The 139,710-nt window shown below is 41.7% G+C and overlaps 9 protein-coding genes across 10 annotated transcripts; 2 read left to right on the forward strand and 7 right to left on the reverse strand.

The window, feature by feature from the left end:
* The first annotated feature begins 1,572 nt into the window (after positions 1-1,572).
* Positions 1,573-6,305, forward strand: rpl23 (ribosomal protein L23). Its single transcript, XM_076753580.1, has 5 exons — positions 1,573-1,635; positions 2,967-3,050; positions 4,353-4,481; positions 5,398-5,511; positions 6,182-6,305. The coding sequence occupies exons 1-5, from the start codon at positions 1,623-1,625 to the stop codon at positions 6,262-6,264; spliced, it is 423 nt and encodes a 140-aa protein (XP_076609695.1). The 5' UTR covers positions 1,573-1,622; the 3' UTR covers positions 6,265-6,305.
* An 11,910-nt stretch (positions 6,306-18,215) lies between these two features.
* Positions 18,216-24,617, reverse strand: LOC143334372 (von Willebrand factor C domain-containing protein 2-like). Its single transcript, XM_076753148.1, has 3 exons — positions 24,051-24,617; positions 22,317-22,446; positions 18,216-18,990 (listed from the first exon to the last, which is right to left on the reverse strand). Exons 1-3 carry the CDS (start codon positions 24,438-24,440, stop codon positions 18,749-18,751), a joined length of 762 nt encoding a protein of 253 aa, XP_076609263.1. The 5' UTR covers positions 24,441-24,617; the 3' UTR covers positions 18,216-18,748.
* Positions 24,618-26,290: 1,673 nt separating this feature from the next.
* Positions 26,291-35,935, reverse strand: LOC143334032 (SWI/SNF-related matrix-associated actin-dependent regulator of chromatin subfamily E member 1-like). Its single transcript, XM_076752519.1, has 11 exons — positions 35,874-35,935; positions 35,216-35,273; positions 34,527-34,570; positions 33,652-33,750; positions 31,470-31,562; positions 30,411-30,542; positions 29,806-29,977; positions 29,512-29,684; positions 29,251-29,352; positions 28,846-29,110; positions 26,291-28,663 (listed from the first exon to the last, which is right to left on the reverse strand). The coding sequence occupies exons 2-11, from the start codon at positions 35,220-35,222 to the stop codon at positions 28,302-28,304; spliced, it is 1,449 nt and encodes a 482-aa protein (XP_076608634.1). The 5' UTR covers positions 35,223-35,273; positions 35,874-35,935; the 3' UTR covers positions 26,291-28,301.
* Positions 35,936-45,426: 9,491 nt separating this feature from the next.
* On the forward strand, positions 45,427-46,912 carry LOC143333901 (DELTA-actitoxin-Ucs1a-like). The gene is made up of 3 exons (XM_076752278.1): positions 45,427-45,478; positions 46,188-46,356; positions 46,456-46,912. Exons 1-3 carry the CDS (start codon positions 45,427-45,429, stop codon positions 46,910-46,912), a joined length of 678 nt encoding a protein of 225 aa, XP_076608393.1.
* Positions 46,913-49,827: 2,915 nt separating this feature from the next.
* LOC143334353 (all-trans-retinol 13,14-reductase-like) lies at positions 49,828-58,191 on the reverse strand. The gene is made up of 12 exons (XM_076753122.1): positions 58,026-58,191; positions 57,101-57,283; positions 55,717-55,855; positions 55,364-55,466; positions 54,594-54,789; positions 54,310-54,507; positions 53,320-53,439; positions 53,058-53,196; positions 52,686-52,795; positions 51,697-51,863; positions 50,854-51,013; positions 49,828-50,716 (listed from the first exon to the last, which is right to left on the reverse strand). Exons 1-12 carry the CDS (start codon positions 58,189-58,191, stop codon positions 50,565-50,567), a joined length of 1,833 nt encoding a protein of 610 aa, XP_076609237.1. The 3' UTR covers positions 49,828-50,564.
* Positions 58,192-60,229: 2,038 nt separating this feature from the next.
* mpp2a (MAGUK p55 scaffold protein 2a) lies at positions 60,230-71,256 on the reverse strand. Of its 2 annotated transcripts, none has more exons than XM_076752408.1 (14): positions 71,154-71,256; positions 67,300-67,348; positions 66,688-66,788; positions 66,422-66,577; positions 66,045-66,215; positions 65,717-65,824; positions 65,326-65,445; positions 65,025-65,156; positions 64,797-64,899; positions 64,363-64,431; positions 64,067-64,228; positions 63,693-63,895; positions 62,850-62,978; positions 60,230-62,702 (listed from the first exon to the last, which is right to left on the reverse strand). In XM_076752408.1, exons 2-14 carry the CDS (start codon positions 67,328-67,330, stop codon positions 62,526-62,528), a joined length of 1,662 nt encoding a protein of 553 aa, XP_076608523.1. In that variant the 5' UTR covers positions 67,331-67,348; positions 71,154-71,256; the 3' UTR covers positions 60,230-62,525. The 2 variants fall into 2 exon arrangements, with proteins under 2 accessions (XP_076608523.1, XP_076608524.1); XM_076752409.1 differs by lacking the exon at positions 71,154-71,256 and adding an exon at positions 71,010-71,114.
* A 1,715-nt stretch (positions 71,257-72,971) lies between these two features.
* Positions 72,972-79,693, reverse strand: pyya (peptide YYa). The gene is made up of 4 exons (XM_076752500.1): positions 79,564-79,693; positions 77,269-77,456; positions 73,563-73,643; positions 72,972-73,453 (listed from the first exon to the last, which is right to left on the reverse strand). Exons 2-4 carry the CDS (start codon positions 77,454-77,456, stop codon positions 73,429-73,431), a joined length of 294 nt encoding a protein of 97 aa, XP_076608615.1. The 5' UTR covers positions 79,564-79,693; the 3' UTR covers positions 72,972-73,428.
* Positions 79,694-94,960: 15,267 nt separating this feature from the next.
* On the reverse strand, positions 94,961-96,321 carry hspb9 (heat shock protein, alpha-crystallin-related, 9). The gene is made up of 2 exons (XM_076753375.1): positions 95,968-96,321; positions 94,961-95,515 (listed from the first exon to the last, which is right to left on the reverse strand). Exons 1-2 carry the CDS (start codon positions 96,189-96,191, stop codon positions 95,053-95,055), a joined length of 687 nt encoding a protein of 228 aa, XP_076609490.1. The 5' UTR covers positions 96,192-96,321; the 3' UTR covers positions 94,961-95,052.
* A 2,082-nt stretch (positions 96,322-98,403) lies between these two features.
* On the reverse strand, positions 98,404-121,957 carry LOC143333902 (uncharacterized). The gene is made up of 16 exons (XM_076752279.1): positions 121,937-121,957; positions 115,662-115,805; positions 115,506-115,608; positions 114,260-114,574; positions 113,670-113,978; positions 112,259-112,402; positions 111,982-112,152; positions 104,431-104,487; positions 104,163-104,198; positions 103,742-104,063; positions 103,122-103,441; positions 102,141-102,434; positions 101,767-102,060; positions 101,193-101,516; positions 100,177-100,311; positions 98,404-100,086 (listed from the first exon to the last, which is right to left on the reverse strand). The coding sequence occupies exons 1-16, from the start codon at positions 121,955-121,957 to the stop codon at positions 99,734-99,736; spliced, it is 3,342 nt and encodes a 1,113-aa protein (XP_076608394.1). The 3' UTR covers positions 98,404-99,733.
* Between the last annotated feature and the right edge of the window lie 17,753 nt (positions 121,958-139,710).

The following is a 139,710-nucleotide window of genomic DNA, read 5'->3' on the forward strand; positions in this document are numbered from 1 at the left end:
AGAGCTGCCTACAGTGTTGTAATGTTGGAAAATCTTCTAAAAGCACAACATTTAACCACATGATTTAACTGAATTAATGCATGTAAAGCCATGATTCTCATCAGTTTAATGAATACATGGGATTGGAGAAATATCTCAATTCAAGCCACTGAGAAATGGGAAAACCTAAGAAAAAGTATGGGCTGAACCAATGTTTACCTGGTATTATCTGATGAATGAGCCACGGGGTCTCGTGCAGGATGTTTCTGCAGGTGGGCTTACAGGTGGACAATGTGACAGCAGGGAAATCCAGAGAAGTCCTAGTAAAGTGACCACACAGTCCTGAGCTACAGGCAGTTGTCCCGAATTCCAAATCTTGTCCTGTTTTGATAGAACATTAAATATTGAGTGTGGTGAAACATTATTTAGATGTTGTATGTTGGCACTGATCCAGCTCTACATTGGCTACAGTAAGGGACTGTAGGGTAGGCTTTATAAATGTAAAAGTCCTTAAAAAATTTTGCCATGTGCAGATGCAGGCAGGCAGCCATGGAGACAGACGTGACAGGCACTGCACTGATGAAATGAATAAAATAAATTGCAAGCTAGATTACATCCAGTGCTGTTTACTTCCAGGCTTAATTAAATATGCCCCAAATGTTCAAAGATATTTCCTATTGTATTGTGTACTGTCAATGGCAATGTTAGCTAGGAAGTGGTTGAATGCAAACATTAACTGTTGTTTAATGCTGTGTAGCTAACAGGTTATCAAATATGTTGTTTAAATTGAAATATGGCCCATCTATTGTCTCTTCAGTAGTTGGTCAATCAGGATGTGGTGAAATGATAACAGTCTGTCAGCTTACCAACATTTATGTGATTGGCAACCTGCAGCACAGCAGTACATGATCCTTTTGATAACAGCATTTGAACATCTCAACCTGAGCTTGATGATCAGAATCAATATTAGAATGGTTTTAGAAAGTCCAGTCAACTGGAAAGACATGTCGTTGTTTCTTCAACACAACAAATTAATTTCCAATTTCCTCCATCATACTGAGGGGGAGGCACGGACTGTGTGTCAAAACCTAGCCATGTAAAACCAAAACCATTCCTAGACTAAAGAGATGTTACTGGGAACATGCATTTAATTCATTTCTCTAGATTTAATTGCATTTCCACGAATACAGTGTGTCTTTCCTTCTTTTCTGATTTTTTGAGACGTTTCCCATTGCTACATTACCTGCACATATTTTTTCAGTGCTTTGAACAGGTCACTTTCAACAGTTCACAATAAAGTAATTTCTTTGATTCTTTCTCAGCTGTATTTAGAAATATATGCTATCAGCAACAACAGTGACCAGGGTGATGTCTTTCCATAAAAACGTTAAATTTCTACCAATTTTTTTAGAGTTTTTTTGAGATGACGGAATTTAAGACCGTTAGCAATGGATGTCATAATACGTTTACATAAAAATTCTGCCTAAAACAATAAAAAAAAAATATAGCGGTTAACTCCGTGTTTGGATTGTTCTGACAGCTCCTGAACGCAGCATTGCTCCGCGCCATGACCCGGATGAAGTTCTGTTGAACTTTATATCCCACAATTCCTTTCTTCGCCTTCCTCTTTCCCTATTGCAGCCATGTCTAAGAGAGGTATGAAATCCACCTTCACAAATCCACATTCATCTGCTGTTTTTTCTGCCCTGGAACATCTTTAAATGTTGCTTGTGTGTGATATATCGTGGAAGATAATATATCTGCGTGATTATTTTGATATGTATAGGAACAGTTTACAATTTAAGAGCGGTAGCTTTTTCGCTGGCTGGCTGGCGGAAGCCATGTTTCGCTGTCGGCGTCATGTAGACTTGCAGCAAATAAAACCAGAGGCCGAAAAGCTGAATTTGCTGATCGCTGAAAATTTCTGACCGGTTAGGTCGTGATATGTGTAATGTTGTACAATGTAATTTACTCAAACGTTTGGTTCCTTGCCTAAATTTGTGTCAGCGTGGTGAAATTGGTCTGGATTAGCTAAAGCTACTTGAGAAAGCTAGGTAGAGCCGGTACCGAGGTTGGTGTGATTGGTGGTTATCGTGATATTTATCATTTCATTCGTGTGTACACGGCGTCAGACGGGTTTTGAACAAATTGTGAGGTGTAAAGTAACTGAAGCTTTCAGATAATACGTACATTATATGACGTTACCCCACAGCCAGAAATTGTCCTTAGACTGAGAAGTGTTCAGATAAGTCTTCGTTGCCATGTGTGAAAATGGCAACGTGTGCTCGTGAAGCAGCTCATTCTGGGGTCACTTACTAAAAGGTTTACCAAAAGTTTTTCACTCAGCTCTTCAGTTTCGTGATCATGTAAGCCAGCAGTGTGTATTTTGATTACAATTGTAGTAAAATTGTCTTACTTAGAGGAACGCCAGCATATTTTTGTCAACTCACTTTTTCAGCATAGACAACTAAGAGTTTGTGTTTGCAAACACCCTCAGTTTTTATAATCTGGCAAGCTGTTTTAACCTAAAATGTAAGTAGTAGTGCATTGTGAAAGATGGCTCTACAGAAACTAGCTACCTCTATAACTGTACGCTAAATTTGGTGATTTTGAAGTTCAGTGCCTTAATGGGCTGAGAAACACATGATTTTTCCAAGCTCATTAAAAGTTGATGTTTGAGATATGTGAGCTTTGACAGTACAGTAATGTTATGTTTAAAATTTCAACCAGTGAGTATTGTTTGACAGTGCATTGACTGGTACATATGTGTTGAAGTGGCTACATGTGAGGGTCTCCCTGGGCTGTTTGGGCTTTTGTCAAGTGGTGTTTGATCATATAACAGCTCAAACTGGATGTAAAATACAGAGACGATGGGTCTTAAACTTGTAAGTTAGAAGTATCTCCATTTCTCCCACTACAAAGAGTTCCTCATGGAAGAACCACAGTGAAACCAAATGTTTTAATTGTGTGTTCCTGTCTTCTTACAGGACGTGGAGGTTCATCTGGAGCCAAGTTCCGCATCTCGCTGGGTCTCCCAGTGGGAGCGGTCATCAACTGCGCTGACAACACAGGTATGTCTCAACTCACCTACTGCATTGTCAGGGCTCAGATTGGGTTTTGTGGAGGTGATATGAACTGAACATGAACATGGAAAATGCTTACACAGATGTTAACCTTCCTGCACAAATTTGTGGGGATGTCTGTTATTGTTAAATACACTCCACTGAATTGGGCAGGAAAAGTTGCATGTTGCTCGTGGATTATGTTAGCAATGATTGGTGGTTTCCTGATAGTGGAAGTTTAAATAATGTAACATATTGGGAAAGTACACATATTTTCTTTCTTGATATCTGTATGTTAAAGATGTAGCTGGAGCCATCCGGTGCCAGTGAAGTTACTTCTCCTGGCCAGTACATAATCTGGCAGCTAATTAAATTGATGACTGAGCTTTTAGATTTACTGGCAGGCAAAAATCTGAAAGTCTAAAATGCATCTGTCTCATAAAATCGGTTCCTGGAGAGGTCAGGAAGTGTGGAAATTTTACAAAACTTTTTTAAATTCAGCAATATACTGTGACAAAACAAATATACTTTGATTTCATCTGTTACTAAACTACCAGTGTTGATCAGATGGCTCGAATGAATGATTTGGCTGCAGATAAAGCTGATTGTGTTGTATGTTGTGGTTAGACAAGCTCTGTCAACCGTTAAATTTAGCCACCAGTTGTAATGGTTCAAAACATTTCATACTGACTTCATATTGATGATTTTGACTGGCACACTGTAATTTATGTCATTTATACAGGAAATAGATTTGATGTATTAATTTAGCTTTTGTATTGGTGTGTGTGCTGACCTGCTCACCATTAAGAGCAGCTTGGAAGATGTTTGTCTTGAGCCATTTTAGATGTTTCTGTTATTTGTCCTCAGGGGTGATAAACTGCATGATCATGTACTGTGACTGTTTATCCAGAGGTTTGTTTTCCAAAGCAGCATCAGCATTTCTTTCATTAGCCAGGCATCACTGTAGTAACGAACCTCAGTGTTTTGTCATTGTGCTGCTCAGGTGGTAGTTTAACGGGAAGATATTTCCCCTTCAAAAAGCACTTGCTTTGTCTGCTCAGTGGCTGGGTGAGTTGTCGTAGAAGGGAATATTGACCTCATCACTGTGGGTGAGATGGCAGCGACACTGTGGCTGACTGATCTCAATCAGTGATGAGACAAACTGATAAAGTGCTGTCACCTGTATCATTTTAAAACAGAAGTATGAAAATCAGAATGCTCTTTAGAAGCTCTTATCCCAGTGTCATGTACCGTCGTGTCCCTCCCCTTCTCCCATGCTGTCCCCTTTCTCATGCTGGTGTGTTCCTTCAGGTGCCAAGAACCTGTACATCATCTCTGTGAAGGGCATCAAGGGACGTCTGAACCGTCTGCCAGCTGCAGGAGTGGGTGACATGGTCATGGCCACAGTCAAGAAAGGCAAACCAGAGCTCAGGAAGAAGGGTGAGTGTCAAGTCTGTCATTCTCACTTTACAGCTGTGTCTTGACATTAGGGAAATAATAGCTGTGATGTATTAGTTTAGCTTTTGTATTGTGTGAACTGACATCCAGCTCATGATTGAAAGCAGCTTTGAAGATACTTGTCTTGAGCCATTTTCAGTGTTTTCCGTAATGTAGTCAATTGTCAACTGTGTGATCATGTAGGCTAGGAAGTCAACATGTTGATGCTGACTTTTTGAGAGTTGAAACAACTGGTCTGTGCAGGTTACTGTAGCGTTACTGAAGTCACGCCCCTTTTAGTAACAAGTCAGTCGACTCTGTCACATCACAGGACCATTTACGAGAACATGGCAGAGTCCAGCCCTGATTTACTACATATCCTTCCCCAAATATATAGGAGAGACACTGAGGTGTAGCTCCCATGATGGAAAATGTCTGACCAAATCTCTACCGGTGGACACATTCTCCCATTGCGCAGTCTATGAAATCATATTACTCAGCTCTGCACTGAGGTGTTAGTTTGTGCTTAGGTGCTCTTGGAGGACTATGGTATTGGGTGCTTTTGCATTGGAAACTGCACGTCTCTGCATTGAAGTTTAGATCATTTTTGGTAAACTTCAGTGACTGCAGACACTTGGACAGGGCAGACTGTTGAGTAATCTGTTTACACAAGTTCTAATGAAATGCAGCAGTGTTTTCCAGGTGTCTGTATCTAAAACGATTTAGTGGGTGTCAGCATTGGTTTTGACTTTGAGCTGAGTGTGAGGAAGACTTAATCTTAGTTAGATTTCAGTGAATTGATTGTTTCTCTGGCCAGTCGCTGTTGCCGTGTTTCCGTTTTCCACCCAAGTTAAAATATATACAGGTGTGCGTTTTGTGGCTTTTTCAGCTTGATTAACCACGTTCTGTCTGTCCACAGTGCATCCTGCGGTGGTGATACGGCAGCGGAAGTCGTATCGGCGAAAAGATGGTGTTTTTCTCTACTTTGAAGACAATGCAGGTGTCATAGTAAACAACAAAGGAGAAATGAAAGGTGGGTTTGTCATGCTCACTGGACAGCAGACGGCAGCCTTGACAGCACTCATTTATACAGGAAATAGATTTGATGTATTAATTTAGCTTTTGTATTGGTGTGTGTACTGACCTGCTCACCATTGAGAACAGCTTGGTAGATGTTTGTCTTGAGCCATTTTAGATGTTTCTGTTTATCCAGAGGTTTGTTTTCTAACGCAGCATCAGCATTTATTTCATTAGCCAGGCATCACTGTAGTAACAAACCTCAGTGTTTTGTCATTGTGCTGCTCAGGTGGTAGCTAAACGGGAAGATATTTCCCCTTCCAAAAGCACTTGCTTTGTCTGCTCAGTGGCTGGGTGAGTTGTCGTAGAAGGGAATATTGACCTCATCACTGTGGGTGAGATGGCAGCGACACTGTGGCTGACTGATCTCAATCAGTGATGAGACAGCTTTAACCTGTTAAAGTCAACATGCGTATGAGTCTTTGAATACTGTGTATATTTTGTCATGTATGTTATTAATTAGTACAGTGATCATCAAGTCACCATGGTACATTTCCTTGCCATTAATGTTGTAATGTGGTAATAACTTCAAGTGCAGCGGTCTGTTGTCCTTCTTTTCACACATTTTTCAGTGAATCATGCAGTGTTGGAACTAAAATAACTGCTTTTCTTGTTTGCATCTGCAGGTTCAGCCATCACAGGCCCAGTGGCCAAAGAGTGCGCTGACCTTTGGCCCAGGATTGCCTCCAACGCCGGCAGCATAGCCTGAGCAGCACTTTCTTGTTTTCAATAAAAGCTGTTGGTAATCAAGCCTCACGTCTCGGTGTTTTCATTTACACTTTAAGTGGAGGAACCAATGTTTTGAAGGGAATCTAGTTGAAATGGGCAACTGTTAATGTTTTGTATGGATCTGACACTGTTTTTGGAGCATTAATGATGCTGAATTCCACTAAGAAATGAATATTTGGACAAATGCCCTTATAGGCCAATTGTCTTGAAGTCAGTTGCACCTAATAGATTTTTGATGTAGCATTATTGATGAACATTAATGATTGCATGGCTATGGACATCCAGCTGGGTGTAAATTGAGAATGGGAACTTAATAATGATATCGATAGCATTGCTAACGTGTACAGTGATTACTGCATTGAACTCGACATGACATATTGTCTATAATCATTTTCAAATGGACACTACTTTTAGCAAGACATCACTTTCTCTGCAGGTGGTCCAGTTTTCCTGTTTGACAGATGAATACACCAACATCCAAATGCTTTCTTGGAAGTGGGCATTGATACATCTTATTGATGCAGTTCCTCAGATCTACCATTAGAGGGTGTATTGAAACATAAGACTTAATGGTACGATATTCTGTAAAATCTTTATTTCATAACCTTTAGCTTCCAGGTAAACATTGATCTGCAGTAGTTAGGCAGTAACAGGAGCTACTTACAGATGAAATACACAACAACATGGCTCACACTGAAGAGGGAGGGTGGCAAGCAGTAGAGGGGAATCAGAGGGAAAGAAATCTTTAGTGCAGACCACTGCTACAATATGTGAGTCAAACTTTACTGAGGCATTAAATTGATATTTGGGCTGGATCAGAATTTGCAAGGGGACAGATTTGACCTGCAGGCTTTGACTCTGTCACATGGATTAGAGGAACAAAACAGACCAAGAACTAAATCAGTGTTTCCGACTAGAGGGCGAGTTTCATGGAGGAAGATGAAATGACTTGCTATCAAACACAGTAATTCAGCAAAAATTTTGGGACATTCATAGCAGTATCTCAGGGCACTGCACCAAATTGTACCGATACATGCAATTAAGTGTATGAAAACCAAGCCAAAGTCAAGTCAGTAAACACTCCTTGTCAGTGGAATCAAATTGTAGAATATGCTGCATGCTCAGGCAGCTTCATGACCAGCAGTGACAGCGTAATTGGTATTGCTTTCACCTTGTGAGTCTGTGTCCTGGAGACTCCTGCTGCAGCAGAAACTACCAATGAGGGGATTTTCAGTTCTTTGGCAGGTGTTTATATGTCTGGCTGTCAGTGGACAGACTTAGTCAACTAAATAGCATCACAACTGTGCAACATACAGTCAAGAAACTTCACAGGTGTGTATTTGAGATCAAAGTAAAAGCAGAGTTGGGTGTGGTCCAACTCATGAGTACTGGGTAGTCAAGTAATAATGGGTCAGAACAAGCATCATGGCTGATGTGATCCCATCACAAGATGGTCTCTAGATACAGTTTAACATTTGCAACATGAAAGTGTTGTTATTCCCTTATGTGAAACAGGTAATGATATTTGAGCATGATGCCAGGAGAGCAAACTTTTAATTAAAGTTGAAGCTGAAATTAAATTAAAATTCTTGTTTTTTGCCAAGACGACCATACACGGTGAATATCCCTCATGCTGATTTTGACTTGTGTACTTATGTGGCCAAAATTGTAGTTTAAAAGCAGTTTGTAATATTACTTAACTTCCAGCTTGGTGTCTGACGTTGTTGGCTAGTCCCATCTCACGATTTGAATCATGATGGTAAGGAGGGCTGAGGTTACAGGACCACCTGTTGCTGTGAGCTTGGACAGTTTGTTCATCTGCCTGCACTCCACTTTCTTGTATTTCTCAGTTTAACCAGAGACTGAAGGACCACAACCTGAGTGAGGATGTCAAGCTGAGATGGGTGCAGCAGCCTGAGGGAAAGGTCTTCCACAAGAAAAAGACAGAATAGAATAGAATGCCTTTATTGTCATTATACGTGGTGTACAACGAGATTTAAGACAACTCTGGTGGTGCTGTACTAGAAAAAAAAAAGAATAAATAGCAAATAGTAAATAGTATAGTGCAGTTTAACAGTATGATAAGAGGCATTTAACAGTATGATAAATGACATTTAACAGTATGATAAATGACATTTAACAGTATGATAAAGGGCATTTAACAGTATGATAAATTTAACAGTATGGTCATATTTGCAGGAGCAAAAAGAAGTTTCAGCAGCAGTGGGATATATTGCACGGAAAAGAAGGAGATGAAGAATTGCAGCCACCAATGACGCTGTAAATGATCTTCACGCTGATTTTTCATATCACACAATATTTCATTCAATAGCATGGATGCTTTCGGTTGTAGGCTCAGCATCCAGCATCTTCATGTATCTGCACCCAAAATGATCATTTCCCAGTTCACAGGAGGGTCTGTTCAGGTCTGAGAGGAAAAGAAGTCTGAAAATCAGAGAGAAAAAGCATTTACTTCTTTTCAGTGATAAGGAAAATAATAGAACAAAGTACCTGAATGCAACACACATGCAGTGGCTGGAATCAGGTCAGGGCATCATGGCGTTGAAGTAAAAGGCAAGCCAGTGTGCTTGGAACGGAACATTATTGCTTTGCCTTTTATGTGACTGGGACTTGTGTTTTGTCCCCATAAAGAAGACAAGTCTCCACAATGTGTAAACAGATTTATGTTCTCACAACATGACAAATACATGGCCACTCACACACACTATGCAATTAACTACCAATTCACCAAATACCCTTGTTCATTCATTGTCATTATATACATATTTTGGAATATTTTATACGTGATATATCACTTTTCTTTTACTTCCATTGATATTCTGTATTACTTCTATGTATTGGAAAATAAAGCCAATTTATTGGCCTTTTAATTGTCTGTGCTCTTGGGCCCATTGTCTAATAATACATCCATGCCTGTCCATATCCGCCCAATCACTAACATCTAATGCCTTTTTTGAAGGAAATGACTGCAGTGCTTTTTAAAAAGTGCAGGTAACCTGAACCGGTGGAGAGCAATGATAAGCATTACTGTCCTCTGCTATTGTCATCTCTTGACAAAGCATTTGTCTAATGACTTGGTCACACTTCATGCCATGACCCTGGTATGAAGTGTGACCAACCGACTCCTGTTTGAAGAGACAGGTGTGACTGTGTGCAGATGTTCACTAATAGTGCTTTTGCAACACATTTACATACATTTTTCCAGTCAGGAGCTGCTGCTGTGGTTCGTTTAAGTCTTTTTTATCCAACCATGATTTGTTATTCAAATAGTCTTCTAACCAAGAGCTAAACAAATATGCATGGATGACTGATAATCTTCTCTAAGGAAGGCAATAGGGGACTATATTAAAACAGTTGTGCAATTCCAAAGTAGCATTATGATGTTTTAATTTTGTGTTGTTTCTGTAAACATTAAAATGAAAATACAACTTGGAAAAGTTCGACCATTTAATGTTGGAAGACTTAACCTGCTCTGAAGTGGACAATATTCAAATGCAATAAGTGAGACAGTGCCCCCAGTCCTTTGCATTTACATTTACATGTCACACACTGTAAAGTGGACAAAATGAAAATGAAAAGGCAATTTTCTAGCAACTTGAGAATGTTGTGAGTCACTTGAGGTCACCTGGGATGTGGCTCACAAAATAGAGGGTGCAACTAAGGATCAAAGTCTTGTGCAGATTAGGATTGACGAATTCCAGGATCAGACTGCACAATATTTTTGTCTTTGACGATGCTCACTGTGTCAAAGCTAACATTCACAGTACCATAAACTCTTGCTGTATTTTGGTCAGGTGACTGGCAAGACTGCACTTATCCCCGACCAATCACAGCATGTCTTATTTCACACATGAGATCAGATGTCGGCAGGTGAAGGTCTTTGAAATTAAAATGTGAAACAGCGTTTCTGTTTTCTTCTGAATATGGTTATTGAACACCCATACAAGTATGTTAAGTTGCATTACTGCATTTTCATTTTTACCCAAATAACACAAATTCTAATGATGGCGTGGATTTTCAAGCTCGCCTTATCATTTTAATATAGTTTCCCTTTGGTTTCCATCCTCATCTTCTGTGGAATAAAACACAAATTAGAAGATTAAATCAGTAAGAACAACGCCCCTTCACTGGGACTGTACATGCTAAAACAGTAAGATGTACTGCTCCAAGACACATTTCTTTGAAGTCACTGATCAGACCAACACTCACTGCACTGAGAAAACACAACCTTTGCACAACCAAAGACAGGCATCAATCCTTAGAATACTGGTTTCAGCTGTAAAGAGACTGAGCAGCTGAGCTACTTTCAGGTAAGGACAAATGTGGCAAAGGGTTGATGAGTTTTATGATTATTTGTATGTTAAATGTAATGCCATTTTCAGCTGAATGGATTGTCAATGTACATCTGAGTTTGTTTGGACTTTAAATAGAGATATAAGCAATTGTCAGTAACTACTCAATAATATGAAATATGACTTGATTAAAACGATGAATCCTCCTCTAAACTTTACAAGAATCCTTTTTTGTTTTGTTTTGTTCAGAGATCTTATTTTGACTTTCTTACAGGATAAATTTCTCTTCCTGAAATATTCTTTCAAAACACATATTATGTTATCGCACACTTTAAATGGGGGGAAACATCATCAAATTTATTTTTGGAAGTTTTTACATCTTTTAAAGTTGGAGGAGGGATTGAATGTGTCAGACGCAGAATTATGTCGTCTGACGACTCAAGCATTTAACCTACACAACATATCTAGAAACACAATAGAATTGCATTGGATTAATGGTGAAAATGTGTGTGTCAGTCCTCAAAACCTCTTTTCACTTTCAAAGGATAAAAACATACGTTCAGTCAACTTTACAGCAAAACCTTCTGGAACAACCTTTGGATAGTTCTTCAAAGTTTACCATCAAGCAAGTTTATATGGAGGGAGCCAAATAATCTGCAACACAAATTCAGTCTAATTAATGAAGAATTTTCGAAGTATATGGAAATCTGAAGTCCAATTCAAACTCTTGATTTACACTAATTTGGACAGCAAAGTAGAGAGGAAATTAGATTTGATTCATAATCAAATAATACAAGAACATGAAAAATTTACAGAATCTTGCATAAATCACATTCTGTATCTACTGATTGATTCAAGGTGCAAGTGATCCATCTGTTGGTCCACGATGAAAGGGGCTAATGTTCAACTGATGGTCTTGTCAGGTCAGTATAAGTCAGTTATTTCCACAAACCTCTGAAGATCAAATGTTTCTCCTCCTTTTCTTTTTTTTTTTTTTTAATCCATCTTGTATGACTTTTGCTAAGTGCGAGACAAAGTCTGATAGTCAAAGGTCTTCTTTTGTCTCTACCATACTGAATACACATTTCACATTTAAAAAGCAACTTGCAGGTTAAAGATTTTATGAAATGTACACTTAACCTTGTATGAAAATGACTATTTCAAAAATGAATGCAACATTTTATATTTTTTACAAGACACACAGGTACAAATTTAGAGGAAATTGGTGACCTTTTTGAGCAAGCGCCTGAAAGCACTTTTTTTTTTTTCAACATCACATCATATTATTATTAGTAAGTCTGTCTTTTTCAGTAGTTTTACATCACAGCGATTTATTGTGTTGTGTGTGCCAGCCTGTCACGAAATCAAGTCCACAGTTTCCCAACAGAAAAAGCCAACGTTAGCTGGCTACTTTTGGTGCCTGCGCAGTGTTAATTTTGTCAACGAAAATTCAGACGATAAGTATTCGTGGACATCATTTTATTGCATAACTAAACTGTAACAACAAAGTAAATAAAAAAATATGGATAACAAAAATTACAGTGAAATCTCTGTTCATCATGCCCTGATGACTAAAGATGAGACGAAAAAGTTTGGGCAGACAACCTGGTTATTGCTTTCATTTTTAAGCAATCACTTCTGCAAGCGCAAGTCAAATTCTCTCACTGCCCCGTCTCATTGGATGTTTTCCCCCCTGCTTGGTGCATGCCAGGTGCATGTTGGGTGCCCGCTGATAGATAACAACAAGGCAAGCTAACGTTCACATGTCCTCTAAGCTAGCTAGCTTAAAACCGAAAGAAACTATTTTAGCTGCTGCTGGCCAGTCAAAGATGAGTGCCTCATCTTCACCAGCATGTCAGGTGGAAAGGAAGAGGAGACGACCTATGGAAATATTTGTCTTATATTCCATCCGAAAAAAAAAAAAAAAGGCTATGTCTATCGTTTCCAATGAGGATGGAGCAGTTTGCGGAGTCAATGCCACTCATTGTCTCAAGTCAGTCTTTGAGCAGTTTTAAAGACAACAAGCTCTGGAGGGAACTGTGTTTGCTAACCTCTAAAGGTGATGCCTTTGTTGTTTTGGTTGCTGTCGGTACACTGAAGCCATGGCTGTCCGTAGCTGCCAGTAGCAACTTAATTTCTGCCATTATTTTGTTACATTTTGTGATCCTTGTCCACTCCTAGTCTCTTGGACACCCACAGGCCTATGGTGATACACTTGTGCTCCATCAAATGTGTATGAATACACATTTACTATCTCTTCAGCATTAAATTACCATTTAGAATCATTCATTTCTTAATTTCAAATTTTGGCCGGTCATCCACATCACTTCTAGTTAGTGATTTTTTTAGATGCGGAAGCAAATTCTCTCACAACAAAAACTCAAGAAGTTACTGTAATATATGTAGAGCCGATTTTTTCATGTTATTCATCTACACATTAATTCACTGGAGTCTTCAACCTGCAAGTTGCTCTTTAAAGGTCGGGTGAATTATTGTTGAGAGAATGTTGATATTACCTTCTCTCTTTCACAATATGATTGGCTGGAATTGTGTTGTGTGACTTGGTCCAAGCCATGTTCTTTCCCATTTACAGAGCCAGGGCTGTGTATTAAGAAAAAGCAAATATCAGTCTTTCTCCAGAATGATTCACCCCACCGTTAATGGGTTACTCTAAGATATGGCACACACCAAGTTGTTTGTGAGGAGTCATAAATTGTATAAAGTGCTCTATCACTGAATGCATCAGGTTAATTATCTTTATCATTACCACAGGACTGTGTTTTCTACCTTCCTGTTTTCTGCGTCTCTACATCCTTGTTCGAAAGCCAATGAACCTGTCTGAAGCTCAGAGCTACTGCAGGAGGGAGTACACCGACCTGGCCTCTGTGCATAATGAGCAAGAATCAGCTGATCTTAATGAAATTACAGGATTGGACCTCAGGGTCTGGATTGGACTGCAAGTTGATACTGAGGCATGGAAGTGGTCTCTGGAAAATCCAGGATTCTATGGTGAAGGAGAGGCGGCGTTCAGGATGTGGGCTGCTGGTGAACCCGATGGCAGTGCAACATTCTACAAATTTTGTGCAGCAATGCATGACACTGGTGACTGGGTGGATACCGATTGCACAGAGCTTTTATATTTCTTTTGCTACAACGGTAAAAACACCACACTAGCAGCTCTGTGAGGGTTTACTTGGCCACAACAGTGCTTTGAGCTAAATGCTAATGCTAAGCTAACATGCTCACACTGACAATGCAAACATGCTGATGTTTAGGGGTTTGGCACATTCACCTTCTAAAGCCAAATACTCCAGTTGTACTACAGCTCAGTCACAGCTCAGCTGCAGTTTCAATGTCCACAGGAAACATTTAAGAAGCAGATCATCTGTTCTTCAGCACCCACACTTACACTCAAGACTTATTTCATTGAGGTACCTTATGTTTTACAAGCGCAAACAGATAGTTAACGCTCTGTTAGGTGTTGTAACACATGCTTTGTGGCTTTAGGGATCTTGTGTACATTGGCCATTAGTTTAGCCTAACATTTGCTTAATAGCACTAAGCACAAAGTGCAATTGTTGACCTGGTGATGTTACTGTATGGAAAGTTAAGGAACCACCAAAGTTAACCCATCCTGAGAGGAACATTAGTATTTGTATCAAATTTCATCAAATTCTTTCATCCAACAATTATTGAAATATCCAACTTGAAACCACAAAGTCAACCTTAATGTTCCCGGTTGATGCAAAAAGTCAGGGGAACACTAAAGACAGTAAGACTGATCCTTGTGGGATCATGGTTGTCTGTGCAACAGTTAGTCCCCATCCATCCAGCAGGTGTTGACATATTTCAATCTGGACCACAGTGTTGGACCCACGACTGACAAACATTAGCATCGATAGACTGAAGAGTATTTATAAACTGAGGTGAGGAATGTAGTAAGTAACAATAATGATGTCTGTATATGGTTGGTACTTTGCGGGTGGCAAGATACTTTTGCTTTGAATGAGTTAACTACCAGTGTGAAAATGCTCTCAAAAGTAGCCTGTTCAGATATTCATATTCATTCAACATCAGTGATTCCAGCACTATTAAAATGTTTCAGGCACAGAAGAAACAAGGGACACCTCACCGAGCTTCATCTTTATCAGTAAGATGAAGACCTGGGATGAGGCTCAGAGCTACTGCAGGACGCACTACACTGACCTGGCCAGTGTGAGGAACCAAGATGAGAATAACCAGATAAGGAAGATGTTCGGAAAGGGCGAATTTGCATGGATTGGCCTCTACAGAGACTCATGGAAGTGGTCAGATGGGAGCACATTTTCATTCACTAACTGGAATACCGAGGCACCTACCACCAGATACTCACACTCTTGTGTCAACTCATACATGGGCAAATGGAAGAACCAGGGATGCAACAGCGGGCGGAACTTTGTATGTTACAGTGAGTTCAGATTTACATACTGTCAGTTGTTACCAACTTCCCACAATTCAGTATTTAAAGAGTCGCCATGATTAACCTTTCACAGTGAAATTTTGCATTTGCAACATGAAAATATTACTTTTTCCTCATATAAAACAGTTCCCACTATAAGGAAGCAGGTGGTGCAGGTGGTGCTGAAGAAAACTGGCTCCTCTGTGAACATGGAGGCCCTGAAGGAAGACATCTTGGAAAGAGTAATGATATTTGAGAATGAAGTAGAAATGAAACAGACAGTACAGCTAAACTATATACAAACTATACATTTCAATCAATGGGAGACTAAAAAAAGAATGTGTTCCTCAGTTTGACCAGAGACTGAAAGACCACGTCCCAAGTGAAGGCTTCAAGCTGAGATGGGTGAAGCAGCCTGAAGGGAAGATCTTCCACAAGGAAGAGGAAGAGGAGGAGACAGAGAACGGCTGTGCAGCTAATTAAGCATTCTGGTTTTCCAGTTTCGGCTGTATTGCTTTGTTAAATATTCTGTCTGACTTCATCGCAGTTTGAACGTTGCAGTAGAGTTTTCAGAGGGATTCAAACATGAACCCCGATGATGGAACTGAATGTTTTATATGTATGTTTTTCATACTAACACACTACATTGAATTTAGCTGCGCTGACACATTTAGTTATTGGATCAGCATCTAAAATGGTCCAATATACACACAGTTGATGTCTGCATTGAGCACTGCTTTAATGATACTGTTTTCTTTGTTTTTTATTTCATTGGTTGTTCTGCATGACTGTTTGTCTGTTGTCATTTTTATTTTGCTAGTTAGTGAAGTGATATATAATGATCATTGAGATATAGTTAGTACAGAGTATGGAGGCAGGAATATGCTGCAATTACAGAGATAATAAAATAATGATAAAATAATATAAATGGCAGTATGTTTGTAAATTAAGAATTGACTTTAAATTCAGCTTTTAAGTGGTGAATTGCGACCTGCCAAAACTGCTTTTATGTTATTATTATTGTTATTATTATTATTATTATTATTATTATTATTATTATTATTATTATTATTATTATTATTATTATTATTTTATGTATATGTGAGTCTGCCTTTCATATTTTAAAATTTGTCTGTTCCCTGCTTTAACATTTACACTTTTCTCCCCTGTCTGGCACCTAATAATTATATGAATTTCAACCCACAAGGCAGCAGGTTTTCTGACTGGCCACAGCACTGCCATCACATATCAGTCAGCCTACACAATACTGTTGCTCTGTGGGTTGAATTGTGAATTTGACACTGAGGAAGAAGTTTTATTAAACATTACAATATGCGGGAGTGCCCCTATAGCTCAGTTGGTAGGGTGTGCACCCCACTATTGAGGCTGTCAGTCCTCTGCAGTGGCCCCAGGTTCTGACTTTATTGCAACACAGGTCTGAACCTTTAAAGTGATTTACAATCACTCTTCATGTTAGACAAGAATGTTTTACTCTTGGGATTGAACCACACAGAATATGACCTGTTTGGTTCAGTTAAAACGAACTGTTGCTTCTCAGCAAGATTTCTTGCATTGATTTTACCGGTTACATCTTGCCACATCTTCTGCTTGTGCGTATTTGGAGCTCAGAGCATCAAATACTGATGCTTTGTAACACTCTTCTGCATCTGATACAGATGCTAAAAGGTGTGTTGTGCACCTGTATGAGACGTACCAGGCTTTCAACTAACTGCAGTGTAAATCCATCTGTGGCAATATTAGATGCTCAGAGCTGAAGATGATGTAGTATAAGGAGGAAGAAAGTCCACAAATGGAGGAAGGTGGGGTGGATGGATGACTTTCATCCAGTAAACTGGGGTTCATGTCCTGTGAGCATCATTGTAAGCCTGTGCAGAACCGGATGTCCACTGAGTTCAGTGAGTCCTATTCAATGCATGTGAGAGGGTACTGGGCCCAGAGGAGGATAGCTACAATACTCATCGAGAGGACAGGTCCAGAGTCATGGAACATAACAAGACTTAATGGTACGATATTCTGTAAAATCTTTATTTCATAACCTTTAGCTTCCAGGTAAACATTGATCTGCAGTAGTTAGGCAGTAACAGGAGCTACTTACAGATTAAATACACAACAACATGGCTCACACTGAAGAGGGAGGGTGCTGAGGATAGCAGACCACAGTAAGACAAACCACTGGGGAAAGTTATAAACCTGAGTACCATTAAATACATTCCTGTAGAGCATTTGAAACTAATTTTGCAATACACAGGACATGTCTACAGCAAGAGGAGGACAGGAAAGTGCACTGAGACGATTGAACAGTGGGAATTTCTGGTTTGGAGCGTTTCTCATCTCTACAACCTCTGGCAACACGCACATGTGAGTTGTCATGAGACCATGAAATACAAAACCTAAATCTTTGACCTCGCTGCAAGAGCATGGGACAAGAAAAAGCCCCCGCGCTCAGTATGCCAACAGTCACAGACTATCAGGAATATGACTGACATACAGCAGGGTCGTAGGACTGGAGGAGAAGGGGCACTGATTATACAGGCCCCACATGTGAGGAGGGCCTACAAAGATATTAGAATGAACAGCCATGGATGTGGGGAGGGGCTCATAGAGAGTGCTTATGTACAAGGTCCAAAATATGTGCTATGCCCCTGGTATATATCAATATTATATACAGTTTGTATATATCATATGTAAGTCCAGGTAGTGTGTGAATCATCCATTTTTCTGCTTACACAGTCATTCTCATCACTGTGTGTGTGTGTGTGTGTGTGTGTCTGTGTGTGTGTGTGTGTGTGTGTGTGTGTGTGTGTGTGTGTGTGTGTGTGTCTGGTCTACTTGGACATCTCCGGACTCCCTCTGCTTACAGACGGAAACCAGCAGGTCCATGGAGGGGAACCAGGCTGCCACCTGCGCCCAACACTTGTTTTCCCTCTGTGGCTTACTGTAAATCACCAATACGTTCATCTCACATATCCTGGCACTCCTTGACTCCGTACATATTCCCCAGTGGAATGATGGGTAAAGGAGAATCAAGTATGTAGAGAGATAGATTGTAGATTTGTGCAGGAAGAGAAAAGCTGAGAAAAACTTTCCCTAACAGCAGTGAGTGAGTATTTATCCAGACAAATGTGGCCTTGTTGATTTTTTAATGCATGTATGTATCTCTTTTATCAAATCAATTAATTGTAAGTCAATAAAATGTCAACTGCTCATCTCAAATTCTCATTAAATTGAATAATGACTGCGGTGTAATCCTTAAGGGTAACTGCGCCCATCAAAGTACGTCTATTGTAAATGTTTGCTTTTGCCACTGACAGAGTCAGATTGTTATTATGTCTGACATTATGGAAAGATCCCTGCAGAGACAGACCTTTTAGTTCTAGAGTATCCCTTTTGTTTAACCAGAAACTGTCACATTGCCTGTTCAAAGCCAGACTCCTTTGAAAAAAACTGTCATTTTACCTCAAAACAGAGTTGTAGCATTGAACTAATTATTTCAACAAATAATTCATTTTGCCAGTTGCACCCCTCAGTTCCCTCTTTACCCTCAACCACAACCAATGAAAGAACAGCTCTGCCTGGATAATGTGCAGGGTGGTTGGTGCTGAGAGTAGAGAAGGAACTTCAGATAAAGTCAGAGTTTCTGTGGACCTGCAGAGTGGCTCTGCATCTATGAGGCATTTATTTGACTCTCCATTTCAAGGTATCACATCCAGTCTGGGAATGAAGGGACTCCCCCCTCTCCTCCTGCTGTCCTCATCCCCGGGGGGCTCGGTGCGGGCGCTGGGTGTCAGGCTGGGCTGGGGGCGCTGCTCGCAGGTGGCCTGGGGATGGGTGTGCCATGTCCCGTCCCGGTAGGTGCAGAAGCAGACCGTCTGCTCATCGATGTTCACCCGCTCCCCCGCTGGGATCACCCTGTTCCCAGCAAAGCAGTTGGGACCTAAAGCGACAGGATGGACAGTACAGGGGCAAGTTGCTCACACAAAATCTTTCCTTTTGAAGCAGTACTTTGCCAGAGAGTCAAGTGTCCTGATTGATATTAAAGTTCTAGAAGTGTCTTACTTACTTTTCCTTAAAGGAAGAATTCAACATTTTGGGAAATAATATTTATTTCCTCTCTTGCTGTTAGATGAGATGACACCACTCTCATGTCTATATGGTAAATATTAAGCTAACTGTAGCAGGCTCTTAGCTTAGCTTAGCTTAGCTTAGCATATAGATCAGAAACAAGGGGAAACAGCTAGCCTGGCTCTGCCCACTGGCACCTATACCTGCCCACCAGCACCGCTAAAGATCACTAATTAACAGTTAACAATTAAAGTTTTAGAATGACAAATTGATTGATTTTACAAGGGCTGTTTGCCAGACTAATTCATGGCATGGGGCAGTTGCCAGGCAACCAATAGATGTGTTAGCATTTAGCTCAAAGCACTGCTGTGCTTAAGTACAGCCTCACATAGCATCTCTGCAGTTCCCCTAACTTCTTCAACAGAGACTCTTTCAGATCATTATTTTGGCTTAACGTCACGCCACTTTAAAGTTTTGGTTCAGTCTCACGGATCTCATCGTTGTCGTTTCACCACAGCAGACCACTGTTTTAGCTTAAAGCTCTTAAAACCAACTGTATGCTACCTGCCTTCTCTAAATTGCATGCAGGGAAAGTTATCGACTACGTGGTGAACATGGTGGAGCATTTATTAGCTGAAGAGGAGTTGGTGAAGACCAAAACCAGATCTAAAAGCGTGATTATTCATCCGATGGCAGAAACACCACTCAAAATAAATGCTAATGTTGCTCTGTGACAGGATGTATAAATAGGAATCTGTTGGGTAACAAGTTTGCCATATTGAATTATTAGATAATAGCGTGTCAGTGTTGTGTTTACAGCATGTTTCTGCTGCCCCCAAGTGGCCAAAAACATCCATGAATTTAAATAAGGCTTGAGGCTGCATCCCCAACCACAGACGAGAAGTCTGTCTTCAATTCTGGTTCAGCTTCATTATGAAATAGCATCATTGATGTGTTTGTGATATAAATACAGGTGGGCGATACAACACGGGCAGCACATAGAAAAAGCCACAGACACTGACTTTCATGTACGGTAAAATTAAACTTTCTCCTCCTCTGCAATGTCAAATATGATATTTTCGGTAAGGCCGTTATATGTTTTCGGCCTGGACATACTCGAGACTACGCCAGCAAAAAATGTAAACAGCCTGCTTTTGATACCATTAACATCCCTCGTTCACAGATGGGGGTTCCTTTATTTGGCAGCTACCTGTGAAACAATTACCGACGCCAGCAGCAGGAGGACAGGAAGTACAGTTCATCTGATGCCAGATTCAACTGTGTTCGATAAAACACAGCTGACGTGAGGGAATTTGGCAGCAGCGGGAAGAAAGAAAAAAAAAAACAAACAAAAAAAAAAACAGTGACGCAACAAATCAAACCATCTGTCCCGCTGTCTGAAATAGAAACTACAACTTAACTACAAGTGCCTCAAAAGCAGCAAGGTAACTGAGAGGCAGATCGCGTTCGTGCGGTTCTCTTTTGTAGGTGGTCGTGATGAATCGAGTAAATAACGCTTTTGATTGTTTAGCTGCTTTGGCTTGCTATTTTATTCTACAAAAAAGCAATACATAATACAAGAGTTTTTATTATTCCTGCTGCTATTCCTGGGTGACACACACACACACACACACACACACACACACACACACACACACACAAATCCCACCAATGTTAGAAAGGGACTTAAATGCCAGTGGCGATGAAAGCATACATGACATAACAGGGATGGCTGTGTAAGCTGCAGGGTGTGGGAGGTGACGTAACTGGTGCTGCTTCTGAGAGCTGCAGGAAGAACACACACTGCTGCAGTGACGGCCCTCTAATAATGTGTGTAACACATGCAGGGGTCATGAGCTTCAGCATGTGTGTGTGTGTGTGTGTGTGTGTGTGTGTGTGTGTGCGTGTGTGTCTGTGTCACCCACTCCCCTCTGTGCTGCTGCGTGGGTGACTTGTCCACATGAATGAAACTGCTGCCAATTAAAAGGTTGTGAGTGGGAAACCCTCAAGCTGGTCGTGCAGGATATATGCAAGGTAAAATAGGACTGCGTGTTTTCAGTTTGTTTAAGGAAATAAACTTTATTCTGATATCTGAAAGTTCTTGGTTTATCAGAATTATACGTTTCTCTGTTTTGCTGCCTGCACTCAACATAATACATTTAAAATATGCAGTTTAAATATGATTTAAAGCGTCTTCTTCAAATCACGAGTTCCAGTAGTCAAAAGTTGTGATGGCAGCTACTAAGATCTGCTATGCTGATTAGCTTTAAATCAGAAGTCAGTTCACCCAAATGGTCAGTTTTGTTTTGGATGTAGCTAATGCTAAGAGAATCCCACCAGCTAGCTTTCACGTGCTTTGGCTGTCCGGCGAGCCTGCAGTTTGAGTCCACGCTGTGCATTTACTGCAGCGTGTAGCAACACAAAACAAGCATGCAGAAACTTCACAGCAGAGTGCACTTGCTGCAGTTTGCTTTTTGCCTTGCAAAATGGGTGTTAGCATGCAAAAGAGGGCAACGGATGTTCAGTCTGAGATGCCAACAAATCTCCTGACAACTAAAAGCAACCAACAACACTTTCTGACTTCCCAAATCCGCCTGTCACTCAGTGCCAAGCCCACTGGTTCCTGCTAACAGCTAGCTCTGTAGTTTTTAGCAAAACTTATGGAAACTGGACGAAATGGTGCTTTTGTTGGGAGAAATTTGGGGCAGCAGGACAGTGTATGTGGGATTGAATCAACATAAATTCAGTGTGTGTGTTTTCATGGTAATGAAGGCACATGCAGTGGTGTGACTCATTAATATGTTTTTCATAGTTTCTGGAAATCAAAGTGGTTTATCACTTTTTTTAGTGTGAAAATGCTCAGTATTTTTATGGCAATCTCCAAGTTAGGAGACACCAAAAGGCTTGTTGGGTGTCCAAAATGGGAAGAGTACATCCTCTTGGGAGCATTTCTGAATTTAGTAACTTTCATCACAGTGTAGCTGTTACAGTAGTTTGAATAGCCTCTATGTGGCTGGAAAAGATGGCTTGAGTAAAAATCAAAGGGTGTTACAATGCATTTTTCATAAAATGTACCTCTGTGGACAATGAATCTCCACAGCCAATTAAAGAGACATCCTGAAATAAGTTTTACAGACACTGTGTCATGGAGTGAAGAGAAAGTACGTGCATGGAAACCCAGCGCTGACCGAGTCTTACCGGTCTTACAGATGGGGCAGCAGTGGTTGGGTTCATAGGTGGGGTTGACGCAGTGAGGGGCGGGGCAGTCCGAAATGCTGCAGTACACCTCTCTGTTTGCCTCGCAGCGGCACCGCTCACACCTGGACAACTAGAAAACACGGACAGTTTCAATTAATTCATCATTAATTGTGACCATTTGGAGTCATTACAGTAAACAAATGAGAGCATGGCGGAGATGATTGGTCGGCTCAATCCCACTGGTGTGTCACAGAGGATGAGGAAGGCTAAACCTTTACGCCACATGCACATGCGCAGGCAGTCAGTGTCCAACAACCACACACAAAGACAGCTGACCTGTTTCCAGTGTTAATGGACTGGTTGGATGCACTTTGTCTGATACACCATCTGTTACATAAAACACAGTCAATACCTGTCCTCCCACTGCTCAGTCCCCACTGAGCACATGGCTGCACGACAGTATGGAAGCTGTTTGTTGACAACAGCAACAAATCAGACAGCCATGTTCTTTAATATTAAATATTAAACATCTTAGAACTCACAAACACATTCAGATTAAGCATACTGCACATTTTGTCACTGTCAGTCCAGCTCTGCACATGTCATCTAGAGGAAAGGAAAGTGACAGCAGCAGTGTGTAAGTGCAGATGTGCGGCGTCTTGCCTATAGGTGGTGCAGGTCTGAATCTGGAAGCACTAAAGCACATTGAATGCAGATCTGTTTCGACCTCAGTCTGACCGTCAATACGGTCTAAATCTGAGCTCCACATGAGGTATCCCAGATCAATCTTTTCGCATTCATGGAAACAACCCATTGCCTGGAATGGTCCAATATTCACTCTACTTTTAGCCCTGTTTTGGTTTCCACTAACTCCTGAGAATTGTCTGACTCTTTGGCTGCTTGTTCACCAGCAGTCTGTGTGCCGTTTCGCACTGGGCAGGTTATAATTCTGTGGGCTTGTTGTGACAAAAAAAAGCATTTCACAGTGTATCATCAGTTTCACATGTGGTATATGTGTCACAAAGTGTACATAGATACATGAGTTATTTACCTTTACTGTGGCCCTGTCTCATGGGGAGGTCCTGTGTCAAATCAATATGATCTTTATTATTTTTGTTGATATTTTGCATGTACAGTATGGTAAATATTCCTTCACAAAACTGTTAAAATAATATACGACCACACCAAACCTGGAGCTACTGTTCATCATGGCTGGTTTACAGGTCGACTGTACTGAAGCTGCATGTGTGGCCTGCTGTGTGCACCATGCCTTTAAGCTGAGTACACAAACAATGCACAGGGTGGGAAGAGGGGAAGCCCCTGGGTCAATCCAGCAATGACAATGTGCAAATATTCTATTTTCCATAGCCTATATGAACATAATGATGATTTACTGCCACAATATCAGTGTTTATATACCATGGTCACTGCTGGGGTACCAAACACCTTTAAGTTTATGTGGGAATAATGTGTCATGCAAACAAATGAAGTAAACAAACAAACAAACAAACAAACAAACAAACAAACAAACAAACAAACATATCAGTAGAGTGGATGACATGAGCTCACTGTGTAGGCCTACATGTAAACTTCCAAAGCATAATTATTCTGTATTATAGGCTAGATAGGTGATGTGCGTAAATGCGGTCACAGAGCTGCATCCTCATGAAAAGCAGCTGCAGCTGTGTGAACTTGTGGATGGGACGGCGGAGTACAAGTTCGGATCTTTCTCACCCTGAACTCCTCCAGGAGCCGGTACGTTCTGCCTCCGTAGACACAGACCCGGGCCACAGCCTCGCACACCGGACAGCATTCCTTATACCTGATCCGCGTGCACCGGGGGTGGATGCGTGGACACTTGGGTCGGACGCACACGGGACCGTCCACGGTGCACGTGCACGGACACGCCGTGCGGCTCGGGTAATAAACCTCTCCGATGCCGTAAACAAACCCGTGGTCGTCGATGCACCACTTTCCCCGGTAGTCCCCAAACTCGTAGTCCAAGTCGGTTTTGGAGGAGTACTCCGCCGCCACCGCGAGCTCCGGGACGCGCCCCGGACCGAGAGGCAGCAGCAGCACGAGCGCGACGGAGAGGCAGCTGAGCGCGCGTTGCCGCTGGCTCATGGTGACACACACTGACCATCTGCGCGTCTGCGGCGCGGCTGCGCTCCGGTGAGCCTCTCCTCCTCCGTCCGCCCGTGACGCCGATACATGCGCGTCAGTCCGGAGAGCCGCTGAAATGCCGCCCAGGCGTCAGCCAGGAGCCACCAGGAGCCTCTTCAGTGAGTCTGAATCTGACACATCGGAATGACTTTAAGAACTTTATAAACCGAAAAAAAGAAACTCACCTGAAAATCTGTCGGTCTTAATGCCGAAGAGATTCAATACTGTGAAGAAAATTGTTTCATTTCATGTATTAATTAAACTGACAAGACAGAAATATCAGAATGCATGAAAGGAGTAAAAAGGGATTCTGCTGGATTTTAAGAAGACTCAAAGGGCTTATAAAGAGCACCAAAACAAAACAAAACAAAACAAAACAAAACAAACATAAACAATACGATAATTAATTAATAAAAAAAAAAAACAATTTGGCACAACATATACACGAACAAAGGTCAAAAATAAAAACAGCCAATCTGCAGATATGACATGGAACTGTAAGGTGAAAGTCTTTTAACTCACCAAATGAGCTTTAAGTGTGTGAGAGGAGGGTTGTGATGCTGAGCTCCCATATGTCTGACAGAGAGCTGCACGAGGTGATTCTGAATACTGGAAGATGCAAATGATTTACACATCTGGGTTTATGGATGAATTCTGTCAGGAAAATAAAATGTATGAAACGTCTGAAGTGAAAGAAAATTTGAGCTGTGCAGTGAGTCTGACAAATCTGAAAGAAAGGCAGCAAAACGTCTTCTGTGGGTCCCCAAAGAAGACAAAACCAACATAAACAAACCACACAAAGCTAACAGAAACTTTTTCTTCATATGTGTTGTAAGATTTTGTGCAGTGTCCTACCTCAAGCACACACAACTGTATCACTATCAAAGCCAGCTGGCCAAAACAGGAAACCGCCCCACAGTTCCAGACCCCCAGGGGCCCCAAATTTACCTCAAACTCACTGAACAGTTTTGGAGTTTTGGATGTGTGAATAAAGGAGCTGCTCACAGTTAGGGTCCATAAAGGGGCCCAACAGCAGCTTTTAGAGTGTTTATACCATTGATCTCAGCAACCACAGCTGAATTGTCACATTTCCTCTCTTCCAACCACGAGTGACTAATGTGAGCAGAAGTGCAATTAGGAATGATGTGTGGTGCATCTCCTGGGAGCCCCCTGGTGGCCAGGAGGCTCCAAGCAGAGGCTGTAGTCCCCTCAGCCTGTCCTGGGCCTCTGACAGTTGGGGGAACATGAAAGAAATGAATTGAGTAATTTTTTCAAACAAAGTATGATGAGGCTTCATTTTATCTCATCATATATTAAGTTTCTTTTTATACTTTCCACAGTTGACATTTATCATATAAACTACAGATATTAGTGCATATTATATCAAATTTCTATCATACAAAAATATGTACATTTGGACACAGATGCATAATATTATCTATTAGCTAGATTGCTTTTTAGTATATTGTATTGTATAGCAGTGTACTGCTTCCACCATGACAAAAAATAGCTGTCTCACAGGAAACTGTTCTCCTTTTATCATGTTATGACATTTTGTCACTTTGTTATATCAAGAAACCTTCAATTCATTTCTCAAAACCAACCAATCAAACTTTAACATATTTCATGGTTTAACTTCTGTTATTCGTTGTTGGTCTTTTTTTTACTTCAATGGTTTTGTCATTTTACTGGTCATTACTGATGTTTGTTATCTGACATCTATTATTTGTTACACTCACGTTTTTTGGAGTTTTGCTTGTTTGCACTGAAACCTGAAGTTGTAAAATGAGGAGAAAATATTTCAAAAAAGGTCAAAGACTGAGAATCATTTTTATTTGGATAGTTAAGGTCAGACAGTATAAAAGAAAGATGCAAAAAACAGAGGCATATTACTAAAAACAGTCCAATTCAAGTAAGAAAACAGTCCTTTAAATGCACAAGTGACCGAGGTTAGGTTTGGATGAGGGTAGCATGTGCATTTCTCTGCTGAAGTTAAATGCTTGTGGTGGTCTATAGGAGGAGAGTAGTCTTTAAAAAAAAAACAGCCTCAATTTGTAGAGAAGCTCTTACAGATTAAATGCTAATTGAGTAGGTGTCAGTTCATTCTACACAAATGTGAATACAGGGGAACAAACATCCAAGCCCACTTTTTACTCATTTCATCATCCACACATTTTGAAAAGCATCTTGGAGACATGCCCACCATTTCATTTTTTTTTTGTGTGTGTGTGTGTGTGTGTGTTTCTTGCGCACAGCCTGCGTTTTGTCCTCCACTTTTTACACTTCACATATTACTTATCAGCAGCCTCAACTCTTCGACGAAGACTTCAGAAGTTGTTCCAATGCTTGCAGGATTATAGTAAGCATTTGGTACAGCATGCACAATGTGGGCGCACATCGAATTAAAATGTGCCTTCATCCATGCTAACTACAGACGAGGAAACAATCTGCTCGACCACGAGGTGTGTCGTCCATCAGGCTGAAACCTCTGTGAAATGGCGCCTGATTCAAGAGTACAGGTTTTTATAAGAAGGCTGATTTTGATTATATTTGTCTAAAAGGTTCCACTAGATCTCTAAAAACACAAAGCAGAGTAACAGTAGTAGTTTTGAAAAACACACAAATTGATGAACTACAAAATTCTGAGGTTTTACATGGGGGGTGGGAGGGGGGAGGTTGAGGTCCTTTCATGTGAGGTTGCCCTTTATCACCAGAACACAGTACACTGAGCGTTCAGACAAGTCATACTCTAGATGTCAATTATGTGATGTACCAGAACCCCCTTGAGTTTGCAGCTGTGGTCTTATTTAAGAAAAATATAAGGGCTGGTTTAAAGGTTTATACATCAAAACTGAGCAATGTACAAGTATGGAACTCAAACGATTCAGCCAAATCCAACAGTACAAAGTCTACACAGTGGGAGTTATCTGAGGTTTGTACTTAGACTATGTGTGGAAATGAAAACCAGCCGTCAGCATGCCCTCTCACACCAGCAGCTCCCGAAAGCACTGTCTCCTGATGTCAGTGAACATCACTGAGTTTATTGTGTTGGACAGTTCAAGATGCCACCATGGGCTCTGGGAAGTGATTGATTGATAAATGTTCACAATTTGGCATTTTAAAGCCTAATTTGATTAATAGATAATGAAAATAATCAGTTATGATGCTGTTGATAATTAGTTTGGATCTTTTGGTCTATAACCTGGGTCAAAGGTCAGCTTTACTGCAGTGAATGTGGACCAGCTAACTGCAAATGCGTCTGAGGATTAATGGATGATTTTGGACAGTAAACTGGAGCAGACAGCCGTAACAGTGACGTGACATTGAGCTAAAAACCTGTATATGACATCCTAGCATCCAGTGGAGGTTATTGCTGACACAAGCAGCCCCCAGGTGTCCTGTGGTTGTCTTATACTTGAAATCCATCATGCGACTTGATGAGATGACTGGAGCACAAACTGGGTCGAGTCAACGGCTGTACTCTTTGGTGACATTTCAATTCACTCGCTCTCATCATCAAACCAGGCATGCCGAGTCAATTTAAAGGAACCGTAGGCAGACTTGAGTGAAACCTCATCTGTGTTTGGTCCAGCTATAGGAGGCTGGCTGATGAAATCCCTACACCACTCTTGTGTGAAACACATATTAACTATTTATTGACCATACTATTAGACCCTCAACCATTCAACACTTTGCATTCACAAAATATCTGTTATGATAGAGCCGCCATACCAGTCCTGCAGCTCCAGCCAGGAGAGGAATACAGGAGAGCTGCAGCACAGGGGGGACTTCTACCGCTACCACTGTGTATCCAGCTGACCATTACATATCATACTGTTGGCTGCCCTGGCTGGGGGGTAGTAGTGGTGGTGGTGGAGGGGCTGGTTCTTCTGAGGCAGGGGGAGGAGGCGGCGCTGCGGCCACATTAGGATTAGCTGCACTGGTGTTGGTTTCCTGGGCAGCTGGGGGTTCGGGGGCTGCTGCTCCAGGAGTGCTGTCTGAGGAAGGAGGGGGCATGCTGCTGCTGTTGCTGTCATCACTGGGGGCACTGCTGCTAGGAGTGCTGCTCTCCCTGGGGGGCTCAGCAGGAGGGGTTGCTTTATCAGAGGCAGAGGAGGGGGGGTCAGATGGAGGAGGTGGAGCAGCCTGGCGGTCTGAGGGAGGCTCCGCAGGTGCCGCCTCGTCTGGGGAGGGAATGGGGAACATATTTGCTTTAGACCAAATGAATATTGGAAGTCAATTTTTCACCTCACAGGAGTAGAACCAGTTCCTACGACACTTTCTGCACAGCCTTCTCGACAGCGTGAAAAAAAGCGCTTCACAAAATGAGTTTGACAGAAAACCGGTTTCTAAACACTGTAGGTACCTGTCTCCATTGGTGTGGGTTTGTCCTCCTCTTTGGTCCCTGAGGTGGGGTTAGCTGTGCTGCTAGCATTAGCACTGCTCTGCTCTGCAGGTTTGTTTCCAGCAGCCTCCTGTTGCTGCTGCTGTTGAGCCTGCTGAGCAGCTTTCTCCGCCTGCTCGGCCGCCTCGCGCTCTCTCTCCTCCGCCCGGCGCCTGGCTGCCTCTTCGGCAGCAGCCATGTCTGCTGCTAACTTGTCCATGTCCACCTCCACCTTCTGACTGCACAGCTGGAGACACAGGAAACACCTTCCATTTACAAATGAACCTCAGATTGTTTCGTGTGGTTGCACATTATTGCAAATTCATGTGTGAACCTCATCATTACTTCTCATTCAGCTGTCTTTAGGTACATAAAGTACTGCTGTACCCGTTTGAGTTCAGTGTTGAACAAGTCTGTGGTCTCCAGGAAGCGTCTTTTCTTGTCTTGGTGCCGATCCTCAATCTGCAGAAGTTCTGCCTCCAGCTTCCTCTGAAACACACAAGAGAGACAGGTGAAACTGTCTCTGAGGTTCATTAGTGCACAGGACAACACTCTCCAATCACAAAGCTTGTTCAGATACGAAAAAAAAACCCTGTGCTCACATATTCTCGGGACCCTGATGGCAGAGAATATGACCGTTCAACCCACCTGGTGCACCATGAGGGACTGGACCTGCCTCTTAAGGACCTGCATGCGAGCTGTGGTGACCACTGAGCGGACATCAGGCACCACAATCTCACTGAGGATGTCACTGATGAGCCGGTGGTTCCTCTGGAAGCGAGCGGCTGCTGTGTGCTTCACCGAAAAACCGTCGTCATAGTCTGGATGGAGGAAATACAAGACACATAACTGCTTTAATGCACTGGATCTCACTTCTAGTCATGGTTTTAAGCCATTATTAAACATCCTGATTGATGCACTTCATCCATATGTAACGCTCACCATCAGGGTCTTCAGCGGGCTGAATGCTCATGTATGGCTCTCCTTTGTCCATACGACTCTGCCTCTGTCTGCTCTCCTCCTCCATCGCGGCCTCGGCCCGGTTCTTAGCATTGACGTAGGCCAGGTAGGCTGGTGAGTTGTGGTACGCTTTCAACGAGTCGTTGTACTCAATCTGAGACGGAGCGAGAAGAAGCGAATAATAAGATGAGCAAGATGATATGACAGGACAGGTCTGGCCCTTTACTGTTATGACTGCTTGTGTTGTTATAATTTCAAAATAAGGGCTCATTGTTATTCAAGATAACCTAATATAACAAATTCATCCTCCAGTATACATTGACAGAGCCACATCAGCAGGATCGTGTATTAGCAAAGCAGCATTTGAATAACAGGGCATCACGAGATGAAAGGACACTACAGCCTTCTGCTGTCAGAATCCAGTGCAGACTAGGGTTGGCTGGTATGACAGCATACACCACAGGAGCTATGCGTTCAGACGTATTTACACACTGTCATTCACAGTGTGTGCACTGCTGCCCTGCTACACAGTGAGCGAGTGGGCGTGTTGAGCCAAAGCAGTCATGAGGATACTTCAGTTGGCTCACCTTCTCAGCTTCGTACTCGTTCAGGTAGTCCTGTTTCTCCTCATCAGTCAGGTCCCTCCACATCCCTCCGATAATCTTTCCAATCTCCCACAGCTTCAGGTCCGGGTTGGACGCCTTCACTTGGTCCCATACCTTGTACGTGCACACAAACACAAAACACAAGCAATGGCCCACACGCATGCACGCACGCGCACACACACACACACAAACACACAAAATTAACATATGGTCATTTCAGGGTAGCTGTGGTTAATGGTAAATTAGATTACTACGAGGCTGTGTAGGAAATAAAGGTGGAAAGGTGAAAAGTAAAAAACTAGTTCTAAGATAACTCATCTATAGGACAGAATTATTTTTAATAACTGAAATTAAATTATGGTGGCTTGGAGAGCTCAGCAAACTTCAGCTTAAGATAGACAAGCACATTGAGAAAACATCTTCAGTTTGTGTTCAGTGTGTGTGCTATTTGCAGCTCGTTTCTGTGTTCGGTTGTGCTTTCTCACTATGTATTGTGTGCATTGGCGTCAAATTAATAGATGTTTTCCTAATCTGCCTGTGTTTGGACTATTTGCATGCATCTTCTTAAGCTGCAGTGCGCTGAGCTCTCGGGGCACCTACATCAGGACCACCTTCATCAAGCGTTACAAAACGATTGGATGGAATGGAATGAGTTATTTTTAAAAGACACAATGATCAGTTTTGTGGCGGAGAGAATTTTTAGAGTAGATTTAGTCTTCATGAATTGTTTAATGTTAAAAATTTCAGCTCGTAAACTAAAGAAGCAGCAAAGCAACAAGCACAAAAGGGGGGAAATGAAGGCAGCTGCAGATCATGCTCGCAGAAGGAAACTCAAAGACATGCTGTAAATTTTCTTTATCATTGACAAACACTGGAGCTACTGTAAGTCAATGGGATAACGGAGTGGAGAGTCTCCACTAGGTGGTTGAGGTGGTGGTGAAGGCGTCATGGCTTGGCTGTTTCCCACCCTAAAACCCCTGCAACTTTTCAGGGGATGGGAGGACAAGCAGTAAAAGCAGACACCGTGGATGGGTGTCTTACCTTCCTGCTTACCTTCCGGCTGTACCGCATGTAAGGCATCAGTGGCTTGTCTGGTGGTTTGGGAGGCTTTGGGACGGTGATACCTGAGGAGTTCTGTGGAAGGAATAGAGGGAGGGAGAGAGAGAGGAGGGGGGACAAAGAAGAGGAGAAAAGTGAATGAGGAGATGGAAGGGGTAGACAAAGGTTTACAGATAGAAAAAAAGAGACAATAGAAAGTCATAAAACATCAGCTGATTACAGCCTGATCATGGTGAAGCTCGTGTAAAGGCAAAATAACAGGTGTACATGTAAAGATGACACTATAGCTGTCCCTAAATGCTGGATGAATGCATTTATGGTGCATGTTAATTCATTTACATGCACATATGGACATAAATGCTGGAATTGTTCCATCCATAAACGTTCTTTGTGCAAAGCATTGCTTTTCAGTGCACCACCGTTTAGAGAAATGTGAAAAAAATGGCCATTTCCATGTAACAGTCTATACAGAAAATACGTCAGGATCCCTTTTCTTTGCTTTTTGGACCATCTAGTGACAAATCAAATGGCTGTTCAGAAGTGTCTTAAAAACAGTAGAAGTGATCCCACTGAGGTGTGGGTGGTGGGTCTACAAGGAGGCATTCACAGGCCAACACACCTGTTTTCTGTGTAAGCCCTCACGCACACTCGCACACCAGTGGAATCTTTGCAAGGTGACACAGAAATTGTCCTATTTCCCAACAGAACACTAGTTATTGCCTGAAAGATTCATTTAGCACAAGAAAATGCAGAAGCACACTAACACGGGGGTGGCATTTTGCATCTTGTGCCTTACAAGCAGAACCCACACAAAGAAACGTACAATTCATGCATTCATCAAGTGAAAAACAGGAAATGTATAGCCTGATGTTACCCTACTGTGTTCTCAAAGCTTTAAAAAGGGAAAATAGATTGGTAAAACATCAATCACAAGGATTGATTAAGTTTCCTCCAGTCATTTACAAGTTTCCACAGTTGTTTTTGTTTGTGAACTGAATGAAGCAAAAAAGGTTTGGTGCAACTGGTTAAAAAAGAAAATGTCTCAATGACTTACAATTAGCGTGGCACTGAAAACAACCAATAACTAAAGTTCAATACTTTGTAAGTTAGCTACTAGGTGAGACAGATTTTTGGTGCAACGTTTGTGATGTTCAGTCAAATGGTCTCAGTGACTAGAAGTCAAACAGAACTGTCCGCCTCATGTCCTGAGCTCAACTGTGGCATACTTCACTACGTGACTGGGGAAATGATGGTGACTGTTTCAAAAAGAAACTGCGGGAGCTGTAAATGATCCACTCATATAAAACTGAACTCCTTTTTCCCATTTAAAACCCAAATCAATATGATCATCATCTCAGGCCCTCAATATTTGACTTGTCCCCCCCCATACTTTTTCTCTCACCACCTATTTTCTTGTCACTAGCTCTTTTTCATGAGTAACTTGGGTTGCAAAGGGTTGGAACATTTGCAGAAAATTAAATAATTTATTTATTAAGCTTGGGAATGTTGGAATTTTCCAAAATAAAAATTGGACTCTTTCATAGCAAACTTATTTGAGATGGGGAGACTAAAAAAACAAAACAATACTAGGTCTTCTGGCATGTTTTGGTTAAAAGTGTGCCCATTTCATTCAGCAACACACTCTTCCATCATATGACCAGATCCTTCTATTCGGCATCCCACTGAACAGGAATTCAGTCAAATTACAACCGTACTGCCAACACTACTGCACTGTCTGAGCAAAAGGACTGCAGGCTTTCAATCAAAACTCTGTTCCTGAAGTGAACATATTTAGATTTTTTCATGGCAAGGTGAAGCAAAGTTCACTTTAGGACGTGTTAATAATAATTAATCTTCTGCTCATTTTTACTAGATAGCTGTTACCATGTGGGAAAAAGCTAAATACAGGCTGTGCTATAACCCCTTTAGTTCCATTTTATTCTCAATATTCCCCACAAAGTCCTGTTAATTACCATGGAAAATTTCCCACCTCCTGCATTCCCAGACTTTTACAACCCTATTATCATCATCATCAGCCTGTGTGTGCATTAGCTCCACTTTCTAAGTTTTTTTTATCCTATTTCTTTCCACTTTTCCCCATATCTATGCACTTCTCTATTTTTTTTTGTTTTTTTCTTTCCAAATCCCTCCATCAATTCATTACCCTGCTGGAGCCTCCGGAGCTCCCTCCCAGCCGGAGGTTGTTGTAGGCCAGATGGCTGTAAGGGTTGTAGCCCACAAACCCTGGGGTGGAAGGCATTTGCTGATGGAAGACAAATGAGACAAAACACGAATGAGAAATGGCTCACAAACAAGAGGAGGAAGAGGGATAAACATAAATAAGTGAAAAGGGGGGAAAACATGAAAATATATGTATTTTGTTTTGCTTGTTTGTTTTTCATGATGTCATCATGCAAGGCAAAAAAAGGCAACTGGCCAGCAGGCTGGTATTCAGAATGAGTGCACATGTAAATGCTGCATGTAAACCAGGACCTTGGAACAAACTCAGATCATCCCCTATCAAGCACAAGTTGCATTTATTTAGCCATGTGACCACACCATTGCATTTCAACTTTACACAATGCTGCCCCCTGCTACTGAATGTAAGGAAACGAAAGGTATCAAAACAAGCATGTCGATTTGATAACTGTAGACATGTGTTAAACTCTCGGATTTCAAGTTGAAAAGCTCTTAAATCAGATTTCAAAACAAACTTGTTCCCCAGCAGCAATAACGCTTGGTAAAAGCACATGAGGCACAATGACCCCTTCTGTGCAAGACCTTCAATAAGTGGTGGTATGACAGGAAAAAGCTGGAGTGAGAGCAATGATGGAGAGCTGAACACATTTGTGGCAACCTCCATATTCAGACAGAGAGAGAGAGAGAGAGATTAAATGAAAGTAATCTAAAATGTGGAGAAAGAGGGAGTAAACCAGCAAGGAGAGGGTAAAGGAGCCGGAAAGAGTGCACAGTATTAACGTGGCCCTCTGGTCATGAAACAGTAAATGCTGAGGTTGCAACTGAGAGATGGACACTTACTGTTGTGGGGGCAGGGGGAGGGGGAGGCGCATAAGATGGTCGTTCTGTCCATCAAAGAAAAAGAAGAAAAAATGTTAGTCATCTATTACAACAAGACAATGTGTAGGGTTTATGCACATTTATGTTCAAGTATCTGTTCTGATATTTCTTTTTCCTCATAATATTGCTTTACAATGAACCCCAACCCCAAATGATTCAAAGAGCCCTGATTTGTATATTATTCAATACAAAGTTTATGTTTAAAAAAACATCCATAGTAATGTTGACTGCTTTATATTGAAAATAATTCTACAGGTACAATAGCAATTTGAAATGTTTTTTCTCATACTGATAAATTCAAATATATCTTTGAAATGTCAATCTAAATACATCTATCTCTTATCAACTCTAAACCCAATACTGCTAACTGCTTCAGGCAGATTGTCAGTATCTTGTTGTTGGCCCACACACAACCATCACATCTGAAAAACACTTGTGAAAAGACGGGACAGTGATGTTAAGCCATCACCCCCCAGTACCCAAACAAAGACGGCATATTTAACTGGTCAAGTACACAGTGGTGGTCACGAACAAACCTATTTCATAAGCTCCTTGCTCTAATTATAAGAACAACATCATCACCAACATTAAAACACCAATGAAGTGATTTGTGGTTGGGACTATGAATAATTACGTGTGTGTTTACTTACTTGACATCGTGGCTGGAGATCGGGCTAAGGAGAGCAAGCTATTTCCATATTGATTAACCTGGATAAGAAAGCATAACAAAATATAGATGCATTAAAAAACATATAACCCCACAAATCAGCTCAGCTACAATGGCTCTGCTGTCGCAATCAATCGTTTGGTAGAGAAGTACCAAAAACACGCCGGTAAATGACTGAAAATTGCTAACGCCGATAAGCATTGCTGGCAACAATGGCTGACGGGACTTAAAAGCTAGCGAGCTAACATTAACGAGTCTGGCCTTCTAGCCAAACCGGGTAATACATAGAGACGATTTGCCCGATTAAAATATTTACGCTGGTATGTATACCTCGCTGGATGTCGAAGAAATTTGCCTCTAAAAGCCAACACACGCACAAAACACGCGTTTCGGCAAATCACTTCTCACTTCTGAAGAGTGCGACTCTTACACGTTTGAATAAAGCTAGCTGTTTTAGCTAGGCTAACGGTAACGGACAACACAAGCTCCCGCTTCCTCCTAGCAACACGGGGTAATGAGCTACACCGACTAGCTTGTGGTAAAGTGAAAACGTTTTAAGTCGTTCTTCCTTCAGCGGTACACAATGCTTAAAATGTGACATTTTCAAGTCATTTTGCTGAAAACAACGTAAACACACTCACTGAGTCCTCCTTTGTTCCCTCTGTAGGGCCGCTTGTTCCGCTTTTCGCATTCAGACCGGAAATGTAATTTCTTATCTTTAGGCAGACGGGAAGGATGTTTTCAAAATAAAAGCGCCATTACTACGAATTCACAGCTGCGGGACAGTTGCTTCAATAAATAGTGTACCTCAGTAGAGTAATACCAGGTTCCTACATACGCAATATTCCAAAATTAGTGAAACTTTTTAGAGAAAAGTTGAGTTATTGAGAATTCAGTGTGTGTGATCAACAACCAGTAGTTATTTGGCAGAAATATGCAGGGCAAAAATGCTATTCTCACCATTGCAAATGGCTCTCTCAAACCCAAAATTAAAATGTAACAGCAAACATCGGATTTTACAAGGGAAAACATGGTCCCACACCAGTGACCCATGTCTCAGTACGAATCTGTTTGATTTGACAACAAGAGCTTTGTTAAATGCACGTGTTCAGACAAAACCATGCACACAGTATAGAATAAACATTGAAGCAAATGTCATTAGAAGTGTGCTAATTGGTTTTAATGCCACGAAATGCAAATTGCACCCTGTTGACAATGTGCAGAGAGCAAAATCATATTCTTTCCTGATATGACACAAAGTTAAGGTTATGAAGAGCTCCTGCTTATGCAGCAATGGATAATAAAATTGACATTATGTTTCATAGACCTAAGATTATGCTTTGTTGATCACATTTAGTTGAAGTGTGAAGTTTACACACAGCTTGGCAAAATACATTTGAAGTCAATTCACAACACAATCCTAACCACTTCCCAAACTATAGTTTGTTAACATGTAATCTGTGGAGTGTTTAGAAAATGAGTTTTAATGGCTTCAAATTAAGTGTATGTAAACTTCACACTTCAACTGTAGGTAACACATGGAGATGGCAAAGCTGCGTCACTCGTTGCTTTCCTTGGCTTAAGCTTCTTCCAAGAATGTGTGTATGCAAAGATCTCTACCAGTTTGTAAGATTTGCAAAACTTAAATTTGCAAAATTAAACCTTTTCCAAGACAAACACACACTAAATGGAGGCTGGCCTTAAAGAGGAAAAAATCCTGGTTTTTGATGACCATGTTTTCTATAAGCCAGAAACATTTTGTGGGTCTGATAAATTTTCAATAATTATGTATTACACAGTGTTGGAGCATGCATCAGTGGTTGTCCAGTACATTCTGGGGGTTAATATCCCTGCTGAATGAAAGAGAATATGGTTCCAAAAGTACACAGATATGTATTCATTAACAGCTTGTACTGGTTTATACCTCTCTGATTGTTAGGACAAAGTGTTGTGATATATTTCCTCTAGTTTATTATCTTTCTTATTTTCATTGAAGCTTATTGTGTAGGACATACTTTCTATCATTTGCCATTTTCAGTTGTATCAGGCGTCCGGGTGCAAATTAGCTGTCATGCTAACAAGGCAGATTTACGTTGGTGTTGTTAAATGTTGGTTCTGATCAACATGCACTGTCCCATATAAAATTATTAAACACACGTCATCAACCCACCGCACTGAAGGCACGCACACGTTTTGGACAATATCTTCCAAAAATTATTCATAGAAGGAGAAACTGATCCAATCTGCCACAGAGATTGACTCGGATGATAATTCTGTAACGTTTATTCTTCGTTAATATCAGCTGTTTTAGAGCTCCACAGTGCTGCTCGCTTGCTGAAATGACCTTCTGCACTTCTGCTTCATGCTTTCATCCAAACTCGATTCTCAACATGCAAATGTTGGCAGCTCCACTGTAAACATTAACAGTGACTGATTGACTCTTCATTACTATCTGTTGCTATCATTTGGGTATTTTATTGTGTTTTTATAGGAAAGTAACCAATAAAATAATTGGGCTCATTATTGGAATTCTCCATTGAGGGAAAGTGGAGTTAAAGCCATTGTTTGTGTTACAATGTAAATAATACATTCATTCATGTCTTTGCATAGAGTGCAAATTAGGGATTATGATAAAGGAACCATGAAAGCAAACAACTTTGCTTTCTATGCACTCTGTGTTCACTCTCACAGCACAGGCACACAGGTAAGACATCACTTCTTTGACAAAATATGGATTTCATTTGACTAGCTTCTGATAATATTGGTCATATGATGGAAATGTGTAATGCTGACAAAGTGAAGTTTTGTATATAAAATGAAAATTGCATGTCATTCAAATTCCAGCAGAGCTTCGGGGCAAAGTATTGCATGTTGTGTACACATCATGAATATTCTGAGGTTGTCAGTTCAAAGTCGTTGGGGTGTGTTGGATAGCTAATTAACATTAAACAAAGCTCCAGATGTGAAACAGAAGACATCAAATTCAAATTGTTTGAAACTTGACCATGTAATACACAAATCTACAAATTCAGACTGAATGTTACTGACAGAATGATGTTCATGGACTACATGAGCTGTGCTTTTTTGCAACCCAAACTCTAACAGAGAATCTAGACGTTTCTTGTCCTCACAAAACAATTGCTGTGATGCACAGCTGTGATGTTTTCTAACTGAAAGAAAAAGAAGATGATTTTCTTTTTGCCATTTTCATTATTAGAGTACTTGTGTGTATTGTAGCTCAAGGTCTTTCTACTAATTATTACAATGTATGGAGCAGTTTCATGAAACAGCTTTGCTTTTGAGAGAGAGTTGTTCTAGACTTATATCCTAATATTCGCGATCTATCTTAAAAATATAACATAATTCTCCATTCATCTTCACTCCGTCATTGCTACTGTGAGAAACATGGTTCTAACGTACAGTACAGACAGCTGGGCCAGCATGTGCTCGACAAGAATGGGCACATCAGAAACAGCTCAATACAGGGTCTCTTTGGGGCTCTGTTGACCAGCGAATGTGACTTTAGTAAACAACTTATGTTTGTTTGTTTGATTTAATTTGCCTTCACAATGACAGTTTACCTCCCTCAACTTTCCTGTGCCGCTGCTAATCCTGAACAGCACCTACCATCTGTAACAGCTGCACAAGTTCCGGATGGTCCAGGCATTGCTGCTTGCTCTTCCTCAGTTACAATGCTTTCATGCATCACCTCTTTTCCTGCCCTACCCACATAAAATTATTTGTGTTTAACTGATATTGTACATGAGAATTGCTGATAAGAGAAAAAAACATTGACAATAGAAAGCAAATGGAAACCTTTCCACACATGAAGAAGCGTGTACCTCAGTCAAGTCAGTGGGAAATATTTTTGTGCAGACAGGACATTCCTGCATATCTGCTGTTGAGAAATGAACAGTGTTAACAGTTCCTGTTGTTTAATACTATACAATATGCCCCCAAAAGCTTAAAATGAAAAATTCTTACATTTTCTGTCTTCAGACTCACTGCTATCCACATTAGCCAGGTTATGTCAACTAGACTTCTTGTCTGACAACAGACCAGGCTGAAGAAGTCACCTAAAACTAAACAAGTCCAGTTTTTTTTTTTTTTTTTTTACTGACTTTTATATATACAAATATTACAATCAAACAATTAGTTTGCAGTTGCTGATTTGCAGTGAGGCATGACCTAATAAATGTTCACACAATTTCTTAAATTGAACTGGCTTAATAATAAATGTACAGAGATGAGTTTGAAGAAATCTTTTGAAGTTTTAATTAGGTACCATCTGTTAAATTATAAAGTAACAGTGTTGTGCATTGCATAGTACTGCATATGCATGTATATGTACATATGTATTATGACTGAGCAACTGTCGACCTGTGTCGCCCTACCTACATATTTGTATAGCAGCCACTCACCAGTAACGGCCCCCAATTTTGGAAATAAGACTTTGAGGGCATCACATAACCGTAAGCAAAAAATGGATGCAAGTGTAAGCCTCTCTAAAAGAGAGTTAAAACTCATCATTCAAGTCAGAAATACCATTCATCACACTGCATGACAAACTAGAAAATCTTTACAATACAATACCTAAATAACTAATTTCTTGTAATTACCTCTTCGTGTGTGGTGCTTTCATGAGCAGTCCTACGGCCCAATCCTGCATGCATATGGACCATTTGCTCCCGCTCTTTTGGGGTTTTTCACAGTACTTTGGCACAAAGAGAAAGCCACATCAAGTGGCTTAAGTCTCTTGGCAGGAACGAGATCTGCTGCAGGAAAGCACCTCTTCTCTTCCCGCTCTTGGTGAAAAACCCCGGAAAGGACCTATAGAAAATAAGACTGTTAAACATGAACTACCACATCATCTGTTAACATTTTTCTAATTACCGGAGAACGTTATCACAAAAGGCGTATTTGAACATTGTCTTACATGACAGGTGAAAATAGAAGAATGTGGCACTGTCTTGCATACGCTCACCAGTTTCCTATAAAGTGCAATAGGCAATCATTTACACCTTCAAATCCCATTATATATATTTTTTCCTTTCATAAACAAATTTGTCATTAGCCTTTAGTGAAACAGGCCTTTATATATTTTACTGAATAGTCACAAAACATCAGATAAGTGATGGTCTCTCTGTCTTCAACACCATCGTCCCAACTCTGCTTCAGGAGAAGCTCTCCCAGCTGAGCGTGCCTGACTCCACCTGCAGGTGGATCACAGACTTCCTGTCTGACAGGAAACAGTGCGTGAAGCTGGGGAAACACTTCTCCGACGCTAAGACCATCAGCACCGGATCCCCCCAGGGCTGTGTTCTTTCTCCTCTGCTCTTCTCCCTGTACACGAACAGCTGCACCTCCAGTCACCAGTCTGTCAAGCTCCTGAAGTTTGCGGACGACACCACCCTCATCGGACTCATCTCTGATGGCGACGAGTCCGCCGACAGGTGGGAGGTTGACCATCTGGTGACCTGGTGCAATCAGAACAACCTGGAGCTCAATGCTCTAAAGACAGTGGAGATGGTTGTGGACTACAGGAAGAACTCAGCCTCACCAGCCCCCATCACCCTCTGTGACTCCACTATTGACACTGTGGAGTCTTTCCGCTTCCTGGGAACTATCATCTCCCAGGACCTCAAGTGGGAGCCGAACATCAGCTCCCTCATCAGGAAAGCACAGCAGAGGATGTTCTTCCTACGGCAGCTGAAGAAATTCAGCCTGCCAAAGACAATGATGGTGCACTTCTACACAGCCATCATCGAGTCCATCCTCACCTCCTCCATCACCATCTGGTACGCTGCTGCCACCGCCAAGGACAAGGGCAGACTGCAGCGTGTCATTCGGTCTGCAGAGAAGGTGATTGGCTGCAATCTACCATCTCTTCAGGACCTGTACGCCTCCAGGACCCTGAGGCGTGCAGAAAAGATTGTGGCTGATCCCTCTCACCCCGGACACAAACTCTTTGAGCCACTCCCCTCTGGCAGGAGGCTGCGGTCCATCAGGACCAAAACCTCACGCCACAAGAACAGTTTTTTCCCGTCTGCTGTCAGCCTTACCAACAAGGCCCGGAACCCCCCCTGACACTCTTCACATTCCACCTCGGACTTCATTCTGTCACATTGACTGATATAAATATAACTCTATGCGTTACATTAACGCTCAACTTGGACTTCTTTCTGAAAAACAGTACTGTGTTTCTAACAATAACAGACTTGTGTATATATATTTAAATTGTTATTTTTTATGCTCTTATTTTAGTAGATGTGTCATATTTTAGTAGATGTGTCATGCACCAATTTCACCAGAAAAAATTCCTCGTATGTGTAAAAGCATTCTTGGCAATAAAGCTTTTTCTGATTCTGATTCTGATTCTGATTCTGTCTCTGTTCTCTGCAGGATTGCATCCAAAAATATTTATTTATCATCAATACACGGCTCGCGGTAAAAGTAGGCGAGCCTCCTGAGCTCTAGCTGAGAAGCAGCTGAGCCGTGCTTCTCACACGGACAGTGTGGCAGCTCTAACCTGTCAACACGGGCGCCGAAATAAAAAGCGACAGGTTCCACCACGCAGACCCGTCCAGCGTGTTCGGGGCCTACTCTTGCTGTAAATTCGTAAACACTGTGTGATATTGTGAGGCAAGACATTGAAGACTAAAAATACTGTGGTGGTGAATGACTGTTACTGTTATAGAAATGTCCCCCATTTGCAGCAAAACGTCCCCCTTTGAGCTATTTTGCTCCTAGTGCCCCTGGACATTCTCTGAACGGCCACTGGGGGGCGGTCACCCCCCCTTTGAGAAACCCTGGTGTAGATACTGTTCAATAACTTCAGTTAATGTGCAAAGCGTCCGGTAATATCTATCACTGAATTTTAGGAATACAAAAATAAAGTAAATAAAGAGTAAATACACTCACCGAAGCGCCATCGTTTCTGTCTCTTGTTGACATAGCTGAGTAGCTGAGCGAGCCAGAGCTTCATCACCTTCCTGTTTCGGGGTCACAGGACACTGGAGGAACCAGTTTTTGTCCTCCATCACTTGTATTAGAAGGTAAGATTCAAGGCTGTCAGCCAGAGCTTTCAGCTGTTCGTCAGAGGTGTTCATCCCACACAAGAACAGTTCCAGAGGTCTGAGGACATGACTCTGCATCAAGAGCTCCTCATCACACCGTGTTTCTCACAGGAAGCTGATATTCTGAGAGTGAGGACAATAAGTAGCAAAGGCTCTTGATGTTACACTAGAAAATACTTGATTCATTAATCGGACATCTCTCAGTTGAGCGCCGTCTACATTTTCACATAAACTGTACCAAATTACAGGAAACTTCTGAGGAACTTATTAAGAAATGATGGGCCTGTAAATTATGCTTTTTTTTTTTTTTTTTTTACCTAATTGTGTGAATCTCAATGTTTGTGTTACATGTGGATCATTCTGGTATAAACATTTGTATGTGCTAATGTGAAATGACTTCAAATTCTCACTTTGAATTTAAAGTACACTGTCACAAATTCTAATAAGATAATCCTTTATTAAACCCAAGCGCAATAGCAAGAAGTACAAAAACCCTTCATCTAAAGCTGACTGATTGACACAGTCAATTTGTTCAAAAAACAGAAATGTGAAAATATGTTGGGGTTGTATGTTGGTGAGTACACACGCTCTAATTATTTCAATGACAGCAACAGCAGGCACGCTCAACTTCCCGTCAAACCACAAACTGTCATTTATACCTCCCTGCATGTGAATGGGTTAATCAAACAAGCTGCAGCATGCTAATTAGTCCGCTTTAGAGGTTTCGGCTGGTTTGTTGTTTCTAGCCGTTCCCCCGTCTCATGGCTGCAGCTCCATATGTCGCACAGATAAAGAGAGGTACTGATCTTCTCATTTGACTTTTGGCAAGAGAGTGAATGAGGTAAAGTATTCCTTCGCAGAACAGGTTTTCTTAACGTCTACACATACAATATCCTATCACCCAGATATTCACATTGAAACAGTTAGTGGAAACATTGTTCATGCTGACTGTGAAGAGATGGAATTTGCTACTGAAAAGACTAAACTTTAGAAGGACACCACCATGATTTGTGATGATCTGCTGATTAACACAATTAGTCATGCAATTATTTTGAAATGATGGAAATGAAATTTTAATAAAAATAGCGACAGTCATCTGACAGACATCTGATATTGTTGTCCAGTGCTGAATGCAAGCACACACACACACACACACACACACACACACACACACACACACACACACACACACACACACACACACACAGACAAACCAGTTGCAGAGTTATTATGGCAGGGATGATTTTGATTGGTGGGACTCTTTTGAGAGAATGAATCAGAGCAATTATCATGTCCAGTGGCTGACATTTGAATTCTAAGTGATCAGTTTTCCTGGCTGAAAGTGTGTGTGAGACTTTTCCTCATAGCAAACATATATAAACACAACATTTACAATTTAGTGGATGAATATGGTCGTTATGATTCTAAATACCACAATGAGCTTATCCTTTATTAAGGGCACTTTTGCACTTTTTCCTCAGATTGGCTTTAAAGCATCAATATTTTTACAAGAAGAATTTTTTTTTTCAGCAGTTGATGAAAACCACATCAGAGCTAAAACTAAAGTCGGTGGCGCAGGTGTTCATGAACACATCATCATGACTGTGTTGTGTTTAGAGCTTTTATGGCAAAAATATGTGCTCAGGGCTTCAAAGAACAAACGCACATCATTGATAATAATGTTTGAAAAATGGTGTCACATCTTCTTTGTTTCCTTGTGTACCAACCATGTGAGAGAGCTTCAGGCAAAAGACACATATGATGGTTGAATGGTTGAATCATCAGTGGATGAATCAGTGGTTTCGCCAAACTTTCTAGTGCCCCTCCAGCCACGTTTGATGAAATCAAGTTCCGTGTCGACTCCACCCGACAAGGTTAAAATCAGATTTTAAGTTGGGTTTTTTACACTATTAATCATTCCATATAAAGGTGGACACCAGCTAAACTGTCAATGTGGAAGTCACCGTGGTCAAAGAAGCATTCACACTCCTTTGACATAGAATGGCAGAAGCTGGGTGTTTCAAGCATCTGTCTCTTACTTTTAGCTAACAATTCTAACATTTAACTATTTCAAATATTCATCCATTACTTTTAACTAAGCCTTCAATGTGTTCTCATCCCAGGTTGTCAGGTGCAGATGGCACCTTGTCACGCTCCTCTGCAACTCATCCAGATGCACAAGGGAGTCTTTATTGTTGGTGTGTGACAAAGACTTTCTTCCAGAAACCTTTCTAACACATGCTTAATGTTGTGAAATGTTCACAGTTAGGTCTCTGTGTCAAAACTACTTGGTTAAGTTTAAGCTAAGATGGACACATGGTCCTCCACTCCTGAAAGGTCTTGCTCACTTTTTTTTAATATTGCAGCAAATGGGTTTATATCAGAGTTAGTTGAAAGCCTGGTGCATCTCATACAAATGCTAAAGGGTACCTTGCACACCTGTATGTATCTCAAGTTGACAAGATTCTACTTTCTTTTAACTGAAGATACTCTCACCATATTTCCTTTGAATAACATTTGAATATACATGCTAGGAATCAAAATAATCAAAAATATGCACCTATGTGTGTACCTGACAGGAAATTCCTTTTCGATGACTGTAACCTGTTATCCAACTTGTTTCAAAAAACAGGTTTGGTCCCACTTGACCTGTCAATAAAAGAAGGAAACCATCAAGGCTGACAGTCAGAGATTTCCACTTGTCCTGTGAAGGTGTTCATCCCAGGTAGGAATACTGGATCTAAGCAGATCTACATGAAGAGGAGATGACTTTTTAGTGTAACGTGAGCTCCTCATGTGAATGTAATCCAATCGAGGAAACTGATCAAGCTGCTTCTGACAGTTTTGTGAACAGATTTTATAATTCTTCATATTACCTTGATTTTAAATTTGCTAATATTCCATTGCTGCAACTTTGGCTCACTCAAAAACATTTGAGGTAATGATAAGATTAGAATGACTTCACTCTGATCCTGAATCAGTTTTGATATTGGTCTTGCCTGCATGAGGAGTCACTTTCCGTCCATTTCTGATTCCCTACAAAGAGCTGTGAGCACTTACTATAGGAAACTTAGAGATAGTGTTCAACTGGTAGACATGCAATTAATGAATATAGAAAATGAGTTCGACTTCTTTTGATATGGTGCAAGAGACTGAAGAGATTATAAGAGGTGACGAGATTCTACAATCTTCAGAAGCATCTGTAAAATCAAAACATTTTTGTTTTTTGAGTTCTTCATGACTTCACCTAATCTCATCTCAACTATTGTAGTTCTCTATGCAGTTGCTTGGCTTTTACCTGGATCTATTGAAAGAGTTACCTTTTACTCTAGGCTTGTTTGGGGCTTTCCCATCCCATTATGGGTGACAGTCAAGGATGATTTCTATTAGGAAGGTTAGAGAAGCAGCTGTGTACTGAGAGGTGGGGAAGTTAAATGGGACAAACACCATCTGGTTAGTTTTTCTGATAATCATGACTGTACAAGACATTAAATGGATTGGCTTCAAGCTATATAGACTTGTGTCTTTGCTGTCATGGCACCTAAAGTGTGGAATGAATGATATTCTGCTCCTACTTCTGTGCTGTCTTTCAAAGATCAGCTAAAAACACACCATTTTTGAACTGTATCACATTTATCTGCTTGTACTGTAATGTCATTTTATTACTGTCTTCCATGTCATTTGTTACAATTTTAAGAAAAGTGATATACAACTGAAGTTATTATTGCTTATGTGATGTTATTTGGCACACAAAAAGAAAGGGCATATCTCTATGGGGCTTTTGAGCAAACCTCACATCAGCCTGCATGAAACATGTCTTTTGTCAGGCATTTTGTTGCATACAAATCCAATTAATATTGTGTCTGTGTGTCTGAGCAGGTAGTTACACTGCAAAGTTGGACCTGATGGAGAGTGCAGACTTTGCATTTGGGTTTGTACAGACAATCCTGGCAGTTGGTTCAAGCATAGCTAAAGTAGCACCAACACATCGTCAGTGTGGCATTGAGATTTCAAATGACTGTTCTACCTACACCCTTTGCAACCCCAGGTAACTGCTAATTTTATGTTTTGATATTGAGTACGATTTCGCATTTCCTGTCTGACCTTAACATCAATTCTTCAATGTTTTTCTGCCCTCTATGTACAGGATATACACTTCCAGTGGACGCTGCACCATTCCTTTGCCTGTCCAAATCAAATCGTCCTGTTCAGGGAACGCGTTGTTCGCCAAGACTCCGTACACAGCACGAGGATCTGTTGGCATCTTCACTTATGATCTTCTCAACAATTCCACAAACACGGCCACTGAGCAAATAGCTGTTATGTTTAAGGTGCCATTTGACCTTAACTTGAAGTCCAACGTGTATGCAGTGGGAGTGTTTGACATCAGCAAAGACTGCATTCGTGATATTTATCGTGAGATGTCGAAGACTGAGGACAAAACATTTGTCAGAGGCAAAGCAAAGGGCCCCGTTCTCACTCACAAAGGCCAAAATATCACCATCATGGCCGCAATGTCCAACTGTTATGAGCCCGTCATAAAGGTGCAAGTGAGTGAGGAAAAAAAAGTCCAGGATGGAGAAACTAATCCTGAGCTGAGCTGAGCAGAGCTGAGCTGCATCTGAGCTGACAGAATGTGTTGCATCAAAGCAACACATCACTGTTTACAGGCTGTGGAGTGACAGATTCTCTCTGTATTTATGCTCTTATTTATCAATATTATGTATAATGGCCTATTTTTGCTGCTGTCTCTGATTGTATTCATCCACTGCGTCTGTGCTGTAGATGCAGAGTGGAACTAGAAATGTGTTTTAGTAATGTGATATTACCTTTGATGATGTGTTGTTGACATGCTGTAGATATGTCAGTGAGAGCACCTCACTGGCTGCCCTGTATGCACAATGTCCTGGTCCAGTAAAAGTTTCTGTACATGACTTCAATAAAATCTCAATCTGTCAAACCATTACATTTATGCATGAGTGTTTCTGAGCCTGCACCAGCTATTCATAATCCATAAATTCTTTGTAACTACCTGCTAGTTTCAAACTGGTTATTTAGTGAAAGAGGTTGCACCATTAAAAGATAAGGAATATCTTAGCTGGCAAAGAGTTAAGTAGTATGCAAACCAGTCGCGAGCAAACGTATTTTAATGCTGCCCAATCAGAAGCAATGTAAACCATGTTAACAGGAAGTGATTACAAGCACCACAAAAACCAACAGTTTGGCGGGAAATCTATATATCAAACTTATTTATGTATGCATACAGTACATGGAGAAATATGTGTTAGTTGTATTCACACAGTTTAGAAGGAGTGGGAAACATCACATGCTAGTCCAATCTTCACTTTTTAGCTAGTAGTTTAATCTGATGTTATTAGCATAGGCTAACATTTTGTCATTTGAGGTATATGGTGTTATGTTTGTGAAAAATAACTTAAAATCAGACACACAGACATTCTGATCTGTCAGGTCAGATATGTTGACCATTTATACATATAAATATATAGATATACTGTACGTGTGTGTGTGTTGATGACGCATGAATCATCCCTTATTAAACACTTACGTTAGAATAAGAATAATAAGTAGATAGAACTTATCTGCAAATGGTTGTTAAATTGTCAGAAGTCATTATGGGTCATTGTCATCAACAACATACAGATGGGATGACACTTAACCTGACATGTGTTGGCAGTTTAATTACCGTAAAACACCTAATTGTTGTGTGCACTGTCATAATAGAGTCACAGTAGTGTCCACTGAAGAGAATGGATGGTCCGTGAATGAAAATGAGTTGGATGTTGCAGAGCATAAGTGGGAGAGGAATGGGATTTTGCAGCAAAGAATAGTAATTATGAAAAGTTAATTACTGCATTATTAGAACTTGCATTCTATTTATTAATAAAGCACTTCTTGGCAAACCACATGGGTATATTACACGTCTGTTTAACTACAGATGAGCTTTACACTGCGCTAGATTCAAAGACTGCGTGGCCCTCCTGCTGAGTGAGGCATTGCATTTGTGTGTGTGTGTGTGTGTGTGCGTGTGTGTGTGTGTGAGTGTTGCAATATGTATTTCATTCAGGGCGACCTTGAAAAAGACTTGCTCTCAGTGGAAGTTCCCTGTTTTAATTATACAACTATTAGACAAAAAAAAAACATGTCATACATTTCTAGTTAGTGTAACATGTCACAACAAGTCCATTAATTGAGATCAAAAGAGCTCAGTGAAGTGTTGCAACAAGCAGCCAGAGCACGCTTTGGGAATATCCAGTCGGTGACCTCGGTGATACCAGGACGCTGGCAAGTCCACTCCCAGTAGTAACTGGGAGGAGTAATTAATAATCACAACGGACTCATAAAACACAATAAAGAAACTCCAAATTGAGTTCCTGCTTGCGTGTGCTCACAAAGACTCACCCATCAAGCACAACAACAACAACAATGCCAGTCTACATCCATCCCATGATTATGAAAATGATCTCTCAGTTCCTGGTCAGCAATTCCAAAGCGTCAGCATGCATAGCGCCGTGACCAATAACATAATCACTAGATGAGAAAGAATACCACTACACTCTAAGGAATCTTCAAGATTCAAAGACGATTCAAGACAACCTGATGTAATTACAAAAGACATGGAATAGATCCATTTCTTTCTCAACTTACAGGATACTGATGATTGATGAGGAACAAACAATGCTTAGTGGAAGGTCAGTGAGTCACTGCGGCTGACCTACTCTGTTTAAGGAGGTATGTACGCACAGTTACTGTAATATCTGGCTTCTCATGTTTATTGTAAAGTTATCCTGCTGCATTACTTTTGGAACCAGATGTCACTGCTTGTGCATGAATGGTAGGTGGACAAACTTGCTGGAGTTGGAGGGATTCCAGATAAAACAAACAGTAAAAGGCCTCAAGGACATGTGGATATGATAGTTGTATCTTGGCTCATCCAAATGACAAAACAAAGCAAAGTCTACAGGCATGGCTGCAGCTTTGTGAGGCTGTAGGTGATGGTGAGGCCAATACTTAATTTCCCCAGCGTGGCATCAATAAAGTCCTGTCTTATCTGGATGTTTATCAGGTATAATGCTTACCACTTTCACCATTTTAGTTTAGCATGTTATAATGCTAACATTTGCTAATTAGGGCTTAACACAAGGCTGAGACTGAGGCTGAAGTCATGTGTTGCTAAAACTCTATATTTACCCCAAACAGTATTTGAACTGTGCCATGAAATGCATTGTGAAGAATGACAGCACATGGAAATCAATTCATGCTGTACAATTTACATTTTAGAAATATATCTGCATTGGTGTATAAGACTGTTGCTACTATTAAATTTGTGAGTTGCAATTGTTGCAATCACTGCTCAGAATGATTAAACAAAAACCAGCAGACAAGCTCGGGTTAGGGAATTATCAGTCATTTTATCATACTGTAGACAGCGGCGACATTTTTGCTCATGTTACAATCAAAACCTTTATTCTTTCTCATCATTTTGATTTATATTCACAGACATGCGGTACCATCAGTCTCTGTTATATCCTTGTTTTTGATCACTGCATTAGCAGCTGTGTTAACTACACAATGCTTCTCATGGGTCGAATTTAAAGTTCTTCACATGCAGTAGAACCACAGAAGCAAGAATGTGATCCGTTCTCAGCATTATATAATCTGTACACAGAGAGGAGTTAAATAAGGCTGGGTAGTGTTAGACCCTGTCCCAGTCTTTTATTCTGTTGAGTTTACAGCATGTATATTCATCTATAAGCTTGACCTTACTAGTTTTTCTGATCTCTGTTCTGCTTCTCTAGTGCCTCTCTCTTTTCGTCCTACCTGTTTTTCTTGAAATCTTGCATCAGCTGCACTTTCTTTACTTTCTCCATGTTTCTCTGTCTCCACTCTTGCATGTCGTTTTTAAAAAGCTGCGTGAAGCAACACCTTCACTTACATAATGTTAATGACTAAAAATCTAACGTCGTGACAATAAAGGTTATGAGCTAGGGAGATTCAAGCTGCTTCAACTATCAAGCTAAATCAAGCTAAACTGGAAGGTTAAAAACTAATAATGACAAAAACTAATACAAATAACTTCAGCCTCTTCTATGTGTTCATAAGTGGCTGCTTGTTTCATGGTCTTCTGAATGACAGATTATCATCTCAATCAGTCAGCAGCATGCTGAAGATTTCAATCCTTTTGAACGGGAGAGGAGGCAGAAGGACTGTCTTTCACTGTCCACCATAACCCTCTCTCTACCATGTGAGCTTATGATTGGTCTTTTTGTGTTTGAGGCGGGTCTTCAGGGCTAGAAGGTCAATGTAGAGGATCTGATTGAGCACAGCAGAGGCACAGAGCAGTCCACCATGCAGCGCCCCAGCCATGCCGTTACAGAAGACGTCCTGACCTGCACACACACACACACACACACACACACACACACACACACACACACACACGCACAGACACACAAAGAATCGATGAGCAGGTGTGTCAGCCTCTGTGGAACCCAGACCAGGTGAGACTATCTGTCAGCCAGGTCACCTGTTAGGTAGAGTCCGTCGATGGGAGTCTGAGCTCGTATCTTAGCAATCGTTTCTGGGGTGAAGCGCTCCAAGTTGTGTTCAGCACCGTACATCTCACCTCTCGGAGCACCCAAATAGTGGCCATTAGTTAGAGGAGTGGCAGCATCGACCATCACCACCTGAAGACGAACATCAACAGCAGATAATGGTTAATGTAGAACTGTGGCCACGTCTGGATGTAGTTCAGTTAGGAACACTAGAAATAAAACCTGGTGACTTGCGTGGCAGACACAGCTGCCCTCTGCTGCTGCAAAGGACTGTGATTCATTTGTAACAGCGGCTAAAAAGCTGTGCAAAGATGAGGCTTGCGGTCATTTGATCCTTCGTTGATGGAAAATATACTGATTGATTGAAAGCTCAAAGCGTAATTTCTGCTTTATCTAAACAAGCTGCTTTTAACCAATTTTAATGTTAACATGCAGCTACAAATGACCACCTTTGACCACATGAATATTAGACCGTAAGACAACTGAATGATGAATGACAAAGAATGCTATGTTTAGATATAAATATGACATAACTAAATTGATCAACTCACAAACTGTGCAGACATTGAACACTGACTTCTAATTCCCATGAAAATACAACTGTTTAGAAATGCGGCCATATCTAATACAACCACCAGAGGGAGACATACTCCTGTTACTTGACACCTAACAATATCAGCTGAAGTGTAAGCTTCATTTACTGTTCTCCTGAGTGGAAATGGTCGTGGATAGATGAATCACAGAAATGTGACACTCTTACTAACTGTATAAACCCATAAACAGACATATATCCACATACAGACATGGATACACACCTTATCTCGCAACTGGGGGAAGATTGTTAGTGCCCAGTCTAGCAGCTCTTGGGCCATGCTGTTTTTCAGATCCAGATAGTCCTGTCCCCTCTTGCCAAGCTTTGTCCCCTCCCATTCCTCGAACCACTCATAGCGGGCCATAGTTAGCAACGTCATACAGGACTTACCTGCACAGAGACAATAAGAATAAGAATAAACTTCATTTGTATAGCAAGCTCAAAATGCTTTACAACTAATAAATCACATGCACCAGGTGCTTCCCAAAAAGACAGAATGAACATAACAACGGAGATAAAATCAAGTAAAATACAACATTTTGAAAGAAATACCTCATGGCATAAACACAGGGAAAAGTTTAAAGGTTTCAGACCTTTATCAGGAAGTCACAGCTAGTTAAAGGCTTAAGAGAAGAGATAAGTTTTTAGCTTTCTTCTTAAAATATTCAGCAAGCTGCTTCCCTGATATCTGTAGGCAGTGTGTTCCAGAGCTTTGAGACGTGGTGGACAAAGGCCGCATCCCTGATTTACTTTCTCACTTTAAGTGAGCGCAGAGCAGCTAAAACCGGACTAATGTGCTTTCTCCTCTTGGTTCTGGTTAATAGCTGCAGAGTTTTGAATGGGCTGAAGTTTCCCCTTGTTTTGGAAGTAAATAAATAAAGAGTTGACTTGAAATAAAGGCATGAATCAGTTTTTCAGCATTTTTCTTTTATTTGTACTTTCTACTTCAGCTCTGTTTCTAAGGTGGAAAGATGATCTTCAGTCACATCAGAGAACACTGTTTGACAGATGGCAGGGAACCATGTTTAAGAAAAGAACTTGGAATTCGCTGTTGCTGATTGCATGATTGCTGATCTCCCAGAAAAGAGAGCAGAGGATCAACGAGGCAAAGACAGAGATCAAAGATGGCAAAGGAGTCACTGAAGTGGACGGCGGTATCAGATTTGATGGCCAGCTGACAAGCAAGTATACATTTGCGTGTGAATGTGTTACCTGGGTGTCTGATGCTGGTTGTAGGATCTTTAGCAGATGGGAAGGTGATGAACATCATGGGAATGTTCCCCAGTACCTGCTCTCTGCTCAGAGAAGAGTATCGCTCCATACTTCACACACAGACATACACAAACACACACAAGCTTATTAGGCAGAACAATGCAATAAAGTGGAGACAGGGATGGGTTAAATTAACATGGGATGTGTTGTTAAACTGGTAGGGACCTTAGAGGCTTTAGATAGATAGATAGACAATTAAGTGAACAGTAGAAAGTAAAGCTTAAATGTGTTCAATTTGGCAGTAAATCTCAATATAATGATACAAGAAAAAGGAAGAAAATTTAAATGTAATAAAAGACAGAAAAAACCTACAGTGAGTCCAAGTCATTGTCTTTATACATCCAGAAGTTGGTGGAAACAATACCCAGCTCCTCTTTGGATCCGTCCAGACCAACAAAGACCAGGAAACAACCCATACCATGACGCACCATCCCCAACAGTGACTGGATCTCTACACACACAAACACGTTAAAGTAAATATGTACCAGAAAAAGATGACAAATCAGAAGAAGAGTGCGATGTAGTGTTAACTGCCTGCAGTCAGGTGATGCAGTCAGTCCACATACTAGGTTACCTGGTTTGTCCTGTACGTGCTGAGGTAGAAACTTCTGGAAGGTGTTGAAGATTCCAGCGTTGGAAATGACAACAGGGGCATGGACCTCAATCTCCTCTTGTCCTTTAAGCACTGTCACACCTAACACACATATACACATGATGTCAATCCAAAGGAAACACCCAGCATTAGGAAACCACATTCTGATATTGAAGCGAGCATGGAAACATTTTTTTTAAATGTTCCTTGTTTTTGCTGGTTTTTAGGGAATCGCAGAGTGGTTCTTTAGGTAGGATTGATATAATGTCTTGTTGACAAAGTTAACCACCACTGTCACAACAGTGCAGCACCTAGAAAAGATAAACTTTGATGGGGGATAATGAACAGATTGTAGAGTATTCACTACTAATATGGCTTCATTTTCAGTGCTAACAGAAATGCACAACTGTTGCTTATTTTTATAGTTTTGCTCCATCTGTTGCAAAATACTCAAAATACTGAGATAGTACAAGGTGCATGATGTTTAAGGTCCAGTGTGTAGGATTTAGTAGCATCTAGCAGTGAGATTGCAGATTGAAAAAGGCCCTCTCTTCAGCCAGCGTTTGGTTTGTCCATTCTGGGCAACATGGTGGGCTCTGTGGAAGAGGACCTGCTTCCTCTGTAGATATAAAGAGCTCCTTCTAAAGTAACGAAAACACAACACTTCTTTCAGGTCATTATACACTAATGAAAACATAATTGTGAATATTATGTTCCATTTCTGCCAACAGATCCCCCTAAATCCTACACACTTGACTACTTTAAACTAACTACTGCTAAAATGGCTACAGTCACATGACATTGCCTAGAAATGGGAGCTGAAGACTTGGACTTGAGTCAGACTGAATGACAAAAGACAAATAAAAAATAGGGAAATGAGGGGTGTCTCTATAAGACGTTGATGAACAGAATGAGCTGTGCACACATGCATGCAAAATGCCACATCACAGAATCAGTGCCTTCCTTTCTCACCATAGGCCTTCCCCTGCTGGTTGAGCAGGATACGTTGCACGGGAGCCCTGACCAGCACATCCCCGCCCGCCTGTTGAATGACAGGGATGATGTGAAAGGAAAACTCACTGGCGCCGCCCCGTGGATAGTACGCACCACGCTTGTAGTGGTGAAGAAGGAGAGCATTGATGAGAAAGCTGGACTCTTTAGGAGGGACACCTACAATGACATAATACAGAGCATTGAAGAGTGAATGAACTATGTGTGTGTGGTCTGTGATGCATGTGAGCGTGTATGTCCATCACCGTAAAACAGGTAGGCAGACAGTGCGTGCAGGTCTTTGTTCTGTGTGAGGCGAGACATTAATTCTGAATGGCTGGTCGCTGACAGACGGAACACTGAAGATATACGATCTAATAGGCCAGACTGAACCAGGAAGTTAACCAGCCAATATGGTATGAGCTTCAAGATGGCGATAAGTGGTGTCCGCTTTGAGGCGAGCTGTAAGAGGAGGAAATACATGCACAATTATTAATGAGAAACAACAGCATTTAATACAATACAGCAATAAATTACTCATAAAGCATCTTTTATATAAGAAATGCACTTTAAGTGTTTTGCACTAAGGTGTTCACAGACCACCAGGTGCCACCTGCACCTCACAGAACTGAAGGGAAAACAACTTCAAAATAATTAGAAATGGAAGCTATTGTATTAACATAGACATAGAAATAAACAAAGAGAAAGACAGGAGCTAAAAATGAGTTCTCGCTTTTTCGCCCGCTGTAGTCGGAAGATGATGATTCAGAAAAGTGGCGCTAAGATCAACAACAGCAGCAGCTACATAGAGGTAGGTGTCATCTGCAAATCATCCGTTTGCAGATCATGACCACCAGCGGTGTCACGAAAAGACTCAGACTTGAGCGTTGTGTTCAGTGTCAAAGGAAAACTTTGCAAAGATTTAACTTTACAACCTTGTTCATATATTAATTTTCGTCCGACTTCTGTTCCATCCCTTCTTTCCATTCTCATACATCATTCCATCACGATTATCATTAGCTCCCTCCTTCCCTACCTTCATCAGTCTCATGAATTCATCAATGGCTTCCTCCTCTCCCGGAAGCTGCTTTTTCAGGCTGGCTGCCATCTCAGTCTTTCCTGAATGGATGTGATACTCCCTGAGAATGACAGAGAAGGATGGTACGACGGGTCACACGTGGTGGCTCGTGTTTTCATTAGTTCAAAGACAGGTGGGACTCAAAGTCTTCTGTAGATGATTTCAAATGTGTCGAAATATAAAAAACATTTAACCATGGATTATTTAGGAGCTGTGAGAAGTATTGGTAAGAAATCGAGTTCATTGTCAGGTTTTATTTGTTTTTCCATTTTAAATGTACAGTGACTGTAATTTAACAAGACGCGCCCTACCTGCGCTGGTCATGCTGACCCAGGAGCACCGTGTCAAAGTGCTGCTCCAGCCGTGCGAACTGCAGCTGTCCCTCTGTGATCTGATCGAGAGCGACCCTCAGCAGGCTGTTTTCATGAAGCTGGCCCAGGTAATGTATACCTGGAGGTGGCAGTGGAGTGGTTAAATCAGCTTCATTTATAGAATGCTTTAAAATGGAAAACACGACACAACTTTGTCCCAAAGTGTGTTCACCTGTTTATTCTGCACTACATTAATGTTGACATTCATGTCAAATTACTATTAATCTCTTTAGGTTGTTGTATTGACATTTGTCTTTTGTTATGCAGCTGTGATGCTATATTAATGTAATTTGGCTTCAGCAGGACTACATATACCTACTGCATATGTCACTGTGTAGCATCATGTTAACACATAATGGCCAATCTAGTAATCTAAATGAGCTGCTTGGACATAAGGCAGCCTTCTTTGTACTTTGCCTCTTTGCCAGCTAAACAATGTTGTATGTTTGACATGCAATCATTTAACATCATGCTCTGTGCACACAAATGACATACTTGAAGAGGACAAATTAGTCATTTGTGTCCATGAATTATTAACTTCAGTGTCTTTCAAGTATTCACATGCTGCACTAATCAAGAAGCATGAATTTTGAAATAGTCACCACTGCATCAGGGCTCTGTAATTTGGTGTTTGGCATTTCAAAGGCATGTTGCTAAAAAATAATTCCCATTAAGCAATTTACAAATCAGGTAGATCATGGGGTGCTAGCCATACCCACATCCAATCAATTCCTACAGCTGATCAAAAGCAGTGCTGGGGTTTTAACAAACAGCTCTGTGTGACTGTTAGAGCTCAGGGGGATTTGGTTTAGATGGAAACAAGGCTCTGTTTTAAAGCATTAGTGACGTCATTACAGATTGATGAAAGCAGATGAAACCATAGGGCGTGATGGTCGTGGGAACACATGTTTGTGGCATGACCTTTGTATTGTATGGAACAGTTGTGCCACTGTCTTCCAAAGCAGTCGTCACAGTTATGGTTTATTGCATTGCACTGTATGACTTCAAGTTCACCTCACGGCTTTAATAAGAGTGCTTTGAGGAAACAGACTAAATGAAAAGACTGGATTGTTCATTATATCATCATGATTCAACTATTCAAATTATTTTATTCAGCTGAATCCTTTTCTTTTTTTTCCACTACAAAACACCGTCTAGGCTTAATATTTGAGTCATGAATCCTTCTTTGAAAACATTATAATGATCTTTCACCTGCAGGAAGAACATCTCAAACTGCAAATGAATAGAAAGGTGTGTTGCATCTGCAGGGAAAGAACATTCAGGTGCGCTGGTGCGTGTTTGTTTGCGTACTTCGCCTTCTTACCCACATCAAACTCAAAGCCCTTATTCTGAAACGTGTGTGTGCAGCCTCCAGCCTGATCATGTTGCTCCAGGACTACAACCCTCTTCCCGGCTTTGGACAAAAGCGCTGCAGCTGTCAAACCTCCCACGCCGCTGCCAATCACCACCGCATCGAGAGCCCGGGGAACACGGTCCACACGAAAGCCTACAGGGGAGCACATACAGCGCTGTAAAATCAGTCTGGTGGAAGGTCATGAAGCTGGTCTTGAGAACACTTTCTTGAAATCTTGAACGTAGACATGTAGGTTTTTAATCGCACCACAGCTCTTGTAGACTTAACTGCAGTCAAAAGATCCACAGAGAACTGGGATCATCAAGGTCAGGAGGACTAACGGTCTGGAAACCGTGAATGTCTGCGCAAAACTTTGTGCCAATCCATCTGTTAGATGTTATTTCACTGTCTAAGTGAAAGATTTGACCTGCTCGTGGCACTAGAGGAGAAATCAGAGGTCACCAGAGAACTGGGGACCATAAATATTTGTAGCAAATTTCATGGCAACCCATCCGTTAGTTGATAAAAAATTTCATCCTGAACCACAAATCTCAACCTCGTGTTGCCGCTCGTGGAAAAGTCAGTGGATCGTCAACGTCTGTTGGCTTAACCATGACAGACCGCACCAGTGGAAATGTGAATGGAAATGGCATGCATCCAATCATTATTGAGATATTTCAGTCTGGATTAAAGCTGGACTGAAGTTGCTATCCCTGGAGCGACTGGGATTTCTACTCTGAGTTAGAAACTTCTTTCTCACCGACAGCAATCATTTTAAAGACTGCACTTGCGTGGTAGTTGAAAAAAGTTTGTCAAATGAATGTTGAAGAATAAGACAACAGTATCATACTAGACACCAGAATCAAGGCTCTGCATCACAAACAACCCTTCTTGCCTCTCTTCAGTCTTTCGTCCCTCTGTTTGCTGTCCGTGACCAAGGGTCCCGGTGGTCTCAGGCACTTCTCGCTGAACACCTTATAGCGTTGCCCGGTGGTGAGGAAGAAGATGACGATCATCACCAGCAGCACACAGCTCAGCACACCCAGCAGCCACCACCACATCGTGCCTCCACTGACAGCGGGATGGAGAGGAGAGGACCAAACAGCAGAGACGAAGAGGAAAACAGAGCAAGCAGGAGAAACCACTGAAAGAGACGGGATGAAGAGAAGGAAGGAGTGAAGGATGGAGAGAAGGAAGATAAAAAAGCTGTCCTCCAACAAGGCTGTCTCTCAAAAGGAGCAGTAAAGTGAAAGAAGGAGATAAAGAGGGTGGAGAGAAGGAAAGGGAGGACTGATGCTTATTAAGGTTACAGGCTGAGTAAAAGGAGATAGAACACATGACCTTTTGGAAATTCTGATCCCACAAAGAGCAGAGCAAATAAGACATTCTCCACACCGAGGACATGAGACAGAGACAGAGATGGAGAAGAGAGGACTGGCTGTTGTCACCTCGCTACACTGCATTTAGACTGCTGTACACACCCATAACACCGATTTGCTGCTCGTTGCTAGACTGCCTTAGGATCCATACGTTTACAGGCATTTTATTGTATAGTAGCTGAAATATCATACTCTCCATGACATGACTGTGAAATAGTTTCAGGGCTGAGATGCTCTGATTGGGCAACTTTTGGGCCGCATGTACGTTTTCTCAAAACACTGGAGCCAATTATTACATCAATAATTGATTAAACCGAAAATGTAATGAACTGCAGCATACAGTGCAAATTCAAATGTAAAAGTTCAAATAAATGGTTAGATTAACACTGACAACACTGACTTTCATTCTCACTTCATTCTCGATTCTTTAATTTTTGTTTTCTTGTCTTCATAAATCCTTCATTCGTGCATTCATTTGGACTCCATCTTCAGCTTTTCATATATATGTGTCTCATTTTAAGGCGTTTTGCTTCTCCTTTTTGACTGGTTGTCACAGCCTGTGGCTTTTCTATAAACATGTGTTCAAACTTCAAACTTAATTTATTTATATGGCACTTTTCATACTTAAAAAGCAACACAAAGTGCCTCACAGAGGCTAAAAACAACAAAGAAGAAAACCCAGCCCTCCCGCCCCCATAAATACACACAGACACACACGCACAGACACGCACGCACACACACACCCGCGCATACACCCGTACGGACAAGATAAGGAATAAGCCACCTTTGGGGGCCATCCACACTGAGAGGGCCCCCGGTTCATGACCGGGGAGCGCCACCCAAGACCACCCCGACCCAGGCTGACAGGAGGCCCCACACCAAGGTGCAGAGGCCTCCAGCCATCCAGGCCAGAGCTGTCCCCTCAGCAGCGCCCCCATCAGTAGACCAGGAGCAGTTCCCAGTGACGGGGGCCCCCATGAGGAAACACTTGACCTAAAAACCAAGGACCCCCATGAGGAAACACTGGAGCTAAAATCCAAGGGACTAAGACATAAACATAAAATAAAATAAACTGAGTAAATGAAATAAATAGCAATTAAACATGTCGTTAAAACATGCAACTAAAATAAGATATGAACAAGGACAAATATGATAAGAAGCGTGATTAAAGGAATAAGATAAATCAAACAAATCAATTGAAAGCCTGATTAAAAAGGTGGGTCTTGAGCCTCTTTTTAAAAACATCAACAGTCTCGGCGGCATTGAGGTTCTCCGGCAGGCTGTTCCACAATCGGGGTCCATAATAACTAAAAGCCGCCTCCCCGTGTGTTTCACATTGTCATTTTGAAGGCTGATGAAGGTCCATAATCAAAACACTCCATCTTTACTAAACTTTGTGCTTGTGTGAAGCAATTCAACCTTTTTTTTCATGACTGAAATTTCCAACACTCCATCCAGCAAATGTTTATCAGAGCATTAATATATAATCACATGGGCAAATATGCAAATGTGCAGGGCAGCGCTGGGAATCAGAGGACACTGTCACTGTCCATCAAGATCACAAGGTGGTCGACTCTGCCTGTAAAAATGTTTGTATTATGTATTTTTTGCTGTGAGGAGACCCATGAAAATGATCCAGATGATGTCATAGTGATCACTGCAGCACCTGTTTATGGTAAAAATGATTCTGAATCTCAAAATGAATACTCCTTATGTAGCATTTTGGAATGAAACCCTTTAATAGTTCATATTTAGTACATATACATTGGACATATGTACAGAACTGTCAGTGAGCCATGTTCTGGATAGAAGCTGGTAAAGCCAAAATCATTTTCAAGTTCCAAATGCACTTTTAAATGTACGCCAGAGAGTAAAGATACAGTGGAAAAGATGTTTTTATTGCATTCATGAGTTTCATAGGAAAAGGACACAGTGAGGTTTTGGAAAGTCCTCGAGAGAACAACAAACGCGGTGCACAAATCTCCAGAGATCCAAATATAGCTGCCGGACAAAGAACACTTTCAAAAACTAAAGCAGAAATATAAACGTCATTTTTACAAAGAATGAGCCACTAAAAACGTGTCCTCTAACACGCCTATGTTTCTCATTTAGCGCTGAACGATTCGTTTGTGCATCAAAGGTATTCAGTAGCTGCCACATTAAAAGAGTACAGACAAGCTGCTCGATGAGCTTTTTCCAGTTGGCACCATGGACAGAGTGACGTGTGCAGTGACCCAAGAGTGCACGACCCGACATCTGAGAGTCCAAAGAAAAAAGAAAGGATGACTTAAATGTTTTGAAATGCAAATTATCGTCACACTTTCATTACAAAGTGCTTCAGTTTTGTCGGGTTTCTGCCGTTTTGTTGTTGTTGTGTCGTTCACTCGCAGGCCGCTGCACGCATGTCTTCACGGATAACATTCTCAAAGTAATCACTACAGTGTCACATACTGTAAATACTGGGCAAGAGTCTCATACCCACTAAATAAGTATCTATTATATCATTGTGTATCTACATGCTATCTACATGTTTGGAACTGAGTGAAACTAGAAATACCACAAAATAAAAAGTGCAAATTAGGAATGACAGTGAGAGTGTTGAACACGTTGAAGGCAAACAGAGCTTGTGTAGGTTTTCTATGTGTGTGTATGTGCTTCTGTGTAGAGGGGGTTCAGACTGCTACCATATCTGACTGTTTAGATATGCTAAGCTTGTGAGCTGCTCCATAAAGTCAGCATCAACTGTTCCACATCTGACAGGTGGTTTCATTTCAACATGCTGTTGTTTGATTGCCGCATGATAACTAAGTTTAACAGCTGCTGATTGGCCCCAATAAAATAACATCCGTTCTGTGGTTGATGAGGTTCAGCATCTGCCTATAAAGACCTCGTCACACCAGAGGCGGAACAGCAAAATCAATATTTGTGTCTGTCGTTGTTGATGTTGGGGCTATACTCACGGGGCTAGTGCTAACTGCTAAACAAGATGATTCTAGAGGTGGCTTTTTCTTCCTCTAACCTCTAAGATGGGAAGTGATTTTAACATATGAACGTGCACATTGCACGTCTTTTTGCTGCCTTTTCATTACATGTGTAACTGCTTGCGTTGCCTCTGAGGGTAAAACAAAGAGAGAGATATGGAAGGCGGCCTGACAACACACACACACACAGAGGAGATGGGCTGCGAGGTCGTTGCCACTCAATCACATAGAATTAGCCAAATATAATAGTCTCCAATAAAAACTAATTTGGCATGAGGAAATCTGTGGTTTCTGATTATTGTGCTTTACACAGCAAATGAAGCAAAGCATGTGTTACTCTAATAACTAATCATAATACGATGAATGACAGTCATAGAAGCTGCCCGCCTTTCTCATTTCATGTCACTGTAAATTGGAGGCATTTAGGTTTTGCCTCTGACTGCCTGACAAACAAAATCCACGTTTTAGATGCACTTTTTAAAAGAGTCTTTAAATGAAAAACAGATTCAATTGATCCAGGTTTGCTGGTAAACTAGCCCTCATAGCTTCCAGATTAAGTGGAACCATCAGCACTGACCTCTCTGATCATGAAATGTAAACAATGACAAAGTCTGCTGATGATCATCAGTAATGGCACAATTAATGTAAAAACATACAAAAGTCTTTGTTGTAAAGTCAATGCACAAACAGGGACACACGCACGCACACACACACACACACACGCAGTCCTCGATGTGTCCCGGTAAAATTTGTGAATTCTGACATTCAGGACTTTCCTCTTTTTGTTCCCTCCTTCCTGACCTCTAAGCACAAAAAAACTAGAATCCTCTTTAAATAGTGGATGTCTTATTTACACACTTTGATGAAAACCTGGAAAGCTGTTACTTCAACAAGAAAAGAGCTTTCTGATGCTGAGCTCCTGCTATGATTTCATCTCCGTGGAAATAAGAACATCCATTATTTACAGGGACATATCAGTGCCTTCGCCTTCTTCTTCCTTACTGCCCTCTGTCCTCTGCCCTCCACAGCCTTTTTCTAGAAAACCCAGGTGACGGGGACCCACTGGGGGTTCTTAGAAACCGTCTCCAGGGCGGCCTTGACGGTGCGATAGGTCTCGTCCAGGTTGTCGTTAACGATGCTGAGGTCAAAGTAGTGACCGTAGGCCGCCTGGATCTTGGTGCTCTCGTCGCATGTCCTCTGCAGCTCTTCATCCTGAGACGGAAGACACGTGAGTTTTGCTTGTTCCTACTGGGTTCTTATTGGAGTCACAGGAATTCTTCTCTGACTCATTTCCAGTTTACACCAAGCTGCTTCCTGAGCTGAAAATGTTTTCTCTGCATGCCTGGAAGTGTCTCTTACCGTCAGCGTCTTAGCAGCCACCCCCGCCTCTGCAGCTGACTGGTTCATCGCCTTTAGCACCTCGAACTCTGGGGACTGAAGGAACACCACGTAGGGCAAGAACTCCGAGGTCCTCAGCACTTTGAGAGACTAGAATGCAACATGAACACACAAACTCATCCGATTAGGAAGCGAGTCTTTGAGAGTTTTAACAACTGGGTTTAGATTGGCTGGCTGGAGTTTCCTGACTGGTCACGGTAAATGACGAGCTATGTACGCTCCTACAACATCAGTTGATGTTCAAGATGTCCTTGAGCAAGACACAAGACACTCAACTGACTGAATGGAGCTTTACAGTGGCCAGCATTGTCTGGTTGCCCTGGACAGCTTCAAGCCAAACTGAGCAATTAGAAGAAAATCGGTAAGCACTACGTTTATGAGGCTGTATTGCATTGGACTGTGTTACCATGACAGCTGTGTTACGGATACTGATATGAAGGATCAAGAACATAATGCCGTCCTAGTGTACATGGGTTTCTATTTTTCTGAGAAGTCAGTGTAAGTGAGTTTGCTTCATGGAACTACAAATATGATGAAGTGCCACGATTAAGGATAAAAAACCTGAAAAAATGGATTTCATTCAGGCTCCTTCAAGCTGCATTAATCAATATTTTTATGTTAAAAAGGATCACATGATTCTGTGTGATGTCAAAGCCACAAAGAATTCTCACCACACTCTCCAGTTCCCCTTTTAGAGCCTCATGTTTTGCATTTACAGTCCACAGCCTCACTGGTGTGGCTCTGCATGCTAAAACAGGGCGCTAAGTTGCTCCATAGTGTGTTTGTGGTGATGCGTGTGCGTACCTGGGGGTTGGCGTCCAGTATGCAGACGCGTCCAGCCTCAACCACCTCATGTATGGAGTCGATCTTGATTCCGTACAGGTTGCCGTCATACTCTCCGTGTTCAAGATAGCGGCCGTTCTTGATGTCAGTGTCCATCTTACTGCGGCTGGTGAAGGCGTACATGCGACTCTCGCGATCGCCCTTTTTGGGCTTTCTGGACGTGTCTGGACAGACGTAAAAACCCACTCATTTATGCACACACATGTATTTCCCCGTATCAGCTTGTTCCTGCTCTTGATTACAGCTATATGATGTCTTAAGGATGACTTAAGATTAAAGTCATTGGAAGAATAACTTGTGTTTTGATGTGTAACAGACTACTTCAAATGTCATACATGGAATGGTGGTGCCAAATAGAAGTGGATCCCTCAGTAAGAGCTTGTTTTTCAGTCTCCGTCGCCCCACACCCTGGGCACCAATCAAAATCAGAGTTTTCCTCTTGAAAGGCGGGACCTTGGCCACCTCCTCATAGAGCAATATCTCATGTCTGTCAAACTCTGAAAGAGCAAGAAAGAGAGGAAGGAATTAAGGAAAGAAAGTAGGAGGGAGGAAGAGACATACGGAAAAGTTGGAAAAAATAGCTTACAGGCCAACAAAATGATAAGACGTTTTACAGGACAGGCTTTCTTACCTGCATTTTTGGTGGTCACATACATCATTTTCTTCTTCTTCTTCCCACCAACACCAGTACAAAGATTCCCTGTCACATAAATGGAGTGATCAGAGCATGAATAATGCTTCATGCTTGCCAATCGCTGGCTTATTGTGCAGCTGTTTGGTGAGCAGCTGACTAGTATCGTCATAAGATTGAATTTTCGTGAATCAGAACACTCTTTGCTGCTCCGATTTTTGAAGAGCAGAGCATTGTCTGCCTAATTTCATTAAAATTCATTAAAGCTCCTCTGATCACTGGTACTTGGGTTACCACATAAAACTCTCTACTTGACATTTATTTGCAGACGTTTCCAGATAAAATGTTCTTCATCTATCACTCATACATGAAATGCAGAATTAAAAGGCTTTATTTACATCATCATTTTCTTATTATTCATTCTTTCCCGTTACCTGCAGGCGCCAGTTCCACATCTCTCTTAACAAATGCTTTCCTCTTCTCTTCCAGCATCTGACTGGGGATCAATCCAGCACTACCACCCTCCACATGACGAGCCTGTGTTACACAGACACAGACACACACACACACACACACACACACAGAACACATACATGAATTAAAAAAACACTCGTGGTCCTGTGGCTATTTAAATCTAAAGAAAATCTGTTCTTGTACTCCACCTGCCACCAGTTGACGTCATCCTGGTTGACGATCTGCAGGATGTCTCCTGTCTCAAACCTTAAGCCCGCCTCCTTGCAGGGAATCAGGTTGTCATTGGCTGGATCGTAGTCATAGTGGCACTTAAAGAACACCTGAGGAGACACAGATACAGACAAGTCTTTATCCCAATCGGCATTCGACAGTGTATGCCATTCAATAAATATCGTTTCTGTCCATTGCTTCATTCACAGCAAGCAGCACCACTTGACAAGTGGTATGACCATGTGTGCCTGCTCTGTGTGTCGTGTTTGTATCTGTCACCTGTCTTGGCGGGATGGTTTCATGGTAGCTGGGGAGTATCTTCAAAACTACACTCCCACTGGCTGCCTGCAGCTCCTCCTGCAGCACCCTGGGGTCCTGGCCCACCTCTCGTCCATTCACCTGCCAACACATTGGACAAACTTTCTGAACAAAAGTTACTGAAGCAGAGGACCCAGGACAGAGCCATGAGGCACTCCACAGTTAAGATCAGACAAAGATAGCAATTAGGAATTTTCTTGACCTTTGAACAAAGCCAGGCTGTTTCCCCCTGCTTCCCGGGCTTTTGTGCTAAGCTAAGCTAACCAGATTGTGTGACTTTAACATGTTTCAGTCCAAACTAACCCTTTAGAACACCACAAGTCCCACAACAACACAAACTAAACAATCTTACCTCTTTGATGATATCTCCAACGTGCAGCAGTCCTTGCTGGTCGATCATTCCTCCATGGAGGATGCGGGCTATAATCAGCTCACCAGCCTCCACCTTGAATGTCACACCCTGAAACATAATCAATGCAGGCTACTGTTTCTATCATCATTTACAGCAAAATCAGCAGCAATCTGTTGTGTACTGTATAACTACAAGCACAACATTCAGGAATGTGGAACTGGGGACATCTTTGAATCACTGATCACATGTTTTCGCGACAAACACTAAGAGAGCTGAGAGTCAACTCATCAACTCGTGTCAACAGTGTTTGTGTTTTAATGTTACCTACCAGATGCTCCCCCGCCACTTTGCGTATGCCCACCATGCGGATCGCGTCAGGTGGAGGGGGTAGGTTGTGTTTGTGGTCGCCTTCCGGCTCATGATCCACAAAATCGCACGGACTCGGGGGTGGGCTATCACATGTCTGTGACGCCACTGAATCATGAGTCTCCAGTAGAGACTGAAAAGACGAAGAGGAAAAAAAAAATTCTGTGTTAGATATGAAATATCGAAACTTCACATTGTTTGCTTTTGTTGTCAGATTCAAATTCTCTGTTTTAACTACTTCTGTGAGGAGAGAAGAGTCTGATCTTTCCTGTGTGGCCTTTGACAGTGGCCTATATTTCTCACTGTACTGCATGTACTGTATATGTGTGCGCTCCACACCTGGAAGTGAGGCTGTGTGAGTATGCGGGCGAGCTCAGCTGCAGTGTTGGAGTGGTGTGTGAAGGGGTCCAGGTCTCTGAGTATCTCCTGCAGGAGCTCCACGTTGTTCTCCCTCACTGGCGACAGACGCGGCTCCTTCAGGCTCTCCTCTTGCTCCTAACACACAAAGACACACATATAGATGGATACACACAGACACAACAACAAGTCCATTTAATTACAGATGTAATGAAAAGCGGGTGTGTATTCATGTATGTGTGGCACACCTGAGGGCTCTCCATGATGCCTTTGAGGTAGATGAGGTCCAGGTCATTGGCCGTGGTGGAGCTGGTGGTGCTGTCACTCATTGCGTCCACCACCTGGGGCACTATAACACACACACACAAAAACACACACACACACACACACACACACACACACACAAAAGAGGGGCAACAAATGAGACAGTGACAAATGAGACAGAGCTGTTCTGGCTCTTACTGATTTTAATTCTTTTCATCTTTGATGTAGCTGCTGGACCTCTGCTCATTGTTGGGGGAATCAACATGGGGATCAAAGCCCTTTTAGGTTTCTTGCTATTCTGCGACTAAACTTAACCAAATATACTCCGATCATGAAGGTAACTCTGTTACAAAGAGCTTCATCTGCAGCTACTATTCCATGACAGCTTTTCAACAGAAACCATGCTCTCCTTAAGTATTACTTTGGGCGACATTACTTTTTTCCCCACATCACATATTCTTACACTGGTATTCTTGTTTTTACCCCCTGGAGAGCCTTTCTGCAAATTGCTTGTGAAGGCGGGACGTGAATAAAGTAAACATAGTGAACAATCAGAATTTAATAGAAGCGGAAGGGGGGGGAGTGTCTCGTCTCACCAGGTTCTGTCCTGGTGGAGGCCACAGGCATGGTAGAGCTTCAGTCAGTCTGAGAGAGAAAGATAAAGTTCACCATAAACAATCAACTCATTGAACATAGGGTGAGTTACACCTACTGTCCTATAACCCGAATAGAATCACAGACTTTTCTGAATGCAATTATTATCGTTATTATCATAATTTACAAATTCCAGCTGAAAGCTGCCTTCAGCAAAATATCACAATTTTCTCATCCAGCCCATTCCTCTGTATGGTGGGGTCCACATCACAGACACACCTGCTGGAACGAACATCTCACAGAATCTTTCCATGCATAATTCTGCAGATGCATTTTACACACACACACACACACACACACACACACACACACACACACACACACACACCAACAAATGCACGTAGAGCAGAATTAGGCAGATACCCACTGACATCTAGCATTCAAAAGAGAGCGCTCAATTGGTCTTATTTTAAATCTCAAGATCTTAAATACAGCCCTGAGACACCCTCCATCCAAAGACCTCTAAACAAAAGAAGTGAGCCCAGAAAGCAGTCCTCTGTGTCAGCTGGTGCTGAGACTAAGTGCAACCCAGTGCCAACATGTCACAACCTGAGGGACAGTTAGTGACCTACACACACACACACACACACACACACACACACACACACACACACACGCAGAATGAGGCTGCAAACATAATTGTACGTTTTAATAAAAGCCTGCACTCCCTTGGTGAAATTAAAGGAATAATCTGACCAAATGTGCTTATTTGCTTTCTGGCAGAGGGAAGAAAAGAAACGCTGACCCTTCGCTGAACCGTAAAGGTGCTCTCACACTGCTACAATAGAGAGCTGTGGCTGCAAAAAAACACTGCAGCGTGGAAGGAAACACGGCTTGGCGGCAGGAGTCGTCAAGGGAGTTAAAGGAATAGTTTGGCTTTTCTGGAAATACACTTCTTCCCTTTCTCGCCGAGAGTGAGGTGAGAAGATCGACAGCGCTCTCATGTCTGTGTCATACGAAGCTACAGCCAGCAGGCATTTGAATTATCGCCCCACCACGACACACACACACAGAGCAGGTAGTGACATCAGCAAGGGAGGGCGGAGCTCCAGCGATTGTTCTGGAATTGAGCAGCCATACTGAAAGAGCAAAAGAGGGATATAAAAGTGAAGAACGAAAGAGAGAGAGAGAGAGAGAGAGAGAGAGAGAGAGAGAGAGAGAGAGGGGGTGAGGGGGCGAGGGGAGGGGATGTGGGCGTAACTAATCTATACATTACCATGACAACAGACACAATACAATGGCAATTTGGGTGGAGAGAGGGGAACAAAGAGGCACACACACCCTTTAACTACACATGGAACCCCTTCTACATCAGTAGCATTCATGCTATCTATCTATCTATCTATCTATCTATCTATCTATCTATCTATCTATCTATCTCAGTGTGTTGCTATGACAAAGCTGGTGATACAGCTTGTGACTGCCATGGAAACCTGCCCTACTGTTTCCTTCACGCACGCACACACACACACACTTCCATTGCTGCTTATATGCTAGAGTAGGCATTACACAACACCTCAGGCAAGAGCAGCAGGACAGAGTGGAAGAAGAGAGGATCACGTTAAAAGTAAAGCTTGTGAAGAGGAGAGGAGGGTGGAGGGATGATTGGATATAAAAGTGAGGAAAAATTGGATTTCCATCCATATCAGCTTTGTTTCACTGACATTAAGCAAGCTGATGACAGAAAATGTGATGGAAAATATTACAAGGTATTCATTCTGGGCCCCGAGGAGGAAGTTAGACTAAAACATTCGAGCTGGCCGAAACTGGATTTTTCAAGCCATTAGCAAAATCAATATTTCTGGTTATGCTGTTTCTGAATTACCCCAAACATTAATTTCTTCAATTTCTTGATATTTATCAGCCAAACTATACATTTTTAGATATAAACACCATTATATCTGTGACAAACTGAGACTGGTATTATACAGTACTAATATTACACAGTTTAGTCTGTATCAATGTTGTACATGAGTGAATGTCAGTTTGGGTGTGTGTGTGGTCGACTGGGAGAAGTGTTGATTGTAAGGTGTGACAGCAGCAGGAAAGAAGGACCTGCAGTATCTCTCCTTCACACACAACGGGTGAAGCAGCCTATCACTGAAGGAGCTGCCCTGTGCAGAGAGTCCTGCATGGGGTTGGACCTGTTCTCCATCAGGGATGATAGCTGAGCCATCGTTCTCCTTCCTCCCACCACCTCCACTGGGTCAAGGGTGCATCCCAGGACAGAGCTGGCCTTCGTAACCAGTCTGTTCAGTCTCTTCCTGTCAGCAGTCGAGATGCTGACCAGTCCAGAGAAGATAATTTTTGACAAAAATAAAAAAAATCGTGGTGTGCTATATCTTGATTGCACATTTGACTGCAGTGTGTGTACTTCAGTGCTGCTGAAATATTACAGACAGTACAGTACTGTGCTTTATTTGACTTTACTCAGTTACCTGTCTTATGTGTTCTATGTGCAGGTATATGTATATATGTCTGTGTATGCGTATGAACAAAATACTATTTTCACTTATCAAATTTACATAATAAAATGTCGCAGCTACTGCAACAACGAGCAGCTAATGGGGATCGACCATGAAAATTCAGCATTGGTAAAAATGATATACAGAACAATAGGAGAGAGTTAGATGAGGGGAAAAAAACGCTTGCTCAGCAAACAAATGACTGATCTTCACTGCTGTGAACTCCATCTGCTACCCTGCATCTCCCTCTTCCTCCTCACCTTGCCTCTCCTCCTCACACCTCTCTCCATTCTCTGTCCCTCCTCACTGATTTTTCCACTTGTCTCCTTTTCTCAGCAAATCATCATCAGCTCCCATTGCCCCATCCTCTCCCTCCCCTCTCTGCCTTTACACCTTCCTTTGCTCACATGCCCCTCTCCTCCTGACATCTTCCCCTCCATTACTTCCTTATTTACTCCCTCTCCATCATTGCCCCTCCTCCCTCCATCTCCCACCATCATCCATCTGCTCAGCTGCGCCAATATGTAAAGAAACAAACGCTGCTGGGTGTGCGCACACACACACACACACACGCACACCATTATACACAATACATAAAAGGTGTTGATTTATATTGCCATGTCTCATACACACAACTAGGTTTTAACTGTGCTGTTTCCTTATATGTAGCGAACCCATTTGCTTTAAATGACTGATGAATTGAGATCTTGACACAACGCATTTTAACATGATTTCAGGGGGAACTATGCCAAAATATAATATAATATCATATAATAAAGTAATATAATAATCTTCCAGTGATGTTATCATTATCTTTATGCCCATATGTGTGTGTGTGTGTGTGTGTGTGTGGGTGGGGGGTGTCAAGTGCCTGATCACGGATATTTTGACGTCAGCTGTCAGCAATGTTAGTGTGTTTCAAAGGCTCTTCTCTTTATACATATTCTATTATTAAATTTACATCGTTACTCAGTGTGTAACATACACACAACCCTGTACGCACCCCCACACAGAGTGGTCTTCTAATTAGTCTCAGGGGTCACATATAACAAAGCATGCTCTCTCTCTCTCTCTCTCTCTCTCTCACACACACACACACACACACACACACACACACACACACACGCACACGCACGGTTTGGCTAGCTAGCAGGGATACACACGGTACCGCGCGCACACGCACGCACCTTTGTCAAGCCTGTCCAGCGGTAATGTTAGCTGCTCTCTCACAGCGAAGAGGAAAAAGAAGCACAAGATGCTCAATGGTGACCGTAACAGATGAAGATAAAGCCGCCATGTCCTCTGTGTTGATTAAGAAGCCGTCCACCTACCTTTCAACACGATGAGACACGCTTGCCGCTGTCTGTGATGTCTCGTGCGCTTCTTGTTGTCGTCTGGCTTCTTTCAGCCGTCAGGGACAGCGATAGTGTCAAGCGTATATAACAATATGCAATGACTTCCGACAAGATTTCAGAATAAAATCCGTTTGGCAAGTATATTACACATCGAGTGAATTAAAAAAAAATGTTAAATAATGTCGACATGATGCAAATATAAATTAATTTTGATGAACGAAACTATATGGTATACGCTATAAAAAAGGGTGAAATTTTAACATATTTAACATTCAAACTTAATTTTGAAGGCAGATTCCATATATTTCCGGTTAAATTCTACACAATCCTGGAGACCTATTGTTGCAGTAATTCATATTACAAGAGTATTAAAGGGCCAGGGCGTTGTTTTGTTTTTTTTTTGTTGTTGTAGTTTCCTTTTTTTTTTCTTTTTTTTTGTAAATGAGCACTTTAAAATAGCCAGAGCTGAAGCTATGGCAGCTGTAACACCGACTCACTGACTGGACAGGAGAGAATGATGGCAGGGGGCTAATCACAACCCTGAGAGCTGAGTTTAAAGTATATTCAGAATCAGAATCACATGTGTAAGCTGGGAAAGAAGCCCTTTAGACAGGCCTTTGAAATGTAAGTCCAAAGTTTCCTTTGACTTTTTGTGTATGACATTTTCCTGTCATGCACTGTAAGCGCCTTCATTTCTGATAAGTGAACACTGTCAGTTGATCCTAAACCCTAAAAACTGATGAGGAAAAATTACCAATCCAAAGTTCCCATACATCTCTGTCAATGGAAGGATGCTGCAGCTGTAGACGCGTGCCTGTGTGTGTATGTGAAAACTGTGCAACAGCAGCATGCAGTGGAGAGATTTGAGAATTGCATTGACTTGCGCGGCAGCTGCAGTGATTTGGTGGAATGAGCAGTGACGGGTATTACTTCATGTTACTGCTCAATTAAAACAAGGTCATTTACCAGGTGATGGTAAATATGGAATTGACCATAAATCATTGCTATCACATCAAATCAAAGAAATATTTAATGCTTTATATCTTATATGGACATCTCATAAACAAATATTCATTTTGTTTTGTCAAGTCATTCAGTAACAGAAATGTACTATATGTTATCTTCCATCACAGTGGAATTAATGTTATGTTACTTATGCTAATCAATGGAAAGAAGTTAGACAGAGGTCTCGACTACGGTCTGATTGACCAGGAAGACATTTGAGGTTACCAGTTGCTTGCTGACACTCGTAGTAATGTTAATGTTAGTGTTTCTGGTTTCTCATTACACCCAATGTCTGCTCCTCCCTGAAGAGGCTAAACGTACTGGAACTGATCTTTCCATCAGCCTCTCCTTCCCTAACCTGACCCTAAACCCCTCACAGCTTATCCACCGTTTGCTCTGGAAGAAGAGCCTCCGTTTTCTTTTATGTGCTGGAAAACAATTCAGCAGATGTTCCTGAAAATCCAATCCGATGGGCTACGACGTGAAATGCAAGTTAGATGTCTGTAGAGGCTGCCAGTGCTTTTCCACAACAATCATGAGTCTCAAACCTAATATGGTGATGAATTCTTAACAAAGACGAATGGCATTTACTTTCTTGCACTGTGAAGTAATATCCATTCATGCCTTAAAGCCATGCAGATAAAGCTGCAGGCCCCACTGTGTTTCGCCCTCATTTATATTCTATGTATATTGGTGTAGTGAACAAAACCCTTGCAAGCCTGATGTATCTTGTTCCTCTGTGCCATAGAGCTCTGTTGTTGTCCTGAGCTATCAAAAAGACACCCAGGAAAGTGTGCCATATTGTGCCTTTAATGATCCATTATCCAGAGGTGTAAGATGAGTAAAATCAGTACATCAATACAAGTTTTAATCACACAGAAAAGTTTTTATTCATTTATTCTGTAGCAACAGTAAAACAAGAATTTCCTCCTCTAGACAGTGTTGGACAGTAGAGGGACGTTAATGCTCACACACACACACACACACAGACACAGTTCTACCTTCTGATTAGTAGCTCTGATCTCATATATATATTTTATTTCAATAATAAATTATTTACAATTTTGTTGTAATGAGAGAGACAGCGACAAAAGAGACAGAGAGAGCTTGAGTTCCGGTCAGTGATGGTCATTAGTTGGAGTCGTGTTCAGGGGTCAAAGGTGAGAGGCACATGTTGGCCCCTCCAGGTGCATTGTGGGATGCGCCCAGAGGGAATGCCCGATGAGGAGGGAGCGGGGTGGAGGAGTCACCACATGTAGGAGCCGTCGTATCTGTGGAAGAACGGGAAGAAGGTGTGATTGCTTGTTTAGCTATTAACATTCATTTGTGTCCATTCCAGGCCACATGACTCCTTCAGCTGATGTGCGTGAGGGTCTTTACCTTGATCTCTGGTCTCTGTTGCTGTCGCCACCGAAAAGCAGCTCTGCAACCACATCCTCCTGAGCTGAACGCTTTCCATACCTGGGAGAGAGATAAGGAGAGCAGTTTTTATTGGATGGACAGCCTTGAACCATAGTGTCCAGAGGACGCATCCCTCCACTGGCTTTTCATCTAGCGCCACCTCTAGGTTGAAGATTTCACTTCTCCAGGGAAATTTCTCAAAATGGTGATGATCATGTCATGTGATGGTATGATCAAATACCTGCAAAACTAATGACATTCCCATCAGCCTCGGCTATACTTTGTGTCTAGCGCTAATTAGCAAGTGTTAGTATGCTAATATGCAAACTGAAGTGGTGAACATGGTGAAGGTAATACCTGTCATTGTGAGCATGTTAGCATATTGATGTTAGCAACGTTGTGCTTAAGTACAGCCTCACAAAGCTGCTGCAGACTGTTAGGCTTGTTAAAAATACATAGCACATCTTATATTAAGTCACTTACACCTCATCATCATCCATCCCCATCCTTCTTAAACAGTATTATTTCAAGATTACTTCATGATCTACTTGCATGTGCTGCAGATAGAGTTTTTCACATCTACAAAGTTGGTGGACTCACAAGAGACAGATTCAAAGCAAAATAGAAGTGAGGATAGCTTTGATTTTCTCTCTAAAATGAGTCAAAACACTGGATCCTACATTTCCCATAAAAATATGCAGTTGGCACAAATGAAAGCAACACTGTTTTTCAAAATAGTAGTCTGTGTCCTCTTACCCTCGTCTGTCTGCCTTTAATATATTGGTTCACTTCCCCTCACTTTGTTCCCCAGGCTTTAATTTTACAAAACCGTGCATGCTGGCGTGTGTGTGTTTAAATGTTGGTGTGTGTAAGAGGATGTCATTTCCAAGTCTGGATGAGTCTTATAATTCTCTTGATAAGGAAACCAGGGCTCCAAGAGAGCTGCAAATGTAAAATCACAGAGGCGTTTAACAGAAAGTTTACTTGGTAATGTGTGTGTGTTTCTCTGTGTGTGTGTGTGTGTGTGTGTGTGTGTGTGTGTGTGTGTGTGTGTGTGTGCATGGAACAGCGCAACTCAACGAAACCCCTGCAGCGCGACCTGCAGTTCCCCTATTTTCCCATCAACCACCTGTTCCACCACCCCCATGACCCCAGCACCCAATCTTATGCTTCGTTACACGCACAGGGAGGTGCGTGCGTGTGCGTGCGCGTTTCTTCGCCTGTAGGAAAGTAATCGAGCAGCTCACGCTCTCTGTCTCAGCTGTCACACAGTGCGACACATCAGGATGTAAAATGTTTTGCGCCCTGATAATGGCCCGTCTGCAGCCATATATCTCCCTGAGTCTCCCTGGTTGGTCCTGCTCTTATTGTCTTATTACCTATCTGAATGTCTTTCTCTCCATCTAATCTTCCCTGATCTCTCTGTATATCTACTTTCTCTAGTGCAATTTTTCCCTGCTCAGGCTGTCTTTCTTTCTTACTGTCTGTAATCAGTGGTCAGTTTGCCTCTTCATATCGGTGATATCTGGCCATCTTTGTAAGACCCAGAGGGACCAGCTGCTGTTCTATTTCCACAGTCATCTAAGACTCTTCATGTTATTTTGCATGAAAATGTTAAATACTGGAGGGTAACTTCAATATATAATAAAAATGATAATGAAACTAATTATTTTGCTTCACATTGTACAAGTTGAGCAATCTTTCTATGAATTAGGGATAAGACTGGAGAAAATCTGCTTTATTGTGCCACAAACTGAATATTTTTTGTGTTTGTGTCTTTGAGGATTTGGAAAGAACAACGGTAAGTTTGGTTTAAAGACCCAGGTCTGCTTTTGGTTGCTTGGCTCTGTGAGTGTAATCTAAAGGAAATGCCTGAGGATCACAGCGTGGGTGCTTTCTAAAAAGTCTCTAAAATGATTTTAATCCTTTTCATTGATAGCTGCTCACTTCTTTTTTCAGGTCATTGTATTAAACTTTGACTGGAATCTCCTCTGAAAATGAACAACTGCTTTTAAACTGAACCAATCAAACTAAACCAACAAAAACAGTCTCAGAACTTTGTTGCTATGTTCTGTATAATTACATAGTTCTTTCCAGGAGACTTCCTAAAATTAAACTGGCTTAAACCTCACCCAAAAGTGTTTTCTGAAGTGTGAGAGCTGAAATCAGTTGAAGTCATGGTGGAAAAATGCTCCCACCCAAACGCTGCTAAACCACCACAATGACTGATCGATGATTTATCTGGTTTTCATGTCTTTGGTAAAGACTCCCGTGTATTCGTGCAGGTATACAAAGCTCTGAGCTGCCATATATACAGTTGTTAAGCACCAAAAGCACCTGACAGCCCAGATCCATCAGTTTGATCTAGCGTGCAGAGCTTTAAGCACACGCCCATCACATTCCCCAGCATACGACCATGAGTTCCCTTATGACATATGATCTTCATCTGCAACTGCCAGCGAAATGAAAAAAACGTCTAACTTGAAACAAATTGACTTTCAATGGCATTAGGAGTCTTCACTAAACTGAGTATCCAAATATCAATGACCCATTTGGCTTTCATGAATAAGAACAGATGAGCTGGACTGCTTCAAATCAAAAAATACGCCATCTGACAATTTCATCCTGACTTTTATACCTGAGAGCAGCAGGCCTCGTCTCAGGCCTCACTAACTGGATTTGAGATTCTGTCTTGGGTCCATCTGTGCCGATTATTGCTCTGGTTTCGTTGATTTGGTGGCCTGGAGATTTTGGAGAGTGGCTGGTAATCTAATGTACTGAGCTCCCGTGTGAGGGCGAAGGGTTTGCGGGTGGAGGAGACGTGAAGTGCACTGCACATCCACGGAGCTCCAGGCTTAAGTAGGAGCAGGAAACTCAGTTTCTACAATGACCTGAATAAATCAATGTGAAATGTGGACTAAAGAAGCAAAAAAGATGCTTTTAAGAGTTTAACACCTGAAGATCCACACCTGGGAATCCACATATGGTCTGTTACACAGAGGAGGATGAGGAACCTCCATAACTTTAAGACTGAACCTTCAGGACTGTGTAAAAGTCTTTAGGGAGGGAGGGGTGAACAGAAAACAGGGGGGATAGTTGTCGTGTTTCTTTTGGATAAATGGAGCTTAGTCTGACTTTTTAATTAAAGACAAGGAGGGATTTTATTGTATTTTATTCTGTGTTCCCTTGTCAGATTTGCCAGGAAGACAAAGAAGAAGAAAAAAAGAAGATCACTGTGGGTCATAATGGTGCCCAGTTTATTATTATTATAGTTGTAGTGAATTACAAAAAAAAAAAGTGTCTTGAATATTCACTGAATAGACACTGTTTGCCATGAATTAAGTTTTTTTTTTTTATACACATATAGTGCGTGTGCAATGGTGCCTACTGTGAAAATTATTATCCCACTTAGATACAGCGATACTGCAGTAAAATCTTAATTTTGGTATTTTACTTCATTTTATATTTTCACATTTGGAAAAGACATTGAGGAAGTCTGTGGAGGTATAAAGTCTGAATATTAAATATAAGATCCAGCTCTCCTCTCAACACCAGTGATTTGGCAGCTGCATCATTTTGGACAACTCCCCCCCCCCCAACTATTAAACTACACACATACATGCATGTACCATAAATACCCGTCCCACACGCTGGATGTGTATTGTATGTGTGTGTGTGCACATACCTCTGCCTGGTGATCAGATTGATGTAGTGCCTCAGGGCGGTGTAGTACTTGGCCAGCTCTTCGGGTGGGGCATCTTCTCCGGGGTTCTCAGGTTTTGGGGGGTAGGCGTCCGCCAGCGTTCCCAGACACACCAGCACACACAGCACTACAGCCACCAGCACCGTCCACGGCTTCAGCATCACGGCCATCTGGAACAGGGCAGCAGGACGCGGGGAGTTGTGGAAGCTGAGGCTCCGAAGTTTTGGATTAACTCTAACAGAATAATCAGGATGATCAGTCTTAATTATTTGATTTTGTAATGCATTTTTCTTCTTCAGCTACTATTTGATTGTGGTAATTGTGGTGTGTGATGAAGAGTCTTTTTGTTTCCATTGCATCTTTGTTCAGAGGGATGAAGTTGGAAGATCTTTCATTAAAAGATCAATAAGCAAAAAGAAACTATCACCTCCTATCATGGATTTTTGATTGAATTAATCCCATGACATCTTAAAATCTCTAAAGGAAATGGAGAGTGGAGGTGCCACAAGGGCTGATAAAGACATTTTCGCTTTCTTTTATAATGAGAAAAATGTTTGGTGCATGTCAAACCTCCCCTGAGGGGCACGGAGTGGAAATACGCTGTCATTTATTTTCCCAGAAAACGTCCACTCAGCCTCAGCTGGCTGACGAGTAAATAGAGATGTGTGTGAAGCAGCTAAACAAGTCAATATGTATCATGTACAGAAAAAAAAAAAAAAAAAAAAAAAAAAACCTCTTCAGGCATTAGATTGACTTATTGTCAGACTTCCCTGGCTGAGTGTTGCTTAGTTCCTGAGGAGGATGAAGAGAATTGATTAAGTCCAGCTGAGGAAACTCATTTCACACGTCTTCAGGGAGGTTTTGGTGGTTATTATGAAATGGACATAATTAATCATTGTGTGCTGCACAGATGTGTTAATAATGCTGGGCATGCTGTCGCAGCAGGGAAATCTCAGTTCTAGCGTATTGTCAGGCAGTTCTATACTTTCTTTAATGTGAGCTTCATATCATTATTATCATGATTATTATCAATAAGACTACTACAACAAGTACTATTCATAGAAAAAAATAATAGCGATGTTAAGATATTAAATATTCATCTTAGTCTTAGTTGTGGGAATGAATGGGCATCAATGCCCGCCACAGTCAGGTAAAAGTTGCTGAGGAGGGCAAGAGGCAGTAAAACCTCAGATGTGACACAAAAAAAAAAAAAAAAAAAAACAACTGAGAGAAAACAAAAAAACAAAAACAAACAAACAAACAAAAAACCTTCAATCCCTCTCATCATTTGATCATTTATTCTAACGCTGATTTCGCTGCCTGTTTAGTCAGACCCATTAAATATCATTAACTTCGGGTCTGAGTTGTGTCCTGTTACAGCTGGATTACCTTTGTGCTTCTTTCTACTGCTGCCTCCGATGTTTGCAGTAGGGGAAACGGGGTTACAATGCATTTTTTTTTAAAAAAATCAGTGAAAAAGAGCAGGTCAGCTCCTGCATGTCTGCAGTGAGGCCATGCGGTATCAAACAGACCGACATGTTTACCTTGTGTCGGTGGATGCGCGCTGTCCGTGGTTCTGAACGCGCAGCCAGCAGCAGCTCCTGCAGACGATCATACTTTAACCAAACTTCCTGCACAAACACGACCTGAGAGCTACGAGGCCGAGTTTAACAGTGAAGCCAGGATCAGTTTTATACCTGCACAGACGCGTGCAGGCTGCTGACAGAAGAGGCTGAACACAGAGCTGGATGGGGTCTTTTTTTTTTTTTTTTTTTTTTTTTTTTTTTAAGTGGCTGCAATCTCCTCCAAAACAATATTTTTTTCTTACTTCTTTTAGCTCCTTATATCTAGCCATAACGTTAAATCGCGCTTTTCTTCTTAGATTGCAAACGGCACATCCTCAGAAATCATCTAGTAAATTGAAAAACAGATATATTTATTTATTTATTTATTTATTTATTGATCAGGTAATGACATCAGATGCTTTTCTTTTCTTGCTGGTCTATGTGCAAAAGTTAAAGAAAAAAGGCAGCGACTAAACAAAGATTTCGAGGTCGCAACATCTCTTTAGGAAATTTTGCTCCCAAAAGTTGAAAATTGTCTTCTCTGCAATCTGCATTTATTTCTCCAAATACTGGGGGGAAAAAAGCCTGTCATGGATCACATGAACTTTTTCTCTATAGACCAGGTTAAAACCATGTTATTCGTCCTGGATTCGTCCCCGTGAAAACGTTACAGATGGATAAACGAAGAAAAGTAAGAAGTGTTCAGACTTACTTCGAGAGGAGTTTGGAGGTTTCAGGTAGAAGTCGGAACAACAGGTGGTTTTTCCCAGCAGCAGATGTCGAGGATGGCTTTCTTCTCTCCTCCTCGATCAGTTTGCACCTTGCTTTCAAACTCCGTCAGAGGTGATTTATATAGTTCTGCAGCACCGGAGGAGGGAGGGGTTACACCACGGTGCGTGAGCGCGTGCGCGCGCGCGAGTGCGCGGTGTGTGTGAAGCTAAAGGGTGGGTGAACAGGCCGAATGCGTCAGATGGTGATGATGATGATGATGATGATGGTGGAGACATTACTAACGCGTCGGTCACGCTGTCTTGTGTTTTTTGAGTTAACAGATGACATTTGGAGCCACGACACTCAAAAGCTGCATCAGTGGAGGAGAGAAAATGTTTACTGTGGATTTCTATCAGCTTCCTCCTGAAAACCAACTGGGTTCCAGCCAGCATGACCCCTGTCCCATAAATCAAGACTGCAAATTCCCCCCTAAAAGGCAAGGAGAAAGCAATATCTACATGAAAAATCAATGAAATATCACTTTACATGTCTGAACTGTTCCATCTGCATCTGTCCACCTTTGCTGATATGGTGGGTTTTTGGGCAACGCTGCCACAGGGATGGCGTAGGCAGCAACTTTATGGAACATTAATAAAACTGACTTAAATCATTATGGCGTGTCTCTACGATCAGCTCGACTATGTCTTTTCATGAGAAAATGAGCTCCACTGGATGAGACTGATGTGTGGAGACACTTACGCTTAAGTGCCTCAGTTGGACTATTTGATTGAAAGAAATTAAGCTGCTACATAATTATGCTGAGGATACATTTATTTTCTCTGTCACACTCCTAATTGTGCAGACTTCTTAAATGATGATGATTAGACAGGGCGCTCAAAGCCGGCCTGCTTCCTGCCACTAGGCGGAGCTCTGTTCTGCATATGGTGTAGCTGACAGACAGACAGACAGACATGAGGGCATTTCATTGGGAAGTCACGTCAGTGTCAATAAGAAAGTGTGATGACGCAGTGTCTCAGAAAGCCTCCAAAGCTTTGACGCACAATCACATGCGTACCATATGTTTTCATGCATGACGTTGTCTCTTTCCAGCCGCCTCAGGCATCCATCCACCTCCTTCATGACCTCCTCCTCTTTCTGATTTTTCTCTTTGATATAATGACATCAGTGTCTTGCTCTGATCGTCCAGCCTGCGTCTGCAGCTTGAAGCCAGGCCCGGTGCCACCTGTCTCTCACAGGAAGATTACCTTTAAAGTGTCCTCTGTGATGTTCATATGGGTGACACGCGTAGTGCACTTAGTTCAGCAAGATAATCCACTGGAACCCTCCAACTCTATAAGATCATTTGAATTTCGTTATTCTTTCAGAATAAACACTTGACACTGGTTCAACCACAAGGGTGTCTTTTATTTGTTAACTTGATGGCGAACTCGGCCCAGCTGATGCGACGCCAGCATACGCCGGGATGGTTATCGAGTGGACCCACTCTCACACTGTGAAGTACAGACAGTTTGGGTTAAACATGATGAGAGTGAGAGAGCTTTTTCTGAGAGATATTTACCACTTTTCTGTTGGAATGATCAGGCAGTTTTACCATAATGGGTTTCTTTTAAGGAGATGGGGATATGAAAAGTATGTAGAAATTCAGGAAACACTCACACTATTCAAAGCAGTGTTACACCCTCAGGATTATAAATCCTTCAAAAGGTGGACAAAACCTGTGGGAGCTGTATCAAAGATTAGGACATATTGTTTTGGTACCCTGAACCATCAGTTATACAGGCCACTGATTAATGACATCACACCAAAGCACATCAATATCAAAGTCTAAAACAGCCTGCTCAGCTCTTCTAAGAGATGTGTGTGAGAGTGTAAAGATGAGCTCTGGTACGTTCATGTACAACTCAAATCGTACAGGATGGAACAAAAAAGAAACCAATCAAACAGACATGCTCCAGCTGAACACTCCTTGATCCAGATCAATAACACATATAGATCCTTATCTGTACACAGAAGCTTGTGGGGAGTAATTATTGTACCAATTAGGATGATACAAATCTAAACAGAGACAATTCACGTGGGAGTGAAGCAGATGGAGAGAATTAAGTCACAAATGTTTGGAGAGCTAGAGAGAGCGGGGCTGAATGGCTCGTAGCTGGATGAGTGATGGGCTTCACACGTTGAGTGACTGAATGAGCTTTTGCACTAAAACATCACCAAGACAGTGAAAAGAGGCAGCAATCCAGGCCTGTCAAATCATGCTGGTTTTGTTTGTGGTAGGAACAAAGAACATGAAGTGAGGAAGTACAATGTGGAAAAAACAGGCCCTGCTCGTGCATAAAGACTCAATAAAACCTTTTCAGTCTGAAGCAAAAATCGATTTTTTTATCTGCCTCTCACAGTGTTTCATAGCTTCAGATCCTAAAGGTACAGAATACCTACGTCCATGTGAAAATCATTGTTAACAGTTGCATTGAGCTAACTGATAATGTGTTAGCGCTTGTCAGCTGTCGGCCACTGCAGCAATTTGTGTGTTGAGTTCTGCTATGAATTCACTGATCACACTGACTTCAGTCTGGAACCTCAGTTTTTTTGACTCTCTCTCTTTTAGCTCTGTTTTTGGTCTCTACCAACCCTTGAAGGAAACATGTGGCTCTTTAGCTGCTAAATGCTCCTTTATGTTGATGTTTTGAAGCATCCTAACCAATAAATAACACTCAAAAATGAATAACAAACCTTTACTCAAGTCACCAGCTTTTCGAACTTCATGTGCATCAAAAGCTACATGTGAATCATTAACACTGTCAATCATATGGTGACTGACAACATATAAGACTTGCATAAAAAGTGGATTCTGCTGGAACTGACAGGTTAAACCACTGCCTAATGATCAGGCTTCATAAACATAGTATATTTTGCATCATCATTGGTGTGCACCAATGAGTGGTAATTATCACATGCCAGCATGTTAACATGCTAATCTAAGATATGTGGCTAAACCCAGGCCCACAGAGCTTTTGGATGAACTGGCATTCATAATCCCCAGAGGATGAGCCAATGACTTTTCCTCTGGTTCCACCATTAGGTCACCCTTGTTTTTCATGGGTTTCTTCTGTGTTTTAAGGCCCTGTACTTTGCGTGGCCTTTACACTTTATTACGAGTAATCATCATACATGGATTCATGAGTTTTATAAGCTGGTCTGATGTCACTGCAGCTGTGAAATTAGGTTTTTGTGATTGTCGTTCTGAGTGTCCTGACAATTGGATGGTTTGCCATGACATTAATTGCGCTCAACTAATTGCAATTTGGGTGATCCTCTGGTGTTTCATGTAGCACCACCATCAAATCAAACTACTTGTTAATTTATGGCCAAATATGTGCAAAAATAATGACATTCCAGTCAACCCTGATCAGTTGTACCTTGTGTGTAGCGCAAATTGGCATATGTTAGCATGATAACACAGATTAAGATGATGAACAAGGTAAACATTACAGCTGCTAAACATCATTCTTAGACTTGTTTTTGACTGTTGGGAGTGTTGGCAGTTGGACATTTTCCTGCTAATGACGACAAACCATTAGTCGTTCGTCTGTATGCAGCTGTGTTCTTTGAGCAGTTGAAGCTGAATTCTCTTCAGATATGACGTCAGTTCAATTTAAACAGTAGACAGTGTGGATAATGTTACACACACACACACACACACACACACACACACACACACACACACAATGCTATAAAGGCTGGTGAAGTTACCACAGCTTCATATCAGGATGCAATTTTTAATAGGAGGGAGGTATCACATACCTACATAATATAACTAATATGAAGTGCACATCAATATTGCAATGCAATATTATAGTACTAGAGAAAAATGCAATCAGATATTAGTTTCCGCTGCTGCAAAGCATGAAATCTAATCGTATAAATGTAATTACTTGGCTGGATTATGAAAAAGCTTTGACAGAAAATAACAGATGAAGGAGATGATGATTTACTCCCCGTGATGGATATCCTTGCTTCGTTTGCATGAAGTGAAACTAGCGGCTGCCTGGAAGGTGAGAATGCATCTTAAATGTTCTTTTTGGTGTTCTGAAGCAAGTTACGATGTAGAAAAAAAGCACAGTTTGTAGTTAAATGGCTGAAACGTGCCACCCACAGGATGTTCCTTTATAGAAATGGAATTTCTCAGCTGTAAAAGACAATGTTAGTGAGCGAGAGCAGAGTGATCTGTGTTATACTAAACTTTTAAACTTGAATGGGGAAAAAAATGAATATACTTGACATTTTCTTATTTTTCCAAACACCTACTCATTCATACACTCTAATCTTGCTCTATCGCCACAATACACACAGAGAAAGTCAATAAAAGTAGTGCAAACATGTCAGAGATTAGCTCCGAACCGTTATCTATTCCCCAAGCAAACACAGGAGCCAGCAGCCCTACTCTGCTCTCTCTCTGTGTGTGTGTGTGTGTGTGTGTGTGTGTGTGTGTGTGTGTGTGTGTGTGTGTGTGTGTGTGTACTTGATGGGGAATATGTTTGGAGAGGTCAGCACACCATAGTTCCTTCCACAAATACTTTTACCTGTGATAATGCTTTACTAAAAGGGCAATTACTGACTATGCTGTGCGTCTGTGTCTGCGTGTGTGTGTGCACGCTTGTGCGTGCGAGTCTACCCAAGACGCCACGTTTCTGCTGCCGATGACCCTTCTCGCTAAGATCCAACGTAATGTATGACATTGAGACAAATGAAAAAGATGAAACAGATCTGATATCAGTGGCAGTAAAGAGAAAAGAGCCGAATGACACTGAACAGGATGAAACTGAAATGACCTGGAAAATTAGACTGAGATGAAAACAAACAGAGGCACACGACCATAATGAAGGATATTGACAGTAAGGCCAATTGTATTGTGAGTGTAATATTGAGCCTATAAACCTGCTGATCAGACTGTATCGACCTTTTCCATAATCTGATATTGACTGACAAGCCAATATCGAATGTTTGCTGCGGCTATATAATTATACATGGGGTTAAGGTTAGTGGCCAGCTGATCAATGCTAATTTAAGTGTCTATAATCAATAATTTTACATCAACAATGGATTACATGGCCACTTGGAAAAGGGTTCCTCATTATGATGAACTCGCAGAGAATTATCACTGACTGCAGCTCCACTCAGCTCTGTGGGGCCTTTGAGCATCTTTCAGTTCATTCTTAAAATCTTAAAATCAGTTTTAAAGGATTTCTTTGAAGCATTAATATTCCTGCATGTCCATAACTCATAAAAAACTGTTTCTGAGCAAGTTTTATTTCAAAATTCTAACCAGAGGTTGCATATTTATTATAGGAGCCCTGCACATGTGAAACTGATGCTAAAGGGGAACCTTCAGTATCCTGGTTTGAAGTGTGAGGTCACTGACCAAGCTGCCATATTTGACGCTTTTGTTGATGTCAGGAAGATGAAGGTCAGGAGCAAGGAGTTCAGAACCACTGTCTCCATGGATGTTGACATGAGTGTTGGTTCCTCTGACTCATATCACTCTCCTTTTCCCTTTTGCTTCCATATGTTCATAAAGTGGAGTCTTAAAGCCTCTGGATGAGCATGAATTTCTGCTCAAATTGACCCACTGCTGAAAAATTACATTTTCAACTCTTGCAGACGTGCCCGCCTCAATCTGAGCCGCCTACAGTCATTTTCTTGGGCGTTGCTCTTTCCATTGACCGTGCATGCATTTGCGGCGCCTCTAAAATTCACTTTGCGCTCATTCTGAGTGTGCTCAAACCAGAATTCGATGAGTGAAATTTCTTTGGCTGTCCCTGTGAAACATGAGGTGTTGGACGTTTGGTGACGTGGTGATCGCGTGCGCTCTAATCAGACAGCAAGTTAATGTCATTTTTTTCAGGGGAACATCAACCTTTAACAAACTTAAGCTTTGTGAAACTCCACTGAAATGACTTGATTCTCATCCAAAGTTTTGTTGGAAGTGTTGGTGGGACTGTGACCTTCAGCGTAGGTGTGTTTTCTCACAGCAGAGGAAGAGGCCGAACGCAGTCTGAATGCAGATTCAATGTGACAGCTCTTTCTCAATCGTTCTGTCTCTCATTGCCCTGGGCGCTCTGTCTGCATGTTGTGGCAGCACCTGCTCTCCCCAAGGCACATGTGTGTGCACCCCCAGTCCCCAATCCCCCCGGTCTCTGTCTCACACACACACACACACACACACACACACACACACACACACACACACTGGTTCAAAAACCTCACAGACCTGCAGTTATTGACTGATGACTAAACATTATCTAATCAAAAAACAGTTTACAGTCACTTTAGTGAGGCGTGAAATTGTGTGAAATGCCTGAAAATTACCCAGTGAATGCATAAATGAGTTAGTTCTTTGTGTCCCTTCAAAATAATGTTGCCCCACACAAAACATGTTTTAGTCAGCTGGTTTTGTCTTTATTTGTTCAGGTTATTATTATATACATCTCATGGGTGTCTCTCAATATAAAGGAGGTGAGTGGAGCGCAGTTTGGTGGGCTCACAGCCATTATACCGTCAACAGCTATGCTTCAGCGCACCTACGCTGATGTTCATCATCATAGTTTAGGATATTTTAGCATGCTAACGTTTGCTTATTAGCACTAATCACAAAGGTGAAGTGATGGGAAAGTATTTAATCCTGCAGGTGTTTGATCGTAAACTAAAGGAAAGTGTAAATTTTGACATGATCTAGATGAAAAGTGATCTACAAAGTTGTTATTGTGGCCTTGTTTTCTTGGTTTGCGGCATTCTCCAGTCCTTTCGCTCTGTCAGTAATAAACAGGATACAGTTTCTCTTTTAACCATCTTTTTTAGCGTTCCTTTGTACTACTTGTTCACACAGTAACACAGGACGCGCCTCCTGTTACACACTTCATTGTCCCTCCTAAATGGCGGGTAGGAACTAACTCTGAGGGAAGGGTAACTTAAATGTTACACATGTAGATACATAAATAAAATAATGATGATAATGGAATAAATAACACGACTCTGTAAGTCCATAACAATACGGTGGAATAATTGCTACTGAAGTACATATATGCAGTACCACAGTATACTGTACAGCTTAACAAACGACATAAATTAGTATCGTTACTTCAGTAATTAAAATAATCCAAAAATGTGTACAGTAACTAAGGTTACATGATGTTGTGGGACACGAATGTCTCAACCAAATGCATTGACAAGACATTCAGCAGTTATTCAGGCTCACATCAGCCTCGACCATCAGGTGGTCGATTGGGAGATTCTGTGCTGATCCATCCAAAACATGTTGAAATTCAGAGGTGAAGTGAAAACTTTGATCTGCAGAGTTAGTAGGATTGAATGACTATGATTACCTGTGCCAAATTTCATGGCGATTGAATAAAGCTAAACCCAAGCAGTGGACCAACTGACCCACGTTTGCCAGAGCAGCTGACCGGTTTTGAGAAAGCTGCCTCACACTGGGTCTCCTGTAGAAACACACTGTGTTCATACCAGGAATCTTCCTGCTGGGGATGTGAACATATGTATTAAAAAAACAGAAACCTGAGAAAGAGCATGTTAGTGCGTCTGCATCAGTGTGCGTACGTGTGTGTGTGTGTGTGTGTGTGTGTGTGTGTGTGTGTTTGTGGCTGATTGTATCAGCAGCCGTCTTGTAAAGGTTAGAGTCGCTGAAAGCGGGCAGGAAGAGTGGCAGGAAACATTTAACCAGCGCTGATAAAACAAACAGTTCTGTCGCTGTCACTGCACGTCACTCACGCCGACACACACCCACACATACACACACACACACACACACACACAAACTCACACTCACAGATAACCCCGACAGGTTCTATAAATTTAGGTATCTTAACATGTTAGTAAGCACATGTATGCACTCACACAAACAAGCGCAAAAACAAACACTCATTCAGATACACACACTTATGCATGCATGCACACACACACACACACTCACACACACACACAAATGCTTTTAAAGCCCATCTCCTGTCTTGATGTTCAGGAGCCTTTCAGTGTTTATTTAAGGCTGTGATTCTTCTATCTGTATCTCCGCTCTGTCAGGACAATATGACAGCCAGACTTCACTGATAACCAGCCGTATCAGCACCAAGAACAACACATCGCTCTAATGGACCCTGCTCTGTGTGCGTGCGTGTGTGTGTGTGTGTGTGTGTGTGTGTGTGTGTGTACTCTCACGTTGCCTCTTATTGTATATTTGTGTATGCTCTGTTTGCCTGACGTGTGTATCGGTCTTACGCTCAGTTTCTTCTGCACGTCTCTGTTCTGACTGCAGTCACGGCAGCATATTTTAAGTATCCCAGTAATGTGCCGGAAAACATGCCTCAACCATTACGTTCAATTTCACAACAGCTAATATAACGGCCGAGGTTAATGAGCTCAAATTTCATAGCCACATTATTACACTTTTGTTTTCCTTTTCACTACCATGCAGAAAATGAAATTCTATCTCACCGCTAATGAGATTATCTGTTCCTGCTGATTAATAATGGGATGTTATCATAGCTTTTTTTAATATCAGCATCTCAATAATTAGCAGCACATACTCTAAATGAAAAGTGCTTTCAATACCAAAGAAAGGAAAATCGAAGAAAACATTCTTCACTAACTGTTTTAGCATTAAAGCTGCAGTAGGTAACTTGTATAAAAGTATTTTTTTGTCATATTTGCTAAAACTGTCCCTATGTCCAGACAGCAGTACATGAAACACGTAATCTGAGAAAAAAAAAACGGCTCCATTGGTCCCACCTACTGCTCCTACTGCGATTTGCAAGAATCCACCGCGGCCGACACAAAACAACCAATCAGAGCCAGAGGAGCGTCTGAGAGAGTGTCTGAGATCTGTCAATCACTACTCACCTATGCTGTGAACCGCCCCCTCCCTCCGCTCATGCTGCCGGCTCAGTCAAACAGCTCTGTGAGCGGCATCAGGAGGCTAGTGAAAGCGATGGCAGAGCAACAGCCACCCGCAAAGGAGAAACTGCCCACACCGCTACTGCCAACAACAGCATACAGCTAACACAACAAATAACCATAAAGCTAATATGGTGATTGTTACAGTAACACTCCACAGCGCATACGGTATGTTAGCGACTGTGAGGTAGGGGCTGGGCAGAGTTAGCTTGTTTCCAGTGCTAAGGCTAATGTTACTGGTTGTCAAGGCAGCCGCGCAGATGCCGCAGGGAGGAGGGGCTTGGAGTGCAGCGGAGAGGGAGGGGGAGAGACGAGGAACTTGTGTTGGTTCAAATTTTCAGGCTAAGTCTGCTCTCCTCTCCATCTTACCTACTGCAGCTTTAATGCACATGCAGGCCAAATGTGAGTTAGAGAAGCATGTTTGGATTACACATGAAACAGGAACTGGACTATTTTAAAGACCTGCTACTGGAGCTTTTTGAACCCAAATGCTGGATGGCAGGTATAAAGAGACCTGTTTTTACCTTAAAGGATATAGCAAGTGTCGGTAAATACTAGATGTGCATGGGACTATTTTCATCTGTGGAATAATACAGACAGTTGTTCAGGAAGGCAAACAGGGAAAATATAAGGTAGAAAAGAAATTCTCAAAAAAAAAAGACAGAAAGCAGAGAGAAATGAGAAAGGATAAAGAAGTGGATGAGGAGCCCCAGGGCTGAAGCGTATGGTAGCTTTCCTTTTGATCAATAAAGCTCATTTCAACCATTGATCTTCCCACGTTCTGCACTCACCTGTTGGCCTCTTTGAGACTGGAGACAGAAGAAGTAAAAAAGGCAGAAAACAGACAAACAACACCTTTGAAATAATGAAAGAAGCACAACTAAGCTGGACCAAAGGGAAGAAAATACAAAAAGGGGATCAAGTGGAGGTTTTACAGAATAGATGACTATCAAAACCAATCGTTTTTAGCACTAGGTTTGAGCACAGGGCTGGAATAAAGCAGAGGCGGTGCATTTACAGCAGACATGCAGCAGGGGGCGCCGTGGGGAGTTGCTGTTGTTACCTCGTAGTTGTCATGTGAGATGTTAACACTGTGCAGTGTGAGGCTCTAAAGCAGCAGACATACAGCAAGAAAAAGAAACATGGCCGCACGTCCCAACGCTCGACTTCAAGCAGCAGAGTGGAAACACTTTACCAGAGCAGACACAGACACACAGACACGATCATTTTCTACATCATGCCATGTTAAATAAACTGAAGTTAGAGAAGGAGAGACTCCCGGTGTCCCTGCAGCTCCAGCTCAGACAAGCTGCTGGAGGTTTTGTCCAATCCCAGGTTGGTCTTGTCTACAATTGTTAACCCATTAAAAGTTGTATTTGAGAGCCTTTTGATTTATTAGCCCCAGTCACTCACAGGACTCGGTCATAGTAAGCTTCAAACACCCTCGAACTCTGAGCAAAACCAGGTGATTCCTGATTGTAGGCACAGCAGTGGCTAGTTAGCGTGCTAAGAGGACACCACATGTAAAATATTACCCCATTCAGACCACATCGTGAGCTGGTTTTCGGAGCTCAGGGAGTTCACTGGTGAACCAGGCTCTACACTGTATTATGACGGGGAAACCAGGATCCAAGTGCAGCGCTGACTGGACAGAGAAGCACGTGAGTTCACTGATACTCTGGTCCAGAGGGGGCAAGTCGACAGTCGTAGTTGGGGTCACATACCAGGGGATTGGAGAGCGGGACGGGATATCTGTCTGAGAGTTATCGCTGGAGAGTCTTGCCTCAGGGCCAAGAACAATCTGGCAAAGAGTGAGTGTGAGGGAGCAGCTTGAGTGTGGCACTGATTGTGATTAGTCTCAGGTGTGTGCTGGCTGAGCAGGTGTGCAGATGCGGGAGAGAGTGGCAGCAGGTAAGGAGCCGGCAGATTGTGACATGTATATCATATTTACATGCAATATGTTCTTCTAAGTCTCCACCGTGGGGGTAGAACCTTCTTTGTGCTGAGGTTGCTTAACTGAAATGGAACCATAGAAAAGATTATGACTCATGGACCAAAGTTAAGGTTTTATTGCAGAGGAGGACATCCACAGAATTCAAGGAGACAATACGGATAGGAAAAATGTTCAAACTGAAGAAAGACTAACAAAAAAAATCAAGGACACAACAGTCGACACTGTTAGTGGTTATTAGTATATCATATACTAACACACTGTGTGTTCCCTTGAGGCCTGATAAACATATTTTTCCTGCAAAATATTCCCAAAACTGATCTCTTTAGGATCATGCGAATTGCTATGTTTCTTTGTACATTACTGCCACCAACTGTTGACCAATGGAACAGTGTGACACTGATGGCAGGAATGTGTACGGTCTCAACTTTGCTCCGTGGTGCTACTCAACCTGTTCTGTTCCCAGGTCCTCAAACACTGACGCTTTGTCACACCCCTCGGCGTCTCATACAGACACACTAGGTACCTCTTAGCATCTGTACGAAAGCCTTTCTAACACGTTTAAGTTGTGTAGCAGTCACGGTTTGATTAGGTTTAGGTACCAAAACTACTTGGTTCAGGTTAGGAAAAGATCATGTTTTGGGTTAAAATATACATTTCTGTATGTCCCGCAAGTTAAATATATTATGTTACATATGTTATGTAAATTCATTCATTGCACGATTCTGTTTCTGGTGTTTTTCTGCCTTCTCCCCTACGTTCTGTGACAGACTCCAACCCACAAGGAAAATGCTAGTTTCATGCCCACTTCTTGAATAAATTACTCTTGTTTTGCAGTGTAAGCAGGTCCACAAATTTCTGACATAGTAAAATGCAGCGTCAAAGCCAGTAGAAGCAGACTTGCTTGTTTACATTTTTTTCTGCTAATGTGGCCGACGTGACAGGACAGTACAATGCTACTTTTGTCACCTTTGATGAATCAGTTGCCAGCATGACAAAACTCTAATGCCATTTGGTGGACATCGTGATCCGTAATGACTCACAGTAGTTGACAAAAGCCCGTCCATGTTTAGCATGGCGGCCCAGCTGGAATCAAATAGCTAACCCTGGCTTTGTCAGAGCGCCGTACTCTTCCCACACAGTAAACTAAAGCAGCGTATAACCACAACAGTACTGTGTTACCATTCATGAGAAATGAAATCTTTCAAAACTAAAGATTGTTATTAGTTGTCTGTTTGATTGATTGATTAGGGTACAGATTTCGTCTTTAATAAGCTGTTTCACAGCGGTCGTGCCATGAAGTCTTTCCTCCAGGTTAGGAACAATGATCTGATGTTTATTTAAGCCATCAGTCAGGTCCAGGCCGTTTGTAGTCGAGCTACACACACACTGATGTGTGTTAGAGTGATGACATGCTTGTCTTATTGTGATACCTGGAAAGAGAGGGCGAAAATTAAGCCTGCAGGATGATTCGTTCAGCACCGCATGTACACTGATGCTGCTGTGACGTTCGCACATTAGTCAGGTGAGATGCAGCTGCAGGCTACAACGTGAAACATGTTGCTGGTTTATTATGGTGTGCCTCTCTCTCTCTGTGTTTACACAGTGTGTTCTTATTTAATATCATTTTATGTTGAGTGGAAGTATCAACCCCTGTCCCAGTGTGCACACAGTCACATTTTGCTGCCAGACAGAAGCGCCCACTACTCATCCACAAACGCTCCAATTGGCTAAGCACCTATCAACTCACAAGGTGGCCTGGGATCAGATTTTGACGGACGCAGACGAGTAACATGGCTGCAGGATAGGTAAGACCTTTCCAGTTTGAGCCAGAATCAAATTTTTAACCAGGAAAATTGTGTTTTTGGTTAAAGATGTAACGTTTCTAATATCAACGGCTTATCTACCAGACAAGTGGATAGCTAGCACGGCAAGCTTGGCAGCTGTGGACAGGCGCACTGTTGTTGCTTATCCGTTATTTGGTTTCTACATTGAAACCAGATCAAATTCTAACTGGATTGTAAAAGCTGGGAGTCCATCTTGTTGTGGGGATACTAGAAGAATGGCAGCAATAAGCAACTTATATGATCTGACTAGGGAAACTGATGCAGGACTTCATAGACAAGACTTGAGATTAACTGGTCCTCTCGTTCTCTATTTCTGTCATGGCAGACAGTGTTGACAACAGTCGTCATTTTCTTTCTCCTCATATACCACTGGCATGTTTTTGTCGCTTTGGTCTCACAGCAAAGTTTCAGACTGCACGGTGTGAAATTCTCTTTATTCTTGAGTAACATTTTTGGGAATAAAACTTGCCCCAAAACAAAGAAATGAGAAATTTACCAAAATGTTGTAACATGAAGCTCAATGATTTACTGCCACTGCCTGTTATAGATATCAGCAAAATAACAATAACAGGAATAAACTGAGTAGGCCTTATGGTATCTACCAACCTCTGTAGTTAAAACTACCATACAAAGCTGTTATTTTCTCACATATTTGACAGCTTGTCCCTGCTGCTTACACCACTGTTTGCAAAGTCACACCGGGCGACACTCAAACTTGAGCAGGCACAAGCACAAATCAGATTATCGAGATGAGAGCGTTGTATGTTTAGAGGGAACTGTCTGCGATGTAAACAGCGTCCTCCTCTGAGGAAATCTGTTTGCAGGAGAAACAAAGTTTACAGGCTCACAGGCTGAAGGATCTATCATCATTATGACCTCATAACGGCCGCCGCGGAAAGTGTGCTGTCATTTCCCGCCAAGTGTGTGCGTGTTTGCGTGCTGAAGTGTCCCAGATGATTACAGGGGTGCAAAGGGAATGTCATTTGCAAGTCTTGCAGGCTTTTCTCCCCATCTGTACACACACGCGCACACACACACACACACACACAGAGAGTCATGTTTCCTCATCATTGTTGGGGACATTACATAGACTTGTGTTCATTTCCTGGAGACATACGCTGACATTTTGTCCCCATAAGGACGGCGAGTCCCCACAAAGTGAATGTGTAAAGAGATTTATGTCCCTACAACATGAGTAATACATGTCCACACACACACACACACACACACACACACTTGCATCTGTATCATTCATTTGGCAGTAAAAAGCCCTCACTCTGGAGGACGTCATTGTACATACGTGAGCACATTTGGTCCTTAACAGCTGCAGCAATGCAAGAACTTACGCACTCATGCACAAATAACACAAACACACGCACAGTCACAATCGCATACACCTACACACAACAAACCCCTGCAGAGCCTGTGAAGACATTTCATTCTGGGAGGACAATTAGGAAAAATTCGAGGAGAGGCAGAGACAGTGGGAGTGAGAGTCACACAGAAAGATTATTCAAAGGAAAGATGAAGGAAGAAAACTTCAATAGAACAGAAACGTTGTTGGTAATAAAAGAGAAACAAATCTGTGGCCATACCCGCTGACTGCAACCACAGTGCAAATGCTCACCCCTTTATTGTGGCTTCAGCCATTTTTGCTGTGGATGCGGCTGTAGACATTGCCACAACTGTGGCTGTAGTTAGCTATGGCTGTAGGTATTTCTGTGACAACCGTTGGCTTTGACCGTGACTCTCCGGCTACTCGTAGAGTACAAAAGATAATAACGAGGGCTGCTGACCTCAGAGTCATTCAAAGATGTTACAGAGGAAAATTCACTTTTCATGGGGACGACTACATCTACCAAGAGACACAGGGACTATTTGGATGCTACCAGATAAAAGCACAAATATTTGCATGGCTAGATACTGATAGAGATACATAAGAACTTTTTTTTATTTCTGAAATAAGCCTTTAAAAATTGTCTATAGGTTTCTGACTCTTCTCTTCTCTTCTCTTCTCTTCTCTTCTCTTCTCTTCTCTTCTCTTCTCTTCTCTTCTCTTCTCCTGCCATTCTTTGGCTTCTTTCCTCCTCATGCCTTTACTTCTTCTCTCCTCTGTCATGGCACCCTCAGGGGTGGAGGACTCATAAAACATTAAACTGCTGCTTCGGTGTGCCACCTGTTCCGTGTTCCAATAAAATAACTTGTCGCCAGGAAACCAAATGTCACTGGAACCTTTTAAAGCTGCTAATTTTGTCACCTGAGGGGAGTTAAACGTAATGCCAGCATTTAGAACTCTTCTCCTTCTCTTCCTCCCACTCTCTCTCTCTCTCTCTCTCTCTCTCTCTCTCTCGGTCTCCTGCTGATCCATCCTCTGTCTAAGCTGGTTTCTGGCACCATCATGTGGTCACAAGTGTCCATAACAAAGGCATTCATCTCTTAATTTAATAAATCCCTGCACCACTGACACAGCTGTATGAACAGAATGTACATTTTCTGAAAATCAAACGCTTTATTTCAACAGTTGATACAAATTGCAATTAATTATAAAATGAACTTAAATTAACTTTACTCATTATAGACAGTCTTTTACTGGAAGTGTGTGTGTGTGTGTGTGTGTGTGTGTGTGTGTGGTGGGGGGATAAAAACATATATAGTTCTTTATTAAAAAATGTGTTTTCATTCAGATAGTTTGTTTGGAGTGTGTGCATTAGTCTGTGTGTTCCTCCTCTGCCTTCTCCTTGGAAATGGGAAATTCCAGGGATGTCCTGAAGCGAATGGGCACCTGGCGCTCCTCACTGATTGGGTGCTTGGCCACGGGGGCGTGGATACGCAGCTGTCCATCATCCATCAGGGAACAGGAGAGGCCGGCCAGATCAAGGTGAGCAGGCAGGTCGATCTTCCGGGCGAATCCCATCTGAGATGAGGCCGAGGAGCAGAAGGAGGCACAGGAGGAGGAGGAGGAGCAGGACTGGCTCTCTTCTGCTCCGGCCTGCTTCATGGCCACCACTGCCAGGCTCCGCCCCTCCAGTTTGACAGTGATGTCACTGGGGGCGTAACCACGAGCATCAAGGGTCACCAGGAGGTCTGCGTTGCTTTCTGTGGCCTGCTGAGCTTCCTTCTGCAGCTCTGTGCTGGGACTCTCTCTCTGTGGTTCTTTATCATCACTCAGCCTGAAAGAGAATCAGAATGTGGATCAGAATCAGCTCCTTGACCCCATGACTCCACTGGTGTCTAAAGGCCTTTTCAAGACCTGTGTGGTTTACGTCACTTGATTCAGACTCTGAATCTGGGACACCGAAGAGTGAAATCAACAGTTACTACCAGCTAGCTACAGAATGAATCAAGGTCTGATCTGGCCTAATGATGAAGTACATAGCCTTCTTGATATTTGGGGAGATAGGACCTTCAGATAGGATCACAAACACATCTAACCATCCTGAATCTGATGAGCTGAGAGGACGTTTTCACAAGACTTTCAGTGATGCATTTTGGTGGACTTGAAGAAACACAATGTGTCAGCTTTACCACCTCTTATACAAATTCGGACCAGGGCACACCAGCTCTGAAAACACATTGCCAGTTAGGTTTATCCACTACTGAGATACACAGCTACTGCACATACCTTGCCAGAGTGGAGGAAATGAGGGGAAACTGGCGAAGCTTGAGCAGCTGGGGGCCATCGTGGAGCTCTCTCAGGAGGCTGTCGGCCAGCTTGGCCCTCTGGTAGAAGAAGTCTTGCTGTAGTGAGGAGAGAGCCTCGTGACGCAGCGGCCACAGCAGCCTCTCCTGGCTGAAGAAAGGGTCATCGCCGAACAGGCTGGTCAAGGCTGCATGCTGGGCCATCATGTCAGCGTCAAAAGAAAACTTGACTTTGTTTGTAAAGCGACCTGTCAGCGTCGTGGATCGTAGCCTCTTCGTCTCTCGGTAGCACGGCTTGGGTGAACAGTGAGAGCTGAGTTTCCAGGGTTTCTTCTCCGTGCTGCTGTTCTATCAGGTTGTTTGGGACGTTACACGGGACTCCTCTTCTTTATATACCCCAGCTGTCCTGATCCGTCCCTCCCTCCGTGCTATTTGCACCCCATGAGGTCACTGCTGTTTGTTCGCGTGTGCCAGGTCAGGAATGCCCTGCAACTCATCAAAAGGCTAAAGACAGCTCATGGTCACATCCTGTTTGGGTTTGTGTGCATGTGGCTCTGTTCACACCACAGTTCTATACCTTTTACCTCTTAACATACGCTGCAGGTACAGACTTCTTAAGTGTGTGAGCAGCAAAAAGATTGACTCATTGCCCATTTTTCATGCCGCGGTATGAGAATACCTGGGATGATAATGAAAAGAACTGATGGGGTGTGAAAAGACTGTTCTTGGCACTTCACTCAGCAAATGTCTTTTCATTTCACACTTGTTATTGGAAGCAAAAACCACTTCAAGTGAGAGTAAAAACTGGACATGGCTTAACCACCTCGGGCTATCCACTGTAATGCACCTCAGCTATTCACTGAGCCAATAAAAGTGCACTGTTTTTGATTTCTACCTGGCAACTAGATTCTAACTGAACATTTAATTTAACCAACAAACATGTATTTTTAGATTGTGTCAAGTTAATGTTCAAGTTATTCAAGTTTTATATTTTAAGGTTTTACTGAGTTTACTGTTAGAGCAGTTGTTGGAATGAAGAACTTCCAGAAAACGATGGCTATTATTTGGAAGAAGAGGAGAGAATTTTTTTTAAGGCCTAAGTTAACAAATAAATGGAATGGACTCAACTTAAATGGCCAATTTTGAAGCTTGTCTGGGGAATTGTTCTCCCAGTGATTTCAGGGGAAGAGAAGAAAAGGCAGAAAACCAAAGCTTTTAAAAGCTGTTCTTAAATTTGTTTTACTTGTTAAAATGATTGAGGCCGCCAGTGCTAATAGATTGGATAATGAGGCAAAATCACTGACATTCACTTTATTTCTACTTAGCCATCCATTTTGAAATGACACACTGTGGCCTAAATGTGTTTAAACCAAGTTGCTAAAGTGTAGGCATTAGAAAAGCTGGGTGATTTTTTGGTTATGTGCCATATGGTATAGCCTACTTACATTATTTTTCCCTAAACAGATCCAAAGTGACAGCCAAGACTCAGACTTCAGCAGCTGTTTAGAAGTGAGTGTGTAGACCGGAGTGTGAACAACACTCATCTCAGGTTACAAGGCTTCAGAACTTCTTCTCCAAAGGATGAGCTCAGAGCGCTAACATTTCCCAGAATCCCCGTCTGCATGTTTGACAGTGTGTATGAAGCCAGTGTGCTAACATTACAAGAAGCCTGTGTCATAGTTATTTGTGGCTGCCAAGGTGTTATACTGTAATACTGCTGTCACGTCATTGGCTCAAACTGTGAGCAGGCTTGCATGTGATTGGCTGAAACGCCTGCTCCATTGTGGCATTTCTCACTTCTGCCTTTTGCTGTGTGCTGAGACAAACAGCATGAAGCGGTTACTCAGATGATTGCTCATGCATTTACTGTTGTCCTCCAAGCATCTAATACTGCCGTTAAATGCTATGTTAAAAGAGTTAAATGATAACGTTATCTTTGTTGACAGTGCCCCAGAGAGATGTATTATTTGTATATTTTTGGTGATTTGGATACACACAGCCGGACTGAATGACAAATTGAGACATCATCAGACAGAAGAAAAGACAGATCGTAAGCTTTGAGTCATCAGGAGGGCTACAGCAAAAAATAAAGAAGTGTGCCAGTGAACCAAGAGATGCCAGGGACAGAAATAGAAAGGGAGATTCAAGATGGCTGCCGATTCTTCAGCTATAAATTACTGGGTTATTATTACACCAACCAGCCATGGCTGGCCATTATTTATGGTTGCATGAGGCCTTCCAGCTTAAAACCCCCCATGAGTCATATTTGGGATATGTTTGCATGTGTAAAAAGATGGACAAGAATATTTCAAATAAATTCTGTGAGAGATTTATTGGAGTAAAACATAGACAGTTTTTCACTGAAAATAAAATATTGATCATGATATTGGATAATCATATTGCCAATAACACTGAAAGGACTAGTTGAGCACTGTTGGGAGCTAAATGGTAGGATGGATTCTCCCATCTGTTCAGTTAAATTGTAGCTGGAGCCAGCAGCAGGTTAGCTTAGCTTCGCACAAAGACTCATAACAGGGGGAAACAGCCTTGCTCTGTCCAAAGGCAGCAAAATTCACTGACCAACACCACTAAAGCTCACTAATGAACAATTAATTCATATCTCATTTTGTTAGCTGTGTCCCCAGGTTTGCAGGCTTTGTGCTGGCTAATCAACAGCTTTCATTAGCTTCTCACGCACACTGAAATGAGTGGCTTCAATCTTCTCATCTAACTCTGAGCAAGAAAGTGAAACATTTATTCCTTTTAACTGTTACTTGGATAACACAAGAAGCTAAATGTAGGAGTTGATTACCCAGTGAGGTAAATTAATATAAAGTGAATGTTGTGATGAACCACAGTGGTCACACTGAAATACACTGAAATGGGTTTCAAGAATCGTACTGGACTTGGATGGTTCTCCAAAAAAAAAAAACAACAATAGTATTATTTTTTCATGAAAAACATGCATGCAATAAATATTCAAAGACTTAATATGTCATGTGTCAGCTAAAACCTCTAAATGAAGTGGCTTCATCACTCTCTTCGGGCTATAGTTTGTTGTTGGACGTCTGTTGACCACATGACGCTGCCACTTACTCACATGGCAGCTTCATTATATCCACAGAGCAACCAGTACTCCTTTGTATGCATTAAAATTAATCAAAATCATCAAAACCAACTAACATGCAGTCCCTCCTTTGCCCAGTCAGTTCAGCCTCGACTGTAGATAAATGCTGTATGTACAACTGTTTTCCATAAACCAGCACAACTGTCATCAACAGCCCAAACTGGCTCCTTTTCAGATGACAAACTCCAAACATACTTCTCCCGGTGTCACAAAAAATAATGCTAATGGCTCCGTGGAGCTTATGCAGACAGGGAAGGCTTCATCATCTGGGGACCATGAAAGTCTGCACAAAAGTTCACAGCAATCCATCAAACAGCTGTTGAGATATTTCAGTCTGGACTGGCAATGCCACCCCTTGAGCCTCCAGGCTAGTCTGGCTAAACATTTAAGTGTGTTGCAAGACCTTGGAAGGCACAAATCACAGGTTTTGGTACCTGGACAAGAGAGAATAATATATATGAGTTTTACCTAGAATTTACATCAAAAGGCCACCCTAACAAGTAATGGAATGTTTTTTTTGTTTTCTTTCCTGGCTTGTCCATGTAACTCAGATATTAAACGTTTGATCTACAGCCGTCCATTCAAGAATTTTTGTAGTTTGTCTTAGTATATGTTGACCACCTCAGAAGTTTTGGTAAAAATCCTCTTGTTCTCCATAAATTCCCACAATTTTTTCATCAGCTGACTCAGTTACATTTTCATAGTCATGATCATCGTCACTGGTTTCTTCTCCCTCACTGGTTTCCTCTTCATTGCCACAGGCCTGCTTGACCTGTATGACACCTGCATCGAGGGGGGCATCCTCATAATCATGACCATCGTCACTCTCTGGATCCTCATAATCGTCACTCTCCTCTTCTTCCATCTCCCCTGTTTCCTCTTTAAGATTCCTCTTGATGTCCAGGAGATCAACATTCACGTAATCATCCTCCTCATCCTCGTTATCGTCATAATAGTTGCTGACTCTGACAGCTACTGAAACACAAGCAATGGAACAAAATGTGAATACGTATGAGAGCACCCAATGAGTGTGTATTTAAGATGGAGAAACAGGTGAACACAGACATTGATTGTGGCCGAGGGCTTCGGGCTGCTTAGCTCGTCTTCTCCTGCAGACCAGACAGACCACCAACAAGACCAGCAGCAGCAGCAGCAGCAGGATCCCAGCAGATGCTGAGGAGAGCAGCATCAACAAAGGCACTAGAAAAGAAAAACATTTGAGCAGGTTATCCCTCTGAAAATGTCTGATTCCCTCTGTTTAATGCGCTGCTACTTTACAGTATGAGTCCCCCCCCCCAAGTCTCAGACTTCCTCTCTCAAAATAATCTGTGCACCCTATCTGAACTAGACATATACACACTCGCCAATCCTACCCAGAATCAGACCCAGTGTCCTTCCAGGGTCACAATTCTCCCATATTTCTCCAGATTTTGGACACTTTTTTTTCATTATCGCAACCTTTTTCCACCCAGACATGCATTTACATTTTATTTACACTACACAGACTCTTAAGTGGTTTCTGTTGATCCTTGGTAGACCCCATCGTTGTTCAGCAGGAATTCAGACAGGCAGTCCCAAAGGTGAACAATTGGGCTGCTGTTGATCAAATTCTTTTAAATCTACAAAAAGAGCTTCATTAGCACATTCATTAACACATTAACACCATCCAGTTACTCTTAAGTTGCCTCTTAAGTTGGGAGAAATCTTAACCCATCTCTGTTTGACCGTATCATACACTGTATATTGCGCATCGAGTACCCGCTCTTCATCGAAACTATATGAGAATCTGCAGAGCAAGGAAGAAGAAATAGATCTTATTTTAAATTCAGGAAGTGACTAAAATGAAGTTCAGTTTCCGTTTCTGACTAGTTTTGCTTACTCCCTCTCTCATGTGCTTCTGCTTCTTTCTCTTTCTTCCTTTCTAATTTGTATCAAGGTTTATTTGTGTAGTGGGGCGAGAAAAGGATCACGCCCAAGAATCTTGTGTTTCATGATTACACTTTGACAATTTCTGAACATGTCATTCAGTGGTTATTCATAAAATGTAAACATGATTAGTTTAAATTCTAAAGTCTACTTACATGTAATGATGACACCAATCTGTGCTGCCGCAGTAGAATTGAATTTCCTTGAGGACAGTGTGACTTCATACACACAGCTGTAGTTTCCCTGGTGTTCATACTCAGCCACAGGGAAGTTAAAGGAGGCTGAGAGGTTAACTGCTGGCTTGGTGTAAGTGACGTTGGGACCAGAGAAGATGAGAAAGAACCGGCCTTCAGAATAGCTGGAGTTAATGGAGCAGGTGAAGACAAAGCTGTAATCTCTGGTGACCTCTGCACCTTCAGGACTCCACACCAATCCTCCATTCGGAGATGTCAGGGAGATGCTGGGCTGCTGCAGCTTCACTGGGTACAAAAGAGTCAACAGGACTAAAATATAAACCCCCTGGATTTATACATCAGGAGAGATTAGATCCAGATGAACTGAAGTCGTAATTAAGATATGTTTTTGGCTCCAATAATCTCTCACACATTCACAAAAAATTGGTTTGGGATAGTGTGTTTTTATATTGCAAACCAATATAAAACGCTGACAGAGAACTTTTGGTTTGGTTTTGTGTTATGACTCATTCTACTGATGTGTTATTTTTCTTACCAGTGACAGAGAGTGTGACAGAGTCACTTGGAGGGGACTTGAAGGTTCGACTTAAGCTGCTCTTCTCATACTGACACTGGTACTGTCCCTCATTGTTAAAGTCTACTTGAAGCATCCTGAAGGTAGCCACCGTGGTATTTGACATTTGGGTCATTCTGAATGAGTCTGACGTTCTCTCCAGAATAAACGTTCCACCCACAACCTCAGTTGAGATCGAACAAGTGATTTCAACATTCTGTCCCCAGGTAACCTCACCAGCAGGACTCATGGAGATTCTGGCTTCTGGGAAGCTCACTGAAAAAACAGCACATCAGAGTGTTAAATGTGACCTGGACTGCAACATCAAGTTCAGGAAGCGGATCATTTTTTCTTACCTGTGACAGAGAGTCTGACAGAGTCACTCAAAGGGGAGCTGAAAGTTTGACTTGAAATGTCCTTCTTATACTGACACTGGTATGATCCCTCGTCATCAAACCTCACTCCACTGATTCTGAATGTAGCAGGTTCACGACTTGACGTTTGGGTCTGTCTGAATGAGCTTGAGGGTTTGTTCAAACTGAATGTTCCACCCAAAAGGTCAGTTGAGATTGAACAAGTGATGCTGGCGTCCTGACCCCAGGTAACCTCCCCAGCAGACTTCATAGAGATGCTGGGCTTTGGGAGGCTCGCTGAAAGAATAACACAATAATCAGGTTGAGACACAGTATTGAGTGATCTGAGTTGAATTTACCTTTTGTTTTTCAGAGCTCAATAAGTGTGTCATGATAAACAACCACCTCAGACAATTATCATGGTCAGAATTTGGGATGCACCAATTATCATTTAAGTCACACATTTTGTCTACTATGTGTGTTCATGACACTGCCTTTTCTTTGGGCTTTATAATGAGTTGTAGGGCTCATCCAGTTTTTACCATGACGATAAAAACATGGCTGCACAAAGCAGCTGCTAACTGGTGATAACACTGACTTTAACTTTGGTAGAGCTGGTGGTTTTCCTGCTTAATGTTTCAGAGCCACCTGTCAAGGCTACAGGGGGTATGCCATGTGTCAAATGTATTTCTTGAACGCCTCTTGATGAACAAGATTATGCAACATTTTTTAAGAGTAAAAATAGACACATTTCCTATGTTGGTCCAGTTTTGGGAGCTGTTTGGTTTTACCCAACATCAGTTAAGCATTGTGCAGAGTGTCAGTGTAGTTTTAAGGCGGACTTTGCAGATTATTTAAGTATGTAAACTGTGCTCTCTCCCAGAATACAAGACGCCCTTCAGACTGTCAGTCAGGCTGTTATTATGATGATAATGATTATGATTACAACATATGTCAGATAAGGAATTGAAAATGTCTTCTTACCTGAGCAGACCACACCAGCGTCCTCACTGTGATCACAGTTGTGTTTCCCAAATGCTCTGTGCTGACACTCAGTTAGAGACTTTTCACTTCCTGAACAGGCCACATCATCGAGCCAGATGGGGTCAGCTCCTTGACCAAACTGGGCTGACTCAGGGGCACTCAGTGCTGTACCACAGTCCAACTGTCTGCACACCACCATGGCATCCTTTAAGTCCCAGTTGTCATCACAGACTGTTCCCCAGGCACCGTTGTAATAGATTTCAACTCTTCCCGAGCACCGAGGGGACCCAGATCCGGCTAATCTGACCTGACTACCTAGTCTCAGAACACAGAAGAAAATTCATTGCTGGATAGAACTCATCTGGTTTTGATGAATTTACATACTTTCAATCACTCACACAGAATGTAATTTGTCACAGTTTACCAAGCACTTGATAAACTTGTTCACTTACATTCCAGTTTAATTTCCTGTGTAATAAGCAACATTTCATACTTGTTGTTCCGTTCTTCAGTTCTAAATCATGCTGCAGTTTGTGGTTTTTTCAGTGCTACAACTGCTGTGGCATCACAAGCTACAATGACAAGATCACCGAAAATGATATTCTGTAAGGGATCCAAACGTCGTCTCACCTGAGCAGACCACACCAGCGTCCTCACCGTGGTTACAGTTGTGTTTCCCAAATCCACTGTGCGGACAGTCACTGATAGACTTTTCACTTCCTGAACAGCCCACATCATCAAGCCAGATGGGGTCAGCTCCTCGACCAAACTGGGCTGACTCAGGGGCACTCAGTGCTTTACCACAGTCCAACTGTCTGCACACCACCTTAGCATCATTTAAGCCCCACTCATCATCACAGACTGTTCCCCAGATGTTGCGGTAATAGATTTCAACCCTTCCAGAGCAGCGAGACCCAGACCCAGCTAATCTGACCTGTACACCTGTCAGGCATGTAAAACATAACGTTCAGTATTTCAATATTTACACGGAATGTAAAAAACTAAAATGATTTTATGCATCACTCAGGAAAATGGACTGACCTGCAGCAGGGAAAGTTGAGGTCAAGAGAAAAGAGGCTATAGAAGAGAAAATATGGTGTGACTCATTATATTCATTAAGCTGTAAAGTGCAGAAATAAAAGTTGCCCTTGTTTCTGTTTGAGATTCTGTTGGATATTCAAATAAAGAGAATGATCTCTAAACTTACAATGACTCACAGGGACTTTGTATCTTTAGTATACAATGAAACAGCTACGCTACATTAAAAAAAAGCTGCTTTGTTTATTAAAATTCGCAATGCCTGTCTTACCCAGCACCAGATAGCGTAGGTCTCTCTGTTGCATGCTCCCCATGGCTGACACAAAGACTGCTCAGAGATGACAGAAAACTGAACTAAAAACCATGCTGCACAGAAACACTTGACACTGCTTGTCCTTCCTGAGACACTTCCGCTTTCTCTGTCTGGTGGTTTCTTTTCAGCTCAAATTACAGAGACGTAATCTCAAAATCTCAACAATAAAGAGCGCATACCACAAAAGCTGCAGCACCGAGGCAGTGCGTCTGCCACATACTCTGTTGATCAACAGCAGCTTGAATGGTTCTGTCAGCTTTATCTTTTCCACATGTTTCCATTTTGATGCAATAAGGTACAGAACTCACTTTTAAATTCATACGCTGCATTTCTGAGCTATTACGTCTATAAATGAATTTACTGTTTCTTGTTATTTATTATGTCATCCAGTTATTTACTGAATAATATTTAGTTAAAGCTACATCAATACAGCAGGAAGCAAAAATCCTCACACAATGAACACACAATGATTGTCCAACCATAGGTAGATAAAACATTAGAATTAAAAAGGAAACAAATTAATGACATTAAGATCAGTTGGGCTATCCCTTTGTGAAAGTGAAGTCCTGTGTGGACATGTGTTGTGTCCTAAAGTCGCATTCAGAGTCCATGGGGTTTTTTTTATGAGGACAGCCACATGGAAGTCAACAGTAGCTTCTTGGACACCTCACTGGCCTTTGTTCCTCTATCGGGGTTGATACAGATGAAGCACCTGTGTAATAACAGAGAAAGTATATATTAGGTTTAAAGATTAGTAAAGATTGTCTGTGCGTTATTCACCAAATAAAATTTCAAGAATGTTTTCTCATGATAATGACCTCTGTCTCGTAAATCATATCCCCTTTAGCTGCTGAGTGAACAATATTTGATATCTTTCTGTTAAACCACGTTGTCACGACTGAGCTTGGACGTGAAGCCAAATGCACGACTCAGGAGACAAGGTTAACACAAACAATTTATTAAGGACAAAGTATCAACAGAAAATCACTCTAACGAGGAAAATCACAAAATGCACTAAATAAGGAATCACTCACTAAGAACAAAAACACTCAAATGAGGAAAGCGACTCAGGCCATGGCAAAGGCAAAGTATCAAAATAAGCACAGGTAAGACCAAGTATCAAAATAACAAATGGCAAGGCAATGACAAAGGCTAAACAAAGTATCAACGTAATACAAGACCTGGAATAACAAAGAGCTTGGCATGGGACTGGCGTGGTTCTCTGACATGACAGACAAGACAAACTGGCACAGGACAAAGGGGGACAAAGACTATATATACACACGCACACACAAGGTAATGGGAAACAGGTGGAGATAATCAGGGCGGGGCAGACAATCAGAGACACACGAGGGAAGGGCAAGTTACCTGAAACGAGAGGAGAGAGGGATGTCAAAATAAAAGCCACGAGACAACATAGACACAAGACAGAAACTAAACATAACTTAACATAATTTCCTGGACATGACACACGTTAGCAGTAACGTGTCAACGCTCTAAGCCTTAGAGCACCGATCAGGTGAAATTGGATAATCTTCCACGGCACACCTGATGATTTCTCACGGCACACTTACGTGCCGCGGCACAGTGGTTGGGAAACATTGGTCTACACAATTAGCAAACTAAGCTGAGTTAGCTAGCTTGGTCCTTCATATTTAGCTCATGTTAATTTGTAATCTAATCAATCGTCTGCGGTAAGATGTGACCCTCTGTTGATTTGATGTAAAATCTACATGAAGGACCTGCCTCTATTTTACCATTTGTTGTTGAACTATTTCAAGTTTTATATGATGTGTCATGTTACATTTCTCTTCATCTGGGCTTGGGAAACTTGTAATCATGTTTGGATTCTCATGATGATAAAATAGTTTATTAAAATGAGATTATTGTTTCATAATGATGACAGTTACCACACCTAATACATACCGTCTCTGTTATTACACATTCAGGCGCTTTACTTGTATCAACCACAAAAGAGGAACAAAGGCCAGCGAGGGGACGGTGGTGTCCAAGAAGCTGTTGATCTCCATGTGGCTGTGTTGTACTGTTAAGAACACATTCTACAGTACTTAAATACATTTTACAGTAATAAACTGTTCATGGAGATTATAGTAGGAATGCTAAAATAACAGTATCACAGCAACCAACCAGCTGGCAATATTATACTGTAAAGCTAAATTCTATACAGCATGGTACTGTAATATTTTTTACATTAGTAAAATGTTGGTATGGATTCCATTGGGTACATTGTAGACTGCATGAACAGTTTCATGCTGGTAACAGTAGATGTTAGCAGTTTACTATAATTTAACAGGGAAATTTGTTACAGTGAAGAAGGACCAGATTTTTTAAATACTTAGTTGGAAGAAGCATGATTGGGCAATGTTGGTGACTTATTTGTCAGCAGTCACTCTCAAAAATTACACTTTGGCTGCTAGCTTTGGTAGGGTCTGGACATTTGGAGGATCAAATATAAAAATTTCTGATTTATTTTCATTTAGCAGGATGAAGTTTTGGGACACCAAGCAATTTCTGATAAACAAGACATTATGTGCTGTAGGATGACGTAGGATGCCTGTACCATATACAGAACAAGAGGGGGCCAGGGATGGAGCCTTGGAGAACACCACAGGTCAGACAAGCCACAGAAGAGGATGCAATACCAACAACTACTGAAAAAATTCAGTGTTTCTCGAAATTGTACAGCACTTGATGAGAATCTTCCCACCACTGTTGTAAATGCATTCTATGTCATGAGAGCAGCCCCACATCTTGTCTCATTCTCCAGAAAAAATGCTATTTTAAATATAAATGTAGTTCAAATATTATTATCAGCACTAACCCTCATTTTACCCTCACATTTCATTTCATGACAGAAACATTTTACCATTTGTCTGACAGTGTGTCATATATATTATATATCAAGTTGTTCCAGCTCTTCAATTCAAATTAGGCTACATGACATTAACACTGAGTGTTCAAGCCAAATATGCATGTTTTCATGGCAACACCATTTTATCAGATGGAATTCATCTTCATGTTCTGGGCATCATTTTAGAAACACTTTCCCAAAATTCAGCCTGGAACCTGCAGAAGGTCTGTGGGTGCTAAGGGGCTGGGGCAAATAAATGAAGAATAAAATCATACTGTATGTGGTCCAATATAAGGGGCATAGCACAAAATTTTGGACCCTGCTGAAATGAACTTGGTAGCTGACTTGGTACTTGACTTTTGGGTCTTTTTGAATGAGCCTGAGGTTATCTTCAGAATGAATGTTCCACCAAAAAGCTCAGTTGAAATTCAACAGGTGATGCTGACTTCCAGATCTTGAGTAACCTCACCAGCAGAGAGATGCTGGCCTTTGGAAGGCTCACTGAAAATTAATCATAGAGGTGGATTTGCATTTTGTTTATTTGGCCCCTCAGTCAGGCCGTTGATTATTATCGAAAGGTACAACATGTGCTGACACTCGGTTAAAGAATAATTTCCTGAGCAGGCCACATCATCAAGCGAGCTTCCTCTGGTTCCTTGACCAAACTGGGTCAACTGAGGTGCTCAGTGGTGTACCACAGCCCAGCTGAACAACACCATAGCATCATTTAAGTCCCAGCTGTTATCGCAGACTGTTCCCCAGGCATTGCAGGAATAGATTTCAACCCTTCCAGAGCACTAGTATACCAAGACTCAGCTAATCTGATCTGACGACCTAGTCTCAGAACAGAAGAAAAATCATTGCTGGATAGAACACATTTGGCAAAGGTTTTGATTAATTTACATATTTTCAATCACACACAGAATGTACATGGATGTAGTGCTTGTCACAGTACACCAGACATTTGATGAACTTGTTCACTTACATTCCAGAGAGGGCGATAATGAAAATAGACGGCAGAGACGGTGCAAATACAGTCAGTGGTGAAGCCTGTGGGGCGTTTATGTTTTGCTGCTTTTGCCTCGGGTGATGCACTAAAATCTGTGTGGCATATTTAACAAAAAGCATCACTTTGACTGACGCTGTTCTTCATAAGTACAAGTGAGCCTGCTCCCATTTAGTTACTTGGTAGGTATTCCATCCCCCTCACGTTCATCCTTCTTCCTCTTCTTGTTTTACTGGCGGGTGCCATTTATGTGAATGACACCTCATTAAAATACTGCCACCTGCTGTACCGGAGGGGAATGTAGCAAACACATCAAGTAGGCAGTTATCCTGCTGGAGATAGCCTCCAGTCAACTTTTTTTTTTTTTTTTTTTGTTTGTCTGTTTGTTTTAAAGGTTGAAAATACTGGAAATGTACGGGACAATATTTAAATGGGAAGACAGTGGGAGAGAAGGGTAAAATACGGGTGAATTCTGTGAAAAGGGTTGACAGGTATGGACCACACCAGCCTGCTCACCATTCTGTGCCTTAAATCCTCTGTGCTGACACTCGGTTATAGAACATCTCTTTCCTGAAAAGGCCACCACAACTGAGGGGCACTCAGTGCTGAACCACAGACCAGCTGTCAGCACACCACCATAGCATCATCTAAGTTCCGCTCATCATCACAAACTCTTCCCAAGGTACTGTTGTAGCGCTGACTAGACCCAGATACAGCTAATCTGGTCCGAACACCAGTACACATAACAAACAGTATTTTTTTATATTTTTCTTAAAACCATAAAGAATTTTATGCATGGCAGAGGAATGAATGAAAGGAAAGAATGGACTGACCCTCAGCAGGTGAAGTTGATCAAGTGCAGAGGGACTACAGGAAAGCAAAACGGCATGGGTCATTACTCTTAGTAACTGATTCAGATTCTTGTTTTCTCTTAATAAAGTGATGGCTCTTTAAACTGAAGACTGAGTCTCAAAGGTCTCTTTCCCATATCATCTGCATAAAGAAAATATGAAAAAAATGTGTCTTACAGAAGCAGGGTCAAATAATGGAGCTTACTCTGTTGCTCCCCACACAAAGCATGCTCTGTATTATTTATCAGTGACAACATAGATGACAGTACTGAACTGAAAGCTCTCATAGTTCATCCTTCCTGGAACGCTTCCTCTTTGACTGCTGGTGTTTTTTTTTTTGTTGTTGTTTTTTTATCTGAAGCTACAGAGCACTAAAACTAAGCATCTACAAACCAAAGAAGGCAAAGTACAAATGCTGCAGCACCAAGGCAATGTATTCATCACATGGCTTTTTAAATAGTTAGTATTTATTGTTATGTTATCATGGCATCAAATTATTTACAGAATAAATATATATTTAAAGCTATATTAATACACCACCACATTCCTGGTTCACAAAGTTCTTCTATGGAGGACATGTTAGTCAATGATTGGCCACATAATAATGAAGAAGTTGAGAAACCCTGACTCCAAAAGCCAAGTTTTTATATATTAAGAGCTCTATTTTCATAGCTATGAACTTGTGTAAACAGCTGATGACACAAGGAAGCATTTACTTTAGATGCTGATCTTAAATATTGTAATGGGAATTCTTGTTATTCATCTTCTCTGTACTTAATCATAAGTATTCACTGTCTTTAAGCCAAATGAACAACCATATCATATGATTAGGTGCGTGCGTATGTCATAATCTGCTGACCATGTAACCACGTACAGTATGTTATTATGCACTGATTAAGTGAACCTTGTGTCCTGATTGTACAACACATTATGACGTGCCTATTGTGCTGACATTGTTCTGATGATAGAACAAAGTCATCCTGTCTACAAAGATAATATATTGTATATAATCTTTCAACTTCTCCTGCTCCGGGCTCTTTCTTGTCGTCTCACACTCGAGACGACAAGAAGGGAGTCCGTCTGCAGGCGTCAGAATAAACTCACAGAAAGACAACGAACGACTCTGTGCTTTTTAGTACAAAATTGCCAGAACAAACTTGGCGTTGTCGGCAGGATCACCCGTGAGGCGACGTTCGGGACTCAGCGCTGCGGGTTTTAAGTCTGTACAGCTGGAGTCTGGGACTCCAAAACCCTGAACCTCCCTATCAAAGACGGTAGAGAAGCGGGGGACCTGGCACGTGAGGACCGACGCCCACTCACTGGCGTGATCCAGAGAACCTTTTCTGGCACACAACCTTGTCTTTCTGGTGAGTAAATCTGGAAAAGGTAAACGATCCTCACCACCTGGGGTGTGTTGTAATAGACGTATTAACAGGGCAGGTTTTGGAAACCGCTGTAGGATCAAGGAAGCTTCGGGTCAGGTACCCAGGGGGGCAGGTTTTGGAAACCGTTGTAGAGTCTGGGACTCATAGGTACAGCCCCTGTGCACATTAAAAAAGCTTTGAATGTTACCATCAACGATCATTTAGGGTTTAGGTTTGTTATTCTAAGAACGCAGGGGGTTAGAATAATTTTACATTACACTCTCACAAAAAAAAAAAAAAAAAAGTGGGGAGTTTAATAAAAACATCGAAATTAAGGTTAAAAAAAAAAAAAAAAAAAAAAACCTCTAGAGAAAACCAATAGTAAATATCTACACTGATTAGTTGAAGTGGTAATAAATAAAAATAAAAATCCAAGGTCCTTACAAATCCACCTAAAGAGAAGAAGAAACTAAAAATATATTTATGTAAATATACTAAATATATTTACTAAATATATTTATGTAAAAATAATTTGAATGATAAATGTCTGCTATGGTTTTTCCACAAAATCTTATGTCATTACAAATTCTAAAAATAACATCTGTATTATGTTATCAATATTATTAATATTTTTCATGTCAGAAGTCTAACTGTTGGACACAAGATGTCTCCATCTTCAATGAAAAGTCCATTCTCAGTGTGACCTGACCTCACAAAATCCTGCTGGGGATTCAGGTTTAAGTTGAGCACAGAGAGACTTTCTGTCTTCAGCAGACAAATGTGAAGACAAACTCTGCACCTAAAGCTTCCTGCACAGTGAAGCTCAAACATCACAGTGAAGGGACAGTATGCAAGACCTACTTTTAGTGGAGAGGTGCTTCAACTTTGAAAGTCAGTTACGTAACTAGAACACGTTTCCGTCACTTCATTCTCATCTCGAGCTGACTCTGAGACACTGGGTTGTGTATGTATGTCATAGAGGTTAGACTGTGGTCAAACCCTCTTTGGTGGATTACCAAACAAACAAGAGGAAGGCTTCAGTTTTGTTCAACTTGAGTAGTTACACACATTTAATGACATGTTTCCAACACATAAATCACTTCACTGACTCCCAGCGCAATAAAGAATCAACGTCAAACTTCTCCTATGAATTTATATCACTAAATATGTCGGCTTCCAGGTACAATTCTTGAAAATCAGAGATTCATTGCAAATTCTAAAACTGACTGACAATTTCACAGTTTCTAAAAAAAACAATGTTGACATGGGTCAGAGGTTGACTGCTTTATACACAATAATAAATGTGACACTTTTGACAAATGGAAACCTAACAGTTTTCATAAAAATCCTCATACTCTGCACCAGTGCACACAGCTTGTTCACTACATGGATGCGCTGCATTTCTATAGTAATCACCACTGGTTGATTCTTTAACACAAAACTCTTCAGCCACTACATAATTGTCATCAATCTCCGCTTCCTCATAATCATGATCATCACTGTCGTCATCCTCCGCTCCTCCAGCTTGCTCTGTCTGTTTTCTGCAGGCGTCCCCTGACTCAACGCCCACATTGCTCCTGGCCATCACTGAAACACAAGCATCAGAAGAAATTTGAAATAATTGTGTCTTGAAAATCTGAAAAACAAACAGCACAATTAATGGTATGTATTGTGTGTCCTGGTGAGCACAGACATTGAGTTTGGACGAGGGCTCCAGGCTGCCTGGCTGCTTTACTTCTCCTGCAGAGCAGACAGATCACCACCACCAGGACCACCACCACCAGCAGGAGCAGCAGCAGGATCCCAACAGCTATTGAGAAGACCAAATACAAACTCCCTAGGAGAGAAAACACATTGAACAGTTTATCCTTAAAAATATCCATCATTTCATCATGCTTTGGCTGGTGGAAAGAGACAGTGCCATGGAGGAGATGAGGAAGCTGCACCACGCCTGGTGGTGTGAACTCTTGGCACTTCCTGTTTGCACTGTTGCCATTGGTGCACCGACAACAATCACCAGATCACCAAATATGTGAAGTTATCAGGAAACACTAGTTTTCTATGATCTCTAAGCAGACTGATGGATAATTTCCTTGATGGACACGATCACCAGAGAGAGTAACGCAAAGATTCCTTGTGGTACCATTGTGTCGTGTCCTGGCTTCATCGCCGTTTTGGTCTGTCCTTCACGTGGAGGACATTGATCCATTGATCATGTATGACCGTTGGAGAGTACCAGCAATAGTTGTACCACACCTTAGTTATCATGGTGAATGTTGTGAAATGTTGATCTTTGGTTTGGGTTGAACCAAACCATTGTTGTGCCAGACCTTTGTCCTCATGTAGGCAAAGTGGGAAATGGTTGTTTCCCTAGGTTTAGGCATAAAAAAACTACTTTGTGAGGAAAATATCATGGTAAAAACATTACATTATTTAACTTAAGTATGTTATGTGTGTACCAGTTATTACAAAGAGAAATAAAACAATTACACCAGCAGGAAATTTAGGCCTGTTTCTCCTGTTTCTGCTATAGGGTGTTAATCCATTTTTATTGCACTTTTGTGTGGATAACATAAAGGAGAATCCTGCTTCAAAAAGGTGTGTGATTAGGAGGAGTAGTAAAGTCTTAACTGCATGCTTATGGACTGAGAAACACTCACTGCATGGACTGGTCATTGAGAACTGACAATGTGATGAACAATATGGGCCAGTTTTGGCTCTCTCTCTCTCTCTCTCTCTCTCTCTCTCTCTCTCTCTCTCTCTCTCTCTCTCTCGCCAACAATGTCCTCACAGTAATAATTGTTACAATATGGTTAAGTTAAAAAAACAACAAAAAAAAACCACACTCAAGATAAATACTAGATAGTGTATATTATTTCAATATTACTTCCTTTTTACATCTCTCTTCTGTGTTCATGTGTGTGTATAAAGTATTTTTTTGCATACATACATACATACGTGTGTGTGTGTGTCTGTGTGTCTGTGTGTGTTTGACATATTGTGTTGATCATAAGCCACAATGACTGGATGAGAGAAATGCAGAACTATAAAGAAAACATTGTCATTTATTTGATACTCTGTAAGGGATCTAAACATCGTCTCACCTGAGCAGACCACACCAGCGTCCTCACCATGGTTACAGTTGTGTGTCCCAAATCCTGCGTGCTGACACTCAGTTAGAGACTTTTCACTTCCTGAACAGGCCACATCATCAAGCCAGATGGGGCCAGCTCCTTGACCAAACTGGGCTGACTGAGGGGCACTCAGTGCTGTACCACAGTCCAACTGTCTGCACACCACCATGGCATCATTTAAGTCCCACCCATCATCACAGACTGTTCCCCAGGTACTGTTGTAATAGATTTCAACCCTTCCAGAGCACCAAGCAGACATAGATAATCTGATTGGCATGCCTAGAGACAAAACACAGAGAACATATCTTTCGTGTAAAGCATTTCTTTTTGTGCTGGTCATTAGTTTGTGAAATTGATTGTCTATAATTTTGTCAGACATATTGTGTTGAAGCTATTAAAACAGGAAGAAACGATCATTCCCACAACCAAAGACATAAGACTTGTGTCATGTTCTGTGCTCGTCGTAGTCAACACAATGACTGGATGATAGAAATGCAGAACTGTAGAGGAAACGTTTTCATTTATTTGATACTCTGTAAGGGATCTAAACGTTGCCTCACCTGAACAAACCACTCCAGTGTCCTCACTGTGGTTACAGTTGTGTTTCCCAAATCCTCTGTGCTGACACTCAGTTAGAGACTTTTCACTTCCTGAACAGGCCACATCATCAAGCCAGATGGGGTCAGCTCCTTGACCAAACTGGGCTGACTGAGGGGCACTCAGTGCTGTACCACAGTCCAACTGTCTGCACACCACCATGGCATCATTTAAGTCCCAGTTGTCATCACAGACTGTTCCCCAGGTACTGTTGTAATAGATTTCAACCCTTCCAGAGCACCGAGTAGACCCCGACCCAGCTAATCTGACCTGAATGTCTATTGGAAGAAAAGACATGCAGTAATGTACAACATTTCAATATCTACGCAGAGCATACATGAAAAATTTGATTACATAAGAGAATGGACTGACCTGCAGCAGGTGAAGTTAAGGTCAACCCAAGAGAGACTGCAGGGAAGACAAAAATACCATGTCTCATTATTTAATATGAAAAATAATTGAAATATAAGACGTCCTCTTTGTGATTTAGCTTCCAAATTCAATAAAATGAAATGAGAAGTGTGAACATTTGTAAACTGAACACTAATTCTGAAAGTCCTCCTTCCTCTACTATCTGCATAGAAAAAAAAGGAACAAGAAATTCCAGAGTGAGAAAATGCCTCTCACCTAAGATCAAAGAGATCGAGGTTGTCTTTGGTGTGCTCCTCATGGCTGAGACAGAGAGGATGCTCTGTGTGAGTGTTCAGTGACACAGCAGAGGATAGAAAACTCAACTCATAGCTGAGACCTGAGACACTGCTGGTCTTCCTGAAACACTTCCCCTTTTTCAACCAAGTTCAATAACTCAATCGTGTGAAACTTTGGAGTGCTACAACACAAGCAACATTTGAGGCAACTACTAATTTTGTATTTGAGATTCATCTGTCTCCCAGACGCCATTCTGGTCTATCTGCCTCTGAAAATACACTTTAGAAAAGCACTGGTGGACAGTAACTAAATACTTTTACTCAAGTACTCTACTTAATTTATACAATTTTGAGGTACTCCACTCCAATTCAGAGGCAACCATTGTATTTACTTTACTCCACTATATTTATTTAACAGCATTAGTTACAAGTTACTTTGCAGACTTAGAATACAAAGAGGAATACAAAGAAGTAAAAAGTGTAAATTGAACTGAAAACATGGAGACAGATGTGCAGTAAGAAACGTAACGGGTAAATGAATCTTCAGAAACATGCAACAGACAATCCACATACAGAGGAAAGGGGACGTCGAGAGAGTGAACAGTCTGGAGAGGAATCCAGATCTTCATGGAGGACAGACTGCCGGGGAGCAGACTGAAGTCAACCTGAAGACAAAAACAAAGCAGACAAGCAGATGGGAGAAAACAGGCAAAAATACCCAGTAGGGGTCTCGGTCGTTACCACGAGGATGAACGGAGCATTCGGCGAACACCGGGCGGAAGGCAGGTGAGTCTGGATTGAGTGATTGAGAGTAGCTGTGCTCAGGAGAGGAGGAGGCCACACCAGGTCTGCCAGCCAGGAGCTGCAGTAACACAGATACACAACAGACAGGGAAGGGACAGACAGGAGACAAAGGGGACAGGAAACACAAGAACACAATAGGGAAAGATTCTTTGATTGCCTGGGAAGGTTCCTGGTGGCTTCAGCCACATCTCACAAGCCGATGACCTTTGTTCCCTTGTCATGGAGATGGTTCAGTTGTTGTCACATGACCCGTACTTGTGGAATTTCAGTTGCCGTACACGTGGAGAGATGGCAGTTCCACGTGGTGGCTGATATGAATGTCTTCCTTGATCTTTCTCTTTATGTGCCCCAGAGGATGAATCTCACTGATTTTGGTGGTCCGATGACTTTTCCTGTAACACCACCACCAGACTGATATTCATCCATCAGCATTTACATTCAAAGGCAAATTTCCACCACTTTAGACAATAGTGTTGTCTTGTATTGTGTTGTAAAACAGTCCTGTAAATATCATTCATTGCAGCAATCCCATGAGAACAGTAATGCCCATAGAGAATCTAAGTAACATCATTAAAATAGAGTTTATGAATGGAGCTTGTCTGAAACTCTTTGCTATGTGCCTTTCTTGGCCAGCCTCAAGTGTTGATGTTTCATGATGTCTGCATGAAAATCACAGCCCTCACAGGAGAGTTGGTGCAGGAACAGACACACATACTGTGCAGGTATTGAGCAGAGGAGTACATGAAAGGGAATTTGTAGGCTGTGAACACCCCGTCATCATTGTTTGCGACACTGACTGTCACTGTCATTGCTGCTGTGTCATCGAGCGGAGAAAAAGTACAGTTCGAACGAAGAGTAGCTGCTCAACTATTGCAAACTTATCTGTGTAGGTACTAAAATAAGCAAGTTCTTAACTAATTCCAGAAGTAATTCAATCTATTCAAATTCAATCAATTAAAATCTATAAACTAGCAAATTATTGCATACTTTAGATGTTCTTAAAATGCACTGCAGAGAACGTGGACAGTGCATGTTTTTCTTCTATATGTTGGGAACAGATTGACATTCTGTTTCCAAATACTGAGCATACTGAGTACAGCTGCCCTGTAAAAATCAGACAATCTATTCAGCACAAAAGACATTCAGTACTTCTAGATTTTATACTGAACATGATGGTATGGCTCATTCTAAATGACATAAGCTGATATAAGTTTTATAATACATAATGAAGCATGTCAAAGTATGCGTTCTTGGTATGATTTAGCTTCCCAATTTAATGAAATGATATGAGAATGGGGTATCTTTAAACTGTCTGTCCATCTGTATGTGTGTGTGTGTGTGTCTGGACTGGGCGGGTCCTCCTCAATCATGACTCACCTACACCTGATCCTCGTGCCAATCAGCCACCACAGCTGCAGCCAATCCACATATCAGCAGCCACAAAACAAAAACACGGATCTCCTCACCAGTCTTTGCCAAATTGTTGCGCTCTGTAGTCCTTGAACACGTCTTGGCCATTTAGCTCTCCTAGTGCCTCTTTCTGAGTTTGATAAAAATAATAATCCAGCTGACTCACCTCACCTGCCTGTCTGATCTGTCCTGGGTGTCCAGTGATCAATTTTCCTTCTGTGACAATAAATCCTTTGTCTTAAAATAACCATCTGAACCTGTGTCCTGCATTTGAAGTCCAGCCCTTAACGATGGCTGTTATTTCACCATGTGTGCAAGTATTAAATGGTATCATAGTGGTTTGTTTAATAAGGTTTTTGTCTTGTCAAAATTCAGTTAAATTTTTTTGAAAGATTTATCAAGTTTTTCATGAGAACTGTTTGATAAACCGTCATGTTCACGATGTTATTTAAGTCTGAGCATTTGGTATTGAAACAAATGCACGTGATAAAGTGCTTCCTGGTTTTCACAAGTCTATACTAAGTATGTGAAATATTTCCACTTTTGAAGTGTGTAATAAATCCATGAACGTCTACCAATAGAGAAGGTATTGCATAAATTAAAAAAGGCATAAAAATATCATGCATGACACAAGAGAATGGACATGCAGCAGACAAAGATGAGACTAAAAAACAAAGACTTGGCATTGCTCGTCTAATAGGCTGAAACACGCTGAAGGACAAATTGATCCTTTTTTCCGATGTAGAATCCTGATTTAATGAAGTAAAGAAAATGAAATATGAACACTGATTCTTGAAGTCATGGCTGAGACAGAGATGCTGCTCTGTAGCAGTCATCAGCGCTCCAGTGTACAGAAAAACACTTAACACCACTGTTCCCTCCCGGCAGATGTCTTTCATGGAGTTTTTCCAACAGAAACCTCACAATTTTTGAAACATGTTCTGAGAACAAAGACCAAAAACTGCAGCACGGAAACAAGACATCTCTGAAATATTCTGACTTTTAAAATTGTTGAACAAAAGCACGTTCACCTCTCTGTTAGCGCTTTCTCCAAATATACAATAGCTATGAAAAAATGCTCAACCTCAACCTTTGGTGTTGTATAAAAGTAGATTAGACTCAACAGGAAAAAGTGAAAACAGATCATTACAAAACCATCTACATTAATTACAAATCTAAGACACAGAAAAATGAATAGGACGCTCCTAAATCATCCCTGGAGCAGCCGGTTTGTTTTAGAAGTCGCACAGTTAGTTCAACTAAGGCCATCTGTGTGTGCACTCATGGGCTTTCCACTGATTGTAGTCTAAATACAGCTGCATGTGGACCGTCCAGCTTTAGTGAGTCAGTATCGTGGTAAAACCTCCACCATGAAGATAAAGATTAAAACGCTTTCCGCAACTCAACACAGAGAGAGCTATGATAAGCATCTGTGTGCAGCAACAGTTACTGCTTCACCCGTCGCAGCTTTATGGCAGGCCAATCTGCAGGCCTGTTGCAATGCTCAATACCACCCACTAGGGGCCATCACAGTACAGGTGTTTAATAACAGAGCCAGTGGTCTCTACCATTCCTACAGCCCTCCAATAACAGGATGTTTTTAGGAACATCTTGTTCATTGTAGTTACTTTGGTTCCATTTTTATCCACAGTGCTGTGATGTTTTCTGCTGTTCAAGTAACACATGTGTACAAGTGTGTTTGCATAATGTCATGTGTTCCGATCAAGCTGGAAATGAAAAAAAAAACAAAAAAACAAGTATTCTCAATCACAACACTACCTGTGCTGTAAAGAAAATGGATAAACCAGCTTCAGCTTTCATACAGAGATGGTGCGCGCTCACAGTGAGCGTTACTGACAGCCCAGTGAGCCTCATCGCGTGAGAAGGCTGAGGAAGTGACTGGTGTGAGAACGTTGCCACCGCAGCCCTGTGGCAGCTCCGCCTGAAGCCTGCGGTAGTCTCCTTTCAGCCACCCGTCCTCTGAACAGCACTTCAACCTGCTTTCAGCCTGTACCGCTTCACCATTTCTACAGAAATGATGCAACCCCGGCACAGCTCGTAGGCAAATTTCTACTTTTCATGGTAACGAAGAGGCCACGATCCCCATGAAAGTGAAGATGAGAATCAGTCATTCTGGTTAATGTTCAATGAGTATGCTGAATCTAACATATGAGAAAGGTGGTGTGGTTGAGTCAACTTTAAATGAAACTGTCCTAAATGTCACATGATGAATGATGTGCTTTACTCAAGTACTGTACTTGAGCACAATTATGAGGTACTTGAACTTGAACTTAAACATTTTCTGCTATCTTTTTCAGAGAACATTGTTGTGCTGTTTACTCCATTTATTTCATAGCTAATATTAACTTATTATTCCTGAAAAGGGTCCATGCTGCATAAGGACTGCTTTTACTTTGTTTATGCTGATACTTTTGTACTTAAGTTTTAAATACAGGACTCTTCCTCACTGTGGTACTACTGCTTTAACTGAAGTGAAAGGTCTGTTTTTCTGTGAGATTCACTGTAATTCATCCTGGAGAGCATCATGCCTGAACTGTAAGTGCACTAGTGGTGTGTGAGGGAGTGTAATGCTCGCTGACCGATATCTTCATCCGCTGCTGCAGCTCTAAAACAGACACGCAAACACACACTCATGTTTGATGATTTGAGGTAATAATGTTGAAGTTCTGGTAACATGCTCCTACATTTAGGCAAAAACACACACACACACACACAGTAGTGTATGCATAGCGTATAGGTACATTACATAAACTGACATTCATTTCCTGGAGACTTAATCCAACCATAACCATAACCAATACTTACCTAACCCTAACCTTACCCTAACCTTAGCCCCAGTCTTCATTCATACATCGCAGGAGCCTGCATTTTGTCCCCATAAGGAAGGCGAGTCCCATAAAGGTTACCAGAGGTCATGTCTGAGCAGCGGAACTGAAAAACAGGAAGAAATTTCATGTGTAAGGATGGCAGCGAAGTGTGTCTGCTGTGAGCTTGTGTGTGTGTGTGTGTGTGTGTGTGTGTGTGTGTATGTGTGTGTGTGGGTGGGTGGGTGGGTGTTTAGCGGAGTGAATCATGAGAGTAGAAAACAGTTGATTAGACATGCATCTTGTGTAATGCAGAGAACCCATGAGACAAGGATGGGAGGTAAGCATGTGTGTGTGTGTGTGTGTGTGTGTGCATGCGTGCGTGCGTGCGTGCAAGCATGCATGTATGTTTTGGAGGTGATTAGGAAGCAGAAATGGCCGAGTAAAGAAAGAGAGAGATTCCTTCATTTTGTTTTACAGCACTGGGGCTGTGTTCATAAACACACACACACACACACACACACACACACACACACACACACATACAGAGTGCCCAACAAGTGAATGTAATTCGGACGGACAGCTAGCCTTCACGCTCTGATGCACCTCGCCTCCCAAAATGGACGCAGAAGGACCGTTTTACACACACGCACACACATAGTGTCTAAATGGGCTTTCTGTCCATAGCAGCTGAAAACCCAAAACACTGAGTGGAGGAGGTGGAGGTGGGGATGAATAGTTGAGGGTGGGATTAGGAGGATGGATGATGAGGGTGAGTTTGGGCCATGCTGCAGAGAGACAGAGAGCAGAGAGACAGACAGGAAGAGTGACAGACGGGCACTAACATGGTCAGAGACAGACTGACAAATCAGGATTGTTGCCTTGTTGGACAAAGTCATCAGCTGTTAAACAAGGCAGGCAGACCAGCAGGTAATACATGGCAAAATGTCGGTCAGGTAAATATATCCGCTCATGTACTGAAACTTTTATCCAGAGCCACAGAATCAGAAATAACAGAAGTTGAACACACGGACAGATGAGCGCAGTGGTTCATACGACTGAGAAGATCTAAATCCATGCAGGGGAATTCTGGCTATCATCCTCAAGTGATTAAGTTTAAGAATGAAAAAAATCTGTGGCTGCGGAGTCAGAAAGAAATGATCTTATCAGACTGCTGTAGCTCACTCTCATCGCTGCTTGAGACTAGAGGCTCCAGGCGTTAGTCATCAGGGTTATTTCTCAAAGCTAGCCCAGAGCTATGTGAGAATTTAATCAAATCTAATGCAAAGTTTAACCAAACGTCCTGAAAATCAGCAAACAAAAATATGAATGAATGCATGTCTCCTTCCACTATTGTTGAGTGAATATTCGGAGATGCCATTAAACCACTGAAGAGGGCGCAGCGAGCTGGTGTCATTATAAGAGTGTCAGTCAAACCTCAAATGACCAAAAACCCTGTCGAAACCAGGCTGGAAATATCACCTTCCTGTTTGTTTCAGTATTAATTTGAAGCTGGTTTAAAGTCTCTTTATGGCTCCACATGTGTGATGTCTCTCTCTGCTGCTAGCTTTCATCTCTTCAGAGGAAGCCAATGTTTAAGTCACTCACACTCCATGAACATCATCATTTATTCAGTACGCCTGTTTCTGTCACACTTTGTTGCATGTCTTTGAACCTTTCCACCTCTGCCAAGAATAGTGCCATGTCCCTTTAATACTAACCATAATGGCATGACATATTTATTGTAAGTTAGGACACCACTTGTCTGATAATATAATTGCATGGATCTGACAGACAGATACAGTGCATGTTAAGAAGACTATGTACACTCACACTCTGCAGTCAATCTGCTCAAGTTCATTTTCCTCTTTGGACAGCTTGCACGTGTTAGCAGAGAAGGAACACCATGCCAAGCCATGTGAGAGTCATGCGTTAACTAGTCTCTACTGTTTACCTCTGAGTTGGTAAGTGGCATCTTGCCCCATAAGCTGTCAGTTCAGAAACTTAAGAACCCAGACAGATGGATTTTCTCTTTTACCTGCATATCGTTGTTCAGTTTCCTATTCAATTATAGAAATTGAATAAAATAAAAAAATAAGTAACAATTGTCTGCAGAAAGCACCCAAACTGCACAAATCTCCACCTTAGCCTTCTAAATATGTCACGTATCAACACAAAAATGTTTTCTTCCGTACCTGGAAAAAGTTCTGCCTCAAAATGCAGCTCTGGACAGATTTGCAATTAGCCATGATTTTTGGTCCAGGTCCTGTCCAGGAACAGTTGACTCATGTTTGCTGAGTTAAGACCATAATCTGATCAAGCTGCCGCTGAATAAGAGTTTACAAGAGTGCTCATATTGTACTTTTTGCACCACTGCATTTGTCTGATAGCATTAGGTACAAGTTACTCTTCATACCATTCCTGTCCAGTGAAAACCATGTATCTCCAGATCTGGTTTGAATTTTTGTGTCAAACTATACATAATAAAGGATGAAGTTCCTGCTTCTTAACCTTAAAAAAACTATTTAAAACCCTCTTGGATCAGCAGGTAAATGTACTGACCCAAAGCTTAAAACAAGCTGTTTTTCTGAACTCATGAGAAGCTCACTCGTTAGAGATACATGGTTTTTACAGGACAGTGACACAACTAACATATGATGATCTTAAAGAAGATGATACAAGGCTGTAGATTAAATTAGCCAACAGTATATAAGGCAATTCAAATAAAAACAGGCACATGAATGCAGCAGTAACATTAATCCAGACTCTTCATATCTAATAGTAAAACACTGACAGGGACCATTTTACTGGACAGTGAGTACTTCAAGTACGTTTTGTCATTAATACTTACATCCTTTTACTTAAGCAATGCAGTACTTTGACTTGTAGTGGAGTACTTTATTAGTACATTTATTTAAATAGAGAGTTTCAATACTTCTTCCACCACTATTTAGCATTTGCACGTGACCAAAGTAGCTTTTACATGATCAGTTATATATTTTAAAGGCCAAATAAAGTGATGATGGTAAAACAATGAACCAAACAGCGAAATTAAAACGTGAAACTATAAACGTCTTAAAATGAATCCTGTGTGAGCGTCGGTGTGCGTCAAGTCACCTGAACACACGGTCACTGAAGCACCTTACAGTCAGAGCTCACGCAGTCTCCCAAAGCGAAGCGTTTCCAAATTGTTCACAGCGTTATGTCGTCATTGTCAAACACAGGCCTGCTTCCTGCTGCCATGAAGAGGGAAAAGTTAGGAAAGTGTTTATGACACACGAGAGAAAAGTGGGATCCGGAGAAGCAGAGGAGAAAAGGAACGTAACGGGGAAAGTGATTTAGAGAGCGGCTGAGGTATGTAATAGAGACAGTGAGGTGTGATTTAGGGCCGAGAGGAAAATGGAGGAGTGGGGGTTGCGTTCTTGGCAAAGATTGAGTGTCATTTAATGCGGGAGTGAGTGGAGAAATTATTGCATGGCTGCTACACTAGCTGACTATAGATGTGACACATCGCTCATATGGCTGCTATCCCAGCTGAATGGGAATTACCCCATTAACGCAAGCTGAATGCTAACTGCTACAGCACATATTGGGCTGGCAGCAAAGAGCTGAGCTGGCTAATGACTGTATGTCACTGTAATGGTGTGTCTCTATCAAGTGGCTCTGCCTCTGCGGGACGCTTAGTGTTTCATCGCCCCGCCTGGCCTCGACTCTTCTTCATCCTGCCGCCGGGTGACCTTCCAACTGCAGCTTAAGACGAAAAAGTCGTCCCTGCGAGAGGTTCCTCACACCACACATTCTTCACTGCATCATGCCTGCATTTTATAAAGCTTCTGCTTCTAAGCTGTCTCACCTGTGGACAGATGTTTTTTTACTTTACTAACAGTCTCATCTAAGTGAAGAAAGATTCTGATTACCCCTTTCACACAACTTTGGAGCAATTTGCTGTAATGATCCAGGTGCTTCCCATATAGACGGCAATTTTCCCTGGACATCCTTCACTGGAATGTCTTCAGAGCTGTCAACGTATAGAAACATATGGTAGATGTGTTTATATTTTGGATTTAACATCTTTACAATGCTCCAGACATGAATTTCAACTCCATGCAAAGCAAAATCTGATCCAGCCCTCAATCCTGATCTTGAATGGGGTCATTCTTACAGGGTCAACACACCCAGGAGGACGCTTTCACACTTGCAGTCTATTCCTGACAGTGTCTTGGCTCACTAGCTATGTGTGAAAAGGGATATCCTGTTCAGAATATGAAATAAAATGATAAATTGATAGCAGTTTTTTGGGAGAGAGTGTAGGACCCCAAGATGTGAGGGAACTCATTAATGTAACAGTTTTTAAGAATAACTTTCAGTCCTAGAAAATGGTTTCCGACCTTATCACCACACAGAATATGAACATGGCAAAAAAAAAGTGAATATGTTTGATATGCAAGATAACATCCTTTTGACTCAGCTACAAGGTTTGTTTGACTCAGTGTAGTGACTTTATTACTGTTAATATCATCCATATTGGATCAGGAGAGGTTACACATCTTGCAGATACTTAAAAATTAGGGTTATGTTTTTGCAAATGAATATTTGCCAATGAGTGAGCTGAGCTCTCTTAAAAAATCTCAGGAGTCTTGGGGGAGTGTCTCTTATGTCTGAAACAACAGCATCAGATTTCATCCAGTGACCCAAAACAATATGAATAGGTTCAAGTGACTGAAGTAATTATGAAAGGGAGCAAAAGAAGAGTAAGAAGTCGAGTAACAAAGCAGACCACCGTTTGTTTGTTCCAACACCTTTGTTTTTTAGCGTTACCCTAACCTTTTCTCACCTTGACAAAGAGTTTTTTTTGTACCTAAACCAAACCACCTATAACCAGAGAATTGTCTGTCACAGTTTTAGAAGGTACCTAGGAGTGGTTGCTGATAGGAGCATCAGATCTGTGAACACTTCCATGTGTCGTTCTAGAGGTCAGGGATAAACAACTGTCTTTTTCTGCTATGATGTAATTGCGGCACAACAATCACGCCTGCTGCACACAGTGACTGGATTAGATACAGTATAAATACTTACGCCTGAAGACGTGACGTCAAACAACAAACCTCATATGACCTAGATTATTTCAGGCATACTGTATCTGTTACGATCTAATAGATCAAAGTTTCTTGTTTTGTTTTTTTTGTAGGATGCCAAGGGGCAGACAAAAAGGCACCGAAACAAAAAGAGCCATTCAAAAACACAACGGTTTCATTTACAGAACAAAAACAATCACTATGATAACCAACAAAACACAAACTCATAAACAAACGCAAAATCAGCCCTAAAACAAAAGTCAACTACACCGTGGCGAGCGGGTAGGAACAAAACACACAGTAAGCACGAGGAAATAAAACGAGAAGGACAACTGGGAAACAAGACAACGAAAAAAAATGCTCAACAGCGGCTAGGGACAACAAGATCTAGGATGCAACGAGACAAGGAATGGCTGGAAAGTTTTAGCGTGAGCTCAAACAATCTGGCAGCGAGACAAAGCCGCCACGCTGCTTAAATGGAGGGAGAAATCAGTGGATGAGCGTCAGGTGCGCCGCCTGCCCTCTGCACCGCCAGACCACACCTCCACTGCAGAAAACAGGACACAAAACACAAAAACCCCAACAAAGAAAACACAAAACAAAATGTCACCAAGCACAGTCTAACAGCATCCTTTACTTTCCCACCCGGCTATTTAGTTGACGCAAACACCGGCATTGGACGGAGCGAATATTTAGTCACGTTTACTTTTTGCTAAAGTCTTGGTGCAAATGTCACCAGGGACTGTTCTGCTTGGGGGAATGTCTTGAAACTTGAGAGATGCGGAGATAGCAATAAAATAAATGAAATCACAGGTGGCTACATGCTTCTTGTGCAAGCTTTCCAACTGTACCTCAAACAAGTTTCAGTTCTCTGCGGTCTTAATTTGATCAAATACCGACTTGAAGTGAAACCAGTGGCAGCCTTGAAGGCAGGAAATGAGCCTTAAAAGACATGGTGTGTTTTGGAAAACGGCCAGCAGTGATGATAAGGGTATGTTAGTTTTGTAGATTTGAAAAAATGCAAAAGCACTTAAAGTTTTGATTGCTCTGAAAACTTCCTCCACGCAGTGACTGGATGCTTGCTGTTCAATACCTCATGGTACCCTAAGTGTGAGCGAGTGATTTTTTTTCTGGCACTTGGCTCTGCACTTTACCCACTTACATCACCTTCATCTTTATATCTAATCACAATGAACATTTCTCCTCTGGGTATTATTGCTATATTCAGGGGGACTGGACTTCCTAGTTGTTCCCCTGAGACTATCTATCTATTCTTGATACAGAGTGTGAGTCTGAAAGCAGTCGGCTATCTGTCATTCATGCTATTAGTTCATGGTTATCATCAGCGGTGGCCAAGGCCATTAGCCCAAAGACATTAGCAGCAGCCATCAGCAAAGCCATTAACTCTTCTCCCTGCTAAAAGGCTACTGTCCCTCACAAAGACTCATTAAGGAGAGGTAGGGAGAGATGGGCGTGGAGGGAGACAAAGAGATGGAGGGAAAGGGAAGACTGAAATAAACGTGGGTGAAAAAAAGAAATCCAGAAAGAACGAAGGAGAGAGGGTGCAATAAGGCAGTGAAGGGAAGACTTAGATCATTTTAACTGTTCACTGTGTCATTTCCCTCCACCCCCAATCTGCAGTCGGTGTAGCGTGCTCACACATATGGTTCCTGCAGTGTTTTTACATTTTCCTGGACTGAGACTGGCATGGTTGGGAAGGGTAAAAATGACAACTTTTCACTGAAGGCAGAGGCTTATATAGCTGAAGTGTTTCTTTCTAAAATGAGATATCTGTTGGCGAGCCATCTGGACATTTACTATGAATATAACTTTGATCAATTCAAGAGTTGTGTGTCTGAAATACTGATCAGAGAACATAAACAAACACCCAGCATGCATTGGGGGGCCACAGTAATATGCTGGACAGGTCACCAGAACTCATATTTATACACTATGAGGTAGTGTTTCTGCCATTTAACAGCTGCAACCTGATGCTGCTGCTGCAGGACTCATTGATGTACACTTTGAAATGTATAAATAAATAAAAAAAATTGCAAAACTCAGAATTATGCTCTATTTTTAAATGTTTGTTAATTTTTAAGTTATGTCAGTTTCCTTTAAATTCTCATTTTCTGCAACTATGTTACGGTTAAGGGATGTTGGGTTTAGGCAGCTACAGCAGTTGAATAGGATGAGGGAAACACTGTTCCGGACATTAATTGCAGATCACACTATTTCCTGCAATGACGGTGAATGTTGGCCATGGGCGTAATTTGTGAGATGCAGAATTGTCCAGTACGGATGTAAATCCTAGAGATAATGGGCTATTTCATGTTAATAATAAGACATTTATGTTAACCTTATGTTTCTCCCACTCTCAGTGCTACAAGCTTGTTAGATGATTATCGGATGGTGGGTTGACACCAGCTTGGTCTCTCCGTGTTCAGTGGATGGTCCATGACGTACTAGTTTGGTGCAGGGGCTGGAGGTGGGTCACAGTAAGCTTCTATCAAAGTAACTCTGTCCTCTTGGCAAACTTGCTAATGTTAGCTACTGCTAAGACTGCTTTCAGCAATCTTTGGTTCAGTTCAGTTGCTGCATCTTCATCATGTTCACGTTACTTCTGGAATAGTGTGTGCAGTCGCCAGGGCCAATGTTAAAGTAACTGTTGATGCCGATTAAAAACCATGAAAACTGTACAAACTGTAGGCTGGCTGCTTGTTAAATGACTTGTTTCACACTTGTTACATTACAGAAGCTGTGATTTGTGGGTTTGGAGTTATTTAAAGGCACCAATAATGCTGATTTCTTTTTCACTGTGTAACATGTAAGGAGTATTTGATTACTTATTTACACAACTGGCCAAACGCTGCTTATGAAGCACATAACAGGCAGCTATCTCTTAAAGAACTGAGAGTAAGTCTGAATACAGAAAGCTACCACAGAACTTCAGTCTGACTCATGCATAAGAGACGTAAGAGGGGGATGCACAGAAGTGAAAGAAGAAGAAAAAAAATAAGAAAAAAGGGAGGGCGGTGAAAGAGAGAAAAATGAGGGAGTTGAGTTTACCCTTTGACCCAATGTTCCATTCTATCCCAGAATACTTTGGGGCCCCCTGACAGACACTTAATGCCTCACATGGACGCACATGAATGTACATTAGCTTGTGCACACACACACACACGTACACACACACACTCCTGCAGATGATCTCCGATGTGCTCATGGGGGTGGTTGATTTCATTAGCAGAGAGATCAGGGCGCTAAACCATTAGCTCCCATCTCTGCCTCTTTGTACTTTTTCTTCTTCTCTTCTCTTCTCTCCTCGTGTGCATAGTGACTTGAAGACATGTGAATGCACCCATGCACTTGCAAGCACACACACATACACACACACAAAAGCTCAATGTCAATAGGTTTGTTTTGGAGCCGGGATCAGGTGGTTCACTATGTAGGTCAGAGGGAGAATAAAAGGAGAGGAGCCATGTGTAGGTATCCTCAATAATTAATCAATCCTTTTGCTTTCTCTGCCTCTCTCACTGACTGGCACAGACATGAGAATAAAAGGATACACTTGGAGGTAGCCAGGCATACGAACATGGACGGGAGTCAACGGCACATCGAGCTGTGGACTTTATTTGTCCCCGGGGAGACTTTAGCTCGGATAATCACCTCAAGGGGCTTTTAGCTTTTAGCTGTCATCACCAGCGTGTCACAATTCAGATTACATGTCCAAATTTCTCCATTTTTAACAGTGATGGCTTCTGTGAAGAAGGTCGCACATGCTAACGCCCACACAGTTGCTCTTGAGGAACGATGTCGGTTGCAGGCGCTGCGATCTACAGTATGCTCCTGTGATCTGAGAAAGAAAAGGGGGAACCCACAAAGTTGGTGGATTTCGGAGAAGGGTGGTGCAACCGAATGATTGACGTCTGCAACCCGTAGTGCACACTCGGATGACCTCATACACACACAGGCTGGTGCCACAGGATATCCTGCCGTAGGCGTCAGCTATAGGGAAGAGGAAGTGTGATCTGCAGAGGTTCATGGGAGGGAAGCTTCAGTTTGTATGTCCTCACTGTAAGACAAAAAATCTGAGTATGGAGATGACACAAACACAATAATGAGGACAAAGGTATAGAACATCTAAGATAAAGTAAAAATAACGCTTATACTCAGGGCATTTAGCTGCATATAACTGGCATGTTGGCATAAAGAGATACTTAATGTTGAGTTGTAACAACCATTTTTACATTTGTGTCTCCATGGAGAATGGAGTTTATAATAAAAATCTGAATAAAAATGAAACAATAGCATTAACAACTAATCAGGTACTGTACATTGTGTGCCTGGAAGCAACACCAATGACCCAGCAAACACAAAACTAGGAGCCTTGAACTAGAAAAGCAAAACTAAATGGTTTGCAGCTATTATTAAAGGAATATGGTAATATTTTGAGACATAAGTGTATTCATTTTCTACAGCCAGAAGCTGCTTATCTTAGTTTAGTATAAAGACTACAAACAGTTAGCCTGGTTCTGTCCAGCTTTTAATGAAATAACAAAATCTGCCACTCCAAGGTCAGTAACTAACATGTTATATCTCGTTTGTCTGATCCATTTAAAGTCACTTCTAGCAGCAAAGAAGAAGCCTGGCACATAACCCCCTGTAAGGCAGGCAGATTTTGTTGCCTTTGAACGTAGCCAGGCTAACTGTTTCCCCTGTCTCCATTCTTTGGGTGAAGCTAAGCTAACTGGCTGCTTGTTCCAGTACAGACATGAGTGGTATCCATCCTCTCTGTGTCAGCGTATGTCCCAAAATCTTGAACTATTGCTTTTAAAGTTATTAATTACACCTGTGCTGTGTGTGGAAATGCCTTCCAGGAAGATGATCTACAGTGGTTAATATGTAAGACATTATACTGTGAGATAAAGAAAAGAAAAATTAAAAGTTTGCACATTAATTAAATTTTGGCCATTTAGGGGCAGCTGAACAAGCTTTAAACACAAAAGTGACTTACTATCATATTATGAAGTTGATATGGCTAATTTGTTAGCAAACAGTTGTCGATTTACACATCCTGCAGACACAGAGCAACATTAATATTTGCAAGAGCAAATTCAATATTCACTTGGCTTTTATCTATGGGATCTGCACCTAAAGCAAATTTCTGCTTCTTTAGCTGCTTATGCTGTGTTCACCAGCTAGTCTAACAGTGTCTATCTGCGGCTGCTGGAAACAAAGTCGATGGGAACAGTGAGGCTGAACCAACACCGTAAAGACGTAGGCTGTAAATCCGAACATTGAGCTGAAAGATGCTAAAATGCTCCACAGAGTTGCAGGAAGTGCAGAGGTGGGTGATAATTCTGTGTGTGGGGGGTTTGTCCCTACAAGCTCATCTTTCACATTACACATGATTTTTCCATTGTTCAGAAAAAAAAATATTGATTAGTGCAGCTTTAATTTCAGTTTAATTCTGACTGATCACTTTCTACATTAAGGATGTGGCACAAATTAAAATTCTATTTCAGTAGGAAATAAAAGCTTTGATGGAGTACATCTCCAGGGTGTCACTGATGGGACATTTTGATGCAACACTGCAGAGCTGTTTTGACAACTGTGTTTTTAGTTTTTCATTTTTATGTCTTTCTCTCACATCAGAGCCATTCTCTCAATGAGATGAAAAATGAAGCTGAATTGCCCACACTGGTTTGAGCTTATGTGAGTGATGTGTTGAGGGGAAAAACAGCTAGAGATACCAACAAATCCTCCAAAGTAATGACAAATAATGGATTAATATTGGATTTATAGGATTTGGAATCTGCCACCGGTGTGTTCCAGGTTTGGCATCAACAGAAAAGCTACTTGGTTAAGGCTAGTAAAAGATGGTGGTCATGGTTAATAGAGATCAACATTGGCTTTTGGAAGGAAATGGGAAACAAACACCCATCTCTTTGCTGACCTGTCCTTCTACCAAGATCATCTGCACAGCCACCAGAGCTCTTTGTTCATATGCCTTTTGCCAAATTGTCAATTTCCTGACAGACTAGAAGTGTCGATGTCACTCTTGCGAAAGAGAGTTTTGGAGAAACAGGAGGTAGGAAGCACAGGAAGTGATCCGAGAGGTAGCGATGGAAGCAGGGAGGGAGGGGAAGCGCGATGCCTGAAGCAGATGGGGAATAAAACAATGGGGGAGCTGTGACATGACGGGATTCCCCCTAAATTCCCCTGTTTGACTGAGACAGAGAGGCTAGCAGTGACAGCAGTGTATTTACACACAGCCTGCTTGTCATGTGCAGGCATGACAACCAAGGGGCACACATGCTTGCTCTGTACACTGAGGGCTTATTGTTACCGGACGTCTATGAATCAATAATATAAAATCTCCTGCACAGAGAAAGTGAGCAGCATGACCTTTTCACTGGACGGGAGATGCAGAAAACATTCTGCTTTTGTGGTTTTGAACAGACTGAGAACACGCAACTGTTGATGTGATGAGAGACTGCAGTCAAGAACGCATTGTGTAACTAGTTGCGCAGTGCAGAGCTGTCTGACCTGACACGACAGACCCAAATATTTCCACACACACACACACACACACACACACACACACACTCAGGCATGTTCTCACCCACATCATCCCACTGTAGTAATGGGGTCACAGAGAGCTAGCTGAGAGCGGTCTCCTTTGTTTCTTTTCCTTTTATGTAACCTCAGGTGTCTCTGTCAGCCTGTATAACTGGCTGCGTTCTATGCTCCGCCCAACCTTCAATCCAATTGGTTTATCCAGCTCTTTCTCAGTTTTATTTACTAGCTTTGTCAGCTTAAGGTTTTTACCCCGGTGTCAAGTTTCCGTCCAAACTAAAGACAAATTTGAGCTGAATTTCCCGAAAATCTGCAAAAGAAAATGCAAATGAAAGCACATTGCCACACTCCTGTTGTGTGACTATTAGCGGTTGGGCACATCAGGATAAACAGTTGGTGGCACTAATTCTCCAGTCAGGTGCCGTCAAACTGTTACAGAGGAAGAGAGCACAACAAGATGATTAAAAGAGCACCAGCCAAACCTAAAATGAGTGAAAACAGCACAGGAATTACGATGGAAATATGGCGGGTTTGTTTATTTCATGTATTACTTTACGAGCAGTCTCCTCAGCTCCACACAGATCTGATGTTTTTGTCTCTCCAGTGGAGTATCACGCACTGCAGCCTTTTGTTTTTATGCACCAACTTTTCCACCTCTGCCAAACGTTTTTGCAATGTTTCCCCTTTTCAACTCAAGCTCAAAGTTTTCTGCACAAATTGAATGGACTGCACATTAAAAACAAGCAGATGGAGACACGTTAAGGGAACACATGCAATAACTGTGCCAGTGCCTTGACTGCATGTCAGATGTGACAAAAGGTTGACCTATTTATGGTCGTCACTGTAGCTACAATGAAGCTGACATGCATTTCCTTAGAAATGTAACTTCATGTTGGGGCTATGCCATGTTGGAACCGCAAGAACTGCGACCGGTCAGCTCGGACTGCTTTTGTTTTCTCCAAGCAAGTTTTTGATGCCCGTGGAGACTGTGGAGAGCAAAGACAACATGAAGCAACAGTTTTCTTTTCAGTAACACACATCTAACAAAGCATCTCCACTGCAAACCTTCTTTCACAATCACAGCAAGAACATAAATACAGCAACTGCACTGAATAGTCTTCTATTAATGAGACGGGGCACCATGAGCAAAATCAACGTGGGGTACAATTAATAATGATAGTCAAAAGCAGTAAATTAGAATGAAGAATGTCAAATGTGATGCTGAACTGTAGATCCAAACCTTCTCTGTATGTATCTGTGGTTGGACTCCCTTTAACTCTCTGTGTAAACCATAAATCCATCCTTAATGTGAATTGAATTTAGATGTGAAGTCAAGGAAAAGACACAGGGACAAAATTTGAGCAAGTGCCATAAATTGAGGCATACGTGTATCCACACGAGTTGTAAGTTCTCCTACTTACCTGCAATTCATAATGCAGAGAGCAAACTCATGTCTCCAGTGTCAAGGCCCCTCACCATGTATGCCTAATGAGCCCAACCACTCCCCTGTGACTTCTGTACAGTCCACAAACACTTCCTTGGCTGGATAAAATGTTTCCACTGAACATAATGCAGGGAGCACTTATGTTTCCATTGCACAGCGTTTGGCTCAACAAATTCCTGATATATCAACGTAATCTGGAGGTGATGGCGTGAACTCTGCTCTGACAGCGTGAGTGACAGCAGTCACTGTGGCTCATATTGAATACCAGACCTGTAGACATGAGATTTGACTTGGACTTGATCCAAACATTTTGACTGTTGCCGCTGCTGGACGCCGACAAAAGAGCCAAATAAAACATTTAAAAAGTTAGTAAGAATGTAAGACTGTGTGTATTTACGGCACATCAGGTGGTTCATCAGCGTATCCTGTATAACCTCAACTGTCCCTCCGTCTGACTCCACACAGACAAACCCATTATGTTCTATACTGTAACTGTGCAATGCCCCGCTGTGCTCCCCCACTCCATCAGCCACACACACACACACACACACACACACACACACACACACACACAGAGCGAGAAGGGGAGAGAGAAAGAGACAGACAAATTACAGGCAAGACCATGAATCCCCTAACATCATAGAAAATTGTGTGTGCGTGTGTGTGTGTGTGTGTGTGTGTGTGTGTGTGTGTGTGTGTGTGTGTGTGCATGCATGTGTGTGTGTGTGCAGGCGCGTACCCTCATATATTCATCATGTTTAATTACTAAATTCAGCTTGATCTGTTATTCGGCTCTACTCACGCAAGGGGCACACACACACACACACACACACACACACATACACACTCTGCACAGAGATAAAGAGGAAAAGCTTGTTTCTAGGTTGACTACGGAGTGTATGCATATGTGTGTGTGTGTTTGTACAAACAGTGTATACAGGCATCATTTTAGAAGAAGAATCAGAGGGACAATCCCCTTTATTTGTCACACAGATACATGCACATACACACACGCCACACCGCCTTTAACCCATCCTGGTCATCCTTCCTCCGCAGCACCATTGGTCAGGTGGTGATCTTCTTGCATGTTTTTAGTGGGGGTATATTTTTATGGAGGATACCCCAGGTGAACACGGGGAGAACAAGCAGCAGGCACCGAAGGCATGGTGGAGGACACCCCCAGCGCCCGCAGCGAGAATCAAACCCGGGACCTTCTTGCTGTGAGGCGACAGTGTTTCCACCGTGCCACCTTTTTTTGAGAGTTACTATGCAGAATCTCCATTCATGTTGTTTCTGCTGACTGCTATGACTGATGTGTACAGCACACGTCTGTAAGTGTGTGTTGCTCTGTAGCTCTTATCCTGTGCAGGCCTGCTGTGTCCTTCTTTTATCTCCTCACTTTTTCTTTTAACTCCTCACTTACTTGCTCCTCCCTAAAATGCTCTCTGGACCAATCAGGCTTCACGTTAATGTGTCTAGGGTGAGAGGTCTTTGTACCATACATTTATCTGCCTTCCATCAATAGATTCTTTCGTATTGGGAACTATTGTTCAAACATATTCTCACAGAGAACCCAATGGAACAAAGTTTTTTTTAAAGCCCTTGATCCTTGAAGAATGGTTATCATTATTATTATTATTATTAGTAGTAGTAGTAGTAGTAGTAGTAGTATTGTTGTTGTTGTTGTTGTTGTTGTTGTTGTCAATAATAATAATAATGATCTGTGTATTTATTTTCATGGATTTTCTGCCCTGGTTGTTCATACAATCCAGGAAATAGGCAGAATTCTCCATTCCTCTTACAGCTAAAGAGGCGCAGTTAATGAATTTCCAAGACTTGATTTCAACACAGACCATAATTTGTGTCAGTTTTTCAATACAAATACTGCATAGAGACAACAGATCATTTATTCTTCCACCAAAAAGTTTTTAGATTAACACTCAAGCAGAGTGCTTGTCATCTTGTACATTAGAAAATGTCAAATTTGGATGCTTTTTAACCACAGTGATCCTGTATTTCTCATAAAACAATTAGATTATTTTAACAAAAACGAAAATCATTAACAAAAATATAATAAACTTACTAAATTGAAATAAAGTTACATGTTGGTGTTTTCCAAATCAGAGGAGCCCAGAAATTGCTATAATTGTTTCTGTCTTTTTATTTGTTTGTTTGTTTTTGCATCTTGGTGTATCTTGTATATTACATGTTCTTGTCAGTCTTTTTTGTTGCTATTTTCTTTTACGATTTTCACCTGCACTGTCTGTTTTAAATACATGCTGACAATAAACAAAAGAAGCAAATTATATTTAGAAATATATATGTATTATGTATTCATGTCAGTTAAACTTTAAAGCTCATTGCCGGCCCTGTTTTGTATGATGTACTTTCTGCGTCTGGGATTTACTTCTCACTGATCTGTAACTAATGACAACAAAGAGATATCCACCAGCAGAGCACACACACACACACACACATACACATGAGATGAACGTCATCGTGTACTATATATAAATATGGAACAGATCTATGTACACACAAATCCACACGGCCCCGTTGGCCATGCTATGCACATGACATGCAATCATATAAATATATATAAAATATACACACACACACATACACAGATGCACATACACACCCCCAACGCAGTGGATGTGACATACTTGTGCAGCTGTGACACATATGTCACACGCAATGCCATGAACTGTGTGCCCTCCTGTAATGTGCTGCAGTACAGTAACAGCAGGGCCCTCTAACATAAGGCAAATCAAGTGCACTGATGAGCAGAACCATCCCTTCAGACATGTGGAGGCTGTCAGTACAACCATATAAAAAGGCACTGGACTGTTGGTGTTGCAGGTGTTCTGTGGCTAGGACACTGTACAAACACCAAAAGGATTATAAAAACTATGAAATGAAAAAAGCACATGTATTTATCATGATAAAGGATTTCAGAATGCCTTCAATTCTTTTCTTTGTGTGTGTGTGTGTGTGTGTGTGTGTGTGTGTGCGTATAATACCGGGAATGCTTTTCATGTATCACAGTTCATTTTCAGGTGACATCTGGGGCAGCTTTCACCCCATTGGTTATATGTTAAACGGTCACAGCGAATGAGGTCAAAATTGAAAATGGCTGAGGTTTGAGTGTCGCTTTTGAGGGGCAAAAATCTGAGGGGCAACCCACAGCGGTGGCTTCAGTGTTCAGTGTCTTTGCATTCCAAACAGTAGGTTATGGCAGTACAAAGCACTGCCACTGGTTGTATGTAAAGTGTTTATCAGCAGGGTTCATCAAGCTCCATCAAGGTCCCCCAAGCAAACACTGGCAGCTGCTTGAGCAGCATCGAGGACATGATCTCACACTGACTTCCCAGTCACCAACACTCTCAAACAATTGGACAGTTTGAATAAAGTCTACCAGAAATGTCCTAATTTCCTAACTTTGCCCCTAAGCTGCGACCTGACCTTTCCATAAATGTGCAAAAGGTACTTATGATACTGAAAGATTACCTTATTAGCGGTCTAATATTACATTATTTGTATTTGCAATATGTACTTTGACTTTCAGGATTTGTGGTCAAGTCATAAAAGTGTTGCTTCATCAGGAGACGGCCACATGACTCGGGTCTAGTAACACTCGGTTTTACCTGTTCATATCAGACTGCTGTCACAGGTCGCCCTTCCGAAAAACTCCACTCACAATTGCAGTCTTGCACCGTACACATCAGTGGACATTTAGTGCCAAGCCATAGAACTATACAGAATCATGTCAGGTAAGTACAGAAAGATGAGCTTCTCTCTCTCTCTCTCTCTCTCTCTCTCTCTCTCTCTTCCCCTCTTCTACAGCTGGGTCACAAAGTTGTTGTTTAAAGATCAATGACATTACATTTCTCTCCCTTCCTTAACTGACTGTTCAACAAAGCCAGCCAGAGTCTGAGCCATGTTCTATCCTCATTTGGAGGAGAAGCCTTTTTGCTACGATCAGCTGTAATGGTTTTGAGAGCCACTGACATCAGCCTCATTCTGCAGAAAGGGCTGCCAGATCAGAAACACTTCTGGGCAGTGGAAGGCAATGATAAATTACCTTCTCTGTCGTTTAGTTTGGAGGACTTGTTGGTCCAAGTTTGACACATGTCACAGAGTTCAGGCTGGCATCAAAAAATGGGTTGGTTTGTGGGGGTTTGTTTGGTAAAAAAAGATGAAATAATATTGTGGAAAGGTCAGGTTATGCTCAAAGCGAACGAGTTCATCAGATGTGTCATCCAACCATGTCCGATGGCAGAAGTGTTCATAGCGCTTCCAAACAGCCACACTGGAGGGCGAGGTAAAAGGCCTGTCATAACTCAGTGTGTTTACATGCACTTACGTAACCGGGTCGGTCAGCTTTCTCCAGTATCTCCAGGACTGATTTCTGAAAGGTCATAAAAATGAGAAATCCGGTTTCTTTAACCACGGTAGTGGATTTAAGAAATTTCCCCCAGCTGCATTTCTACAGGACAACTTCCATTTCTCAGCCACCTATACATGAAACCGAGTTTCTTATCAGCTTTTTACATGAACGCAGGGATTCTAGACATCCGTTTCCACTGCTGAAGATTAGACTTCAAAAAACACAAAAAAACGGGGAAGCAGCATCTTCTATCACTAACTTAAATCTGATGTGCTGCATGTAAACACAAATTTACAGTAATCATGTTACTAAAATATGCACATAACCTGGTTCCGGTGTAGTAACTTCATTTCTTGAGTGCATGTAAATGTGCTGATAGCAGAAGAGAACAAGGTAAGGCGTGGTCAGACCTGAAAGTGCATCCACATAGTTTCTGATAGTAGCTCATTGGTGAACCACTAATACCACGAACACAACCTAGCACATCCCAGCTTTAGTCTGTCACCATTGGAACTGAGGAGAGAAAAACAATCTGTGAGCTAACAAGCTTGTTAACTAGTAAGCAGCTTTGTCGTTAGCTTGGCTGGTGAAGCGTAATAAGCCCAGAAGGTTATTAAACAACATATTAGTGCTATTGAGTCCTTGTCTAATAACTGCCTGTAAACCCCTTTTCTTTTATGGAACAGTTTATACGCAGAGGAGGTTAAATAAAAGCTGATAGCTGATAAGCTGCGTTAGCTTCCTCCATCTTGGACTCACCGTCCTCTCAAAGGTCAGCACTGCTTCCTGTTGCTTAACGGTGCGAATTCACATGCCAAAGTCCACTAATCACAGCAATTCATATGGAAAGAATTGATTTTGCCATGAAAAGTCATCGTTTTAAAATTCCAGTGTGAAAAGGCCTTTACGTTCACACCCTGTAGCAGGGCACGCACTGTTGCTCTGTAAAGATTCTGTACCTTTCTGAAGAGCAGCAGGACTCAGCGAACACAAGGCCGGCAGACATCCAACCCCAGCACTGTATTCAATGTCTGAACACATCCTGTGTCACATGGCGTACAGTGTACATCGCATGTGCTCTGCCCCCCTCCAGCATTGCGTGACCATTTCTCTGCTGTAAATTATGTGTGATGTCAACCATAAATGCCTCTATACATGCGTGTGTGTGTGTAAATACATTTTCCTTTTTTGCCTCAGGCGTACAGAATCAGTGTTGCCGCCAGTGTTGTCATGTTTGCCTTCTCTTTACCTCTTTTTTCTCCCTCTCTCTCTCTCTTTCACTTTTCTCCTCTATTTTTACGCTTCTCTCTCTATCCACCCTCCCTCCTCTGCCTCCCTCTCTCGCGCTCTTCATACCCGTCTGTCTCTCTCTGAGTGTGTCTTACCACTCCACCCTGTCTCCGTCCCTCCATGTGATTTTCTTGTCTATCAACCTCATTCGCTTTATTTCTCTCATTATTCCTCTGCTCCAGCCTGTTTATAAGCCTGTCTCCCCTTCCTCATCTCTCTCTGTCTCTCTGAAAAGTGTAACCTACTTACAGCACAGCTGTCTGATGAATAATGGAGGAGAGACAGTTACTATCAGCGTCTCCATCAGCAGGCAGCAGGATCCCAGCTTTGATCTCTGCTCCTCTCCCCTTCCCTGCTGCCTTTCCTCGCAACTTTCCTCCAAACTTTTTTCTCACCTCCTTTATTCTTCCATGAATCTCCTACATTTTTTTTTTCCTCTTGACAGTTTTTAGAAAAATGAAAGACAAAATTTATCAACAAAACCATTAATGAAAATGCCGATGTTGGCTTGGCCAACCATTTGTGAGATACAGTTTCTAATATTGGACCTCTGGGGTTTTATAAAATATATAATTGGTGTAACTTAATTTTTTTGGTTTTGTCATGATGGGACACCTGCACATCAACGGCAATCAGACTCACCTGCAGCTTTTCATAACCTGGAAAAAAGATACATGTATATGAAAAAAAAACTACAATATCACCAGACTGATGAATGCAGCTGGTTAAGTGAGAAAATGTGATCCATTAATAACCACTACCCTCCTCTCCTCACCTTGTCTCCTTTACCCTCCACACTTCACACTCTTCTCCTCGCTGTCTGCTGATAGTTGCAGTAGCTGTTTCTCTCCTGGATCAGCCATGCAAATCATTCACTGGATTTTTATTACTCCTTGGCTTATTATCAACTGGATCTTTTCATATTGGATGCCTGGTCAAAATAT

The sequence above is a fragment of the Chaetodon auriga genome, chromosome 16 (assembly GCF_051107435.1).
Source record: "Chaetodon auriga isolate fChaAug3 chromosome 16, fChaAug3.hap1, whole genome shotgun sequence".
NCBI classification, from domain to species: Eukaryota; Metazoa; Chordata; class Actinopteri; order Chaetodontiformes; family Chaetodontidae; genus Chaetodon; species Chaetodon auriga.

Excerpts from the sequence above, each read along its gene's own strand:
- rpl23 (XM_076753580.1), top strand. Across the intron at positions 3,051-4,352 it reads CAACTGCGCTGACAACACAG|GTGCCAAGAACCTGTACATC; the intron begins GTATGTCTCAAC and ends GTGTTCCTTCAG. Across the intron at positions 5,512-6,181 it reads CAACAAAGGAGAAATGAAAG|GTTCAGCCATCACAGGCCCA; the intron begins GTGGGTTTGTCA and ends TTGCATCTGCAG.
- LOC143334372 (XM_076753148.1), bottom strand. The coding sequence starts at position 24,440 with ATGAGCCAGCGGCAACGCGCGCTCAGCTGCCTCTCCGTCGCGCTCGTG. Across the intron at positions 22,447-24,050 it reads GGCTCCTGGAGGAGTTCAGG|TTGTCCAGGTGTGAGCGGTG; the intron begins GTGAGAAAGATC and ends CGTGTTTTCTAG. Across the intron at positions 18,991-22,316 it reads CTGCCCCATCTGTAAGACCG|GTCCCAACTGCTTTGCTGGG; the intron begins GTAAGACTCGGT and ends CTGTCGCTTTAG.
- LOC143334032 (XM_076752519.1), bottom strand. Across the intron at positions 33,751-34,526 it reads CTCCCCCTGCCCCCACAACA|CAAATGCCTTCCACCCCAGG; the intron begins GTAAGTGTCCAT and ends GTCTTCCATCAG. Across the intron at positions 29,978-30,410 it reads ACGAGTACGAAGCTGAGAAG|ATTGAGTACAACGACTCGTT; the intron begins GTGAGCCAACTG and ends GCTCCGTCTCAG.
- LOC143333901 (XM_076752278.1), top strand. The coding sequence starts at position 45,427 with ATGAGTTCGACTTCTTTTGATATGGTGCAAGAGACTGAAGAGATTATA. Across the intron at positions 45,479-46,187 it reads GACTGAAGAGATTATAAGAG|GTAGTTACACTGCAAAGTTG; the intron begins GTGACGAGATTC and ends GTGTCTGAGCAG. Across the intron at positions 46,357-46,455 it reads TACACCCTTTGCAACCCCAG|GATATACACTTCCAGTGGAC; the intron begins GTAACTGCTAAT and ends CTCTATGTACAG.
- LOC143334353 (XM_076753122.1), bottom strand. The coding sequence starts at position 58,191 with ATGTGGTGGTGGCTGCTGGGTGTGCTGAGCTGTGTGCTGCTGGTGATG. Across the intron at positions 54,508-54,593 it reads GTCTGCCTACCTGTTTTACG|GTGTCCCTCCTAAAGAGTCC; the intron begins GTGATGGACATA and ends ATGTCATTGTAG. Across the intron at positions 53,440-54,309 it reads CCAGCAGGGGAAGGCCTATG|GTGTGACAGTGCTTAAAGGA; the intron begins GTGAGAAAGGAA and ends TATGTGTGTTAG.
- mpp2a (XM_076752408.1), bottom strand. The coding sequence starts at position 67,330 with ATGCCTGTGGCCTCCACCAGGACAGAACCTG. Across the intron at positions 64,432-64,796 it reads TGTGGAACTGGCGCCTGCAG|GGAATCTTTGTACTGGTGTT; the intron begins GTAACGGGAAAG and ends TTTATGTGACAG. Across the intron at positions 62,703-62,849 it reads TGGCTGCTAAGACGCTGACG|GATGAAGAGCTGCAGAGGAC; the intron begins GTAAGAGACACT and ends CTTCCGTCTCAG.
- pyya (XM_076752500.1), bottom strand. The coding sequence starts at position 77,456 with ATGGCCGTGATGCTGAAGCCGTGGACGGTGCTGGTGGCTGTAGTGCTG. Across the intron at positions 73,644-77,268 it reads AATCTGATCACCAGGCAGAG|GTATGGAAAGCGTTCAGCTC; the intron begins GTATGTGCACAC and ends TCTCTCTCCCAG. Across the intron at positions 73,454-73,562 it reads AACAGAGACCAGAGATCAAG|ATACGACGGCTCCTACATGT; the intron begins GTAAAGACCCTC and ends GTTCTTCCACAG.
- hspb9 (XM_076753375.1), bottom strand. The coding sequence starts at position 96,191 with ATGATGGCCCAGCATGCAGCCTTGACCAGCCTGTTCGGCGATGACCCT. Across the intron at positions 95,516-95,967 it reads ATTTCCTCCACTCTGGCAAG|GCTGAGTGATGATAAAGAAC; the intron begins GTATGTGCAGTA and ends ATTCTCTTTCAG.
- LOC143333902 (XM_076752279.1), bottom strand. The coding sequence starts at position 121,957 with ATGCCACTTACCAACTCAGAG. Across the intron at positions 104,199-104,430 it reads CCTACGCTATCTGGTGCTGG|CCTCTTTTCTCTTGACCTCA; the intron begins GTAAGACAGGCA and ends TCTCTTCTATAG. Across the intron at positions 102,435-103,121 it reads CGCTGGTGTGGTCTGCTCAG|CGAGCCTCCCAAAGCCCAGC; the intron begins GTAAGAAGACAT and ends TTATTCTTTCAG.